The 142,958-nt window shown below is 44.1% G+C and overlaps 5 protein-coding genes across 20 annotated transcripts; 2 read left to right on the top strand and 3 right to left on the bottom strand.

The window, feature by feature from the left end:
* Positions 1 to 21,708: 21,708 nt before the first annotated feature.
* NAGS (N-acetylglutamate synthase) lies at positions 21,709 to 29,753 on the top strand. Its single transcript, XM_072646067.1, has 7 exons — positions 21,709 to 22,297; positions 23,414 to 23,688; positions 24,021 to 24,234; positions 24,852 to 25,032; positions 25,463 to 25,634; positions 25,916 to 26,098; positions 27,643 to 29,753. Exons 1-7 carry the CDS (start codon positions 21,839 to 21,841, stop codon positions 27,794 to 27,796), a joined length of 1,638 nt encoding a protein of 545 aa, XP_072502168.1. The 5' UTR covers positions 21,709 to 21,838; the 3' UTR covers positions 27,797 to 29,753.
* A 217-nt stretch (positions 29,754 to 29,970) lies between these two features.
* On the bottom strand, positions 29,971 to 37,620 carry TMEM101 (transmembrane protein 101). The gene is made up of 4 exons (XM_072646068.1): positions 35,203 to 37,620; positions 34,329 to 34,509; positions 33,743 to 33,889; positions 29,971 to 30,407 (listed from the first exon to the last, which is right to left on the bottom strand). Exons 1-4 carry the CDS (start codon positions 35,337 to 35,339, stop codon positions 30,099 to 30,101), a joined length of 774 nt encoding a protein of 257 aa, XP_072502169.1. The 5' UTR covers positions 35,340 to 37,620; the 3' UTR covers positions 29,971 to 30,098.
* Positions 37,621 to 50,928: 13,308 nt separating this feature from the next.
* Positions 50,929 to 83,740, bottom strand: LSM12 (LSM12 homolog). The gene is made up of 5 exons (XM_072646069.1): positions 82,980 to 83,740; positions 80,790 to 80,923; positions 57,047 to 57,156; positions 55,774 to 55,900; positions 50,929 to 52,558 (listed from the first exon to the last, which is right to left on the bottom strand). Exons 1-5 carry the CDS (start codon positions 83,101 to 83,103, stop codon positions 52,466 to 52,468), a joined length of 588 nt encoding a protein of 195 aa, XP_072502170.1. The 5' UTR covers positions 83,104 to 83,740; the 3' UTR covers positions 50,929 to 52,465.
* A 1,834-nt stretch (positions 83,741 to 85,574) lies between these two features.
* Positions 85,575 to 101,376, top strand: G6PC3 (glucose-6-phosphatase catalytic subunit 3). Of its 12 annotated transcripts, none has more exons than XM_072646066.1 (8): positions 85,996 to 86,499; positions 89,926 to 90,036; positions 90,567 to 90,653; positions 91,159 to 91,277; positions 91,536 to 91,677; positions 91,876 to 92,004; positions 98,404 to 98,520; positions 101,262 to 101,376. In XM_072646066.1, exons 1-8 carry the CDS (start codon positions 86,282 to 86,284, stop codon positions 101,278 to 101,280), a joined length of 942 nt encoding a protein of 313 aa, XP_072502167.1. In that variant the 5' UTR covers positions 85,996 to 86,281; the 3' UTR covers positions 101,281 to 101,376. The 12 variants fall into 12 exon arrangements, with proteins under 12 accessions (XP_072502165.1, XP_072502162.1, XP_072502161.1 ...); XM_072646065.1 differs by lacking the exon at positions 101,262 to 101,376 and adding an exon at positions 99,000 to 99,117; XM_072646064.1 differs by lacking the exons at positions 98,404 to 98,520; positions 101,262 to 101,376 and adding an exon at positions 85,575 to 85,647 and having other exon boundaries at positions 86,225 to 86,499; positions 91,162 to 91,277; positions 91,876 to 92,874.
* HDAC5 (histone deacetylase 5) lies at positions 98,971 to 137,753 on the bottom strand. 5 transcript variants are annotated; one of them, XM_072646051.1, is made up of 27 exons: positions 137,620 to 137,753; positions 130,569 to 130,775; positions 123,496 to 123,567; positions 111,338 to 111,609; positions 109,727 to 109,871; positions 109,359 to 109,473; positions 108,756 to 108,886; positions 108,402 to 108,533; positions 108,163 to 108,275; positions 107,597 to 107,728; positions 107,069 to 107,291; positions 106,204 to 106,415; positions 105,651 to 105,929; positions 104,681 to 104,846; positions 103,944 to 104,077; positions 103,390 to 103,510; positions 102,941 to 102,990; positions 102,676 to 102,783; positions 102,281 to 102,336; positions 102,032 to 102,119; positions 101,291 to 101,410; positions 100,943 to 101,040; positions 100,631 to 100,749; positions 100,066 to 100,199; positions 99,595 to 99,679; positions 99,177 to 99,330; positions 98,971 to 99,084 (listed from the first exon to the last, which is right to left on the bottom strand). In XM_072646051.1, the coding sequence occupies exons 2-27, from the start codon at positions 130,588 to 130,590 to the stop codon at positions 99,045 to 99,047; spliced, it is 3,321 nt and encodes a 1,106-aa protein (XP_072502152.1). In that variant the 5' UTR covers positions 130,591 to 130,775; positions 137,620 to 137,753; the 3' UTR covers positions 98,971 to 99,044. The 5 variants fall into 5 exon arrangements, with proteins under 5 accessions (XP_072502152.1, XP_072502153.1, XP_072502154.1 ...); XM_072646052.1 differs by having other exon boundaries at positions 111,338 to 111,606; XM_072646053.1 differs by lacking the exon at positions 123,496 to 123,567.
* Between the last annotated feature and the right edge of the window lie 5,205 nt (positions 137,754 to 142,958).

Here is a 142,958-nt window from a genome sequence, read left to right as displayed (position 1 = left end):
AAATTAATTTTATAAAAAAGAATGGGTCATGCCAAATTAACTACATTTCCTATCTTTTATTTTAACAGATTTACTAGACTTGTAGAGCAAGAAAATGCCACTGATACAATATACCTCTGTAAGGATAGCTAGAGTTAGAGATAATTAGCTTAGCAAGAGAACTATCTACTTCCTCTCTCTCTGACCCCCATTAGAGGGGGGTAGAACATCTTTCCCACATCTTCCTTTCAGGTACAACTTTCTCTCTCTAAAGCATACCCTGGACTCCATGGTAAAGGAGAGAGGGCATTCCCATAACCATTAGGAGAAATGGCACAATAAAGAGGAGATAGGCACAAAAAAGAACAGAAGGAACTTCAGAAAGAAGAACAGACCAGCAGGATAGTTTTGAAAGTAACATGTAACATTTAAAATATATTTTTATATTTTAAAAAAGGAAGCCATATGACATAGAGATACAGTTTCATATAGAATCCTCTTCTTATCTTCTGCTGTGTGTAAGAAAATATTCATTTTTCGGTGTTAAAGTTTGATTAATTTGTTAGAAAGGAAACACAATGGTGGAGACTTGGGAGCTAAAGCTGTGAGTAGTTGAAGTGGATGCCTTCCACAAGGGTTATTCCTAAGACACTGACTGTAAACTGCACCATGGCAACCTTTCTGGGAATCCCTCACCTGCCAACATGGGTGCAGATTAGATGAGTGAGTCACCCCAGAAAGAGTGGAGAGGAGATATTTAGCTCCAAGACTCTTCCCATCCTTGTCCTCTAGCTTCTTGACCCTCGCTCCACAATATGGGGGAGGGAGTCCCCCTTCTGTGCATATTGAAGTAAGTGATAAATGGAATAACTTTCTTTTCCAAGTGTTAACAGTTAATGTGCTAGCAAGGAACTAGAGTAATTACCCTGCAGGGCATCAGATGAAGGGGAATCTAGATGTCTAAAGAGAAGTAGAGATGATTTAGATAAAAGAAAGAGTGCATTAATAGAGAAGGATCCCTCTCTGAAAACCAGGTCACTCATGTAAGCTGGGAGACCCTGAGTAATGAATCCTGAGGTGTCTGCTTCTGCTGGGACAAGACCCAGGGACGAAAAGGATCCTATTTCCTCATTGGCCAGAGAAGCTGAACCTCTGCTGAGACTCGGGGTAGAAGCATGCAGTCAGGAAGACTAGAACTCAGTGATTGCCATTCTACTTTTGGTCTATGCCCTCAAGCAACTTCAAGCATCTACGCATTGATAGTCAAGTAGGTTCTATTGCCCAAAAGGAACCTAGCCCAAGAGTGCTGACTTATTGATCTGTTGCTGCTGAGGTGAAAGGATAAGAGAATGAATTAGGCCTGAAATCACTCAAAAGAGGTAGTGGCTTTGAGTCACAGCAGCAACATGACAGGGGAGGCGGGAAGATTTACACTTCCTCCCAATCTCTCTCCTGATCTCTCTCCTCTTCCTCTCCCTTCCTATCTCTGGCTCTTTCCTCTCTCTCCCTGTCTCCACTTCTCTATTTTTCCATTCCTCTTTCTTTCTGCCCCTTTCTTCTCACTTTCTCCTTCCATTTCTCTTCCATTTCTTCTTATCTCTCTCTTTCATTTATCTCTCCCCATCTCTTATCTCTCTTCTCCATTTCTCTCTCAACACCATTTATCAATCTTCTCATGTCTTCTCATCTCTCTCCTCCATTTATCGGTCTCTTCCATTTCTCTCTCTCCCCATCCTCTTCTTATCTCCCTCTTCTATTTCTCTCTTTCCCCCTTCTCTTATTATCTCTTTCCTCTATTTCTTTCTCTCCTCCCATCTCCTATCATTTCTTTCCTCCATTTCTCTCACTCCCCCATTTCTCTTTCTCCTTATTTCTTCTCATCTTTTCCCTCCATTTCTTTCTCCTCATCTCTTCTTATTTCTGTCTTCTCCATTTATCTCCCTCCCTATCTCTTACTTTTCTCCTCCATTTATCTCTTTCCATCTCTTCTCATCTCTCTTTTACAGCTCTAAATCCCTGATGCTAAGATCTCTCCTAATCACCCTCTCCATGTCTTTTCTCTCTCCCAATTTTGCTTCTCATCTCTCTCCTTCTGCTTTTTTTCCTTTCTCCTACTTTCCCTCTCCCATCTGGGACCTCTGAGTTGTTGAGTCGGCTTCCCCCTGAGAATATGCTTTGACCTTTCTTCTCCCACACCAATCTTTTCCCCATCTATCTCCCCCCCTGCCCTCCACCTTTTTCACTACCCCCTTTCCCACTGAGGAAGGCTCTGAATAAACTGTCCTGGGGCAGGATGTGAACATGTGTTGGGGCAGGGGAGGAGGGGATTGAAACCACTTCATGTCATTTATTTTTTTCCTGTTTCACATCTCCATTAGTTCCGAGTCCCACGGAAAAGTCATTAGTCCTGACTATATCAGATCAGAGCCATCCATCAGCAAATGGAGAGCAGGGAAGGGGGTGGGGAGGGGAAGGGAAGGGGGGAACAAGAAAACCATTGCCTCCCATCTGCATCACGGCCGGCTGCCCACAATGAACGTGACAGGGACATCTGGGAAGGGAGCGCAGGGGCCTCCAGGTTTGCCAGGCTGTAAATCATAACACCTGACCCCTCCCTAACTTTTCCCTTCAACCTCATTATCCTCACCTGCTCCCTGGCAAGGCAATGGGGGAAAAGATGGGTGTGGGAGAAGAAAGGTCACAGTATATTCTCAGGGGGCTGCTGATTATCAGCAACTCTGAGGCTTTAGCACCTAGGTACTCAGTCTTTGGGGGAGAGACTATGGCCCCCATCCCTTCTCTCCTGAGCTTTCTACATATGTCTCTCCCCTGGGGCAAAAGACAGGCATCCCCATCTCCAGAAGCCTACTCAAAGATCCCATCCCCCTGGAGCTTGCGGGCAGTCTCTGGTGGGCATTACAGAGAGAGAAATTGATGCCACTTGGATCCAAGAGATTCCCTGCTGGATGTGCCCTAGGAGGACAGAAGATCAGATCCCAGTAATCCAAACAATAATTGGAGTATCCAGGCTTTGGGCACATGCAATCTTTCATCCATGCCATTTCCTCAGTAGTTTTATATGACTAAGTAAACCCACACTAACGCATGGGCACAAGAACACTCATACTCTTCCACGTACATATAATCACCTAAACCCATTCACAGTCTGTGTGTGTGTGTGTGTGTGTCTCTCTCTGTGTCTCTTTCTGTCTTTGTCTCTCTCTGTCTCTGTCTTTCTCTTCCCTCATCATCTCTGTCTCTGTGTATGTCGCTCTGTTTCTCTGTCTCTGTCTCCCCCCTCCTCTGTCTGTCTGTCTCTTTCTGTGTGTCTCTTTCATCTCTGTCTCTGTTTTGTTCTTCCCCCACCATCTCTGTCTCTGTGTGTGTCTCTCTGTTTCTTTGTCTCCCACCCTCCCACCCATCTCTCTCTCTTACACACACACACATACACACACACACACACACACACACACACACACACACACACACGAAGAGCCTGGCCCAAGTCCAGACTATAGACCCCAAAGTGATTATAAATCTCTAAACTCAAAGCCCCTACCCCCATGTTCCAGAGAGTCCACACTGACCTCTTGCACCTCTTTCAAGTTATTTACCACTATTGAGAACCCATGAATCAAGGATACCCATCTCTGGCCAGGATGGGGGGGTGGAGGGAGGGAGGAGGAAATCTGGGGCCCCTGAGCTTCTTGAGGTAAGACAAGTATGTTTGCCAAGGTAAGTGGCATCTGTGTACAGAGCTGAGCCAGAGACGTACCCATTCTGGCCTTATCTCCCTCAAACACCCGCTTACCTTCCGTCTCGCCGCTCCCCACACCTGGAATGGTTTTATAGATGGTTCTCAATGGACTCATTAACCCCTTAGTCCGGAAAATCCTTATCTTATCCACTCCATCAAAGATAACAGAGTAGTTAGCCAGGGTGGGAGGGCCAGAGGACCTGAGAGTGCCCTAGAGTCTCCATTGTGGGACCAGTACCACCACCACCTTCTTTATTTCAGTCAAATTCTCAGTGCCTCAGTTTCTTAATGAAAATTGGAACATGAGATATTTGAATTAGCTGGTCTCTGAGTTCTTTTCCAGTTCTGGCAATCTGTGTTCTCTAGGATTCTCAAGACTGTACCCCACCCCTGCCAACCCCACCAATTCATCATCCCCTTCTCCAGCTCCCTGATATGGAACTGACTTCACAGAACAGGGACAGGCATTATGAAAAATTTAAGACAGAGGTGTCTAATTATAACACCAGTTACCAAGACAGCTACAGTGGATAGAGTATTGGACCTGGAAATCAGGAAGACTTGAATTCAAATTTGGCTTCACATACCAGCTAGATGTATGCCTCTGGACAAGTCACTTAACTTTTGTTTTGCCCCTGTTTTCCGTCTGTAAAATGGGAATAATGATAGCACCCATCTCCCAGGGTTGCTGTGAGAATCAAATAAGATCATAATTGTAAAGAGCTTAGTATAGTGCCTGGCACATAGTAAGTGCTATATAAATGTTAGTTATCAGAATTATTATTATTAAACAGGGACAGACATTAGGCAAGACTTAAGACAGACATATCCTTAGTTGTAAACCAATACTGAGGTAGCTGGGTGATACAGTGGATAGAGTACTGAACTAGAAGTCAGGAAGACCTGAATTCAAATTCTATCTCAGATATTTACTAGCTGTGTGACCCTGGGCAAGTCACTTAACCATTATCTGTCTCAGTTTCCTCATCTGTAAAATGAAAATAAAGATAGCACCTATCTCCCAAGGTTGTTGTGAGGGTAAAATGAAGTGATATTTGTAAAGCACTTTTCCAACCTTAAAGGACTATGTAAATACTAGGTATTACTGATGAGGATGCAAACAGTGCCCTAAGAATTAAAAATAATACTAAAGGTTGACTTCGTGAAACCCCTCTTTTATTCTGTAACTTGAAAGCTCCCAAAAGTCCTTTCCCCCTTATCTTGAACCTGTACCAAAAGAATTGCTTTTGTTTCCCTGATGCTGTGTTCCCCTGGTCCTTTAATCTTTACCTTGTGTCCTTCTGCCCTGTCCATAAATCCTTAAACCATAAAACTTCCCCCTTATCCTGGCCTTGTCTCCCCCCATCCTGAGTCATAAAATTTCCCCTGTCTCCATTATCTTGTGTCTGCTATCCTGTCATCCATCTTCCTCATCCTGTTCCTGATTTTTAACCTCTAAAACTAAATCATCACTCGGAGACCACTATATAAGCATTAACTTCCCAAATATCAGAGCATCACTTAGCATTCTTGCTAGGACAGCTGTGTTGCTTTTTCATGTAAAATAAAGCTCCCAATGGCTACAGAGAGGTCTAAGTGAATTCTTTTCCTTCTGAACCCTCTCTCCCAACTTTGACCTCAACAATTCTCAACATAATTACTGTTATTACTAACCAGAGCTGTAACCAAGACTATTTTCCCCTGGTGAGAAAACAGAAGTAGCCTCTGACCCTAGTCTACATAGGGTTGTTATGGTTGTTTGTTCTTGATTCTCAAAGAGGGCCTCAGGACCTCCTGATGACATCAGGAAGATGGTGCCATAACTTGCAAGTGAATTAGATTTAAGTGAGGCAGTGCTATACAAAGACACCAGCTTTACTTTCTCCTCTGGAACCCTCTGGGTATAGTGGTCAGATATAGATCAGGATGACTACAGATGGTCCCCTGTTTCAAGGTATTTGTCCATTGGGATGTCTCAGTCACTGTGATTACTTTTGTATTGGTGGTCTCTTGCTGAAATCATGTGGAGTTATAGGCCTTCAAAGAACCTCAAGATAAAGGATGAGAAGGGCAGACACCTTGAGGAGAAACTGTGCTCTTGCAGGGAGGAGTATGACCCACCATGTCAGTCATGAATGAATGAATGAATGAATAAGCATTTATCAAGCACTATGTGTCAAGCATTGTGCTAAGCCCTGGGGATACAAATAGAAAAATACAGATAGTCTCTGCTTTCAAGGACCTTATTCTCTAATAAGGAACACCAAACATATTAGTTTCGGGCTGTAATTCAGATGGAAAGGTCCCCTGGTTCTTAGGGTGTGGCACCAAATCAGATGGTGCTACCTCGTCTATCAAGTCATTTCAACTGATAAAATCATAGCAATGCGACATTTTAAAAGTTTAAGAGAGAGAGTTTCTGGGTAATTAATCATGTTATTGATCAGGCTGGTGTTTTTATTAATAAAAAGAGGTCAATGGCATTCTTAAATGCCAAAGACCCCTCATGGTGGTGGGTTCACAGTTTATATGCCCTTGGAAGAGTGGGTATTCCTGAGGATGGCAATCAACTCTGATTGGTTACCAATGAGAGAATGAATAATACAGTGAGAGATAAACTATATTACAATGAGGGTCTTGAGGATACAAGGCTCAGTCAAAGAGACTTATCAATATACATATCAAAGAGGAAATCTACTTCTACCCCAGACCTGTTAGAGTAAATACCATGACCAGGAATTCCCCCCATTCACCTAAACTTAGAATTTCTTTTACTGTCTGATTTACTGCCACACAGGGCCACACAGATAGTAAATAAATATCTGAGACAGAGTTTGAACTCAGGTCTGATTCCTGGGTAAGTCTTTGCCTAAGATTTCCTATACTGGTTGATTTCTGGATGAGGAAGTAGAAAAGGGAGAAAATCTTGGTCCTGGGTCAATTAGTTATGAACACAAGGAGAAATAATCATTCTCTCAGCAGTTTCTGGTGCTAAAGTATTTGACATTGGCAACAACTTTGTTTTCTCAATCTTCAGTAGCTGTGTTTATAGCACCAAAGAAACAGTTGCCAGGCTTCAATCTCCAAAGGGATTGCTTCCTTGGATAATCACTTTGGGGACTGGGCTAGAAAGAAATGGTGGGAGGGAGAGGAAGAGTTACCACTTGCAAAGCTCTTGGGCTCAGGATTCTAGGCTATCTCCATCTAGGTCCAAGGGGAAGTGGTGGTGTTGAGGTTTAGGGGTGCTGGGATCCTGAAATAGCAACATGCGGGTCCTGCCCAAATGAATTAGACCCAAACCTTCTTTCAGCCAAAGAAAAATGAGGTTTATTAAAAAGCCACCCTATTGACCAGACTCTTAAGGAATCTCTGCATTGGCTAGACTCTTTAGGAATCTGAGCACTTTCATGGAAACAAGATGGACCTTATATACAGAAAGACCATGGGAAGGATCTAGGGTTAGCCAAGTAGTCTGGGGTGACTGGAGGAGGGGTCTAGGGAGGATATTGATGGGAATGGCCAATAGGCTGGGGTGAGACTGTGAGGTAACAGAGAAGGGCCAGTCAGGGACCTGGACCATGTGGCCAAGGGAGAAGGAGGTCTAGATTGGATCAAGGATGGGAAATCTAGGGTGGGGCCAGGTGCAGACAATGAAAGGCCAGTTGACTGGGATGGGAAGATGATGCCTCAGGTATCTAACACCAGATTTAGAAGGAAGATTCAAGGAGAGTTAAAGGGGGTTTCCAGAGCCTCTGTGTTTCCAGAGTCAATAGTCAAGATGGTAGTGGTTTGAATCCTCTAGTACATGTGGCTTTCCATCTCTCCCTTAGGGTGCTTCAGCCAGGCTAGCTTGCATCCTCCATAGGCAGCAGGCATATGGGAAGTAGTTGATAGGGATGATTGGTCGCTTCCAGAAGCAAGGCACATTGTCTAGGTAACACTTCCATTCCAAGGGCTCTTGGACTCAGTATGCTGTATGGGCTATCTTCATCCAGGTATGAATGGAAAGGATAGTGAAGGTGACAGCATTGGAGATTTGACTCACCTGGCAAACAAGACCTCCCATCTCTCCTTTAGGGTGCTAAGCCCTTCAGTCAGGCTGCTTATTTGTCCCTTAGTCATGGTTCTGCTATTGCCACCCATGCTTAATGCTTTCCTCAGAAGAGAGAAATGAACATCATTATATACACAGTCATATTTTCAAATCAAAATATGGGACATGTGACCAAGCAGGTAGGTGGTACAATGGATAGAGCTCCAGACCTGGAGTTAGGAAGACCAGAGTTCACATATTTATTAGCTGTGTGAGCCTGAGCAAGTCATTTGAACTATCTGAGCCTCAGTTTCCTCAACTGTAAAATGGATATAATAATAGAACCTGCATTATATTAGGATAGCTAGATGATGCAGTAGATGGAGCACTGGGCTTGTAGTCAGGAAGACTCATCTTCCAGAGTACAAATCCAGCCTTAGACACTTACTAGATATGTTACTCTGGGCAAGTTACTTAACCCTCCCTGCCTCCGTTTCCTTATCTGTAAAATGAGTTGGAGAAGGAAATGGCAAACCACTCCAGTATCTTTGCCAAGAAAATCCCAGATGGAATCCCAAAGATTCAGACACAACTGAAATGACTCTACAACAACAAAAATAAGAGGGTTGAACAAGCCAATGCCTTAAGGGTCCTTTGGGTTCCTAGCCAGTATTTCTGCATTCCCCTCCAGATGTCTGTGACATCTTCCTATGTCTTCCTGAGTCTCTCTATCTATATATACCCATGTGTCCATGATCATGGACACCTCCTAGTTAAGTTCAGGCTGTGTTGGAACCAATTTCACCAAGGAATGAGACAATCATCAAGTCCCTTCTTCCCAGCTCCCTGGCTTAATTACTCATCGTTGGTGCTGTAATAAATGACTCCTGGCCCTTGGGACAGAAAACTTCATTAGGAGCAGCCATAGTCTGTGGAACTCCCACTGATCTGGTTTCCTTCTGTTGAAGCCACACCCTCCTGGCATTTCCCCACTTACATATCCCAGCATGGGTCCACAAGGAGGAAGAAGAATAAGGAAAGAGGTTGATGAAGAAGGTAGAACTCTCAGGTCCTCTTTCTGGAAAGATATTGTGGCTTCTTCCCTTCTGGGTCCTCCCTGTATCACTCACCCTACTCTGCCACACCCTACCCCACTTCTGATATGAATTTGCTTCTGGTGGGGTGTATGGTGCTTAATTTAACCTGGCCACAGGACACACTGGAGCATGAAATCTATTGATGAAACCTCTAAATGCTGGGCCCAGGGAGGGGAGATAATATGGGAGTGGATAATGTTCCTAGAGTTAATGGTCCATTGAGAAAATTTTGCAGTAACATAAAGGAAATTTGCCCTATTTTTTATACTGAAAAACTGCCACACATTAAGTATTTGTTTCTTTTTAAAGTTTTTATTGATATTTTCTATTTCTTATTCACCATAGTGTCTCATTTAACCTTCCCTCTTTTACTCCCGGAGAGATATCCCATATGTGAGAAATAACAGTCTTACCAAGAATTCCACCTGGACATGAGTGAATTTAGATGGGTGACTTGGCCTTTTAAGCCCTTGTGAAGAAGAGCCAGGCGCAAACACACCTTAAGACAGCAACAAAAGCCCTTTTATAATTCAAGAAGATTCAAATTTCCCACCTTGAATCCTATTGGCCAGAATTCCAGAGTTCACTAAACCCCACCCCTTGATTTCACATTTCAATTCCCCCCCTCCCTTCTCATCTTCATTTTTCTTTATACATAAATAAAGGAAAAGCCAAAAATGCTTCTGGTCTCCTCCTCATTTGTCTGCATTGGATAGCAAGAGAAAAGTTTTTCCTTAATCGCTAAGAGAATTGATAACAGTGTGAGTCTGAAGATTCAAACAGGATATCAGTGATAAAAATCCCATTATCTAAGACTCCATTTGGGTTAATGGACCTCATCCTCATCCTTTATGAATGAGAACTGGCCTGGCAGTTCTTTTGATATACAGGAAAATGGCCTTCTCAGAAAAAAGAAAGGGAGTAGATATGCTAATTTTCACTGCCCCCTTACAAGCAGTTTTGTCTCTGACATTAGCCACCCATATGAATTATAATTTCTGTGGAAAGAAAATTCAACTATACCTCACACATATGACAAGTAGCATTTTTTAGAGAGGAAAAAAAATCAGCACAAATGATCAATTCATTGAAAAATTCCAAGAACGTGTAATGTGTAACTTTTCACCTCCATGAAAGGATAGGTTAAAGAAGTCTCTTATCTTTTCATTCATGTCCTGCTTTGATATTAATAATTTTGTTACATTTGCTCTATTTTTTTGGTGTTACTGATCTTTCCATCTACATTGTTGTGGTTATCGTGAATGTTTTCTTATCTCTGCTTACTTCAGCATGCATCAGTTCACATAGATCTTCAATACTGCTTTATTTGTCTCATCAAAAGGTCCTGGTAGATTTCTTTCTCAATTTTTGAGAATAATTTGTGACATATGAATACTAACTCTTCTTTAAAAGTCTGCTAGAATTATCCTACAAATCAAGCCAAAGAATTTATTTCCTTGCCAGTTCCTTCATTTTTTTCTTGATATTTATTTTTTTCCCAATTGCAGGTAAAAGCAATTTTAACATTCTTTTTTTTAATTCTGAGTTTCAAATTCTCTCCCTCCATTCCTCCTATCCTGAGAGAGTAAGCATATATTTTTGATAGGATCATAAGATCCACTGGCATCCTTTTGTGTAACTTGATGTTTAATATTTTGTCTGGAAATGCTCTCATAGAATCTCTACTCACAATAATGCATCAAATAAAATTTGGGAAATACTATGTAATAAAGAGTTGAACTGCACAAGAAGGAATATGCTAGGTTTGAGTCTAGTATTGGTGAGAAAGTCCCTTCTCTACTCTCAGCCTCAATTCCCCCATCTATAAAATAGGAACATTAACACCCTGCCTGTCTCAAGCTCTTGCAAAGCTAGCTAACATAATAGATGTGAAAGTACTTTGGAAACGGTAAAGCACAATTTAGACACATGACAATAAGAGGAAAAGGAATGATTATTCCCATTTAACAATCTAGGACAACTATACTCATGGAGATTATGTGACGACCAATATCACACAGCTAGTATATGGAAGACCTAGGATTTGAACTCAGGTCTCTTCAGTCTCCAGAGCTCTTTCAACTCCATCACAAGGCTCCATAGAAAAGTATTTCTTGACTTGTTATTGGTCTCTATCCTTCCTTCCTCAGTGCTACTTTATTCTTTTATAGGGCAGCTAGCTGGTGCAGTGGATAGAGTGCCAGGTCTGGCATTAGGAAGACTCATCTTTGAGAGTTCAAATCCAGCCTCAGATACTAGCTGTGTGACCCTGGAAAAATCACTTAACTGCTGCTTGCCTCAGTTTCCTCATCTGTAAAATGAGTTGAAGAAGGAAATGGCAAACCATTACTCCAGTATCTTTGCCAAGAAAATCCCAAATGAGGTCATGAAGAGTTGGACACAACTGAACAACAACTCTTTTACAATCTTCAAGTTCCAGACAGAACAATAGTGGATATACAAACATAAATGAATAGTGTCCACACTAGTGATTGTCCCCCATGCTTGGAATCCATTTTCTTCTGCAAGTCTACCCTTAGAATCCCTAGTTTATTACAAGCCCTTCTAAAGCCCAGCCTTTCTCATTTTCCCCAACCTCGGTCATAAGTGTCCCTCCTTCAAATCACGTTGGTTTACTTTTCTGTGTACCCAGAATACACCTTCCTCTAGGATGAAGGCTCCTTGAGGGCAAAGACTATTTCAAGGGTCGTTTTCTTTATATTCCCAGCATCTACCTCAGTTTTTGTACATCCTAGGCACCAAACATTTATTGATTTGAATTGAATGTAGGAAAGTTCCTTTTTCTAAACTTAATTCATGGTCTCTCCCTTTATCCAGAAACTAGGACCCAGGTCCTCTGAACCCCAATCCAACAATTTTTCCATGTCTCTCTTTTGCTACAGGGCTCTGTAAATTCAACCAATATTTAATGCATTCCTACAGTGTCTGTCTTGTACATGTCTTGGCTTATCTCTGGATTTACTAGAGAGTGTGTATGCATGTGTGTGTGCATGCATGGGTAAGAAAACATCCTCTTAGATAGATAGACAAGAGCCATTAAACTTATATTCTTCATCCTTAGGAAGAAGGAAACTATGCCTTCCCCTTAATCCCCTGCTGTTCTCTGGGTTCATTCATTTGCCTTCAGTCCCCATTCTCAGAATCCCTCTAATTCTTCACCTCTGGAGTTAGGTTGGGGAACAAATCTTGGTCCCAGAAGGGAGAAAATGGAAGATGCATGGGAATTGAGTAAGCCACGCTAACTCCATCTTGTGACTCAATTCTGGATCTCAGTTCCCTTTCTATTCAATTGTGGGTCTCGTCTAATTTCTGTCTTTTGAGAAAACTTTATTCAATTATGGGAACTGTGAGAAAACTTTTTTGCATTGTCTGAACCTAGTCCTTTGTGAATGGGAAACTGGACCACCTCTACCTGTTGCTTCACTAAGGACCCGGGTAATGATGCCCAGAAACTCAGCCAAATCCAAAGGTTGATGTAAGGAGTTTTCTCACAATTACACATTCTGAAAACTGACCCCATACTAGCCAATTACCTACTGTTTCCTTGTTCCTTTGACTGGATACGGACACTTCGAGGGAAAAGGAGCCTTCTTTTTCTGATTTCAGGGAATTGTATCTGTTCTCTCTCCCCCTTCCCAACTTTGGAAACTCACTCATCCCCCTCCCAACTCAGAAAGCCCCTAATCTTTCCTCCAATTAGAAATCAGATTACCCAATCTTGTATCCCGTTTTATATAGTGTTAGCTGATTTCTTTTAATGCATTAAAAAAACCCAAAAATCTGTATTTGGAGTCCAGTGCCAAACTGAAGAGGCCTGGTCCCAATTAGTTACGCAATTAGCATGCATTGCTTAATAAATCAATATGCTTAGAAGCTCGAACCTTTGTTTCCTCAGTTATTTCAGATTTCACCCATCAAAGTTAGTAGGCAATAAGATGAGAAATGAGGAGGAAGGCAGAAATGCTTTGGAAAAAGGGCATGCCTGAATAGAATAAGGGATGGTAAGAGGGAATTCTAAGAATTGAGGGGACCAGGGAATGAAGGACTAGACTCCATAAAACAATCTTGGATTATTTTATCCCAGGTTATCATTTTATCCATTATTTATAAGCTTAGAATTTGAAGGCATGTTTTGGGGACCAAATGCTGGAACACTATAAGAATAATGAGAGAAAAGTTTCACTCAACCTGGGCTTGGCCTGGCTTGACCAACCCTGGGCTAGCATTGCCACCATGTGGCCATGGTGGGTAATAACAACCCTTCAACTATTCATTGCTATTAGTATCCAGCACCACTGGCAACAGAAAACCAAATATCTCAGTGAAAATTAAACATTTTCCTCAAAAAATGAGTTCCTTAACAATAAGGACTGTTTATTGGCTTCGTATCACCCAAGTCTAGCATTGTTCCTGGCCATTAGTAAGGTCTGATAAATCCTCATTCATAAGAATTTAATCCATACACACATTCCTCACCTCTTCTATGGGATGGATACATATAACATCCCTCGAAGTATAGATACAAATACAATGCATCAATACAAAACATACACAGACAAACACCATTCCTCTCTATACGTCACCCTTTGCTGGCCCTACAGTCAGGAATATTTGAATTCAAATTTTCACTCAGATACTAGCTGTGTGGCCCCGGGCAAGTCATCTAAAACTCTCTCAGTTTCCTCACTTATAAAATAGAGATAATGGCAGTTAGGTGTCACAGTGGATAGAGTGCCAGGCCTGGAGTCAGGAAGACTCCTTTTCCTGAGTTCAGATCTAGCCTCAGACATTTATTAGCTGTATGATTCTGGGCAAGTCAATTAATCCTGTTTGCCTCAGTTTCCTCAACTGTAAAATGAGCTGGAGAAAAAAATGGCAAACTGCTCCAGTATTCCTACCAAGAAAACCCCAAAAGGGGTCATGAAAAGTCAAACACTACTGAAAAATACTGGACAACAACAAACACTGAACCTATCACCGGATTCTTGTCAGGAATAAATGAGATGATATTTCATAAAGAGGATAGCACAGTGCCTGGCAAATAATTAGCAGTTAATAAATGCTTGCTCCCTTCCCCCCACCCACACCTTAAGGGGTCTTACTCCATCCATTATTCTATTTTCAACATCTTTGATTTCTCTCTCTAGTAACTACTTTTTTACTTTCTTCAAATAAAGCTCAGTGTTTCTTTTTGAAATATCATCACTTAACTCTATGTGCCTCTAGCAACCATCCTGACTTCATCTCTATACTACTTCCTTTGAGACTTACTAACTAGATGTCCTTCCTTCCTTCCTTCCTTCCTTCCTTCCTTCCTTCCTTTCCTTCCTTCCTTCCTTCCTTCCTTCCTTCCTTCCTTCCTTCCTTCCTTCCTTCCTTCCTTCCTTCTCATACCCAAAACCTTAAACCCAGTGCACTGTGAAGCCCACAGGGTCAACAAATAGGTCCCCACCCAAGCTCCACTTAATGGCTGACTTAGAATGATTATCAATAGTAACAGTTTCTCTTCTCTCCCAGTTTGATTTATTTTTTTTCTCTTTTGCTCACTAAAACGGCCATTCCCTGAGCACTTCTTAAAAAGGTCTGTCCACTGAATGGGCGTTACCTCCCCCTAAGTGAGTATATGAAAAGGCCTAACCTAAAAACTCCAAAGATTCCCATTGCATCCTGGGCCATCTCCAGTCATCCTGATGAATGGTCACTGGATCCAGATGGCTCAGGAGGAGAAAGAGAGGCTGATAACCTTGCACAGCCCTCCCTCACTCAAACCAAAGTCAAGAGCAAGTCATCATTTCTCTGATGTCATGATCTTCTTCGAAAATGAAGGACAAACACACAATGTACCAAATTCCTCCCATGTCTACTTCTTCCACTTCCTTTCCCTCCCATAGCTGTCTCTCCTCAGCTCCCATAGCCACTCTTGGACTGCAGGTACACTATGCTAAGCTCTTTGTTCCCAGAGCCAATGACTTTTTCCAATGTCCTCATCTTCCTTGACCTCTGCAGCACTTGGCACTGGTGGCAACCTTCCTGATACTCTTTTCCTTTATCATAGGACCACAGATTGAGAGGTGGGACTTTACAGGGCCATGTAGTTCAATTCCTTTACAAATGAAGAAACTGAGGGAAAAAGAGGTCGAGTTGTCCAAGGTTACACAGGTAAGAAGTAGTAGAGTCAGAATTTGAACCCAGGTTCAATCTAATCCCAACCTAATCTTTCCATTGTACTGCATTGTCTCCCTTGCTGCAGGGCTCAGTAAATTCAACCAATACTTAATGCACTCTTACTGAGAGAGAGGGGGCGGGGGTAAATGAACAAGAGTCATGAAGTTGTCAGTGTCTCCACACTCACCTACTCTCTCTCTTCACTGATCTCTGGTTCCCTATTCTGCCCTAACTCAATCTCCCTCTTCCCAGGATTGGTTAATAGTACTTTACTGTAACAACCCCTAGTTTCAGTCTCTATATCAATGGTTGGTGGGTGGAAGGGATGGGGATTAATCTCACTAGCTCTGAGGCTCTGAGCCACTAAGGACACCTGCCCTGAGACCCTATACAGTTATGACCCTAAATTCTGTTCTAAGAAAAACCAGGTTGTGGATTAAATTAATTGAAAAGTAGATGCCCAAGCATGGGGAACAATCTATCTTTCAGGCCTTTGGAATGAGAGTCCCACTAAAGTTCATTGACCCCACTCACATTTTCCTGGGCAACTAGAAACACTGACTCTTTATCTACCCCTCTCCCCTCCACAATTGAGTAAGAAGGAACCCCTTAGGCCAACCAGCTCTGCCCCTCCCCCTACAGGAAAAAAGAGTGAGGAGAAGAATGCTTTAGGTCTATGTGGTTAGAAAGTTGCCCAGGGTTAATCATTGATTTTAGGACAATCCCTACCTCTCATTGGCTGCCCAAGGGCACAACCCTCTTGGCTGAGGTCCTGGCACTGTGCCTGGGGACACTAAGGGGTAGTTGGTCCATCCCACTGGGATGGGATCAATACCAGGGGAAATTCAGGGTCATTTTTGGAAGATGGAGCTACGGACGCAATATGTCTTCACTGGGGTTGGGGCACAGGAGAAAAAGGCTCTTATCACAAGTCCTTCAAGCTATCACAAGCCCCTTAATGAGTGTTTTCTCCCTTAGAGAATTCTTTGCCAGTCACTGGATATAGATCTAAGAAGGAATTCAATTAAACCCAAGAAAATAAATTTACTAAAGGAAGAAAGGACAGAGTGTGTAATGGACAGACCACTGACTTGGAGCCAGATGACCAAGGTTTAAGTGCCCATTTGGACACTTCTTAGCAATGCGATTGTAAACAAGTCACTTGATCTAAGGATCAGTTTCATCAGTTGTATAATACTTATACTACCTACATTACAAAGCAGTCAGAGGAAAGTGCTTAGCAAACATCAAAACTCCTTGTAGCTCCCAGTCTAACAGAGATGTAGCCTCTACCCCCACAAATCTCTTATTCTGATAAGGGAGAGGTCTGTTCTGGTGGAATTCCAATCTGATGGGAAAGACAATCGTTGCCATCTTAGAGACCCCAGTCCAATAGAAGAGGCATAGTCAGACCCAGAATAGCTTTGCAAAGCTATTCCCTGCCTTCAGTAAACTCTGAGCTGAGAGGGAAGGGATAGCTCCTGGTCCCAAGAAGCTTATATTCTGGTGGGGGAAAATATGACCCCTCCTCCCTTCATTTTGATAGTAGGGAAACAATCCCTGACCTCAGAGAACCTGTGATCTAATATGATGAAAGCACAATTCCTGACCTCTGGGTGTGTGATAAGGAAAACACAGTTCCTGCACTAGGGGTGCTCCTTGTCTGAAAGGTAAGATTGGATTCCCACTCAAGACAGACATGGGCACATAAGCAAGGGCAGACCCTCTAGATCCATACAGTTGAGTTGGGTCCCTTCCTTTTTTCCTCCACAACACACAAAGTTTCTTCCATGCTTTGCAAAAGAACCATGACTGTACCCTACCATTCCCTCAAGCTTTCTCTCCTCCCTTTCTCGGCCAAACTCTTTAGAAGATGTATAAATTGTGGCTTCCATTGTCTCCTCCTCCACTCACTTCCCAGACCTTGATAATCTGGCTTCTCCTCTCATCACTCAACTGAAGTTGATCACTCCAAAGTTATCATTGTCCACCTCATTTCCAAACCTGGTGATCCTTACTCAGTGGTCATCCTTCTTGCCTTTTCTAGTGCATTCTTAACACTATTAACCACCCTCTTCACCTGAATATTCTGTCCTCTCTAGGTTTTTCTGACACTACTCTCTTCTGGTTCTCTTCCAACCAATTTTCCTAACTCTCTTTTGCTGGATAATAATAACTATTATATTATGCTTTAAAGTCTGCCAGGCACTTTACATCTATGATCAATCATTTGCTCCTTACCCCAGCCCCTAATTTTGAATATCACCCAAGTCTCTACCTGGAGCCCTCTTCCATCGCTACACTCTCTCAGTGTCCTCATGAGGGTTTATCATCAGAATGAAAATGACTTCATATCTTTTGACCATTTATCAATTGGGGAATGATTTATATTCTTATAAATTTCACAAGGTTCTTGATGTATTTGAGATGAGACTTTTATCTGAGTAAAAATTTTACCCCAATTTTCTGCTTTCCTTCTGATCTTGGCTACATTTGTTTTAGCTGTACAAAAACTATTTGATTTAATGTGATTGAAATTACCCATTTTACACCTCATACTGCTTTCTATCTTGTTTATTAATAAATTGTTCATCTGTCCATAAGTCTGATAGGTAATATGTTCCATGTTCTTCAAATTTTCTTGTAATATCTCTCTTAACATCTAGAGGGTCATGTATCCATTTTGACTTTATCTTGGTAAATGGCGCAAGATAATCTATGCCTGATTTCTGCCAGACTGCTTTCTAGCTTTCCCAACAATTTTTACCAAATAATGAATTTTTATCCCCAAAACTTGTTTTTACACTTGTCAAATACAAGGTTACTATAGTCATTTGCTGCTATAAATTGTATGTTTATTATGTTCCACTGATTCTTAGCTGGTACCATATAGTTTTAAACATCACTGCCTTGTATAGTTTAAGATCTGGTACTGCTAAACCTTTTCCTTTACATTTTTTTCCATTAACTCCTTTAATATTCTTGACTTTTTGTTCTTCCAAATGAATTTTATTATTTTCTTAACTCAGTAAAATAATTTTTGGTAATTTAATTGAGATGGCATTGAATATATAAATTAGTTTAGGTAAAATTGTTATTTTTATTACATTGACTCTGCCTACCCATGAACAATGAATATTTCTCCAATTATTTAAATCTGGGTTTTTGTATAATTTTTTTTAAATTAATTTTGTTCATATAATTCCAGACATGTTTTGACAGGTGTACTCCCAAGTATTTTATACTGTATATGGCAAATGATGAACAGCTCTATATAACCAGTCTCATACACTACTCAGAATTTCATTTGGGAATCACTGTCTATGGGACACTTCAAACTGTATATCTCAAAGACATCTCAATTGCAATATGTCCAAAACAGAATTTATTAGCTCTCCTACTTCCAAACTTTCCTATTTCTGTTGAAAGAATCACCATTCTTACAGTCTTGCCCTAACCTTAGTGGTATCAAACTCAAATCGAAACAGAGCCACTAACCCATACATAAGGATCCCTGTCGGCCACACATTGACTTAATTTTAAAATGTAACATTATTTATTTTTATCGTATTTATATTTGTTGTGTTAAATATTTCCCAATTACATTTTAAGCTGCTTCTACACTACTTGGGAATGTTAGTGTTTGACACTTCTGCCTAACCTAGACTTCTCACACTGGGCCTCGAGTCAGGAAGTTCAAATATGGCTTCAGATACTTAGCAGCTGTGTAATCCTGAGCAAGTCACTTCCCTTCTCTCTGCCTCCATTGGTTTAAATGTAAAATGGGGTTGTTGTGAAGATCAAATGACTTATTTGTAAAGCACTCAGCACAGTGCCTGGCACATTAGACATTTAATAAATGCTTGTTTCCTTCTTTCTGTTTCTGCAACAGCTCTCATATCTAACCCCTTTTCTTTATTCACATAGCTACTTAGTTCAAGCCCTTATCACCTCTCACCTAGACTGTCGCATTGCCCTCCTAATCAGTCTTCCTGCTTCATCTTTCATTCCTCCAATCTTTCCTCTACCTACGGCAAAAGTGATTTTCCTTAAGCACAGAAATTTGTATCTATCACTCCCCTTCTCAATAAACCTCAGTGGCTCCCTATTGCCTCCAAAATCAACTATACTCCATTTACCTTCTGAAGTGAAAACAACCTGACCCTAATCTATTTTGCTAACCTCATTATACATTGTCTTTTCTCTGTTCCTCAAACATATTGCTTCATCTCTCCTCTCTAAACCTTCGTATTTATCATCCCCCACAAACTGAGAATGGATTCCCTTCCTCACCTCCTCAGATGGAATTCCTCACTTCCTTCAAGAGGAAGCTCAAAAGGTAGATTTCAGAAAAACCTGGAAAGACTTAAATGAACTGATACAAAGTAAAGTGAGCAGAACCAGGAGAATATTGTACACAGTGACAGCAACTTTGTGTGATGATTGACTATGACTGACTTAGCTCTTCTCAGCAATGCAATGATCCAAGACAAGTCCAAAAGACTCATGGTGAAAATGCTGTCCACATTCAGAGAAAGAACTGATGGAGTCTGAATGCAGATTGATATTTTCACTTCATTTTTTGTGTATTTTTTCCTTTTGCAAACTGTTTTTCTTTCACAACATGACTAATATGGAAATGTTTTATATGATTGCATATATATAAAACCTATATCAAATTGCTTACTGTCTTGGGTAGGGAGGAAAGAAAGTAAGGGAGAAAATTTGGAGCTCAAAATTTTACTGAAAAATAAATATTAAAAATTATCTTTACATGTAATTGGAAAAAATAAAATATTATTTTTTAAAAAGAGGAAAGCTGAAGCACCACTTTCTACATAAAGCCTTTCCAGATCCCAACTGCTAGTACCCTCCTTCCATATTTATATAACAATCTTCTATTTATTTGCATTTATTTTAATAATAGTAACTGGGGAAAAAACAAAATATTATTTTTAAAAATAATAATAGTTAACATCCATATAGCATCTACTATCTTCCAGATATGGTGCTGAGAAGTTTACAAAAGACAGGTGCTATTATTATCTCTATTTTACAAGTTAGGAAACTGAAGCCAAAAGGCTAAGTGACTTGCCCAGGGTCACACAGCTAGTAAAAGTGTCTGAGGCCAGATTTGAACTCAGGAAGAAGAGTCTTCCTGATTTCAGACCCAGCACTTTATCCACTTTACTACATAGCGGCCCAAAGATAAACACATATAAACATAAACATTTGTGTAGCTGTGTTAGACTTCCTCTGTTAGCTACTCTAGAAATTGTTTCAACCTTTGTATTTGTACCCCCAAGGCTCAGCACAGTCTGGTAAGCATTTAATAAATGCTTGTTGATTGATTGACATCAGTGAGTCAATAAATATTTATCAAGCATCTCTATGTGCTGGGCACTGTGCTAAGCCCTGGGGATACAAAGCAGGAGCAAAGGCAGTCCTGCAGTGACTGTATTTCAGGGAGTCAGCACTCAGGGAAAAGGGAGTAGAAGGGGATTCTGACCCAGAGGAATGCCTGATGCCAAACCTCAAGGACAGAGTAAAACAAGGTATTGGTTTTCAGATTGACTGGGTGATGTCAGGTAGAAGGGTACAAACCAGGCCTGCCTCTAAGACAAGAAGAAAAGAGCAGGGCTAAGGAAGGGGGGAAATTGTCAGCATTGCTAGTCTGTGTCAGGAGCAAGTTGATTCTAAGCAGATCTGGGCCCAGAGGGGATAATGAGGAGGGAGAAGGGGAAAAGGAGGGTTAGGAGGGAAGATGGGTAAAAATAGAGGCTGGACCACTAATAGGGAGGGGGGCTGGATCCTTGATGACATTGGTTCATTGACTTGCTCTCCTCCCCGAATTCCCAAGAAGGAAATGGGAAAAATCAATCCAGTCAGAAGAACCACATTGCTTTTCCCCCTCTCCCTCCCCTTCTCTAAACTTCAGCTGAGGGCAGCAAGTGACAGAAAAACAAACTGGAGCCTCTGTTTACTTGGGAGAAGGCAGGGGAATAGAGATTACTTGTGTCATTATTCCACTGGCCACAGGGCCTTTGAGATTAGGAGCTGGGGACTAAGTGGTCATTTCATAGCCCGGCAATCCTGACTTCCAGGAAAGAGTAGACGGAAGCCCACAGAACTTTGGAGGACAGAGTCTTCAAAACCCCTTCCCCTCACCCCATCTCCTCTCGTCCACGCCTCCCCAAACCACGTCTCCCCAAACCACGTCTCCTTATCCCTGTCCCTTCTCCCGCTCCTCGACTTCTGCCCCAATCCATTTCCCAGTCCTTTGTTCTCTCTACTCTGATCCCCTCACTCTGGTCCAGAGGAGGCCAGTGGAGCTCTTAATTCCCAGTCTTCCCTTAATCTCTTCTCTAATTCTGCAACTCTCCCTTAGCCCCTCGACCCCTAGCTCCTCTCCCTTGTCCCCACCCCTGCCACCAGGCTTTCCTGGTCAAGTCTCCCTTCCTGCTATGTTCCTGGAACCGACCCTGGCAGCAGATCAAAGGTAGCCCCGCTCCCACCGCCTTATCTCAGGGACCGCATGACTTGGGACTTACTTGGGTGGCGGGGGAGGGATAGGACACCTGGGTGGCTCCTCTCTGGGCCCCGCCTCCTACCTCGCCCCAAATAGGTCACGGAGCTGAGCTCTGCCCTCCCTCACTCCAACTCTGCAGGGATTCCCGCCCCCCAGTTCCCCCAGGCCTGGACCCCGCCCCCCTGATGGTTAAGAGTCTCCCCAGAGTGGGGTGCAGGGTCCATACTGTTGCAGGCTGAGGAGCCAGAGGGGTTACCATGGCGACAGCTCCAGTGTCTCGGACCCTGGCAGCGGCTACAGGGATAGGGGTAGGGAGAGGAGCAAGTTTGCGACTCCGGGCCCTGGGGGTTGCCCACAGATTCAGCAGTAGCGCCAGGCGCTGGGGATCCAGGGGTGCGAGCCCCAGTCGCCGTCTCAGTACTGCCAGGGTCCGGGCCCAGCTGCCGAGAGAGAAGGCCGAGCGGGATCCCGAAGAGACGGCCGGTGACAAGGGACCTCCTCCGCCTGCCGCCGCCACACTCCCGGATCCAGCCGCTGCGCCGCCTCAGTCTCCGCCAGCCGCGGCCCCCGCTGTGCACTCCAGCCGTTCGCTGGTCCAGCGGGACATCCAGGCATTCCTGACCGAGTGTGGGGCCAGTCCCGGGGAGGCGAGGCACTGGCTCACCCAGTTCCAGAGAACTTATGACTCGGCAGATAAACCTTTCGCCATCATTGAGGTGAGGCGAGTCCTGGGAAGGAACCGACGTTGGCATATCTCGATACGGTGTTTGGCAAATCGCGACAGAAAGCCTGACATATCACTGGTTGGGGCTTATGGGCAAAACTAATGGGGATCTTTATATTGGAGGAGGGGAGGAGTTGTGGATGGCCCCCTCGCAGGCTACATGGCGACAGAAATAGGGTTTTAGCGCAATCCCTGCAGGTGGATTGGGTGAGGTTGAAAAGGAACTATCCCAGCTGCGCAGACCCATCTTGGGATGTCTTGCCTTTGGCCTGACCACTGACTGTTAGGGTAATGGTGGGGGATGCTTCCCAGATTAGAGCAGGGGTGCAAACTCTGGGCAGCAAGTAGAATACCATGTGAGAAATACAGAAACCAGTAGGGTTGGGAAGGAGCTGGAAAGGAGTTGGATTCAGAGGCACTAGCAGTTAAGGAAGGAAAAACAGGCCAATAGCCCGCCCGTCCCCAATCCACCCCCAACAGCCACTGCCCCACCTACCCTGCCCTAGGTAAGCCCTGGGGTCCAAGGCCACCTCTAAACAGGGGGAGGGGAATGTTGAAGAAACAGGATTAGATTGTGGGTTGGGGAGAACGAAGGGCGGAGCACCAGCCCAGGAGTGAAGGGCAGGACTAATTAGAGCCTCTGAGGGCTGAGCGTATGGTCTGGGAGGAAGACAAGGGAAGGATCCTGGAAGATGCTGCTTAAACCTTCAGAGGCCTAGTGCCATACTGTGTCACCCCCACCCCCACCCCACCCCCATGGCTATACTAGAGGCTGGGGGAAAGCTAGAAACCTGTGGTGAGACACCAAGGACTGCGAGCAGGACAAAGGGGCATGGTTGGTAGTGGACACTGGACACCTTGGCAGATGGCAGCAGAGGAGAGTATGGGATCATATGAGGGTGCTGGTGTAGACTGGGGGGCGGGGGGGGGGGTGTGTGAATAAAGGACATTGATATTACACAGTGAAAGGTTCGGATATCAAGGATGCCAAAAGCAATAGTGACATTGGGTGACCTAAGAGTGAGAACATCAAGTGCACGTTTAGTGGCAGGTGCTACACAGGATGGCTGGGCCATTCCCAATACTCTCATCGCCTCTTCCCCTGAAGGTGGATGACAGTGTGTTCAAGAACACAGAGGCAGTCCTAAGTCTGGCCTTCGCTCTGGCCTTCTTGCAACGGATGGATATGAAGCCACTTGTGGTCCTTGGACTTCCAGAACCCACTGCCCCCTCTGGCTGCCTTTCCTTCTGGGAGGCCAAGGCCCAGATGGCTCAGAGCTGCAAAGTCCTTGTGGACTCTCTACGACACAATGCTGCTACTGCTGTGCCCTTTTTTGGGGGAGGGTCTGTGCTGAGTGCTGCTGAACCTGCCCCCCATGCCACGTAAGTCCCTTTCATTTTCACATCCACTGTTCCCTAGGCACACTCAAGCTTCCTTTCTACTACCCTGTCACTCCTTGCCAAGTATGTAGCACCTACCCTGAGTTCCATGAATGACTCAGTCTATCACCTAACCCTATCACTACCATTCCCTAGCTCTTTTTTGCAAACCCATACCAAGTTAATGGTACCCTCCCTTTCTAAGCCCATATACTTCCAAACCTACCACTTCCCCACACACCAGAGCAGATTGGCACTTTGCCCATCTGTGCCCTTTGCTCCCTGAGTTTCAGAACCCCAGACAGCTGAGCCCCTACTGCAACTCTTACCTGCAGCTATGGTGGCATTGTCTCTGTGGAGACAGACCTGCTAAAATGGTGCCTGGAGTCGGGTAGCATCCCCATCCTGTGTCCTATTGGCGAGACAGGTGTCCGGCGATCTGTGCTGCTCAGTTCCTTGGAGGTCACTGCTGCTCTGGCCAAGGCTCTGCTGCCCACCAAGATTATCTTCCTCAATACTACCGGGGGCCTCCAGGATGCCAGTCAGAAGGTAGATCGTATCCATCTTGCCAATCTTCTATTTTCCTATCTCTCCACCCCATCTCAAACCCAGAAACTTGGGTCTTGATCCCTGTCTCAGTCTCACTCAAGTAAAAGCTACATTCAATTGTCCCTTGTCTAGCCCCCTTTGTTTACCTCCTGTATGTCCTCTTGCACTTGTTCCCTCTGAGTTCTGAGATTCCCAGGATCCCACACTGTAGGGGTCAGGTTGATATACAGGGAGACCAGCTTCTGAATTTTTTTTTAAAGTTTAATCACTCATTTGCTTTTTTTCTTTAACATTCATTATTCTATTTAACAAAGCCAGGGCAACCATGTCTGATAATGAAGGGAAATGATTTGCCCAAGACCACAAAGTCCCCAACTCTCTCCCACTTCCTTTATCAGTTCTCCAAGATCCTTACATGCATGGTCTGTGCATACTTCTTTTGGTGTTCTCTTCATTGAGTCACTTTACGTGACCAGCCCTTGAATTTGGGGATACACCATGGAAAGGAGAATCAGTAAGATGACTGGAAAATCACTGGGAGGAGGATCAGTGTGGGAAGTTTCTGAGAAAGATCTGGGCTAATGATAGGTTCAATGTCATGTTCTCTCTGCCCCTAGGTTTTGAGTAATGTGAACCTACCAGCTGACCTGGACCTAGTGACAAATGCCCAGTGGGTTAGCAGCAAGGAGAGGCAGCAAATACGACTAATTGTCGATGTGCTAGGCCGACTATCCCATGACTCCTCAGCTGTTATTACATCTGCCAATACCTTGCTTACAGAGCTCTTCAGCAACAAGGGTAAGCCTAGCCAGTGGGAACACATCTACCAAATGAATGATAGTTGCAGGGTGCCAGTGGGCATGTAAGGTTGGCAGCCAAAGACATATAGCAACACACCAGGCAGGCTCGTTGCAATATTCCTTTGGTTACTTGGTTTTCCCCCTAGTTAGTTCCCATGGGTTCCAAGGGGAGGGTGGTGACACCAGCATGGGAAGACTGGCTGTACCAAAATGGAGATGGAGTTATGGGGAGATGCTTTTTCACGCCAGGTCAGCACCACATGAGTAGCCCACTGAGGAGTAGATAACCCTGGGCAAGGAGGTACCCCTGGGAGTATTGGGGGGAGGGTGGGGGAGTGAATAAGGATGGAATCCCTGTTAACTTTTCATGGCAAGGGGGGTTGGGGGGGAACAGGCAGTTTAGTTGCCCTGTTATCTCCCTGTTCTAGGGTCAGGGACTCTCTTTAAGAATGCTGAGCGGATGCTTCGAGTAGAGAGCCTAGAGAAGTTGGATCAGAAGCGACTGGTAGAGCTCGTAAATGCCAGTTTTGGCAAGAAGCTTCGGGATGACTATCTGGCCTCTCTTCGCCCCCGGCTGCACTCCATTTACTATTCTGAAGGGTGAGCCAAGGCAGTGCTGATCCAGGAGCGGTGCCTACGCCACAGGTAGCATCTGTGGCTCCCAGAGGTATCAGAGAGGGGCTGAGGCAAGGGAGAGTGAGGTGGGAGACAAAGGACAAATTCACCCAACTGTTTTAAAGAATCTGACCCAAGGAGCCCCTGGGATATGTTGACAAGCCTCACAGGTCTCTGAGTCAGTGAAAGAAGACCAGGAAGCTGCTGGTGAGGTTGGGAATGGTAAGGTAGAAATCCTGACCCTGTCCCACTCACTCTGACTCCAGGTACAATGCTGCAGCCATCCTGACCACTGAACCTGTGCTGGGAGGCACCCCATACCTCGACAAGTTTGTGGTGAACTCAAGCCGAAAGGGCCAGGGCTCAGGTCAGATGCTATGGGAGTGCATGCGGCAGGACCTGCAGAGACTTTTCTGGAGATCCCGTGTCACTAATCCCATCAATCCCTGGTAGGCACTGTCTATATTTTAACTCTTAAATGAAAGACACTAGATAGATCATTTAGTCCAGATCCATTATTTGTCCTCCAAAACCTGAAGCCCAGGGTCACAAAGTAAGTTAGCGACTGACCAGAAACCTGAATCAGGGTTTCCTGCCTCCAGGCCCAATGCATTTAAGATTATGCCACAGTACAGATGTGTTAGTGACACCCTTGGGCTACTGTGCCCATAATATTCCCTCCAAGTCCAGGGTTCAAGCAGTAGATACTGCTGCAATCAGAGACCTGGCAAATCTGTCACCTTAACCCTGTGGCCTGGACTTTCTTCATCATCTCCAGATACCGCCATTTCCATGTGCAGAGGCCCCCTCACTGCAGATCACCCAGAGCGCAAGGGTCCTCCAGAGATCATAGCACCTACCTGTTCCCTTTCTTTGTCACGTCCCTATTGGCGAAGAGTAACACATTCACAGACTCATCTAGGTGTGAGATTTCTGAAGGGACGGGGTTCTGTATTGATTGGAGCTCACAAGATAGTTACAAAATTCAGTTTCATCTAGCAAAAGGGAAAATATTTGCTGTAACCTCTTAAGCCTAGAACCTATATTCTGTCACTTTGGTTCAGCCTGTCCCCAGCTTGATCTCCACTCTGGTCTTCTGGCCTCCTCTGAAGTCTGGATTCTGCTCCTGGCCTCTCCCCACTTCAGGCCAAGCTAAACACTGTGCTCACCATCTCAGAAAGCAGTGGAGTGTCTCTGATTCCCCAGGACCTAGTCCTACCTTAGGTCTAGATGCTATACCCACTCTTCTATTCATCCAACAACTCCATTCAGGCTTATTGTTTCTAAGAAGCATACTATATACAGGTAGTACATAGAAGCACAGCTGACTCACAGATGCACAGACTTGCAGCATCTGAGAGAAGGCTTTCCTTTATACTGAATCAATGATTTCCTCCACCAAACAGACTCGTCTCCATTCCTCTGGACCAGAGGTCTGTGCATTCTTTAAAACAGAGATGGTACCTGCATTTCAATGTAATAGGCTTCCTTTGTGATCCAACATTCTGTATTCTATGCATTTAAGAACATGAGTCTGAGAAGGGGTCCATGACCTTACCCAGGTTGCTGCCAGTGTGGTCCATGGCACCAAAAATGGCTAGGAATCCTTAGGCTAGACACAGGCAATGTTCTTCTGCTTCCACTTGGCCATCCCCTACCCCTCCCTCCCAGCTGTACTCTGCTGGATTGTCTTCTCACAGAAGTAAGTAAAGGATTGTTGTTCAAGGGAAGAAGACCCTGCCCAGCTGGGAGGGAGGCCTTCAGGCTGGACCAAGAAGATACTGAGGGAGTACTAGCCAGCATTTCGAAACAAAAACCTGCCCCCTGGTTGGACAAAGCATGGCACTAGCCAGAAACAGGGTAGCACAGACCTCTCAGAGTCTGAGTCCAGGAATCCTACCCACAAGCTAGGGCAATTGGGTGTGCTGGGATTGGAGGAGGGCAGTGGCCCCATGCACTGACATGCCCATCCACTGCTCCTTTCATTTCTCAGGTACTTTAAGAACTGTGATGGTAGCTTCTCCAACAAACAGTGGATCTTCTTCTGGTTTGGCCTGTCTGACATTCGGGACTCCTATGAGCTTGTTAACCATGCCAAGGGACTGCCTGACTCCTTCTGCAAACCTGCCTCTGACCCAGGCAGCTGATAGGAACCACTGACCCTTTGGTCCCCGGCCCAACTGAGTGCACAGCCAGGAATCATGCTGAGGCAGTGGTCCCAGGGAAGTTAGCAGGCAGGCCTGGGCTTGCTGGCTGAGAATAGAAGGGGAGATGGGAGGGCCTTGAGGCCCTTGGACTCTGGGGAGGGGAGGGAGCCAGTGAAGCAGCAGAAATAGGGAAGATGGCTTAGCTGAACAGAGTGTGGGTATGTCCAGAAGTCTGCCAGCTGTTCCAAAACAACTAGGACCTATTTCTTCATCTTCCCTGGGAACTCCGATCCCATCAGGGCTCCTATTTAGAGTGAACCAATGTGTGGGTGAAATACATGGCCACCTCAATGTGTGATTTGAGGTTTCCTGTACCCAGAAACTACCCTTGCCTCTCACTACTCTAAAATTCACCATTTAAGATTAGTTTCTTCAGGTCTTAGGTTTTTCTTGAGTCTCCTACTTAAATGTTAGCCCCCTCCAGCTCTCAGATTGGAGGGGAGGGGGAGTTAACAAAGAAGGACAGCAAAGTCCTGAGAAAATAAGATGCAGAAGAGAGTCCTAGGATTGGGGAGAAAAGTAGCAAAGGGGGAGCATTTCCCAAGCCAGACCCTGCTGGCCAAGACTCTACCCCTACCCTCTAAAAGAGTATAGAGAAGAAAAAGAAGTCCTGTGGAAAAAGAAGAGCAAAAACGATTCCCTGCGAGTTCCTGGTGACCTTCAGATCTAGGAATAGTTACGTCCATCCTAATCAGGCCAGCAGCAGCCTCAGTCCCTGCCTCAAGTCCTACTCTCTCAATAGCCCAAGATTTCCACCCTGCCACCACCCCTCCAAAAAAACTCATCTTCTTGATCCCAATTGGGAAGATGGGCTAACCAGGCCTGCAAAGCCAATAAGCACAGAAAGCAACATTCATCCTCTAAGAGCTGCTAAGGCAACATCAACTGCCAGTGTTAGCTGAAAGATAAAGGAGGAGGCAGAGCCATCTACATTTCGATTTTAAAAGCTCAGGTGACAGACTGGATTTGGGGTTTGGGGGAGTGGGACTATTTGCCAACATGTAGAAGCCAGGCAAAAGCAGGAGCAGGTACCCATGCTCTGGTGAGTAGATGCTGGGGACCAGGGGCCATGAATCCATCCTAGCCACCGTCATCTTTCCTCTCCTGCACATTTGGACAGAAATAAGTCCCTACCTATTTGATTACATAAGAAATCAGGTATCCACATATATTTCTTCAATATTAAAAAAAAAAAAAAGGCTGAAGAGTATGGGGTGGGGAATCAATTTGCGTTGCAGCAGGAAAAATAAAGTAACCCATGAGGAAAAACTCCCAAACCAGAAAACAAAAATGGACCAGAACCAAAAGTTGCAAGCAGGGGCATTTTAGCATGGAATCTCCAAAATAAGACAAAGCGAGAGGCATGTCCTAGAAGAGATGATCTAGGGTAAAAAGCTCATATCAACGCGCCTGCAGGGAAACCAGAAAAAGCAAACCCATAAGTGTGTATAGAATGTTTATTTCTAGAGATGGTGAAGTATGCTAACTGGGGAGCACAGAAGAGGAGAGGGAGAGAGATGCTTGTGCCCCCTCACAACTTTGGGCAAAGAAGTGGAGAAGCTCAGAGAAGGTTTCCATCAAAGTGGGGAGAATAGGTCAGAGAAGTGCCATGCTTTGAATTGCCTTACCCCGGGCCCCAGTCAAGGAGGAATGTTAAGCAGATTGGTGAAGAGGGCCGATAAGAACAGACTAATATTGCCTGCCCTCCAGAAACCCAGAGAAAATGAAACTGAAACTAGGCTGGGCCAGTCCCCTTAGCTCCTTCTGAGTTTGGTCCATGCTAGTCCATGTACACTCGCTCTCTCTCCCACACACAAACATTCTCAAAATGCTTTCAACAAGAATTTAACTACACTGGATACTGTACAAAAAGAAATATACATATCTGGTCCTTGTCTTTCTCTGTGTCTCTGCTTCTCTCCATCCAGCTTCTCCATTCCTCTACCAGTCCCACCCTCCACAAATCTTCCCAGAGGTTTTTCTGAAATAAATCCTCCTTTCCTGAGTCAGAGAAGCCCTGGGGGAGTTCATTACCCCCATTCCATTCCAGCTGCTAGGTTTCTTAAAGTGCATTTCCTAGAGGAACAGAGTAAAGACCCTTTTCATGCCAATCATTACAAAAGAAAGTTTTTTAGTTTAGTTTTTTTCATAAAGCATAAATAAACAGCCTGTGGAAGAAAATCCCTTACACCACCACCTCCCAAAAAATCTGCCCCTCTCACCCCATCCCTAAGAGTACCATTCAGCCATCCGTAGCCAAGATCACTGCAGCCCCAAAGATGCCCACGTTCTCGCCGATGAGCTTCATTTGATTCCAGAACTCAACTCGTCGAGTGTTGTGCCAATAGATGATGTTTCCATCAATGAGGAGGATGATGAGAGGTAGCAGCACAGCCAGGATCTGAGCAGCCAGGGCCACATAGTAGCCAGAGAGGAAGGCCAGAGCCAGGACACCATAAAGGATGAAAAGCAGCTGAAGTGTAAGTTCTCCTCCCGGAATGTGGTTCAGATATGCCAGTCGGTCTTCTTTGCTGTGCTGGAGGGAGTAAGCCTGAAGCGAGGGCAGGGGGACGTCAGTGGTCCCTGGGACACAGTATTACCCCTAACTGGAATACTTTCCCTTCTATATAGATTAAATTCAACCACTGATCACCCCTTTAGAGATTCACTGATTCACCCACCTCATATATGATTGTCTTAAAGGTATTTTTAAATTATGTTGACTCTTCCAGCTACCACTTACAGCCCTCATCTCTATCCTTGCTTCCACTGTCAAACCTCTAGCAAGAGTAATTTACACCCAAAGCTTCCAATTTCTCAGTTTCCACTTCACTCTGCAGTCCCTTGCATACTCGTTTTCCTTATTCCAAAGCCTTTTAATCCTATCCCCATCCAGCTGACTTTTCTGCATGCTCAATCCCTCTTTCTTTTCACTCCTTCCCTTCTGGGGAAAATCTCTCTCCTAACAAATTCCACCCTGATACTCCCTCCAACTGTTAGCCCATAGCTCTCCTTCTTTTCACCAACAAACCTCCAAAAAGACCCGTTTATACTTAAAGACTTCATTTCCCCATAATCACTCAACTCCTTGCAAGTGGGATTCCTTCTTCCCTACTCTCCCAAAACTGTTTTCTTAAGAGTCACTAATAATCTCCTAAAGGCCATAATAAATGGTACCTGAGTCTTCATCCTCCCGAATTTTAAGTCTCTAAAACCACCTCTAGTGGGCACTCTATAACTACATACAAAAACGAGTCACTGTTGACACCTTCTCTCCCACAATCTTTATGTCAACCGATAAGCATTTAGTAAGCACCAACTATATAATCGGTACCAGGCTATTGATATAGTCACTTAATAGTTATCTTTACCTCCACATCTACCTCCTTCAATCTATCTGACTACATCTGCCATAGTAATCAACCTAATGTACAAAATTGACATGACTTGCTACCCAAAAACCCTTAGTGGTTTCCCACTGACAAGTAAATCAAGTCCAACCTTCTAAGTCTGGCATTTAAGACCCCTTCCTTTTCCAATGTTGTCTTATACTACTGCCCTTCACATATTTCAATTCGATTCAGTAAACACGTAAAAAGTGTTTATACTATGTGCTAGGCACTGAGCTAGGCACTGAAGACAAAAACTAAACAGTTCCTACCCAAAAGAAGCTCACATCCCTCCTGGGTGGGGGAGTCTACATGTACCCAGATATGTCAACACAAAGCATAAAAAAGCAATGCACAGTAATCTTAAGAGGGAGAAAGTGTTAAACAAGAAAAGGTGTCCTGTAGAAGGTGGCCCCTGAGCTGTTCCCTCAGGGAGGACAGAGAATCCAAGTGGGAAAGCTGAGTAGGGTATCCACTCCAGCTATCACAGCAAAGGCATGGAGGCAGGAGATGAGATCAAATGCACACATATGCACACTTTGCCAAGCCTGTGACTCCATCAGTGGAGGAGTCCCTTTTATTAAAGGGACTCTCCAATCAACACCAATCAGTACCTTCTCTGAAACTTAGTCTTAAAGAGACATCTCAAAGAATTAGAAAATCTTGGAAAAAAGGACTCATGATGACAATGCTCTCTACAACCAGAGAAAGAACTGATGGAGTCAGAATACAAATCAGAGCATACTATCTGTGTGTTTGTGTGTGTGTGTGTGTTTTCCTTTTGGTTTCTTTCTTCCATGACTAATATGGAAATGTTTTACCATAAGTGCACATATAATATAACCAGTATCAAAGCGCTTACTGTCTTAGGAAAAGGGAGTTGAAGGAGGGAGAAAATTTGGAACTCAAAACTTTTAAAAACTGAATGCTAAAAATTATTTTTACATATAATTGGGAAAAAATAAAATATGATTTAAAAAAGAAAATCTTGGCAAATCACATAACTATCCCAGAGAGGAGGCCTTTACAGGCCAGGGGATGGATGGCCACAGACCAGCCTGAGAATGAAGAAATTCATCCTGTGAAGGATAGAAGGATGAAGCTTTCTTCCAGAGACTCACCAGTACTTCTGTCAGACCACAGAAGAGTTATTGCAGGCCAGAGGAGACAATAATCTGATCACTGGTGAAATCAGATGTCCCTGAAGCATGGCTACTTGTGTTGTTTGTGCCACATCACCAAACCAAACTATACAGTCTACAAAAACAGGCACTACATCTTATACAAAATTTTATTCCTGCCAAGAAAAACAGCAAAGTAGAGAGAGAACCAGGGAGACTTGGTTTCAAGTATTGTTTTTAATATTTACAAGCTATCCCTGTGTTCCAGACACTCACTAAGGCTAGATATTACAGGTAAGCTGGTGATCTGCATAGAGGGAGCCTCCACACCAAGAATTCCTACTGCTGATGAAATGACAGGTCTAGACTCCTCCAAAAATATTTCAACACAGCCAGACAGCTCTAATACGTGCCATGCCTTCCCATCTCCACCCCTCTTCCTTCATTCTCACTGTGCCCAATGCAGACACAAGCAATCCTCACCCCCACCCCAGTCAAGCCTAGAAGGCTCTCTCCCATCTGTTCTCTTGATAACTCACCCTTTCCTCAAAGTTCAGCTCAAGGGCTCCTGCCCCTCACTGAAGCTTTTCTTGACCCACCCACTCAAAAGCTTTTTTATGTGCCTTATTTTGTCTTACAAATAAATCTGTGTACGTGTTTTGTCTCCCTCCTAGGTCGTAAGCTCCAGGACATTAGGGCCTAGGTTTTATTTCTTTTTTTTTTTGTCTTGTTCAGTGTCTATAGCAGGGCACTCCACAGATCAGATCCTTAATAAATGTTTATTGAATTGATGAAATGAATAGGCCAGCTTTAATGAGTGCCAGGTGTGGGATTCTAAGGCTGGTCCATTTTCCATTAGCAACAAATGCTCCAGAGGATAGAGTCTGAAATTACCCCCCTCATTATCCCAGCTTAGTCAGTCCATATGTGGGCCCTTGAACAGAATAAAAATTCTCTATAATACAAACCAAGCTCAGGCTGGGATGAGGATAAGAAGCAACCTTTTAACCCAGGCTTCTTAGGTAGGACTGAGACACGCATGGTAGCCTGCTATCAGTGCTGATACAAGAGAAACCCCTAAACAGAGCCAGCCTGATCCCAGGAACAAACAGAGGCCAACAAGTAAGACCACCTTTCTCTGAATTACGCAGGAATATGCCTATTAGTAAGGCCAAGCTGCTGTGCACAGAGAATTCATGGCTTTAGGATGTTCCATGCTCACCTGGAAAAAGCCAATATGCCAGCTACCCTCCAGATCTCCAGCAAAGCTCCACTAGAATGTGGGGAAGCCCCACCTCTCTTCACACTAACCTCTCCAAAAACTGGATATTGATAGAAAGACCCACCCCAACCCTTCAAAAACCCCCTTGACCTACCACACAGATGAGGTAGATGCCCAAGAACACTTGGCCTGTGGATTGCAGAGAGCGGCTCCGTGGTTTCTGGCGATAGAGTTCACCTGCCCCACTAGCCAACACCAGAAAACCACCAATAATGGCAATGGTTCTGGAATACATTCGGACCTGGAAATGGGAGAGGAGACCCTTTCAGAAACAGTTCATCCAAAGAGGCTTCCCAGAGGAAAGCTCCACTTTTGTCTTACTCAAGGCAATCAATTTCTCCTATTTTACAACACAAATCTTCCTCCCGAGGAAGTCTTTCTTGATGCCCTCTTCTCCCCTCCCCTATCCCTGCCCCAGTTCAGCATGATTCCTAAAGCCATCTTCCTTCGCACTGACACCAGTGATGGTACTAACTACAGATATCCAATGTGTCCCTGCTCAATTCTCAGGAGCCCCAGAATCCCCCCACACACACACACACACACACAAAATCCCATAAGAGAAAGACAACCTACTGGCCACCTGCACGACTTTAGTGCAGAAACTCTAGTCTTCTGCCCACTCCCTTCCCCTCCCTGCTCAGGCTGCTACCACCCCAGCTCAGGAGGACATCACTCACCTTAAGCCAATCTCCATAGTGGACGTAGCCCCCTACATAGGCCGCATAGGTGCTGACAGCCAGCTGGAGGGCAGCTCCCAGAGCAAACCAACGGCGTTTCACCCCGAAAGACATGAAGCTGGCACAAAGCACAGCAGCCCCCATATCAAAGTACAGGTAGGGCACTGGGATGTCCGGCTTCCTGAAGGGTAAGCAAAGCAGCAATGTGGGGTCCTGCAGGATGCCCCGCAGGAAATGTCTATGCCAAGTTCGTGCTGGGCACCACGGCACACTGTATTTGGAGCCTGAAGCCCTGGGATCGAATAGTGGCTCAGCTACTACCTGTACGACCTTGAGCAAGTCACTATCACACTGCTCCGCCCCACCCTCAATCAGTTTCCCAAACTGTAACATAAGGTTGGGCTAGACGACCCCTAAGTACAGAGTCTTTCAATTCAACTCAACAAGCATTTATTAATTAATCGCCTAGTGTGTCTGCACTGTGCTAAGGTCGGGGCGGAGAGGCACACAAAGAAAGGCTCTGCTTTAAATGTACGATCCCATGAATTGTCCTCTCCTCTCGGGGTGCGCTGCCACCCTCCCAACCCAGGGCACCCAATGTTGACCCAATCCCAAGGGACAGGAAAGCCTCTTCCAGCGCTCAGGAAGTGCTACTCTCCCTACCCCACCGGCAGCGGTCCCACGCACAATCCACATAACGTAGCCCTAGGTGTCTCTCCCCGCCCCACCCCCGCCCCTCGTAGCAGGTGGGCCACCCCCGTCTCCTGTGCCCGCCCCGCCCCTCCCCATCTCGCCCCTCCCCCGCCTCCCTGCACCGCCCCCTCTGCCCCCACCCCGGCCCGCCCGCCTACGGTGGCCGAGGGGGTTGGCTCACCGGCGCGCGTCGGCCCGCTCGGCGTACAGCATGAGCTGGCTGAAGCAGCCCCAGAACGGACACCGCGTGAGCAGCACCGAACCGAACTGCATGAGGAGTTGCAACAGCCGCCGCCGCCGGCCTGGCCCCGCAGCCATCTTGGGGAAGGACAGTCGGCACCCAGCCTCGACCTCGGCCTTGCTCCGGAGCGAGCAGCGGGGGCGAGCGGGAAAGGGTGACGGGGTAACGCGAACGGAGGCTTCCGGGGCCGCCGGCTTCTCTCTTCCGACCGGAAACTGAGCCCAGCCCCGACCCACACCGGGCAACACGTGGTTCCGGCTGGCGCGGGGAGGTGCGTCTGGAACGTCCGTCTGCGGAGACAAAGCGCAGCTCGGCGTTCTGTCCTTCCCACGCTGCCAGTTCTCACGTTTGTTTTGGGCGGCTGGCTGCAGCTTATTTCGGTCATTTTAAATCCAGATTCAGGAGTGCGAATAGATTCAGCATTGTAGAGTGAAAGGCTAGATGTCCCGCACTTCTCTGAGCCTCAGTTTCCCCATTTGTAAAATGAGGGTTTGGGGGGAAGGGACCGCTTATGCTCCTTTCGGCTCTAAATTCTGTGATCTTATAGTCAAATTTCCCTCTCTTCCAGAAGTCTTTAGAAAATCTGATAAGCATGCAGGAAGATGGGCAAGTTAATTCCCCTCTCTGGTCCTCAGTTCCCTATCTAATGACAAGTTGGGCCTAGACAGGACCTCCAAGGTCCCTTTACTGCAGCCCGGACTTCTGCGAGGCAAGCAGGAGAGTCCCCGGGGTCAGGCTACGCGAGCACAGAGCCAAAAAGCCTTTTCATTTCGTTGGTTCGCTAATTTGGTTCACTTTGCCTTGTTTAATCCTGCCTCTCTGCTCCCCACTAAGGTTGGTCCCCTGTTTGTGGGGTTCACACCCAGGGTTGAGGGTAGAATGGTAACTTCCCTGCCAAGGGAATGCATCGTGGAAAAGATGCTATCCGGTTGGGAATTTCAAAGGATAGATAAAAATGAAGCAGACAGTTGGACAGTAAAGATTTCCCAGTCCATTCCTTTCTCCACTACAAAATGCACTCACCCTTTCTGACTCAGAGGAAGTGTCCTGCTTCCTTCATCCTTAGAGGCTAACTCCACTTGACCATTCAATCTCATTGTTCCCACCTACTCCAGATCCTTTCTTTATCAGTTATAGTTCTTAGTTGTGGAAAGACAGGTTTAAATTGTTAGTGGATCCATGAGTTAGCCCAACCATTCAAGAAAGTACTTTGGAATATGCTAAGAATGACCAACGGGTCTTTACGCATTAACATGCCCATATGCCACTACTAGGCACATAACCCAAGGAGTTCAAAGATAGGTTCAAATATACACCAAAACTTTTGGGGCAAGTAATAAATAACTGGAAATAAAGTAGGTGCCCATCAAGTGAAGTACAGGTAAACAAACTGTGATGTGTGAATGTAATGGAATATTACTGCTCTGTAAAGAAGGATGACTATGAAGACTAGAGAAGCATGATGCAGTCAAAAAAGCAGAATTAGGTAAGCAACATGCACAATGACTGTAACTATAAACAATATATACATTATAAAAATGAAAGAAAAAAACAATTACAAGGACCCAAACTTGATTCTAAAGAAGGGATGTGACCAAGAAATTCCTTTCTTTAGAGGTAGTGGGTACTGTGAATGTAAAATTTGTATATACTATTGTACCCATCTGATGTGGTTAGTTTTGTTGAATAGGTTTTTACCCTGTTTCTCTGGAAGGGGGAAGAGATAACTGGAAAATGAAAGTGGCATAAAGACATTATAGCCTCCCTGTCAGCTCCTCAGAGCTCTGCTAGTCCCTAGCCTTCTCCTAACATTTTCAGATCTTTCCCTATTTACATAGCAAAACAAAAATACCTTAATGATACCCTGAAGGGAGAAGGGAAGAAAATAAACATTTATATCACACCTACTGTCTGCAAGTCACTGTGCTAAATGTTTTACAGATATTATCTCATTATTTCCACTTTACAGGTGAGGAAACTGAGGCAGAGGTGGTAACTTGCCCTAGGTCACAGAGCTAGAAAGTGTCTGAGGCAGGATTCTGAAAGCAAGTCTTTCAGATTCAAGACCCAGTATTCTAATTACTTCACCACCTACCTGCTGAAGTCACTTCTCTAATCTCTAGGATCCCAATTTTATACAATTCAATAGTAGTCTTATTGATTACTTCCACTTCTTTGTAGAGGTATGTGGGGAGGAGGAAATGCACCAGTGTGGAACACTACATGTCATTTTTCTATATGATCGGTTCCCATTTCTTCTCTTTAAAAAAATCTTTTCTAAGGGATAGATCTCTGGGAGGGGGAAGAGAGATGTAGGGGAAAATAATAGGCATTGTAAAAATAAAAAGATTTTTTCTATTTTTTTTAGAATAATACATATTAACTTCTTCAACTTTCTTACCACCTTTCTCCTCATCCCCCTTCTCTCCACCACAATCTAGTTTATACTCACTACAATTTTGTCAATATTGACATTGTCATCCCTTGAGTTCAGGGCATCTCATATGGACTTTTCTAATAACATCTCCTAGTCTCCATCTCAATCCATCCCTGCCGGTTGCAAGACAGATCAGAGGCATAATGGAGTGGAAACGGTTTGTATTTGGAATCACCTGATGTTGAGTTCTAAACCATTTCCTGCCTCTATGACCTGGGCAACTCAACGTCTCTGGGCTTCAGAGGTTTCCTTATCCATAAAATGAGGCAGCTGAACTAGGTATCCTCTCAGATCCCTTCTAGTATGAGCTTATGGATCTTCCTAAGCAAAGTTGTCATCACATCACTTACTGCTTTAAAATCTTCAGTGCTCATTGTCAGTCTAGCACTCATCTTCTTTAATTTTTTTTTTCCAATTACATGTAAAGGAATATCCCCCCAATGCCCCAAGACAGCATGTAATTTGATATAGGTTATATATATAGCACTCATCTTTCAAGCTTATCACCTTTTGTATGTCCCATGTTTCTGTCAAATTATATTTACTGTTACTCTTTCTTTCCCCAAGATTTCCTGTTCTGTACCTTTATCCCTGCTGTTACCCTCTACCTTTTTCATGGCACTTACATCTTGCCTTGTAGCTGTTTAAATGTCTACAAGATGCATAAGAGTAATGACTCCCATTTTTTCTTTTGTATTCCTTAAAGTTTCTAGTCCAGTGTCTGGCACAGTATAGACCATCAGATGGATAATGAGCTGTTATTTTACCTAAATCACCAAGTTATAGTTTGGACATCTGGGACACTGAGTGGAGGCGGAAATGGGGTATGACTATGTAAGACAACTGGTGACAAGGGGGAAAGGAAAGATGGCTAAAGTTTTAGCTGGGCAGTGATGATAGATAACAAGCACTTCCCAAACTCCCTCCCCCAAACTAAAAAAGGCACAACAAAAAAGAAACCATTCACCAGCAAGTTTATTTTTCCTGACCCCATACCCAATTCAGATTTGGAGGACAAAACTACGGATGGATCAGTGGGGAACCCTCAGTTCATTAGCCTGGACATCATCTATAAGCTCAGACTGAACCCCAAATCATAGAGCCCTTAATGGAGGCTAGTAGGATTCACAGGGCTGCAGTGAAGAGAGTTAATACAAGCTTTCTTAGTACCCCATCAAATTTGCTACAGGCATATCCCAAACTCTACCCTGCCCTCTCTGCACATCCCCAGGAGGAAACCCAGTCTTGGAACTGATTTTGGCATCTTATACTAGTCATAACACTGGGACAGAAGTGGAGAATGAGTAAGGGAGGGAGTGAGGGAGTCATTTCTGAGCTCAGTGCTCTTAGAATACAAACAAGAATGGAGCCTAGCATTCTTTCCCTCTGCCACTCTCAACCTTCCCTGCTTTCCCTTGATGCTAGTCTCTTCTTTCTATTGCTTGTCTTGAATGTATCCTGTCTTCATTTCTATGTAGTTGTTTACATATTGTCTCTCATTAGCCTGAGATCCACAGCAGAGATTTGTCTTGCCTTTCTTTGTATCCCTTTGTATTTCTTAGCACAGTGCCTGGCATGTAGTAGATCTTACCAAGTGCTTACTGACTGACCGGAGGAGGTCTGACATACCTTTCTACTTATTCCTGACTTCTGGATACTCCCAGCTCCTCTACTTCTGACCTCTAACCACCCTAAAACCACAGGGATCCTTATTTGATTATAATGTTCAGGACAATACACCCATCACTGCTGATCCTGCCAGAGGTCCAGGCCTGATGTAAGTTAGTTACTTAAAATTTGCTGTTTGTAAGTGCAGACCAGCATGCCAAACTCTTATACAAAGTCATATTTGAATAAGCAGGGACTATTTGCAAACAGAAGCCAGATGCCTATGATAGATGTCCACCTCTTTCTTGAAATAGAGTATTCCACCTAGTACAAGGAAAGGAGAAAAACCACCAATTGCAAGGTCAAAGCCTCAGCCTATTCCCCTAAGTGCCCTGCTCCAGTACAACCAACTGGTTATAGCTCAGGTCAAGAAATTCCAGGATCTCTAAATACTAAATTCTCAGAGTTCAGGGCTTTAAGGAGGCCCAGCTTTTTCAAAGGAGAGCAGAACATCAAAAAAGTCAGGTGAGAAATAGGTGAGCCAGTTGTAGCTGAGTAGCTGATCCAAGAAACCTAAGCCAGAGGCCTCTGGGTGCTACAGAGCACTGTGGGGTAGCAGCACCCAAAGTCTCCACAGCCCCCCAAAGATGCTCCAGGTCAGGTTGTTGAAAGTTGTTGTGGTTCAGCTGCCACACTAAAAGAAGAAAGTTCATCACCATGGCAACACCAAGTTCAACACCATGCAACTCCAAGCCCACTGAGGGAAGGGGAAAGAAATAGGATCAGGACTCCACTGGCCAGATGGTTATCAATATTGCTTGGGACTTGGAGGGACCTGAACATCTCACCTATCCACTCTGGCCCTCAAAATGTTTGTTGACACTGGGAAACAAAAAAAGAGAGATTATCATCAGTAGTAAACTAGGGTTTGTACCCCAAACCACTCTTCCTAACAGCCCCACTATCCAACTCTAATAATAGTAATCATGATAGCGATGATGATAATAGCCAGCATACACATAGCACCTGTTACATGCCAAGCTCCATGAATTAAGCACTTTATAAATGTTATCTCTCATTTGATCCTGGGAAGTAGGTGCTATTATTATCCTCACTTTAGAAATGAGGAAACTGAAACAGATTAAGGGACTTGCCCAGGGTCACGCTAGTTAGTGTCTGAGACCAGATTTGAACTCGGTCTTCCTGACTCTAGTCCCAGTGATGTATCTACTGCACCACCACCAAGAGGCCCAATTTGGCCCAAATTAGGAAAAATTTGCCATGATAGAAGAAAAACTGAGTAGCAAGAGCAATAGTAAGGCTCAGACACTGACTTGGAGGCAGCCCAGTCTATATTCTGCTAGATTGTTGGTCCCTACAGGGAGGGCTCTAAGAAGGGAAAGAGAGGACTCAGTGAATCTCTCCTGTGTCTGCTCTTCTCTCTATGGCTCCAATGATCTGATGCTAGTCATATTTCCTGGGGGAAATTGCCAATATTTTCTCCTTGACTCCAGTTGGTTCAAAGAGACAAGCAGAAAGATTCCTCCCCCCCATTAATGCTGAGGTTCTCTCTGAATCACAACTGGTGCTACCACCTTTCCCTATTTCAGCAGCATACTTCAGACTCCAGTAGCAGCACTTTTGCCGTCTCTTTTTTGACAGCCCACATTTACCTACCCACTGCAAGGAGAAAAGTAGAAGAGTAGTTCTTATTACCACCAGCATATCTGGACTTCAGCAAGATCCCTACCTCCTGGTAGAAATAACGGAACACAATACAACAAAGAGAAAAATAAGGAAAGAGAGATTCAGACAGATCAACATGCCTTCTGAAATGTCTTCTACTTTCCACCACAGGAACAAAGATTGAGAACTGGAAAGAGACTCTGAGATTATCTAGTCCTCCCCCTCATTTTAAAGAGGGAAACTGAGGCACTGAGAGGTAGTGAGTTGCCCAAATTCACGAAGGTAATTAGCTAAATCTAGTGCTCCTTCCATTATTCCATATTCTGTGAAAGGTTGCTGCAGCACAATAAAAAGAACACTGAACTTGAGAACTGAAAGGCCTGGAATCAAACCCTAGCTCCAACACATACTAGCTATGTGATCCTAAGCACATTACTAAATATTTCTGAACAAAATTCCTCATGTAAAATGAGTAATAAACCACTTACTGCACAGGTAAGGAAAATATTTTGTAAACCTTAAAGGTAGTTTACAAATTATGATAGAAGAGAATGATGGTGCCTATCACCATTAAAATTCTCATAAATCCTCCATCCCACTCCTATTCTGAAAGTCTAAGCCTCACCTGACTTTCAAATCAAAAGACATCAAGAGACATCTCCCAGAGGAGAGATGGATAAGTGCTGGCTGGGAAGGCCAACTGCCCTGTTCCCTAGAATCCAGACTCATTCCTAGGAAGGATCAAGGCACCTCTGATTGGGAACATCCACTTAAGCTACCAAAGAAATCTATCACCATCTATAATTTACCAGATCAACTCACTACCCTAGATCTTGGTAAGGAAGTAGGATTAGGAAGGAATTGTTCTGTCCTCTTGTTTATTCAGGACCAAATAAAGTGATTCAGCTATACCTTCAATGGGAGCAAAGTCCCTTGTTAAATGCGGAGGCCTGGATGCTTAGGCTATGGCCAGGCAGCTTCTCTGCCTTGCCCTGGCAGATAAATCCATTTGTTTCCCATATCTCCTTTATATCTTCCCTTTTCTAAGTTTCTTTATCTTTCTATCCTATGGTGTCTCAGCTTAGAATAGATTTTTCAAAATAGCTAAAAATCGCTCACACCTTCAACTCATTAAGTATCCTCACCATCCCCCACCAACCAGGGAAAAGGCATAGCAAGAGAGTTTACTGTGGCATTAACTCTACCCTCTGAAAGATCCAGACTTGAACATAAAGAATTTCTAAAGGAAGGAAAAGAGGAATTAGTTAACCCCCAAAGACATTTTAATGAGTAGTGAGCATTTGTAGAGATTTCTGATTGTATAGTGGATTTGGAGTCAGAAGATCTGGATTCTAATTCTGGCTCTACTTACTTACTATGTGACCTACCTCCTGAATCTGTTTCCTCTGAGTTCCAACAGTGAAATAAGGGGTTAAACTAGATGATCTCCAAAATATCTTCTAGTTTCAAGTACTATGATGCTATGAGTTTGAGGGAGTCTGAAGTTGGAGAAAAGACAGTAAAAGTGGACCTTACCCCTTTCAATTAGTACAGAACCTGAAGACCAAGACAAATACATGACAGGGTGTTAGAAGAACTTGCAGATGATGGCAAAACTAACATCTTTGAAACACCATGCAAGACAGAAAGGTACCAGAAGATTAGGAGTAAATGTCCTTTTCAAAAAATGAGCAAAGGAAAACTCTGGAAATTTAAAACGAAGAGTTTAACAGTCCTTGGTAAATTTATAGACTATTCTATTAGGTTGGGACCACAAAGAAAGAAACACTAAGATCCAGCACAGATTTACTAGGAACAAGTCATGTCAAACCATCTTATTTCCTTTTCTGAGAGGGTTACTATCAGACTGGTAAAACGGGAGTACCATAGATATATCAATTTCAGCAAAGCAATTTGACAACTCTTATTCCTGGACTGCATGACCGAAATCAAGCAGAAACTGTACTCAAAAGTGTTCTTTAATCAATAACAACTGGAGGTTGTATTTGTTTGGTACAATATTTTTTTATCAATAAGGTTGATTAAAGTGGCACACTCATCAAATTTACAATGACAAAACTAGAATGCACCAAACAAATCAATGACTCCATGAAACAGTAAGAAATATTGGAACAAAGTTGAAATTTAAAAAATAGAAAAAAATGTGAATTTAAAAAAAATAACTGACCTGGAAACTAGGATAAAGAGATAAATTAAGAATCACTGGACTCTCTGAAAACAATGATTTTTTTTAAAGAGTTTAGACACATTTCAAGAAATCATAAATGAAAAGTGCCCAGATTTATCAGAGCCAGAGGGCAAAGACTGAAAAAATTCACTTATCACTTCTTGAATGAAGCAATAAAAGAAAAAGTCCCAGGAAAATTGTCGCTAAAATCCAGAACTCCCAAGTCAAATAAAAAATACTGTAAGCATCCAGCAAGAAGTAATTCAAGTACCAAATAACCAGTCAATATCACAAAATACCTGGCAGCTTCTACTAAAAAACAGGGTTCTTAGACTACAGTATTTGAAAAGGCAAATGATACAGGTTTACAATCAAGAATAACTTACCCAGAGTTGCTGAATATAATCCTATGGAGGCACAAATGGTTGTTTAATAGATTAGAAAGGCAGAACTGAGAGGTACTTTGAAATACAAATACAAGAGTCAGAAACCTAGAAAGGCAAATTTAGTCGAGCAACTTGAAAGACCTGTATGATAATACAATGCTAATGTTCTAATGGGGGAGAAGAAACAAGTGTCCCTTCACAACCATAATGATTTCAAATGGCAGTAAGGGTGTTAAAGAAGAAAAACAGAGGACTTGAGGATGGACTGATTCTGTTCTGAGGGTTTTTAAAAAAAGAAATAAGGATGTGGAGAAAGGAGGAAAATAAGGTTAGAACTTGCTATTTCTCATAACTGGAAAGTGTGATAAAGAGTGAACAAACATGGAAGAAAGGATGAGGGAAGGTGACATTAGATGAACCTCATTCTTATCTGAAATGGACAAAGTATTGTTAAAGACGTGTATACACACAAGTGTGGCACAGAAATGTCAAGCCCAGCAGGGAGAAAAATTGATAAAAATGTACTGGAGTGAGGGGGAAGTTAAAAGGATAATACCAGAGAGGGAATAGCTGAAAGGAAAACAAACTTCATGATCTGAGATTAAAAGACCAAAAGAAAAGCAAAGAATGACTATTAATAATTAATTAGAATCCTGAGAATGAACTGATGCAAATAACAGAAACAGAACAATTTGTGTAAGCAATGAAACAATGTAAAGAAAAACAACTTTCAAAGACTTAGGAATTCTGATCAAGCAATATTCAACCAAGTCTACAGAGTACCTACAACAGAAGTGTGTTACTCACCTCCAAATAGGTGACAGACTAAAGGTGCAGAAAGTGACATACTTTTTGGACATGGCAACAGCATGGACATTTGTTATTTGTTACAACGCTTTTTTTCTCTGTTTTGAATTGGAGGATGAAATGGGGTAGTAACAATGATGCCAAAAACAAGGTCATTGAAACATTTTTTGAAAACATATAGAAGTTCAGAAGGGAGGATAGGCAAGCAAGTCAGTTTCGAAAGTTGGAAAGTGGGATTTATTACATGCTTTTTAAAAAAGCAGGCAGATTTGCTGACATGATAGTTTACTGAGAAAATCCTATGGAATCAGCAAAGAAATTAATTGAAAAGAATCGAGTAATACAAAATGGAGATTCACTTTCATATACAACCCTTTTCTTATGCTGGTGTCCATATAAAAATGCTTACGTCACTGGTATTTGTTTAGAATTTAATTTTTTTAAAGACTTAGGAGCCTTAGTTGATAAATTCCATATCATAAATGATTAGTCAATAAATCTGGATCCTGATCCTCTCCAGGGATTGTGGCCTCTGCCTCTCAATGAATTTTCCCAGGGTTTTCAGGTGAAAAAGTCAAGGTAGGAATTTTCTCATCCCCATTTCAATTATACACTTGGCTATGATCATGCAGATCAGTGGTGTCCATTTGAATCCCCTGTGCAGCCTTTAGGGCAAGTCACTTTATCTCAATGGGAATCTCATTTTCTGGTAAAACAAGGGAGCTAGGCTAGATAATCTCTATGGTCTCTTATAGGCTGAAATTCAAAACATGAAAAACTGAGGGAACTTGAGGTGTTTATCCTCAAGACGGTTTAGAAAAATACATTTTTGGTAGCATTTTGTGACAATAAAGAAAAACAAAGTGGTGCCACATCAATTGGGGCATGGCTAAAAAATATTATGATATATGAATATAACTGTAATCCAGTACTGAGCCATATGATTAAATAAGAACTCAGAGAAACTTGAAAAGATGTGCATAAATAGATGTTAAGTGGAATGAGCAGACCCAGGAAAAAACTTATAAGATAACCAGAAGAGTATAAAGAATATGACTCTGAAAGAGTTCAAAACTCTAATCAATGCAGTGATCAATGGTCAATTACAACTTCAGAAGACTGAAGATGAAATATTATCTCCCACTGCCTGGGAGAAATGGACCAGAGGCGCAGAGCAAGATATTTGTTTAGCTCAATTATACTTGTTATTAAAGTTCATAATGGAACATAATCAGGGCAATTTTTCTTACTACTATGTTAAATGTAACATGTACTTTTGAAAAACCAAACTTCATAACAAATTCACTGTCCCTATTTTTTTTCTATTTGTATAATGGAACATTTGTGTTTGTTTATGGAGGGAAAGGGAGAGATCTGTGATTCCACAGGAATGCCCAGATTAAGAAACTCTATTTACCAATACAGGTCAGCATCTTTTCTGTAACTTTATACTCTTAGAGAGTTGCTTAAGAGTACTGGGATGTTAAGCAACAACTCACACAGCTACTTTGTGACAGAGGTAGAATTTGCACCCAGATTTTCCTGGCTCCAAGGCCAGCTCTGTATCCTCTACACAAGTCATAAAAAAGATAATTTTAACCTAAGACACAACAGTCTACAAATATCTGGAGGGTTCTCATGTGGAAGAGGAACTGAGGGAAAATTTGGAGATCATCTAATCCCACTTCCAGCTTTTACAAATGAAGATAGTAAGGCCTAGAGGCCAAAGTCACACAATTATTTTAGAGCAACCAGAACCAGAAGCCATGACTCCAACCCAAAATTTCTCTACTAAAATGCCTCCCAAACTAGTAGTCAGCATATCAGAAAAAGCACTCAATTTGAGCGCTGGGTTCTCCCACTCTCTACCTAGGTGAGCTTGGGCCAGTCCTTTTATCTCTCTGAAACTTTTTCCTCAACTAGAGAATGAGGAGGTTGAACTATATAACCTCTGCAACCAAAAGTCCATCCACATCTCCACCTCTCTCCTGTTTCTGGCAAGGAGCTACATTTGAGCTGTCAGGAAACCTGGGGTTCATTTATAATGCTGCCATTAACTAGATGGGTCATGTTGAGTAAACCAAAATCATAGTGTCTTTTTCCTTTGAGCTGCTGTCATCCACTCATCTTCAACATTTTCCCCCAAACCTTTTATAACCAGAACTAAGACTTTTCTTCCTAAAAGCTCATCTTATTCAATCTAGGTCCTGTCACTCTGGGCCTTTTCAGATCCTTCTGGGCCCTGGTACTGTTACCTACTACTTTGAGTTAACACACTGAAGAGCCCTCTCTACCTTTGTCATTCATATTGGTATCCAGGTCACTGATTATAAATAAAGTTGAACAAAACAGAGTCAAGAATAGACATGTTCCTCCAGATGGACATCTAGTCATTAATCACTCTTCAGGTTTGGTGACAGTGCACACCTCTGGATCTTGTCCACAAAGATATTTTAAAAAGTATGTCCAATGTCTTACTAAAATACAGATATTTGCTAGGTCTGTATGATAAGGTAATCAGTGTAATTCAGTGTAGCCCTGGAGCAAGTCACCTCTCCTCTCTGGGTCTGTTTCTTCATCTACAAAATGAAGAAATTAAACCAGTTGACCTTTAAGTCCCTTCTAGATCTAAATCTATTGTTTTATGAACAGTCAGTCAATTCATCCTGTAACAAAAGGAAATTTGGTGTGACTTGTTCTTAAGGAACTCATGCCAGGTGTCAGTTCCTACTATTCTTCCTGAGTTGTCATAAACCATCTTTAAAAATTTAGTCTACCTAAGAATTCTGCAGAGACTGCGCATCAAGCTCAGTTTCTAGAACCCCTTGCTCAAAACACATGGTACTGAGGACAGTTTCAAAATCACAAATGTTAAGTTCTTTCAGTATCCTGGGATAGAATCAATAGGAATTACAGATGCAATGATTCAAATACATTTAAAGCAGGTAGGTATCTTCTTGTTATCTCCTCACTTACCTTGGGTTTCAAGGCTCAACTCACTATTTTTACCTTCTCTAGTTTGAAGATGATTAACTTGACAAAAATACAGTACATCTCCATTATCTGTTAACATTGCACCTTCTGCCCCAAATAGTAAGCTTTTCCCTTTTCTCGAGCTTCTTGATCACAATATACCCTTAAAGTTCTTCTGTTGTTTAGGCATTTTTCATAAGCCTCAAATCATCCTGGCCTTACTAAACCTTAGTTATATGTACCTCCTTTTGTCTCTGTACATAGCTTATTAAAATCCCGAGAGCTCCTTGTGCAGCCACTTCAGTTTCTTAAAATGTTTGCTCCTCTTGTTCTTTATCAAGACCATTCATGACTGCCACCAGCACAACTTTGTTTTCAGGTAGCTCACACCTATCTCCAGCCTTCTTCCTTCTTCAAGTTTCTAGTCATAAGTTCACAATTCTCTGAACTTCTAAAATCTGCTTCAGGCAGGGGACACATTAATAACTGCCCCCAACATTTTGTTCCTTTACTGCTATGGCCTCTAAGATGATAATCATATTGTCCCAAGGCTCCCATAAATTTTGTTTCCCCCACCAATTCTTCCCTATTGATTAGGATTAAATGAACCAAAGTAGCCCCTATTGCTTTTTCTAACCTCCTAAGGGGTGGTTTCAGAGATCATGCGGCAGCATCACCTATCATAAGCAGTCAAATACCCATGTTTTCCCGATACACCAACTTTAGTGATGGTCTTGGATTTACCCTTGTCTAGCATTGGAGGTATCAAATTATCAGCAAGGGAGAGAGCTGGGGTGAGGGTAGAGGGGTAGAGAATGGGTTGGGAAAACTCAAGGATAAGTAGACAGAAGGATACCTTTCCCTTATACTTTAGTTTAAGCTCAAAAAAACAAATAAGAGCATCTCTAATTCAATATGATTGATTTGGGGTGGGGGAGGGTAATCTCAGGATACTACATTTCATTCCTGCTACTTCCCAGCCTGAGATGAGATGCTCCTTATTTCCATCTCCTCCTTCCAAATCCTCACTATGGACATTCCCCAAGGTGCCATCCTTAACTCTTGGCTTTTCTAGTCTTCCTTTCCATATAACTTATTTTCATTAGCTTTACCTTATAACCCAAATTCTAATCCCACTGCTTCAAAGTACCAACTGACATTAACTTACCATGACCTCAAATTTTAAATGCACGAAACATATGTTCCCACCCTAATTTTCCCTTATGAATTTGTCTACGGTGAAGCATATTATCAGTCTATGAGGCTTAAAACTTCCCATATATTTGACTTCTGCTTTTCCTTCACCCTCTAAATCCAAAGAAAGAATAATCATCCATCGTTCCTTTTTAATGTCTATCAAATCTGTCTTTCCCTAATCAATAAGACCTGATTTTTTTCACTAATCTCCTATTCTATAGGTATCTTGCCTTAAGTTTGCATAATTTTTTTTCCTTCTCTTACATACTCTGCATATCCTTCATACACAAAAATGTTGCTTACTGAACCAAGAAAATACCTAAGGACAACAATGTAAATGAAAACCACACTAAAAAAACAAAACAAAAAATACAATATGGATTAAATGCAAGAACCAGTTACACAGAATCCTTTCCTTCCCTTCCCCAATCCCAGTAAAAAGATGGGGACTATAGTTGCAGAATGTTACAAAAACTGTCAAATGTAGTCAATGTGACCATTTTCTTTAAGAATTTCTTTGTTACAAGAGAAGGATTATATAGTAGGGGAAGTGTGGTGAAGTACAGTGGGATGTGACAGTGATAAAGAAAACAAAAAAGCAACAATGTAACATTTTAAAGAGTTACTCCTTTCTCTCCCCTACACAAAAACTTCCAATCATTCCCCATGACGGGTTGGATCAAGTACAAATTCCTTTGTGTGATATTTAAACACGCTGACAATCTAGAACCCAGACATACCTTACCTTCAACTATAAACCCCCTCTTCCCTCCCAGCCAAGACTACCTCCTGATCTCCCATCGAGGACTTGAATATCCCTGATTTTTATGTGGTTATTCCCTCCCCCAAAGCAAATCACAACTTCTCTGTGAAGCAGCAAACTGTCTTCAGAGTGGCTGTGGCCAAAGAATTCATTAGTCTGTGGCCAGCCCAATGATAACCCTCTCTGAGATTACCAGCTCAACTGGTCCTTGAAACATGTAGTCTTTTAATAGGAACCAAACTTGAAATCTCTGGAACCCAGCAGGCCTGCCAAAGTTTCAGATCTAAGACTATAGCTGCACTTCAGGGCCCCAGGGCCACCACCATGAAACGAGATATTAGAGAAAGACTCTTGTGAAGCATTCATCAAAACATCAGACTTTTTTCAATCAACACACATTAAGCAAGCAGAATTTGCATCAAATACTCTCTCCTCTAGTCCAACCAGACAATGCTTACCCAGATTCCAAGTTCAGCACAAGCCCCATCTGAACTTGGTAATCAATTTCTCCTTCCTCTTCCTCATTACGATTTCTACTCATAATATGTTAAAATCTGTCTATATCTTGTCCCCCTAATGTAATCTACAATGAGTTTTTTTGGTTTTTTGGGGGAGAATTTGAGGGAGAAAAATTTGCTTCCCTGGTTTCTTCCAGAGAGCACCACAATGATAGAACACATAACATTCCATAATAATTGTTAAGTGGAAAAAAAATTCTTTGGTGAGAAAGGACAACTAAGAGAAGGTAGGTAAAAGCATCAAATTCCTTCCTTTCTGACTTAAATGATACATCATGGTTGAAGAATGATATCAGTCTCAAATTATTCCCCTAAGGGACTCCAGCCCTATATTCAGATCTGTCTCACCCTTTCTGACTACAACTCTATCATTCCAAACAGGAAAGACGTAAATGATTACTTACCTCAGGCTAGACCTCTATGGAAGCCTAATCCCTGTCTTTAGAAAATTATGCACTGAACCATCGCAGAAAGTTCTACCATCCTTCGGAAGAAAGATGCCACAATCTACCTTGGTCACCCACTCTAATGTCAAATATAACCCTAGCAAAGGTATTTCCTGAGTTCAACCTTAAATCTTTCTTGTTGAACAATTCTTTATATATCCTCAATGAAAATGAAGAAAAACTAGTTGGTCCTTAAAATCCTAAAAAAGGCTTAGGAAAAAGAGCTTTCTTCAATACCTCCAACTTTGCCCCTCTGAACTAAAATTTCCTCTTCCCTTTTAACTCTTTTACTTGATTTTCTGACCCTCCCATCAGCCTTTTCATGTTTCTATTATGGAATTCAAAATGGAAGCTCCAAGTTCTTAAAAACCAAACAGCAATTACACTTGGAAGACTATTTCTTGGTTCTTATGGGACACATAAATACAACCCTTTGTTAAATAACTTAAACAAAACACAGCTATACTAGTGTGTATATACACAGCAAACTTGTGAAATGCTCTCAAATCATTTTCTCCTTATAATCAGACATTATACACTGAATATCCAGAAAGATTCTGAGGAAGGTAGGAGGGTTATCTACCTTGTTAAATCACATCCCCTTCACTCCAATCCCCTCCCTAACCCATGGCACACGCAAACCCACTGAGACATAGCTGATGGTTAAAAAATTTGGGTTTTATTGTTTTTGCTAAACAATACTAAAAAAAATTATTTTTGAAGGCAGGGCTTGAATTATTTAGTTTTGATCCATTTATTTAAAAAAAAAAGGGGGGGAGGAGGAGGGGAAGAGATCATGGCCAATTTTTTTTAAAACTAGTTTCACCCCCAGACTCTAGCCAGTTTCATGGATGCTACACACAACCCACTCTGTGCCTGATGGAAGAGTGATAGCACACTCTACCCAATATCATTGCCCTGAGGTACATGAGGAAGGGAATGATAGTTAATTCTCAGCAAGTTAACCATAGCCAGCCAAACCAGTAGGCTAAATTTGAGAAACACTTAGGTTTTTTAGATTATTTGCTGAGCACAAACTCTCATTAGCTAGTAAAGGGAAGGAAAGAGGGAGTTGGAGATTACTCAAGATTTGCCTGGACCAGAAAATTTGGGTGCAAAGTCAGGAAGAGAGAAACCAAAGGGGTAGGGATAATCTAGGGTGGCATGAAGAGCCTTATTACCCCAGGTCACTTGTCCTTCTAGCAGGAGAGATGAAATATGTCATGCAAGATGATCCTTGCAGAGGACAAGAGAATCAACAGTTGTATCGAGTGTACCAGGGAATATTGAGATCTATTTCTAGTACCATGAAGTGGGGGTAAAGGGAGAGAACCCTAGAGTTTCAGGACACAGGAGAAAATCCAGCCCAAGGAAGCAGCTAGAACACACACACTTAAAAAGGTAAGATACTATGAGTCCTCCTTCCCTCAAGTCCTGCATTCAGTCTACACACACCTGACTCTCCAAAGGCTGGCAAGAGATTCTGGGACTAGGCCAAGTTGGTTGCTTTGCTAAGGGGCTTACTTTTTTGGAAGGGTAGGAGGAGTAGAGGTGGGTTGGGCCATGATCTAATATAGAGACCTGCAAGAAGCAGAAAATATTTAGAGAACATTTTAATATATATTTTCATATATATATTTAAAGATAAGAAAAATAAAACTAATTCAAGCCATGCCCTGTGCAAAAAAAAATTAAAGTGAGGCACCTATCTGCTGTTCTGGCCTCAACACAAATATCACAGTCAGCTTGTTATTTTTATTTCAGAACGGAAGATGTCAAAGTTTCTCCCATTTGCTCAGAAGGCAAGTATAACCACTTATAAAAACTGAATGGCAGGGAACAGAGTAGGAGAAGAAAGTCAAGGGTGAAAGGACAAAGAGGAAAGGATACAGAGTATTTTCAAAAATAAAATTAACAAGATGACTGTTCCAGGAGAGAAAAAAGAAAAAAAACATGGTAGACAAAACAAGTCTGTTAGTCAAGTAATGATTCAACTTTTAAATTATTCTCTCGTTCTTTTGTTGTTTTTTGTTCAAGTCTAAGGTTTGGAATTGTTAGCCCTTCATTAAAAAGAGCTAACGGGAAATAAAGGAATTCCCTCCCCTCCCCCGGCCTGCCTCCGATGAAGACGCCAATGTCGCCTCCCTCCTGTTGGATGTTGAAAGAGTCCCCCAAGTGTGCGGGGTGTGGGGACTCAGGATGACAGAGCGGCCTCCTTCTGTGTCTGCTGTGCTTGTGAACGCTGCATTACCTTTTGGCTTTCCACATCTCTAAAATGTTTCTCAACCTGCAAAAAATCAGCAATAAGGAAGGGGATGGAAAGAGGCAACACCTCCCACAGATTTTGCTTAAATACTGTTGCTACCCACAATGGACTGACTGGTCAGCAACAGCTTAATCAGATGGATTAATTCCTGCTCCCTTTACCCCAAAGGTGAGCAGGAAAGAGGAAAAACATTTAGTGCAATTCCAGTATGCAACTTCATGGAGAAGAACTTGAATCTATAATAATCTATATTCAAGAAGAACTTGAATCCCAAATGGGAGATACATTCTCTCATTGCCACAATTACTACTACGGATACTCAAAGAGTTAGCAGTGTCTTGTATTTCTATCATGCTTTTTATATCCACCCTTTCATCTGACCTCCTTCTAAGAAGGGGCAGGAGTTCTTTACAAACAACATAACTATGATCAGAGAAGTTGGGTAAACTTGTCCTAGGTCACATGACAAGCCACCAGCACAGCAGTAACTAAAACTTCACACTGCCAATCCAGGTCTTCTCAATATTCTGTACCCAACCCCACACCAAAGTAACAGTGTCAATTCAGAAAGCAAAAGAACATGACTTAGAACAATGCTGGTTGTTCAGTTCAATTTGACAGACATTTATTATGCAGGTGACTCTGTGCAAGGCTCTGTGTTAGGCACTGACAGATACAGGCTTATTTCCAGTGGATTCTAAATAGCACAGAAGATGACAGGTAGACAAATCACTAGAATACAGACTAGATGAGGTATTACAAAAAATACAGAAGAGAGGTACAAAGTGCTGTGAGAAAACTAAGGAGGAAAAGATTATTTCCACTGGAACATGAGACAGGAGTACTATTTGGAAGGAGGACATATCCAGGGAACACTAGCCCAATTTGAATCAAGTAAAGAGTATTTTAAAGAATACTAATAAGAGATGAGGCTAGGAAATCTTGAATAGCAGGCTAAGCAGTTTGGACTTCATTCAAGTGGCAATGGAAACCCACTGAAATTTTTGAGAAAGTGATAAACTATATTAGGAAAACTCTGGCAACAAAACTCAATTTGGATATAGAAGGTAGGGGGAAGGGGAAACTAGTTAGGACACTAATACGATAATATATGGGAGAGTTGATCTAATGTCAAGGAGTAGCAACTAATACTGACCATTCCAAATATAGAGGAAAGAGCCAGCTACTTGCTTAGCCCAAAAGAGCTAACAGTTTTGCTCAGGCAACAAGGATTTATTAAGCATTTACTATGTGTCTATCACCTAAGCACTAGAAACAATGGGATACAAAGAAAGGTAAAAGACGGACCCTGACCTGAAGGAACTTATATTCCAACGAGGGAGACAACACAAATAACTACATACATACAGATATACATATACAGCATAAATGGAAGGGACCAGGAAAGGCCTCTTACAGAGGATGGGATTTCAGTCAAGTCCTGAAGGAGGCCAAAGAAGACAGGAGGAAGAGGTAGGGGTTCCAGTTAAAAAGACACAGAGTCAAGAAATGGAGTATTGTGTATGAGCAGTAGTAAGTAGACTACTTATACAGTCAGTTTTCCTATAACTCGACATATGTGCTTCTAAAAAGCATTCTGCTATGAAAAACTGAGCAATAAAAACTACAGGGCTTCATGGGGAAAATGGTTTTAGGGGCACAACACTCAAAAATCTTTTGTCAATGATCCATAATAAAAGGATAGAAACCTAATAAACTGTAGCACAGTTTTAAATACATTAGTTAACAAATCCAAAAATACTACAATAAATGGCCTGCAGCTGTCCTTAGCCTCCAGCTGCTGCTATGCTAAGTGACCTACAAGACAGGCAAGGCAAAAATCTAAAAGGGGGGTGGAATGGGGTATGATATGACTCAGAGGCCGTGGCACAAGACTAGGGCATGGGAGGATTGAGGGCCAGCCTTCCTCCACCCACAGTTCCTAGTGCACCATATACAATAAATGTGACATTTTACTTTGAAAAAAGTCTGATGCTTGTTTGGGGAAATGGGCATTTGAAGGGTGGCAGCTTGTGAGTAATTGTGAAGCAGTGCAATTTTCTTCATTCTTGCTATTTCTCACATATAAACAAACTCAAAATTTGAGTTATGCTCAAAATGCTCCCTAATGTATCAGTTACACTGCACAAATTCACATTTTCAAACAAGTATTATAGTAGAATTGACTGTAACTGAATCAGAGTTGGTAGAGAGGAACATAAGGTGCAAAAATAGACTGGAAAGGCAGGAAGTGGTCAGGTTACAAAGGGCTTTAAAAGCCAAACACTGGATTTTATATCTGATCCTAACTGAGGTAATAGGATAACATTAGGATATACTGCAGGAGGAGCAATAAGGACACACTTGCTTTTTAGGAAAATCACTTTGGCAGCTAAGTGGAATATGGACTAAAGTCAAGAGATTTGAAGGAGAGACCAAACAAAGGGCTATTGCACTAGACCTGGCATGAGGTGATAGAGACCCACACAAGGGTGGTGGCTGCATGAGTGGACAGAAAGGGAAATATACAAGAGATGTTGTGCAGGCCACAAAACAATACTTGGCAATAGATTACATGTGTATGGATTAAGTGTACAAGAGATATCCAGGATGACACTGAGGTTGCAGGCTTGGGTGATGTTGTCTATTTAATTCCTCCTGTTTCTTCAAGATCTGCTCACAAAGGCTTCCCTGACTTTCCCAGCTGGCCATAATCTCCTGTATCTGAATTCCTATACATCTTCATTCACCCCTCTAATTACCCTCTCATGCCCTACATTAAAATTATTTGTGTTCACCTCTGAAAATCTTTCCTACTAAACGATAAGCTTTGTAAAGATAGTAAGATAAGGTTCTTCCTTCTGCATCTCCACACAGCAGCTAGCACAGAGCATTGCACACAGCAGCCACTAAACACTGATTGAATGAATGGATGAAGACAGGTTTAATGGCACCTGATCTGATCTCAGTTCCACATAACAGTGGATACCATAGAGCTAATTAAGGAAACAAAGAATTCTCTTCCACACATAGGTTCTCACTGAACCCCTTAAGAGCTGCTTATCACTCGGGTATTTATAAAGAATGTGTGTCATGAAAGTAAAAAGCATAACACAAGATTATCTTAAGCAGCACAACATGCAAAAAAACATGCAAAAGCAGCAGCTGATATTTTACGACATGATTCTGCCATGAAGTAGAAGATGAATGCTGAGGGTTGCATTCTTTGTACTTACTATTTTTCGTACGTGGCTCAATGCACTCCCTTCTTTGCCTTTACAGTTTTCCACTTGATAAGGAGGTGCAATAACAACTTCTTCCATTACTACAATGTTTTTTTCTTGCCATTTACAGTCCTTAATGCTGGGAGAGGGAGAAGAGAAAAGGTGAAATCCTACTTCATCATCTCAAGCATACCACATTCTCTACGCCTAAGGACATCACCCTAAAGGAATGGGCCCAAGAGATGCCAGAGTACTAGATACAACTATGTAAAGTAAGGGATGGCTATTAAACAGCTGCTCACCACTATACATTAAAGTCTCCTTCACAGGGGATATGCACCTTACATGAACAAAGGTAACACCAAACAAACAAAAGTGAGGCTCAGGGGAGCCACTCTACAGTCAGAGTGACATGAAGAGTGTTAGAAAATTGTGTTCCCCAGAGAGACTCACTTGCCTGATGGTTGTAGACTCAGAATTCCAAACCAAGCTCAGGTTCAAAGAAAAGCTAGACTTGAGCTGCTGGATCCAACTTAGCAGTCCAGGGAGTCCTGGAGGGAGACAATTTCTCTCATAGCAAAATAGTTACAACTCATACTTGATAAATCTAGCTAGTCTGGCCATCTGCCCTGTGGCCTGGCCTTCTTAAGTATCAGATGACTGGACAATGCACCAGGACTACATGGGAGTCCTAACAGAGGCTCCTTCACATACCTGTAAATGCTCAGATTCTTAAAGCTTGGCCTCATGACAACAGTAATGCCAGCTGCCATCTGTGAGTTCAAGCCCTGGCATTTAAAAGGGGCAGGTGAAGATAGCATGAAAGGAGAAGGCATGATATTTCATTTTTTCAACAGGCAGAGAACCCAGTGGAATGTCAAATGACTTAAGCTGTGGCAAAAGGTCTTGTTGGAACAGTAACAAGGGTATTCCCCTTGATAGAGCAATTACAGCAAAATCTGTACTTCTCTACTTCCTGTGCTCATCAAAAGAGAGAGCAATAATGAGGGGAGAAGGGAGCAGTTATCATGAGTTAACAAAAAAAAAACCCAAAACCCAAAAGCTTCTTTTGTCCTGTTGGGGAAAGGGATCGTAAAAATATAAAAGAAAAACTTAGATCCCCAAGATCCTGACCTGTGGGTCACAAGACCGTCTTTTAAAATCTGGATAACCTAGAAGACTGAAAATTGATGGCATGGCTAAGCATCTGACAATCACCTCTGGGAAACAGGAAAAAAAGAGAAGACAACCAGTCTCCACCCACTCTCCTCCTGCAACAACTTACGTCTTATGAATGGTCTGGAAAAGCTGTTGTCCCTCCAGAGAGACACCAGCACTAATTGCATAGGCCTGGCTCAGCTTCTCCTCTTTCTCTGTTCGAGCTTTGCTGGCAAGCTGAAAGATAAAAAGAACAGAAAATTTAGGAAGACTTTTGGTTCAGTTCTTCCCACTAGAAACAAGTAACATGCTGAAAAAAGTCAGAACTAGACTAAAGAAGAGAGGCTAAGAAAGCGTGGCTTAGGCGGTCCATTTCCCCCAACAAAGAAAACCTAAGCAGGCAACTTTGCAAGAAGAAGAAAAAAAAAACCCTCATTCTTAAGCCAGAAATAGTAGTTGCTTCTCAGTTTTGATCCTTAAAGTTGTAGTGTAACAATACAGTAGCCTTCACATGTAAAAATAGGGGCCTATGAAGTCCCCTTCTAGGCAACTCCATAACTTGTGTTCACATGAAGAGGCCTGAGTCCATGAAACCATTATTACCCACTTATAACCATTATAAAACACTGGTTTATAAGACAAACAAAAATCCTTCAATGATGAAATAAATGGTTTGGATTCCACTATTTCTGTACCACGTCTATCTTCCAGTGGAAAAGAAACTAGAGTAGAAACAACACACAGTACAGATAATTGCCTCTTGGGACAGTTCTACCTATATATGAATTATCCATATTTTCAATCTAAGGATAATTTTCCCTAAACAGATTCCCTAAAAAGATTTTTGGCCCTACCTCCATACTATCAGCCAGTGTAGGATAAGTCCTCAAAGTGCAAAAACTCACTTTAATATGTCAAAACAGATCTGGAAGGTCAGTCTACCAAGAAAAAGTTATGTTTTTAAAAACACATAATTTTAGATTACTTCTGATTTTGCATTACTTCCCTCACTATTCCCCTCCATATTTATAAAGCACTTAGCACAGTGCCTGACACATATTAGGTACTTAATAAATCCTTTCTCCTTCCCATTAATGTGGCTAAGCAATATTTAACTATTGATACTAGTAACTATTGATACTGGTAAGCCTACTAAGGCATACAAAGATTGTTCTTCTCATCTTCAGAATATCAACTTATTAAAAGACAGGGAAGCTGTATCTGCATTGTGCACACAGTACCTCAGAGATTAGAATCTCCAAATATCACAAGGCACAACTGGGAATACAATTTCATTATTCCAGTCTTTCTTCAAAAGTACAACTCTGGCACAATCATAAAAGAGCAAAAAAAAAAAATCAACTAAGATATGTAATTCTTCATAGCAAAGCGAAATTTAGCGGTGGTAATATGTTAAGGCTGTCTGACATGCAGATTCCTTTAGAAAACAGTAATCCTCCGGCTTCAAGGAACTAAACACACTGCCCCACTGCCTCCAATTGGAGTTTCAAAGGCCAATTTATTACACTCCAGAACAAGGGGAAAAGTTCTGCCAAAAACCTTTAAGCTACTTCTTGGCCTCATCAATTTGGGTACACACGTGACATTCCAAGCTGAAAGAAATAGATGGGGAACAAAAAGAGGATAAATACCACCGAAGTTCTCAGTCTTTTCACATAGTACCTAAAGCACCTGGGTAGTCAAAGACTTGGCAAGACTGTACCTATATCTTTTCAAGTCATTTTGTACTATTTTTGACCCACAGAAAAGGACCTTTAAAGAGACAAGCAAACAAGGTAGATGCCACTCCATAAGGCCTTAGCAAAAACAGCAGCAAGAGAACTCATAACCTCTGAAACATTTTCTATGGAAGGGATGCTGATAGAATATTTTAAGCAGCAGTAGTCAAAATAGTCTTCAGTCACTAAGACAACCCTCTTCACAGAGGGAGAGATCCATTCTGCTGGACTTTCCAACCAGCCTCTTGGAGCCAGAAGACTTCAGAAAGGGAAAGAATAAAGACATAAAGAAGGGGAAGAACAGAAGGACAGCAAAGCTCCAGAGTAGGGCTCCCTGACACCCCAGTATAACTAGAAGGGGGGGAGGGAAAGAGAAGTACAATTGTGCAGATGTCTGCCACATTAGCAAGCAGAATCAAGTCTCTCATTTTCAACAGTCCAAACTTCCTTCAAAAATGTTTACTGCAGGAAAACAAAATCACCCAATATTGGACCAGATGAAAGCTGTTTCTGACACAAATATGCTGACTATATAATTTGAGTGCTCAGACTAAAATGTATGTAGTCTGCAGGGACCAGTTAGCAGCCTGAAACCACTAGAATCCAGCCTGTTCAGAGACTCTATCCCAAGCACGTTTAAGAACGCTAGCAAAAAAAAAAAAAAAATGTCTCCCCAATTGATAAATGGTCAAAGGATATGAACAGGCAATTTTCAGAGGAAGAGGTTAAGGCTATCTATAATCATATGAAAAAATGCTCTAAATCACTATTGGTTAGAGAGATGCAAATCAAAACAACTCTGAGGTACCACATCACACCTATAAGATTAGCAAACATGACAGAACAAGAAAATGATAAATGCTGGAGAGGATGTGGGAGAGTTGGAACACTAATTCATTGTTGGTGGAGCTGTGAGCGCATCCAACGATTCTGGAGAGCAATTTGGAACTATGCCCAAAGGGCTACATAAATGTGCATACCCTTTGACCCAGCAATATCGATACTAGGACTATATCCCCAAGAGATCATAAAAATGGGAAAGGGTCCCACATGTACAAAAATATTTATAGCAGCACTCTATGTAGTTGCCAAAAACTGGAAGTCAAGGGGATGTCCATCAATTGGGGAATGGCTGAATAAATTATGGTATATGAATGTAATGGAGTACTATTGTGCCATAAGAAATGATGAATAAGAAGACTTCAGAGAGGCCTGGAAGGACTTATATGACCTGATGCTGAGTGAAAGGAGCAGAACCAGGAGAACTTTATGCACAGCAACAACCACAGTGTGTGAGAGTTTTTTCTGGTAGACTTAGATTTTTGTAATAACACAAGAACTTCTTACCAAAAAAAAAAAAAAATCCCAATGGAGGATCTCAAAGCAAAATGCCTGCCACACTCAGAGAGAGAAATATGGAAGTCACTCACATATTGTAGCAGATCATGTTTGTGTATGTGTATGTGTTTGTGTATCATGTTCTGATTTGTTATACGATTTCTTTCATTTATCTTAGTCTGACTACATAGCATGACTATAGTGAAAATATACTCAATAGGAAAGTATATGTAGAATCTATACAGAATTGTATGCAGTCGTGGGGAGGGAGGGGGGGAGTGGGGGGTAGGTGGGGGGGGATAAAATCACAATTGTATGGCAGTGATTGTTAAACATTACAAAATAAAAAAAAAAGTCAATTGGAAAAAAAAATGTCTAATAATAAACTTCTGTCAATTTAGTCTAAAGAAGCAAAGGCCGGGGATAGACAATCTTCAAATATAAGAAAGGATGTTCTGGGGGTGAAAGGGAGTGGCATAACGAGCTGCTTTTCTATTTCTACCAGGGAATGGATAAAATGAGTCTAAATCTCAAAAGGGCTTTGGATTAGACATTAGGAATAGCATTCTGACAAACTAGGTACATAGCCATTATCTCCAGTGACTTTTAAAGAAAAAAACAAATATCTGTGAGAGTTTAAGCAAAGTTCTGTCTGGAAACAGATACTAAATGATCTATGTATTCTTTTCTAGCCCTATGATTTGAATTTCTCCTAAATACTGGTAGGTAATGGAGTCTAGAGAAGAACCATCAGAAACCACCTCAATAAGGTCTAACTAAGTATCTCTTGAGCTTATTTTTTGTTTTCCCTTTCTCTACTCTCCAGCAGACTGGCCCCACCCATCTTAATCTCTCCCTTAAGTACTGCTGCATACAAATAGATTCAAAAAGACCTAGTGAAGCATTCATTATCCCCTCACTCCATTGCCCCCGAAACCATCAGTCCCTTTCACTACTTCTATGATTCAGGTCTCAAACCTTCGCTTCTGACTTGAGCAATCAACTGAAAATGTGTACAAATGTCTTCCACGTTAGCAGGTAGAATCAAATTTACTAATGTGCAATCTCCAAAATCACTAATGATCTTTTTGCCCAATCTGATAGCCTTTTCTGAGTCCTTATTCTTCTTGATCTTTCTGCAGCATTTGACATTATTTGACTATATTCTCTTCCTGGATACTCTTTCTTGGTTCTCTTCTACCAGTCTGATTGCTCCTTCTCTATCTGACATCAGAGGCTCCCAAGTGTTTAATTATCATCTCTATGCAGATAACTCCCAGATCTACATATCCAGCCCTAGTCTCTCCCCAGAGCTATAATCTCTTATCATCAAATGGATATCCGTGAGTGTTATTATCTTCCCAGTAAATTCGCTCATTCCAATTTCCCCATTTCTTCGGAGGGTAATACCAACCCCCCTCCTCTCTTCTCATAATGCCACTATCCTAGTTCCGGGTCATTGTCACTTCTTGTCTTGGCTATTAAAATAACTCCTAATTGGTCTCCCTGCCACAAATCTCTCCCCATTCTACTCCATCAAAAGCTAAAAGCCAAAAGCTACTAAAGTGATCTTCCTAAAGCACAGACATAACCACGTCACTTCTCTAATCAATAAACTCCAATGGATCTCTATTGCCCCTCATATCAAACAAAACTCCTGTTTTACTTTTAAATTCTTCACAACCTGGCCCCAACCTACCTTTCTAGCCTTACTGGACATTACATCCCTTCTTGCACTCAGTAAAACTGGACTTCTTGCTGTTCCTCCACAACATAGCGCTCTATCTCCCAACTCTACGCCTATAATGCACTTTTTCTTCACCTCTAAGAAACCCCAATTTCCTTCAAAACTGTACTCAGGGGCCACCTTCTACATGAAGACTTTATTGACTCTGTCCCAGTTGCTAGTGCTCTCCCAACAAAAAATTTTATATTCTCTCTCTCCCCACTTTGATCGAATGTAAATTCCTTGATGGCAGAGACTTTTATTTTTGTCTTTGAATCTCCACACCATCATGCCTGGCACAATTATGTACTAATTAAATGCTTGCTGACTGACTACTTCTGGGGTTGCAAGCTCATCATCAAAAAACTTCATTGGCTTTCAAGACACCTGGACTTACTTCAACTCTAACTTCCTTCTATTATTTCAAGTAGCACAAAGGTTGATACCTGTGGTATCAAATATTAAGAACTGGAAGAAACCTTGGAGAGGTTCTACTCTTGCAGACTATGTACTCTGGCCTCATTTTATAAAAGAAACTGAGATACCATACTTCAACATCAATCCCTTGAAGTATCCACCACTCAAGTAAAAGTTAAAATGGGAAAAGGTTTTCTTTCACTTTGCTGCTGCAAATCAGTCCTCTTTGTGATCACCAAATAAAATAATACTATGGGAAACAGGAAGTTCAGATTAGTCGTCAATTCAGAAACTTCCAGCAGCCTATTTTGATGAAAATCTGAAAAACACAACTTGCTATATCAGTGACCTCCTCATTATAATACTTTCAAGAAAAACTTCAAGTTTTTCAGGGAGTTTTAATAGGGAGTTACTGAACTCCCTGTCTCCCTTCTCCTCCAACATAAATGAGAGGAATTATCAGTAATACTGATATGGTGGAATAAATTTCCACTACTTAGAGCTCACTATCAAAGACCAAGGGACAAGGAAAATCTTCACGTAGAAAAAAATAACATTGGTTCCCAAGAATGAGATTGTTGTAAACATTATTATACAGAGATACCTTTTAGGTAATGTGTTCTTGAAAAATACCTGAGTACTGCACTATATGAAATGACAAAAGAGATTAAAAAAAAAAACCTGAAGACTTGTGTGAACTGATATAGAACAAGAAAAACGTATTCAATAACTACAGTAAGATAAATGAAAACAACTCTGAAAGACATAACAACTCTGATCAATGCAATGACCAACAGGGATTCCAGAAAACTAATGACTTAAGATATGGACTGAAGATACAGAATGAAACATATGTTATCAAAAACAGCCAATACATTAATTTATTTTGTGTGACTACTGTTATAAGGGAAGGCTTTTATGAGGAGAGGAAGGAATGACAGTGATGAAAAAAAGATGAAACTTAAAAATACAAAGAGGAGAAAAGACAGTTCAGAAGAGGACAAAGATAATATAAACAGGAGAATGTTGGTACAATTACATTAAATTTAATATATACTTTTCAAAACCAAGTTGTATGCAATAGATTCTTAGTTTCATATACAATCCTCTTTTTCTGGGTTTTTTTTGTACACGTAAATATTTACGTGTGTTGAAATCTCATAACAAACAGGTCATAACAAAAAAATTAATATTAAAAATAATTTGTGCCTAAATTGCTTCTGTAAACAAATTCTACCACAAAGCAAATAATTACTTCCTAATTTTTTTATGTTTATAAATTTAGAATTTTTCTAGGTTGAAATACACCTATATGATTCCCTCAGTTCATTAGCTTAACTTAGAGATATTGCCAAACTGATTGGAAGGGAAAAAACTTGCCCTTGGAAAAGAAGTGCCATGATTTAGGTTACAATTTGGTAGGGCAAAGCTTCACACAGACTAGATCATAGGTTCATAGATATAAAGTTAGAAGGAACCTTGAGGGATTATCCAGTTTACCACCACCAGGTTAGAGGAGAGGAAACAGAGGCTCAAAGAGGTTAAGTGACTTGGCAAAGTGTCAAAGCTGGGATTTGAATCCAGACCACAGGAGCACAGAAAGAGAGCTGGAAAAGACCTGAGAGGCCATTCACTACACCCTTTTCATTCTACAACTGAGGAAATTCTGACTCCAGATCCAATGTACCTGAGAACACTACATGTATCAGGATTTTAGGCACGTTTTTTAATGCCAACCTTCTGGCTTATGTCAATTCCTAAATAGTATCCACATAAAATGTGCTGGCAACTTCAGAGAATGAGCACTGTGCATCCAGCAATCTGAGAAATGTAAAATAAAATGTTTATTGCTGGCAGACTCACAACTTAATTGCAGTTACTCCCTAAACACCGGGAGTTTAGTTTAATCTGAAGCTTCCTTTCATTTTGCAGGAGTCCCTAAAAAGCCATTTAAGAATCTTCCTCATTTTCTGGTAACCAGTCTTTCTTTTAGTAGCAAAGAAAGGGCAGGAACTTGACACCAAAGCATTTTAATAGTAATTCTTAGTCACACTTGCAGCCCTATTAAAGTAATAAATGAATGACCTCTTGTTCCATTCAGTAACTGGGAGAAAACAACAAAATACATCCCACTAGCACATTGTTTTGAAAGATGGCCATTGATGTATGACTAAATTATTTCAGCAGTTCCAGAAGCAATGGGAAGGCAAACAGCATGGCAAAGTGGAAAGATACCTGAATTTGGAGGCAAAGGACCATGGATCAAATCCTGGTCCTGACTCTTGCTGCCTGTATTGACTTGGATGAGTCCCTTAATCTCTCTGGCTTCATTCTAAAATGAAAGGTTTGAAGCAACTGACTCCTAAGGTCATTCCAGGTCCAGATTTACAACTCCATTATGCTTCTAGGAAACCAGAGGCCTCCCAGCTCCAGGGAAGGAGGGCCATCCAAAAGGAAACCTGTTAGGGGATTTGCTCACCCACAGAAGCCACTCAGCTCCTTTCTTCATCAGTATATTCTGGGCCTTGCAACCAGATATCCTCAGATAAAGGCACTAGGAGTTACTACAACTAGGAGTTGCTGTAACTCAGGGGGGAAAAAAAACTTTGGGTGACTAAAGGGAGTGGCAGGACAGAGTTCACCTCAATTTCTAAATATGATCTGCTATTTCAGTTCCAGGAAGAACACCAACTGCCCCTCACTCCAAGTTTACAACATGTAGGATCTCAAGGGACTGTTTCCACAGATATAAAAATCTCACAACTTTTTCAGACATTAAACTCTCATAAACAGCATGGGGCTGTAGCTACTTGATACAGTTCTGCTCTATTTTTTTCTTAGAAAAGTCCTTTTAAAGTATTTCAAAAGTGTAACTCTTAAATGCCACTTTCAGTGATCTTTTTTCTTTTGTATTTCTACCAACTTGATAAACTGAGAGTGTACTTACCTTTTAAAGTAGTTTTCAATAATGCAACCTGTTTGATCAGAAAGATAGCCCTGCCCTCACTGAAAAATCTACTAGCAATTTAGCTTTAAAAAAATTTTTTGCCATTAACTATTTAGGGTTCTCTTCCTTTTTCCATACCTCAGCTTCATCCATAAAGAATGCACAGGAATGTTGCAAGGGTGATAGATCATATATTAACTACTAAGGGGAAAGATGTTCATTTGATTAAATTATTTCCAAAAAATACCAGACTGGAGAAGGCCCAAGAGCTACATTTTGATGAATTTCATCAGAATATGGTGCACATTTACATTTGTATCTCTGTGTTGAACTACATACATTTAAGGGTTGTAAAGTTCTTGACATCTCATTTGGCTCTAGATATAACCCTGGGAGCTAAGTGTTACTGCCATCCTCGTTTTACAGAACAAAGAACAGACTCAGTGACATGCCCAGGGTCTCTGAGTATGTGACTGATTTGGAATTTGAATCCAGGTCTTATGTCTAAGTTCAGCAATATACACTGAGCCATATTTCCTCTCAGTAGATTAGTGTCTTAAAAGGTAAATTTCTAATCCCTGAAAGCTATATTCATGAAAAATTTCCTTTAATATCAAACACATGAGTCAGAAAGGTGTTTTGGCTGTGTAGCCTATTGCTTAAAAGGGCAATACAATTCAAATGAAAAAAGCTTTTTCATGCTTTTCACAAAATAAAAGGCCCCTATCCTCTCAGAGCTTACATTCTACTGGGGGGAGCAGGGGAAAGATGAAAATAATAAAGAAATGAGGGTCCATGTGATAATATGAAGAAGGAATAGGTCCCAATTACTAGAGAAGTGGCACATGAGCTTAATCTCAAAAAAGCTAGGGACTCTAAGACGCAAAGATAAGGAGAGAGTAAATTCCAGGAATGGGAGACAGCCTGTGTAAAAGTAAGAGAGGAGAGAGACAAAAATCAATCAATAAGCATTATTAAGTAGCTATGTGCCAGGTCCCATAACAAATGAAACCATCCTTGCCCTCAAGGGCAACAACAATATGCACCCACATAACTACATACAATTTTTTTCTTGGACCAGACCTGCAATAAGTGGAGGTAACTACTGGTGAGGGTTTTCCCATACCAATGTAGATCAGAACCTTCTCTATAATTTATCCTTAAAGAGTAGCCTGGGGGCGGAGCCAAGTTGGCGGAATAGAAAGATGCACATACGCTACCTCCGAACCCACTGCCCATAAAATATCTGTAAAAAAAGAACCACCGGCGAATTCTGGAGCAGCAGAAGCCACAGAACAACGGAACAGAGGAGATTTCTGCTCCAGAGAGCCTGAAAACCTCTCACAAAAGGTCCCTTGCGCCCCAGACCCGGAGCACAGCCCAACCCTGCCTCAGTGGCGCGGCGCAGAAAGGAGAGGATCTGAGCAGGCTTCAGGGACAGAATCTCCAGCAGCCGCGCGGGTCCCCCCACCCACAGGTGACAAGGGTCGGTGAGAGGGTCTCTTCGGCGGGTCAAGAGGGGTGTGGGGTGCCCCCATAACTCAGGCCCCCTCAGGAGGCAGCAGCGGAGGCGGGAGCAGACCAGGGCTCCCCAAGCAGGCAGGAGCCTGGATCCATTGTTGAAGGTCTCTGCATAAACCCCCTGAGGGAACTGAGCCTGTGAGGTGGCCCTGCCCTGACCTGAGCACCTAAACTTAATCTCACACTGAATAGCAGCCCTGCCCCTGCCAAAAGCCCTGAGGCTGGGGAGCAGCATTTGAATCCCAGACCCCAAGTGCTGGCTGGGTGGATCTGGAGGCGAGGTGGGGGTGGAGAGGACACTCAGAAGTCAAGTCACTGGCTGGGACAATGCCTAGAAAAGGGAAAAAAAATAAGACTATAGAAGGTTACTTTCTTGGTGAACAGGCATTTCCTCCCTTCCTTTCTGATGAGGAAGAACAATGCTTATCATCAGGGAAAGACATAGAAGTCAAGGCTTCTGTATCCCAGCCCACTCAATGGGCTTAGGCCATGGAAGAGCTCAAAAAGGATTCTGAAAATCAAGTTAGAGAGGTGAAGGAAAAACTGGGAAGAGAAATGAGTGACATGCAAGCAAACCATGAAAAACAAGTAAACATCCTGCTAAAGGAGACCCAAAAAAATGCTTAAGAAAACAACACCTTGAAAAATAGGCTAACTCAAATGGCAAAAGAGGTTCAAAAAGCCAATGAGGAGAAGAATGCTTTCAAAAGCAGAATTAGCCAAATGGAAAAGGAGATTCAAAAGCTCACTGAAGAAAATAGTTCTTTCAAAATCAGAATGGAATAGATGGAGGCTAATGACTTTATGAGAAACCAAGAAATCACAAAACAAAACCAAAAGAATGAAAAAATGGAAGATAATGTGAAATATCTCATTAGAAAAACAACTGACCTGGAAAATAGATCCAGGAGAGACAATTTAAAAATTATGGGACTACCTGAAAGCCATGATCACAAAAAGAGCCTAGACATCATCTTTCATGAAATTATCAAGGAAAACTGCCCTGAGATTCTAGAACCAGAGGGCAAAATAAGTATTCAAGGAATCCACAGATCACCACCTGAAAGACATCCAAAAAGAGAAACTCCTAGGAACATGGTGGCCAAATTCCAGAGTTCCCAGGTCAAGGAGAAAATATTGCAAGCAGCTAGAAAGAAACAATTCAAGTATTGTGGAAATACAATCAGGATAAGACAAGATCTAGCAGCTTCTACATTAAGGGTTTGAAGGGCGTGGAATAGGATATTCCAGAAGTCAAAGGAACTAGGACTAAAACCAAGAATCACCTACCCAGCAAAACTGAGTATAATACTTCAGGGGAAAAATTGGTCTTTCAATGAAATAGAGGACTTTCAAGCATTCTTGATGAAAAGACCAGAGCTGAAAAGAAAATCTGACTTTCAAACACAAGAATGAAGAGAAGCATAAAAAAGTAAATAGCAAAGAGAAGTCATAAGGGACTTTACTAAAGTTGAACTGTTTACATTCCTACAAGGAAAGACAATATTTGTAACTCTTGAAACTATTCAGTATCTGGGTACTGGGTGGGATTACACACACACACACATGCACACGCACATGCACACACACACAGAGACAGAGTGCACAGTGAAATGAAGAGGATGGGATCATATCTTAAAAAAATGAAATCAAGCAGTGAGAGAGAAATATATTGGGAGGAGAAAGGGAGAAATGGAATGGGGCAAATTATCTCTCATAAAAGAGGCAAGCAAAAGACTTATTAGTGGAGGGATAAAGAGGGGAGGTGAGAGAAAAACATGAAGTTTACTCTCATCACATTCCACTAAAGGAAGGAATAAAATGCACACTCATTTTGGTATGAAAACCTATCTTACAATACAGGAAAGTGGGGGATAAGGGGATAAGCAGGGTGGGGGGGATGATGGAAGGGAGGGCATGGGGAGGAGGGAGCAATTTGAGGTCAACACTCATGGGGAGGGACAGGATCAAAAGAGAGAACAGAAGTAATGGGGGACAGGATAGGATGGAGGGAAATATAATTAGTTTTTACACAACACTACTATTATGGAAGTCATTTGCAAAACTACACAGATTTGGCCTACATTGAATTGCTTGCCTTCCAAAGGGAAGGGGTGGGGAGGGAGGGAGGAAGAGAAGTTGGAACTCAAAGTTTTAGGAACAACTGTTGAGTACTGTTCTTGCTACTAGGAAATAAGAAATAGAGGTAAAGGGGTATAGGATGGAGACAAGGGCAGAGAGGGATGACAGAAGAGAGGGCAGATTGGCAGACGGGCAATTAGAACACTCAGTGTTTTGGGGTGGGGGGAGGGGACAAAAGGGGAGAAAATGTGGAACCCAAAATTTTGTGAAAATGAATGTTAAAAGTTAAATAAATAAAGAAAGAAAGAAGGAAAAAAAAAAAGAGTAGCCTGGAACACTGAGAGATTAAGTGATCTGCCCAGTTCCTCAGCCAGGATGTGTCAGAAAACCCAGACCCTCCTAACTATGTATGGGGCCAGGCTGGCCTCATCCAACATAGTTTCAGCGAAAGGGACTAGGATATAAAGACATCAGGAAAAGCTTCATGAGTACCAAAGTGGGGTTTAACTAAGTTTTCAATGAAGGTAGTTTGCAATTCTAAATGGAAGAGGGGTGCATTTCAGGTACAGGGGATGCAGATAGGAGATAGAATACGGAGTTTTGGGGACACTTTGGCTAGTATGTATAATTTGAAAAGAAGAATAATATACAACAAGGCTAAAAAGTTGGCTCCAGTTGAGATCTACATTTTCAGACATGGTCAGCATGTTGGTATCTTTTGCCTGAGTAGCCTTCTTATGGGAAGGGGGTAGGAGAGAGAAGCAATGTTGAGTTAGTAAGCCATAAGAGATGCAAAAAAAAAAAAAATCAATAAAACATTAAAATATACAAAACAAAAAGTTCAGAAGAGACACAAACAGGGCAATTTTGTATTTACTGTGTAATTTAATGTTTTTTAAAAACCAAACTGTTAACATTTTAGAGCTCCATATACAACTGTCCTTTTTTTGTTGTTTGTTATACACTGAAATATGTTTGTTGATTAGTTTCATAATTCTCAACAACACACACACACACACCCGGCAGTCAGATTATAAAAGACCCTCAATGCCAAGTTAAGGCATCTTTTTTCATCCTGGAGGCAGTGTGGAGACAATGACAGTTTGTAAGTAGGGGAATTATACGGTGAGATTCATGCTTTATAGTAAGATTATTTTGGTAGCTATGTAGATGATGGCACTGAGGATAGATCTCAGAGGTAAAAGATTGGAAGACAGGAGTCTCACCAGGAGGATATTGCCACAATACAGAAGAGAGGGGAGAAGGACCTGAACTACAGTGAGGGGCATTTAAGGAGAGCTAGGAGTCAGGAAAAGACTTGAGGACTAGCTCCATACTAATCAAGATATTTTAAACAAGTCACTTAACTTCCCTAGACCTTGTTTCTCTATCTATAAAAGAGGATCTCACTCACCTCTTCTTAGCCTCCCAGGAATGCTATGAAGAGAATATGCAACCATAAGCGCTTTGGGCATGAAAGATGCTTTAAAATTCCAGGGTATATAATCATAACCTCCCCCACTAAAAACCAATCTTTAAACTTTCTATATTTAGTTTATCTAAACACTATCATATTTCCATAATGCAATCAACAACCAAATCCAAGATACAATCAGCCAGGCCACAAACATTTTACAAACAAACTTGCTTTATCATATAGCTTAAAAGAAAAACCATGTTATAATTAGCTTTAAAAGCTTTGATTAGTGGTTAAAACATAACTGTGCTGTCAAATAAAAAGCTTTTGTACCTGATGTTGACAACATATCTTTCTGATTGAATTTATGAACCTGTTGTATGCAAGGGTCATTTCTTATTTCATCTACCATTGAAATCAAGCATTGTTCTGAAATCAATCATGTGAACCTGCAAGAGTGAAAACTAGACTGGCAACAAAGTTGAAATTTGACTGTAAATCAACAAGCTGATGCTAAATCACACAAAAAGATCAAAGGGTGGCTTGGAGCAATTGAGGGGAATATACAAATGATTCACACCCAACTTTTAGCCAAAATACTCATTTTTCTTCCCTACCAATTTTAGTCCCTAAGAAGAAAACAAATAATCTTATGTTAGTATCTTCCAAAGGTACTAAAATAAAACATGGAAATGATGAAGTTATGAGGGAACAGTAGGGGAACCCATCAATCATACAAGAAGTGATTTATATCCAATGAAGCATATAGTTAAAAACCTCAAGTGCTGGCTATGTCTAGAGCTCTGAAAACATGCTCAGTCATCTGCTTAGAGTTAGAGAGAACAGCATCTCTGAATTATGAAGATGGATCAACTAACTATAACATTTAATTCTCACAACTTTGGAGCACTAAAAGGAAAGGGAAAAGGGCAAGCCACATGGACAGGTGGCTATAGTTTCTGCCAATCTAACCAGACCTTTTTTCTCTCACTTTAAAATGACAGGACCTTAAAGATCATCTAGTGCAGAAACACCAAGCGGATCATAGTGAGTGACTTGTGGCAGATTTGTGACTAAAACACAAGTCTTCTGGCCTCCAGCCCAATATACTATCTACCACAGCACACAGTAACCTTTATTTTAATTCTTAATCCTCAGATTCTACAGGCCAGAAACAAGTTCTTTCATTCTATAAGTCTTTATATCTTGGCCACATTTGTGGAGAGCCCAGGACTAAAATTTCACCACACCACATTTTTCCATTCATCTGGCCCTTATCCCATAGAGAATAATAAAAAGGTTAAAACTTAACATCCTTTACATGTGCCATAACATTCTGAGTTATGCTCCCCACAATAGAGATGGAAAGATGGGACAATCCAGAATACTGGGAAAAAGTGCAGTAAAAGTACCTGGATTCAAATGTGAGCTCCATTGGTTTATTGCATGTTTGACCTTGGGCAAGTCCTTTTACCATCCAGTCTCAACTTCCTCCTCTATAAAATGAGAAGATTGAACTGAATGGTACCTAAGGTTCCAATGATTTTATAACCAGTCTCCTTAGGTGACCAACAATATCCATTTGTGAGACAGGTATCTGCCAATCTCTTAAAGGTCAAAGTTTTTTCCCACTGAACAAATGTTTCTCCATGTAGAAACTACCCCCTGAGCTAATGGACCAATATGCCACTGGCCCTGACTAGTGTACATGTCGGGGTGATTCCTATTGGTATAACAACTGACATTTTTACAGAGCATTTACAGATTACCTCATCTGACCCCTAAAACAAGATAAGTATTCAGATATTATTATTCTAATATTACAGATAAGGTAAAACTGAAGCTTAGTGAGATTAAATACTTGCCCATGATCACACAATTAGTAGGTATCAAAAGATACAATTTGAAATCAGATCTTCCTTCACTCCCCCCTTCTTGGCCTCCCCAAAGACTATGTAATGTTTCTCAAAGTGTGGTCCAGGTCCTGGGAATCCCCAAAACCCTTTAAGGAGGTCTTTGAGGTCAAAACTATTTTCATAATAATACTAAGACATTTTAATTTTTAATGCAAATAAATATCAATATAACCAATTAAAAAACTCTTCAGGATACTCTTCAATCCATTTTAAGAGTATAAAAGGGCCCAAAAGTTGAAGAAACTGCCCTAAAGGGATTTCCCCCCTGAGGGACCCTACTCCTGACTGGAGCGTATCTCTCCAAGACCACTATTTCAGGAAAGCCCCAGCCATCATGCTTCACTTCATCTTCTCTCCTCTCCAGTCACCTCCTCCATATTATTACCAATTGTCTAGTTGTCTTTCAGATACTTCTGAAAGTATCTTTTCAGACCTTCCTCTCTTTCTTTCCGACTCTTTGGCTCCCCCCACACAACTTATCCTGGACCCTTTCCTCACTCCCCCCCAACTTTCAGTTCAGAAACTACAACCATTATCAAATCAATTCTGCCAGTGATCCTGAATAAAGTGTGTCTGTCTACTCCCCCTATGGCACTACTATTTCTGTAAATATTTTAGCCCAAAATTTCCCTCTCTAGCTATCATTTCCCAAGTGTGTCGTCTCCATCACTAAAATGGAAGACTTTAGAGAGCAGTATCTATCTTTGCCTTTGTATTTGTATCCCCTGCTTAAGCTCACAATAACTACTTGATTCCTCATTCCTGACTCCAAATCAAGCATCTTATCCACTAATTCTTTAGTAGGAAGATGAATTTAATTCACACTAACTTCTATTTGTCAAAAAATGTCATATTATTGGAAATCTCAATCATACAGGAACTCCCCTTCCTCCTTACCTTCCCTCAAATACAGGGCGCAGCTAGATGGTGCAGTGGATAGAACACCAGTGCAGAAGTCAGGAGGACCTGAGTTCAAATCTCACCTCAGACACTTGGCACTCACTAGCTGTGTGACCTTGGGCAAGTCACTTAACCCCAACTGCCTCATCCTGGGTCATCTCCAGTCACCTTGATGAATATCTGGTCACTAGATTCAGATGGCTCTGGAGAAGAAGTGAGACTGGTGACCTGCACAGCCCTCCCTCACTCAAAACAAAGTCAAGTGCAAGTCATGTCATCATTTCTCTGATGGCATGGTCTTCTTTGGCAACAAAGGACAAACACACACCCAAATGCACACATACTAGAGTACATGGTGACAGTCCCTGGGGATGGTGGCCAAAATAGAACGTTCATGTGCCTCCACCGAAACAGAGCTCAATGGGCATACAGCACCTATTAAAATTCAACAGCTAGAAAAACTTCAACCATTAGGAACACGTTCAAATCTATATATACCAAAAATGGACTGAGATTATTTTAAATCTCCCATCTAAATCCTCAGACAATTAACTAAAGACAACTGCTTTCTTAACAACAAATATCATAATCAAAAATGGACAAAGAAATTACCTCCTTTCAAAAATAAAAGTTCTTTCACCTTCCCTGCCAACTCCATTATTTGCATTGCCTCCTCACTGAAGTGGAAATATGCAATGAAATGACCAAAAGAAACTAAGAGAAACAGAAACAAGTCAACTGCTTGTTGCCAGTCCCATTAAAATAGGTGAGAATGACACCTTTGCTTAAACTAAATTTTTTTAGATTATAGATTTTCCCCACAAATAATCTAAATTTAACTTTATACGTCCCTTTCAAATCTTCAAGAAGCACTCTCTAATTCAGCAAACTGGTATATAGTCATACCTGTTTCAAATGCATACAGTACATTTATCTAAAGAGATGAATGTATACTAAAATGAAAAGGCTGAACTAGATAATCTCTAAGGTCGCTTTTTAGCTCTGACATTCAAGGAATCTTTATCATTGTATCTTTCCAAGTTTATTACACATTACTCCTTTCCAGGCGCCTTCAGGTCTGGCCAAAGCAGGCTTCTTGGTATTCTTCACACTCAATGTTGTACCTCCTACTCTATTCTTTGCATAGACTGTCCTCCATTCCTGGACAGCACTCTCTTCTCAGTTCCACCTTTTAAAATCTCCAGTTTCCTTCAAAATTCAGTTCAAATTCCTTCATGTAGCCTTTTTTATGCCCCCAGTTGCTAGTGCTTATAACCTCACATCAGTCTGTATTTACTTTGCATATACTTATCTGTATACATGTTGCTTTTCCAGCAGACCTGAAAAGCTCTGTGACTGTTTTCATTTATGTCTTTATATCCTCGGAGTCTGGCACAAAGATGTTTAAGCAATGTTTTTTGATTGAGCCTTGTCTCTACCAGGTGCTAGGGGTCACATCTGTTCTTTTTTTAAAATAGGAGTTTAGTATCTAATACCCAGCAAATACTCATTAATATATCAATGTATTAATATCATGGTCCTGGAAATTAAAAGTTTATTTTAGTATCCAATAAGATTGTAATGATATTGCCAATACTATCATGATACATTCTAACAATTCACCACATCATATCTGATTTATTATGAGACCCAAGGTAGTATGGGTAATAGCTTTCAAGGAAAAAGCCTCTCCTTACCTAAGATCAGAGAAAGTGCTCATATCAATATTCCTGATTTCCCTATGAGATATTAATTGGTAATACACATTTAGTTCAGGGCAAATATACTGAACAGTCCTGCATTTGATACTTCCCCCCCCCCCCAAACTATTAGGTTTTGAAGCACTTTGTTTTATTTACCCTACTTGACTTTAACTTTTCTGTACCATGGAAAAAAGGCTTGTCATTATGTTGGCTACCTGGCCCCATGTCTTGAATATATTCAAGCATTTTCTTAACACTGAAGAGAGACATGGATTAATTAATTCTATTCTTATGATCCAGAGCCAAAAGATCCATGGACAATCCTTATTCCCCTTACTATGGGATATCAATTAGTCCATTTCAATAAAGATGAAATTATCACCAGTTACCCCCTCTGATCACAAGATCAAAAATAGCTCATTCATGGCCTCAAGTGGTGTATCAGCTTCTTTTGAGTCAGTTCTTGATTATATACACTAATGGAGCTGAACACTAGGCTAGGATATTGTAAAGTCTAAGATCCAAATCATTTATAATTGGCTTTGGAATGTTTTCAGAATTGCATGAATGTCTTACGTTTAGAAAATTTATAGCAATAATTAATAATACCATGATTATGATGATCTGATTAGAGAAGTCTAAAAAAAATGCTCCCTCCCTTCCCTTATCCTGTACCCTCCTGATTTCCCTTTCCCATTAGCAAGAATGGATGGTATCATCTCCCAAAGTAATGTAAAATACCACCTTAAATAGACCTAGCTCACCCCTAAATAGTTGTAAGTAAATACTTTCTCTGGGGGCAGAAAAAGTAAGTTATTAAATTAAGTTATTAAGAAATAATAGTTATTAGACCATTTCTTGATGGTCTAGAATAAACAAAGATCTTGTTTATGACTACAGAGGGTTTTAATTAAGCAGGTTAAAATGCCAGCAAGATCAGACAAAATGTGACTATCTTCCATTAGTAGAAAGGATGAAGGGTAACATCAACACAACACTATTTGCCACCATCTTTTTTCTGGGCACCTTAAAGTGTTTAAACACACCTTGCACACCTATCTAGCCACTAAAAAGGACCCCAAGTTTGTTAACCATAAATAAAATTACGGTAACTCCATTACTATTCTAGATGCTCGGAAACCCTAGCTTTTGCACAAAAGAGTCCTTCCCTCTCCCCCATCAAATAAAGGAAAAAAAACAAAGTACCTTAAAAGTTACTTCCTACGTGGTGCTAGGAAGGGGAAATCCAAAATAGCTTCCTGCACATGGCAATGTGAGGAACTAATAAGTGAACCTCAGAGAACCTTCCAATCTCATTTTAGTCATGTGTTTCAGCTACCAGAGATGCATGGGCTTTTGAGGGTTATTCATCTCCTCATCACTCTGGGGAAGAGGGGGTAAAATATAAAAAGTCTAAAACATGATTAGCAGAACCTGCAGGGACACCAACAATCTGCAAGCCTGCATAATAAACTGGCTCCTAAATAACAACTATTTTAGTACAAATAACTTTGAGGAAGGAAACCTCCCCTAACAGCACACATTCGCCACTGTCTACTTGAAGCAAATTTAAGAACATCCCTCTCTACTATGACGTTCCCCTAAAATACACTACAAGTGTTGCAAATGTCTCTTCAAACCTCTAAAAAGACCAAGGAAATTATGAGGAAGGAGGAATGTATCCTCTCTAATAAAAAGTTCTGAATCAAAGCTATCTTATTCAGGTCCGTCAAATCTCATGAACTATGAAAGTATAAAAAAGATAACCCTAGAGCCGAATTTGTCAAATCTCATGAACTATAAAAATATAAAATCTCATTAACTATGAAAATATAAAAAAGATAGCCCTAGGGCCCCCTTAACTGGTAACTTCAGCAGGAAGTGCTGGGTCCCAAGTGAGGCACCCAAAGACTGGCTAGATGAAACATTTCATAAGTACATGCAACTAACTATATGCAACTGTAGCCTTCAAACTGAAACTTCAGACCCTTCTGATTTGTAAACCTTTATAAGTATTTTGGTAGGATAACGGTTTCAAATCCATGTCACTTCAGGGAAACTATGCTACAACTGGCAATAATGTTTCAAATAGTCAAACAAATGTTTCAAGGGCCAGAGAGCTTCCTTGCTCCCTAAATTGTTGATGGAGTTTCCCGCATTCCCTAGGAAAATAGGATGATACACTTTATTATGGCTCAGCATTTATAATCCAAGTGACTTAGAATTTAAACGTTATTTAAAAGAAGAAGTGTTGACTTGGGTATTTCCTATACCTGTTAATTAAATTAGCTTTGGTCATGGAATTTATTCCCACTTCACTTTTGTCTCATAAAGGAATCTTTTTCCTTCAAGACACAGTTCAAGCAACAGGTTCTATGTGAAGATTTTCCTGATCCCTCCAAATGCTAATGTCCTCCCTCTCACAATGCCTTTTATCTAACTACTATTTGCTTCTTCTCCTTCTGTGTATACTTGTATGTGTCCTTGTTTTCTCAATTCCTCAAAGTAGGAATTGTTTCATTCTTAGTATTCTGATGCCCAGAAACTGGTACCATGTCCAGCACACAGGAGGTATTTAGTTAGTACATGCTTGCTGACTGATTTAGTCAACTAACGGGATCAAATAAAAAATTTGGAAGCATAAAGCACTTACTTTCATACAGGATTTTAAAGTGGTTTGAAATATATTAACAATTATACAAGGAGGCAGCTAAGTGGCACAGTGCTGTGGCATCAGGAAGACCTGAACTCAAATCCTTGCTCAGATGTGTGTTTTCTGAGCCTCAGTTTCCTCATTTATCAAATGGGAATGAATAATAGTACCTACCTCACAGGGCTCTCATAAGAATCAAATGAGTTAACATATGTAAACCAAAGCCTTCAAACCTGAAAGTATTATATAAATACCAGCTATTATTAAACTACCAATGATAAGATCAGGCAACCATTTAGTAAGCATCTACTGTGTGCCAGGCACTGTGCTAGACACCGGAGATACAAAAACAAAAATTAAATAGTCCCTGTCTTTATGGAACTTGTGTTCTATGGATGGAAACAGCATGTATAAATATAATATACAAAGTAATCAAGGGAAAGGTACTAGGCAGCTGAGTGGATGGCACAGGAAAAGCATCTCAAGTATAGTGTGGTGTGAGAAATGCTTGAGACAAGGAATGATTTTGGTATGGTTTCATTTTGTGACAGCAACGGTCATTTGTCTGTGCTTCTACTGACAGTAGGCTGACTCAGAATGGCTGACCTTGACCAGATGAACTCGGATTGGGCTGGTTTCCCCATCTTTAGTTCTGTCAGCGGAGTGCTGGATCTCTCGCACGTTGTTTCATTGCTTTCTTTTATTCTGTAGTTTTTAAGAACGGATATTACTCCAAAAAAACCTACAAAAGTCACTGCTCTTAAAGAGCTCACTTCAACGACTATGAGAAATATTGCAGCAGCTCTTGGTGTCAGGGAATCAAGAGTTTTAAGGATCATTCAAGCCCATAATGAAATAAGCTCAGTCCCACCAAGGCACAAAAGTGCTTTTCAAATTGTGGCTGAAAACCAAAAAATGATGCCAAGAAGTGGCTAACTATTCCTGTAAAACAGTCTAATTAATGCTCAGCAAGCAATCAAAGACCTTCAGAGGGGACCTGGCAGGTGGAGGGGCTATTACTGATTCCTCTATAGTGAGGTATAGGCTTTTTGAAATTGGGAAGAACAGCAAGAGGACCAGCAAAAAACAGGTAGCTTGCCATGAAGAAAAAATGCTTACCATGGGCAAGACAATCTAAGGACAAGAGTAAAGACTGGAAAAAGGTCATTTTTATTGATGACTAACATTTTCAACCAAAGTCATATAAAAACATTATCACTAAGAATCCGGGTTAGTCTGTAAGACCTCGGCAGCTTCAGACTATAAACCATCTACCCCCCAAAATTCTGATGCCTTTTTTTTACTTCCATTGGGCCTAGAAGGCTTATCCCCATTGAGGGAAGGACAAACTCTGATAAATGTACTGATATACTGAAAAGCCAAGCTTATCGGAACTACAGAAATTCATAAATGGAGACGGAATACTGCAATACAACCTTACACTGTGCCACATATCACATAAGGTTAAGATATATATCTAAGAGATGGAGATAAACATTTTCTATGAAATGAGAACTCATTTGTTTTAAACCCCAATGAAAAACTACGGGCTAATATCAAGGCTAGACTTGAAAAATGGACTGTCTCCTCAAATATATGTTTAATATTCAATGTGATAAAAGTGTCATTCCAAGATGAATTAAAGAATGTCAAAATCTTGTGACTGAACTGCCAAATCAAAGTGACTGGAAAAAAAAAGGATAGGACTACATATTTTTTTTAAAGATGTAAAAAATTGTAAGCCAAAACTTTATTATTTTATTTTGTCCCAAGTAAATCCCACACTAAGAAACAGGCCTTAAGCTGAGATTTAAAGGATACTAGGGATTCTAAGAGGCAGAGGTAAAGGAGTATATTTCAGGGATGAGGAACAGTCTGTGCAAGGCATGGATGGAAATGTTCTATGTAAGGAACAGCCAAGTAGGAAAGTATATGAAATGGAGTTATATATATAAAATGACTGGAAAGATAGGTATCTAAATCTGATAGTAGGTTTCAAACAGTCATAAATAAAACCTTAAATAACCAACTGGAATACCAAAAGAGAGAACCCTGAGCCAATCACTTAAGTCATGTAATATGCAACATACCCTGAAAGCTCAGGTCCCTGCGTTTAGATTTAAATTCAGCTAAGATTTGGACACTTGCGTTCCTTTATGTACATGTCAACCACCCAAGTTATTAAGGTTAACACAAATCTCTAAATAATCCTTTCGAGGCAAAGAAAAGTCACTTTTCAGTCAAAAAGTTAAGAGCCCCTAGGGCCAATGTAAGGGATTGTGACATGAATCAGTCACCTTGAAGACAAGGGCAAAGGTGCTACAATGTTATGCCCTGTTAAAACCCATTCAGCCCAACAGCCTGAATTAAAATATGCCCATGAAAAATCTACACTTATCCTTTTTTGCTCTGGGTACGACAGAGAGAAGGATATACATGTGCCCAATGCATATATCCATATAGCTCTACAGAACATGCCTTCATCTTTAAAGGAAGGAAAAATATAAAGCACTAAAGCATGACATATTACCACTTCAATAAATATATACATTTTGAAGTAAATGTACTTGGAGATATCCTAATGTTTCTTGTACTCTCAATGCAGCTCATGGTAAAATGCTACTATCTCTGGGTTGAGATTCAAAACCCATCTAATCCAACTCATCTAACCAAGAATCCCCTTTATAACATCTCCAAAAAGTGACAATCTTGGAGACACTCAGTGGAGGTGGGTCCACTATCTCCTGAGGCAGCCCATTCCCCTTGTGGATAGTTCTAATTAATAAGAGGTTTTTCCTTATGCAAAACCTCAACCTGCCTCTCTGTACCTCTGAGGCCAAACAGAACAATGCTAATCACTCAGCTACATGAATACTATCTTCTATTTTATACTAAATCTATTCTAAACCTTGCCTCCCCAGCTAAACTAGAAGCTCAATGGGGAAAAGAGATTTACTAATGTCTGTTTCTCCAAGAAAGCACCTGAAACACAAGTGGGATTCAGTAACTTTTAAGTGACTGACTTGCCCTGAAGGCCTTTGGTGTGACTGAGGGACACCAGCTGTTCCTCCCTTTCAGGAAGTCACCTCATCTGTTCCCCTGCCTCCAAGAACCCAGACTGAGAAGAAACCCTATTCAAAAACTCTATAGCAGGAGAATCCATACTGTCTCTCCATGTGAGAGTTGGCAAATTCTTTGGAGGAAGAGAGGTTTTCTCAAGTATAGGGACACTGGCTCATACATTCAGGTGTCTAACTTTTCAGACAAGAAAAAAACTTACAACATCAACCCTTTTTGAAGGCAGGTCTTTGCTTAAACCTAACAGCATTCAGCAATTCAGAGAAAAAATAAGCCTCTTAGAAAAGGAAAGAGGCACAAATACCAGGGACTATGAGTTAATGAAAAAAATGCAGCTGACAAGATTCAGAGACAAAAATTACTCCAAGCAAACAGTCTAAGACCCAGACCTTCCCAACATTATTCTAAGCCAGACTTGGTCTATCATTCTTACCTTGCTAACATTGAGAGAAGCTAGGGGAGGAGGGGTTTCTGTGCGGTCATTAATTATTTCAATTTCCGAGACAAATTGTAGATTTATAAGCAGGATGTCTGCATGGTTAGGCTTTCCACTGGAAGAGGGACATTCTAGAGAGAGAATAAAGTTAAGGAAAACAAGCAACCAAAGTCATCAACAAATCCTGATGGGACTGAAAAACATGATTCAAGAAAGGCTTAAGGAAAATGCACACCAAAAGCAAGTGGTAAAGAGGCCTCACAAGAAACATAGTAAGAAGTAAGGAATCTCAAAACCTCATTCTTCCCCTGCTTCACCCCAGAAACTAAAGGATTTCAGGCTCTACAAACAGGAGCAAAATTGGGATCCCCGAGATGTTATCACTTTTTTCCTGCTAGTTCTTGGCATAGAAATTCATGTAACTTTTATGCAACATGGGTACTCATTTGTCTTTAAATTATAAGACACCATACCTTACAGTTTTTATTCCCATGTAGTTTCTAGCATAATAACCATTGTGTTTATAAAGTATTTTTTATTTTTGCAAGGTACTTTCTCACCATGTCACCACTTATTTCATCATCAGGTTGAAGATAAAAGGGAGGTATTATCCCCACCTTGAAGATGAGCAATTGGCCTGTCCAAGGTAATCCCAGCAGTTCATTCACTTGACAAGAATTCATTGGGCATCTATGGCATACATAATATTCTACTAAATGCAATGGAAATTACAAAAGAAAAAATCATTTACAGAATACAGTTAATGGTAGACTTGAAACTAGAACTACTACCATCAATCAGTCAGACTTGTATCCCAGAAATCCTTTTACTGGGTTGAGATTGCTGAGATTACTGGGTTACTCATTTTACAGGTCCTATTCTGCTGCAGCATCTAGAAAAAGTTGACTATGCTGTTGAAAGTTGTCTCAAAAATCACTTTCCTATACTAGAACTGTGAAACAAGTGGGTATCTTTTGTTTGATTGTTATTTGGAATTTAAATGTCTGCCACTTCAGAAAAGCAGGCTCAGTAAGACTTAATATGCACTTTCACTCTGGAAGTATCAAAAAATGATCACTGAAACAATTGCAGACAGAACCACTCCTAAGAAAAAAAATAGAATTCCCATACCTTAAACAAACTAGACATTTTAGACATGAGTAGATGGCACAGCAGACAGTGTGCCAGGCTTAGGATCAGAAAGACCCGTCACAGTCATAGTCTAATTCAGTCACTTACTAGCTATGCAACAGTGTAACAAGTCACTTAAACTTCAGCCTCAGTTTCATCAGCTATGAAATGGGGCTAACAGAATCTACCTTACCTCACAAAGCTGTTGTGAGGATCAAATAAAATACCTATAAAACACTTTAAAACTTAAGATCACTTTAAGTGTTAGCTATTACTCTTATTATTCCCACCCCCATCTCTGCTTATTATCAGTACCCCTCCCCCAGAATCAAACTTGGTTATTCTTTGTCTGGGATACTCAATGAGTACACCCCCAAAATAGAAATTTTCCGGCTAGAATATCAGCCTCCAACAAACCCCCCCCCCCCAAGAAGAAACACACAAAACAGTAACTGAAGTCTCTTTCCAGCGATCACCTATAAACTTCATCATCAGGGGATCCTCAGAGAATACCCACCTTGGCCCCTAGTTTCATTTTCTGTGCCCATGCCTCTTTCCATGAGGTAAAACACACACACAACCTCTACAAATTCAGGAGCCTCTTACCTTCGGGTACAAGCACCTACCCCTAACCTACACACCCCCTCCCCCACGTGACCACGGCCCCCTCTTTCATCTGGGGACTGCAGACCCTACCCTACAGCCCCTCCCTTCCTTCCACTAGCCCTTTCCTCAAACAGTGACCCCTCACTAAGGGATTCAGCCAGAACAGCCACCCGCGTGTCGAACCCCCTCCGCCCACCTCCTCTGCCTTCCTTCGTCAAGGCCCGGCTCCCGCGAGGAAACTGAGACCCCAATGGGGAGTGGAAGGGGGCGGCAGAAGGAGGGGAAGAAGGAACTAGGCTTGACCACGCGCATGCGTCCTTGGCGCCGCGGTCGCCGGTCGCCCCTTAGGCCCCGGACCCGGCCCGGCCCGGCCCGGCCCCAGCCGCCGCCGCCCCCCCACCCGTGCCAGTCAGGCCTGGAGTGCCAGCCAGCCCTCGATGAGAAGGATACTGAGCGCCAGCATCTTGGACTGGTAGTCAAAGGCTACCACTTCGCCCTGCAGCCGCTGCTCTTGGCACGTTCGGCATGAAACCTGGCTCCCAACGCTGAAGTACTCGCCCGGAGGAGCCGCCATCTTGGGAGAGCAGCGGCGGGCGGCGGGGCAGCGGCGAGGCCGGCCCCCTCAGTGCGCCGGCACGCACGCGCGGCGCGATGGCGTCAGCATACCGGGGGCGGGGCTAGAGGACAAACTGGGAGGGAGGGGCTCCGAAGTGCGGGAGAGAGAGAAAAGAGAAGGGAGGAGGAACCAGGCAGCCAGGATGAGTTAGGGAGAGAGGGATCAAAAGTCTGGCCCAAAAGAAACGAGGAGGTGCAAACCCCGGAAAGGTGTCCTCCTCTAAGTGAAATCTGATCCTCTCCACTGAGCTGATGGTCTTCATCCATTTCTCCAGCCTTCCTCCCCCTAACACACACAACTTGCCTAAATTTAAGGGAGACCCTCCAGTTGGATTCAGTTTTATTTTGTTTTGCGGTTTTTAGTTTTGTTTGGGTTTTTTGTATTTTCCCCAAAGAAATATCAATCTAAGACACAGAGTTGTGTTTAAACTTCCCCAGAAAATAACTTTTACTCCACACATTTGTTCTCTCTCAGAGTTAAAGAGGAAAAACAAAGCAACAGACAAAGGCTGCTAAGGCAGAAATAATACAATTAAACGAATATACTCCTTTAGGATAGAGACTTTAATTTCTTAGCTTTTTATGGTTAGGACTTAGTATCTTGAACAGTTTAGCTGGCAGTGAATTGACCCAAGACCCTAGTAACTGTCATTTCCTATCACATCCTATAAATTTTGACATTTGACCTCTTTTAGTTTTAGACTGAATCTCAAGCTGATCCAATCCTAGGTCAAAGACCGAGAAGTTTAGAGGTATGGGTTAGAGGGATGATTTTGCCTTTGTTGACCCTGAATCTCTGATAAACTCATTTGGATCAGAGTCAGTAGAAAAGAACATGTTCCAGTCCTTAATAAGAAAAAAGAAAGGAAAAGCATTGCTCTTGCCAAGCAAGGGGCACAAGGCTCCCTGACTTCTGCAACACCTTGGTGAAATCAAAAGTAATACTACCTGATTATACAAAGTATCTTTTGTAGTCTTTTCACATATATCACTTCATTTTATTTTCACTCCATCCTGGAAGAAGGTAAATTTAAGAGGTTACAACATATTAGTGGACAATATCTACTTGTGAGACTAGAAACCAGATATTCTAATCATGCTCGTGTCAACATACCTGCACTCCAGCTACCTTTTTAACTACATAAATTAGCTTTTATCATTTCACAATATAAATTATGTATTTATTGATGGGACCTGGACCCCTAAAAGGAAAAGACCATATCTTTGAAAGCAGCCCCGTCCCTGAATTTTCCCATACATGTCAGCAGTGCCTCTGCCCTAGGTAACTGGCCCACCCCAGCCCACCTCCATCACTTAATTAGTTTGACAGGGCTTTCACTGTCAATCTAGGCCCACCCCAGACTACTTAATACTCCTTTCACTATAGCACCTAGACCACCCCTGGCTATTTACCACTTCTTAATCCCATCCAGATGCTTTCACCATGCTTTTTGTAGGTAGGCTTCAGTCTCACTGCCATTAAGTTGCAGATTCACTAGGAATCCTGCTCACTCCCATTGGCTACCGAAGATTCACTTAGAATCTAGCCAGATTGGCAACACAAATAAACCTCAATATTTTGACTGAAAAAAGGCTAGAGTGGTCGAATTCTTTCCAGACCCCCTGTACCTTTGCATTTCCATGTTCCCAGCACCCCAAACCACAACATGTATCAACTTCACTTTATAATTGAGCTATCTTTATCATTTCACTATCTAAATTTGCTGTTTCTTCATTGAATGGCATCCACTTTTCCACGCTCATTTCTTCCTTTCCTCCCAACAAAACTAACCAAGGGCAAAGATGTCTCAGGCTAGAAATGGCTTTAGGAAGTTTTATCCTAATCTTAGCCTCCCCCCTCACAATACCCTGTGACCTAGACCTCATCAAAAACATGATCATCTCTAGTTTCCATAAATTTCTTTCTCCAGTTACTCCAAATCCTAGTAAACTGTTGGCCTCATGGGTGGGCACTGAACACGGTTTCAATCTAGTTCTCACTCACACATACTTACATACAAAAACAACCCTACTGGATTCCCTGGATTACATGGTAGATAGACTTCGGGGACATGAATTTTAGAATTTTAAAAATTAAACTCTTTCCTCCTCTATCCCCCATCCCGCCCCTGAGAGAGAGAGAAAGAGAGAGAGGTGTGTGTGTGAAATTGCTGTCCCCTTTCACAACACACCTGGGATGCTATGGTTATGTCCTTGAACTTCCCTGTCCCTATGCCCTGACGAGACCACGGATCTTTCTATCAATAAGACAAGGCAGCAGAAAGAAACCTCACTTGGAGAACTAGCTATCATCCTCCTCAAACATCAAGCATCAAGCTTCAAAGCCTGCCTGCTACCCTCTGACCCAGGACCGCAGAAGTAGCCACCGCCCCACGTCCGCTGCGGACTGGACGCGAACTGGGGACACGTGGGTCTGGGGGAAAACGCCCTCGCGAGAGGTTTGTCCCCTACGCTGACCCGTAGAAGGAAGACCTAGCGAGAGGTACAAACCCGGGAGGTAGGGAGGAAAAACGTTACTTGGAGGGCAAAGCTCGAGCTTGTGGCCCTGGGGGAGGGGGCAGCACGGGGCAAGGGACCGGAGAAAGAGGGCATGCGGTCGAGCTCGGACAGGGGTGCGGTCTGGGGAGCGCGCGCGTGGCTTGGAGGCGGAGTTTGAGGTGCTCTGGAAACCGAGAGGCGGGGCCGCGCGGGGTAAGCGGGAGCTTCCCGGGTAGAGCAGGGGCGAGGCTTGTGGAATGACTGACGTGGGGGGGGACGTGGAGGGAAGCTCGGGGCCAGGGGGCGGGGCCTGAGAGCTGTAGGACGTAGAGGGCGTGGCCTAGCGCCGGGCGAAGAGATGGCGGAATCTAGGGAGCTCTGGGGCAGAGGGGGCGGGGCCTGGGTCGCTTCGAGGGCGGAGGGGGCGGAGCTGAGAGCAGAGACCTCTAAGTGCGTCTAGGGCTGATGCTAGTGGTACCCTGGATGTGAACTGCTTTGATATGCTGGTGGAAGGAAATGGTGGGGGCTGTGGGAGGCGCCTTCCTCTTACCTCTGGCCTCCCTCAGCTTTCTTCCCTTCAGAAGCAGCGTTACCCCGTCAACACAAGGTCAGGGCTCCAGGGCCTGTGACTTCCTGGTATGGAGTCCACTCTGGGAGCGGGGATCGTGGTGGCGGAAACTCTACAGAGACAGCTACCCTGGCTGGAGGACGTCTGGCTCTGGGTCACCTTCCTCGGTGACCCCAAGTGCATCTTTTTTTTCTACTTCCCCATGGCCTACTATGCTTGTCGCCATGTAGGCATTTCTGTGTTCTGGATCGCCCTGCTCTCAGAATGGCTCAACCTCATCTCCAAGTGGTGAGACAAAACCCCTTGCCATCCCTACTTAAAGCTCAGGCCGTTGTCAGCAGGAATGTATTAAAGGCTAGCACTATGCTAAGGGCAGAGGATACAAAGAAAAAGATGAAATAGTGCCTGCCGTCAGGGCAGGTATATTCTACCAGGGGAAATAAATAAAATATGAAGTAAACCTAAATGCAGCTGGGTGATTGGAAAAAGAGTGGTACCCTGAATATAAAGAGAGAAATTCAAAAGAAGAGTGAGGTTGGTGGAAGTATAATGAGCTATTTTAATTTTACTATATTGAGTTTTAGATGCCAGAAGACATCCAATTAGGTTGTCGATCCACTAGATAGACACACCCCACCATCAACTGTCACCCTATACATTAACCCCTGATTGTCACTCCTGAGGACATGCCAACAAACACATAGAAAGATACCAGTAGTCATATCATACACTGACCCCTCACATCACTCCCGTGATCCAATATAGTCATCCCTAAACCCAAGCTGTAGGTATTTAAACCACAGCTGCTTCATACATACCCATAATCACTCCCCACCTCTTACCACCCAGGGACTCCTTTTTTCTAAGTCATTATTGTGTTCTCATCCCACCCCCACAAGTAAGTGCTTCCCAGACAAAGAAGAGAGCCTCCTAAGTAGAACTACTTCCCCTTCAAAGTAGAAGGCCCTGCCTCCCTTCTTCAGCATGAAAAGACTAGGGATAAGGGATACAACCCTACAAAAGATGTCAAGTATCACCATAAATGATATCCCAGAAATTCTCTGTTGGTGTTTTTTTTAAGGCCCTCTCTGTGCAATCTGCCTTTTCTGGTTTGATACAGGAGAGAGTTGATCTGCCTCTAACTGGGCATTCAGCCTTCTCCTCCAGATCACCCCACAAAAGGATGCCACATTCCCAGCCTCGGAGAGAAGTGAACAAAATTGTTAAGCAGGAGGCAAGTAAAAGTTACGCATGCTGCAGGATTAAGAAAAGTTGAGAAAGAAGGGCTGTCTGGGTCTCTCCATCTCTCTCCCTCTGCCTGTATCAGTGTGAACCATGTGAGGAAAAAGAAGGCAGGGTTTTCTGGTGTATCTTTCACTGGAAAATTTGAGGAGGAAAACTTTTCAGAGTTCCAGCACAATAGCCATTGGAAACCTTCCTTTTAGAGCTAGTCTTCATAAGCACTTTAAGGTTTCAGATTACTGTAAGTGTGTCATCTCATTTGATCCTCACAACAACCCTGGAAGGTAGGGGTTGTTATTATCTCTATTTTCCAAATGAAGAAATAGAAGCCCACCTGCATTAAGTGACTTGTCCAGAGTCACACAGCAAGTGAGTGTCTGAGGCAGGATTTGTATAGAACTCTGACTCGAAGTCCAGCCCAACATTCATTACAACACCTAGCTACTTCTTACTCAATTCTCTTTTTCCTCTACCTCTTATCTCCAGACCATCTGCTTCCTTCCGCAGTTCTGTTCTTTGTACCATTGGAGCTCTCTATCTCTCTCTGTGTCTCCGTCTCTCTTTCTCTCTCTATCTCTCTCTCTCTCTCTCTCTTCTGTCCCTCTCTCCCTTTCTCCCTCTCCTTTTCCTTGTCCCTCTCCCTCCCTTCCTCCCTCATAATTCAACCAACATTTGTTTATCTCTTCCATCCACAAGCAGGGATTGGTGCTAGGTGCTGTGGGTTCCTCCAGTGATCCCTATTACCATCCATATCCTTATGTAAGTCATCTACTTGCCTGAAGATCATTCTTCCTTTCTGAAATAGTTCAGTACCTGGATCACCGTCTTACTCTCTCTCCCAAGCCCCTAGGGGACTTAAATATATGTCAGTGTCCCCTCTAATATCTTGCCCTCTCTTCTCAACTCCCATGATCTTCCTCACTCTTAGCCAGCCACCAGTGGTCAGGCTCTCAATGTCACCTTCTATGTCATTGTCAATGACTACCTACAGGTTCCAGAACACAGAAATTTCTTTTTCCAATTAATTACTATCTCCTTCTCCCCCATCTCTTCCCCTGCTTCATTCCTCCTGAATCCTTCTTTCTTCCTGTGATCCCCAGACCTTCCTTTCCTCTCCATTGCTCTTGGTTTATCACCCTTGATCTGATCTCACTCTCCTCTTTTTGCCTTGGTTGATTTGATCAACTACTTATTATCTTACCTTAGACTCTCGGGGACCCTATTACCTATTATGTTTACATAGTGCTTTTCACGTTGTGTGAAGTACACAGCTCTTTACCAGCATTACCTCATTTGATCCTTACAACAGCCTTCTGATGGAGGTATCATTATCTCCATTTTGCAGTTGAGAAAACAAAAGCCAAGAGAGAGATTAACTGATTTGAGTGCCTAAGGCTGGATTTGAACTCAGGTCTTCCCAACTCCAGGTCCAGTACTCTGTTCACTGTGCCTTCCTAGCTACCATACTGCTTATGCCTTGCTGAATCCTGCCCCTGAGCTGTCCCTACCATCTTCCTTCTCTGCTCCTGGTCCCATGTTCTTGAATGCTGTGGGAGAAAGTCACTTCAGTCATGACCATCTTATGTTATCTTCACTGGACCCTCATTGCTGCCTTTGTATTAGTCTGTGATTCGCTGTCCTACTCTACATAGTAACTGTCCCAAATAGTCTCTTCTCTCTCCAAGTTACCTATGTTGTTGTTGAGTCGTTTCAGTTATGTCTGAATCCTCATGACCCCTTTTTGGCCTTTCTTAGCAAAGATACCAGAGTGATACATTTTTCTTCTCTAGCTAATTCTACAGATGAAAAAACTGAGGTGAACAGGTCTAAGTGACTTGCCCAGGGTCACACAGCTAGTAAGTGTCTGAGGCCAGATTTGAACTCAGGAAGATGAGTCTTCCAGACTACAGGTCCAGTGCTCTATCCAAAAGTTACCTAGTTACCTTTTCCGTCTCTTTCAGCAGGGGACCTCACCTCCTCTTCTACTAATAAAATGGAAGAAAATAATCTCGCCTACTCAACACCACAAAACTCTCTGTCATCCTATTTCGTTCTTTGCTCTAGTCTCTGAAAAAGAAGAGAGAACTTTGGGTGGAACAATTTCAATTGAGTGATGAATTCAGAAACCAGATTGTAAAGGGTTGAGAAGTGTGTTTAGAGAGATCTCAAGGATGCTGCAAAAGACCCCCTCCCTTCCCCTATGTAAAAAGAAGAATGTACATTTCCCTATTTTTCCCAGAGAAGAAGTGAAGTGTATGAAGTGTGACAAAAACTCATGTCCTCTGAAGATGCACCTGGGCTGCTATAACCAAAGCAGAAATAGGATCTGGGGTGTTGGGGGTAGAATTAGAGGGTATTCAACATTTCATCATTTGAATAACTCTTCTGCAAGCTTCCCCTGTCTTTCTTAGGTCCCAGGTAGGGGAGGAGTAGCAGGAATGGGAAATCTCACTGCCTCATCTCCTCCTCCAGGTTTCTTTTTGGAGACCGGCCCTTTTGGTGGGTTCATGAATCTGGATACTATAGTGAAGCACCCGCTCAGGTTCATCAGTTCCCTGTATCCTGTGAAACTGGACCAGGTAGGTGAACCCTCCTACATTATCCCTTTCCCTTACCATCCACATTGATTATCTCAAAGTCCTTTCCAGTTTGTGAAGGCTTGAGGAACTTAACACTTCTCTCTGTTGTAAGACTAGAGAGTAGAGAAGTGAAAGGCATTAGGTTGGTTGGTATGTTGGTACCAACTGAAGGATCCATGCTTATGTATCTGGTTGCCCATTAGTCATGTCCTACAGGAGAAGATAAAGAAGACTGCATGTGAAGGCCTACCTGTGGCATTAAATAAGAAAAAAGGCCCAAAGGATCAGATAGCCCTTTCCTACCTCCCTTGTGCTCAAAGTCCCCCACTCCCATTTTCTCCCCCACTTCCAGAGGGAGTGAAGTTGTAACTTCTAGGGGAAGGGGATTTAACCAGTTGTTAAGAGAAGGCATCTGGCCCTTTAATCACCATAAGTGCCCAAATTCTACGTGTCACCCTGACCCCTTCCCCCCAAAACCTCAACTCCCAGCCCCCACACATACCACCTCAAGTGGCTGTATTTCCTGGCAGGTAGTCCCTCGGGTCACTGCATGATCACAGGAGCTGCCCTCTGGCCCATCATGATTGCCACCTCAGGCCAGGTTGCAAAACGAAGTCGAAGGTGAGTCCAAGAGGGCTCTTATGTACAGAATTTCTCTCCAGAGGCATGGAGGAGGGGATAGTCTCCCCTGCCCAGTGTCCATATCATCATGGAGACTGAGAGCCAAATCACTGGTTTTGCTTAGCCATCTAATTATATAATGGGATGGAAATGGCTTGACATTATTTAATTTGGAAGGGAGTTGAATAGTCAATAATCTCTTCAACAACATCCCCCCAAATGGTCATTCATTCTTCACTTTAAAATCTCAAATGAGGAGCTCACTATTTCCAGAGACAGCTCATTCCACTTTTGGTTCACTCTGATTTTTAAGAAATCTTTCTGTGTGTCAAGTCTAAAGGTTTCTCTCCACTTTCCAGCCACTGCTCGTAATTCTGAGTTCTGTGTTGAAACAGAACAAGTCTAATATTTCTTCCATGCCATAGTTATCATGTCTTCCCCCATCTTCTCTTATTCAAAATAATTGGTTGCCCACCCTGACCCACTTGTCTTCTTCCTTCTCCAGCAGCTGGATGAAGCTGATGCCCAGCCTGGCTTACAGCACATTCCTCTTGGCAGTCGGACTCTCCCGAATCTTCATCCTTGCACACTTCCCACACCAGGTGCTGGGTGGCCTGATAGCTGGTGAGCCACTGGAGGGTGGATAGTGACACTTCCCTTGGAGATGACAAAGTCAAAGACAGGAAATATCAATTCCCTAGCCCATCACCCCACCCCAAACCTTCTCTTGTGCCTTCTCTCCCATGGTTACCCTTAACCCACCCTAGTCCATCATCTGTCTACCCTAAATTCTCCCTTGTACCCTCTCTTCCATCGTGATCCTTGGCCTAGGGACTATACCCTCAAATTCCTTGAAGTTGTTACCGCACCCCTTCTCAATAGGTGCTCTCCTGGGATGGTTCATGACTCCACGTGTGCCCATTGATCGGCCAGTCAGCTTTTATGGGTTGACAGCACTAGCACTTCTGCTGGGTGCCAGCCTCATTTACTGGAGCCTCATTTCCCTGGGAGTAGACATGACTTGGTAAGTTCCTGAGATAGGATGGCACCTTTCCTGGCCCTTGCCATCATGTCTAGCCTGTGGGATCCCTAGAATACCAGTAGACCAGTAGAGAAAAAGTGATTCTGCCATGGCATATAGTCCTAGCTGAAGCTAGAAAGGAACCCGAGAGGTTCCCCCATCTGAAGGAATTTTTCTACAAGGTTTCTTCATTTTCCTCAGGTCCATTCACTTGGCTTCCAAGTGGTGTGAGCGTCCAGAGTGGTTACACATGGAAACTCGACCTTTTGCTTCCCTGAGTCGGGATTCTGGAGCTGCCCTGGGCCTGGGCATTGCCTTACACTCACCCTGGTATGCTCAAGTGAGGCGGGCACGGTTGGGAATCCTTCAGCAAGCTGCTTGCCTGTTGTTGGTCCTAGGGCTCTTGGGGCTCCTTAACTGGCTGGGCAACCCACCCCAGCTCAGCCTCTTCTACATCTTTAACTTTCTCAAGTTTACCCTTTGGCCCTGCCTGGTCACTGCCCTGGTGCCTTGGCTGGTCCACTCCCTCGGTGCCCAGGAGGCCCCACCTGCCAAATCCAAGTGACCCCACCTTCCCTTCCCCCAACCAACACTCCAGATGATTTCTACCTCCAGCCAAGGAGGCTTCACTAATCACTGAAAGAGAAGTCTTCTGTTCACTCACCCCCACCCCCAGCTGCCATTGTGACTGCTACTTGCCCCTACCTAAGACAAAGACTTCCTTCCACCTGACTCCTCTGGAAACTCTTCTGTGCTCCCAACATGTCCATCCCACCCCTCATCACTTGAACTTAGCCTCGGAGAGTGGTGTATGTCTACCTGAAAGGGAACTGGCCCTGTCAGCCTTTCTCTTTCCCAAAAACCCTACCCTTTCCCTCTCTACCAAAACTTTGCATTTTTTAAGAGCACTGGAAATAAAAGGGAAAAAACTTCCAACACTGTGAGGGACCGAACCACAAAGTTCCCAAAAGTCCAGTGGCAATTCTGTGCTTTTGTTCTGTATTTGTGAAGTCCAGAATGGGGCCAGGCTTGGCACAGTCAGATGGTATCTTGGGCCCTTGGTTCTCCTCTCCTGCTCTATGTGGAGAGGTTGGCTACCCACCCACAGCCAAGCCGGAGGAGTGCTTTGGACTCAGAATGAATTATCTGCATTTACCCCTTCCCTCCTCTGCCATTAAAGAATGGGAAAATGAAATCAAATTAAGGACATTCTTCATGACTATTTTGAGTTGAGTTCATCCATCTTCTTGTCACTAGAAGGGTCTATCCATTCCTGAAACTCTCTAGAAATGCTTAGACAACCTTCAACCATCTGACCTTGTATCTCCCACCCAAAAGATTAAATATCTTTCCCATCCAATCCTCTTTTCCAAATTCATAGAATTCCAGATTCTCAGAGCCATAAGGGAGCAAAGACATCTTGGAGTCCAAACATTTCTGAGGCATGGAACCTTTCTATGACAACCCGTACTAGCTGTGTGACCTTGGGTAAGTCACTTAACTTCTTCCTGCCTCAGTTTTCTCAAGTATAAAATGAAGATAATAACAGCACCTACTTCACAGGGTTATTGTGAGATTGCCCTGTGCCTAGCATATAGTAGGTACTTAATAAGTGATTGTTTCCTCCTCCCTGACAGGGTCATCTGTCTTCTGCTGGAAAACCTCCAGTGATCAAGATAGAGCTCACTACTTCTGAAAGTAGATCACTGTGGTTTTGAACAGCTCTTAGTGTTCTGAATTCTAATTACTAGACCATTGTCCAGTCCCATTGCTAATACCCTCTTTCAAGCCCTTATCACTTTGAGCCTAGACTAACATCCAGTCTCTCTTTAGTCCATCCTTCATACAGGTACCAAAATACCCTTCCTAATGCATGTCCTGGCTCAAAAACAGTTTCCCTCTTTCATACGTTTGAAGGATCTGTGATTTTGTCAATGTGAAGAAGTGCTCTCCCACACTGCAGATTATAACCTGGGTTGTATCTATTAACCATCAACCAACAAGCATTTATTAATCACATACTAGATGCGCACTGCTAGGTGCTGGAGATAAATACAGACACAAAAATGAACGGTCCTGGCCCTGAAGTTTACCATTTAATGGGGGAAGATGATGTATATGTATATACATGTATGCATATATATACGTGTGTGTACATACAAAATATATACAAGGTGATTTTGAAGCCAAGAAACCAGCAGCCAGGGGATTGAGAGAGACCTCATGTAGATGATGACCCTGGGCTGAGAAAAATGAGGAGGGCATGCATACTAGTCATGGGGGACAGCTGGTATGAAGACCTGCAGGTGAGAGATGGAGTTACCATGTTTTAAGAACAGCCAGAAGACCAGTTGTGTTGGACTTCAGTGTTTGTGGAGGGGAAGTGATGTTGATAATGCTGGAAAGGTCGAGGCCAGGTTACGAAAGACCTTAAATGCAGGCATCTACATTTGCTACTGAAGAATAGAGAGTTGCTGGAGTCCTCATTTGATCCTCACAACAACCCTGCGATGCAGATGCTATTATCTTCATTTCACGAAATTGAGGCCAAAAGGTTAAGTGACTTGCCCAGAATTGTGCAGCTAGTGTCCTGAGGTAGAATTTGAATTCAGATCTTGCTGACTCTCAATCTAGTACTTTTATCCACTATGCCACGTAATTTTTTCAGTCAGTAAACATTAAGCACCTACTATGTGCCAGACACTGGGCTTCATATAAGAAACACTGTAGACACAGAAATGACAAAGGGATGAGACTGAAGAGTTATGGATGACACTGAGGTTGCAAACCTGTGTGACGGGATGAATAGTTGTAACCAATAGAGATATTCAAAAGGGGATGGGTTTGTGGGGAACAATGAGTTCCGTATGGGGCACAATTGAATTTGTGGATTCTATGGGACATCAGATGAGGAGTTGGTGATATGGGACTGGAGCTCAAGAGAGATTAAGTCAGGATATATAGATCTAGGACTCAATAGCATAGAAATCATTAAGCCTATAGAAGCTACCGAGGTCACTCGGTTAGGGAGAAGAGGGCCCAGGGCAGACTATTGGGGTCCATCTACAGTTAGGGGCCATGTGAAAGAGCCCGAGAAGTAATCAAATACGAGCCAAGAAAGAACAGCTTTGCCCAAAGAGGAAAGAGTATCCAGAGGAGACAGTGTTCAGACAGTGTCACCTTCTTCAGAGAAGTCAAAGGCAAGAGCTGCAAAAAGATTTGTCACTTTAGAAAAATAACTGGTGCTTTTGAAGAGAGCAGTTTTAGCTGAGTGATGAGGTTGGAATCCAGATTGTAGAGGAGTTAGAAGATAATGAGAGAGGAAGAAGTGAAGGCAGTGAGTGAAAAGTTTTTTGTAGACTGAGAAAGGGAGAAAAAAATATAGGATTATAGCTTCTGAGGATGTGAAGGTTTTTTTCAAGATCAAGATTTGGATGTGTTGGTATATAGCAAGGAAGTAACCAGTAAATAGAGTGGCTGAAGATGGGGGATGGGACGGTGACAGGAAGCTCTGCTAGAGAAGACCCTCTGAAAGGATCAAGGGTACGTAGAGAGGTGAACCTTAAAAAAGAAAAGGGCCACCTTTTATCAGAGACTGGAGTAAAGGAAAAGAGTAGGTAAAGGGGGTGTAAAATAAGCAGAAGTGAGAAGGGAGCTCAGCCATTTCCCAGCTATTTTCTCAACAAAATGGAGGTCTTCAGCTTGGAAGGAGGGGAGAGGATTCATCTGAACAGATGGTGTGGGGAGTGGACTAGAGAATCGATTAGGATGGAGTAAAAACATTGCATGGCTGTGGCGTGGACCCAGCCCTACTGGTGGGTAACTTCCAACTCCTTTCAGCAACATACAAGTAGAAGTAAAGAAGTGGGAGGGTAGGAGTAATCCAGATTTGAGGTTTGGCAGGAGAGATAAAACAGTGGATTCAAGAGTAGAGAATTGTATGGAGTGGAAATGGTCAACTACAAGATGGAGACTGGGAAGGGAGAAAAGGGAAGCCCAAGCAGGGGTAGTTCTTTGAGGCTTTCGGAGGTTAAGTGACTTGTTTAGGGTTACAGAGCTAAAAAGTATCAGGTAGGAATTGGACTGAGGTGTTTATGGCCCCAAACCCTTGATGACACTCCATCAAGCCACACTACTACTTGGCACTTTATTGTCTATGAAGTACAACATAGACTCCCTAACCTGGAATTTAAAACCTATCAAATGTATTCAACTTACCTTTTGGGCTGTATTTCATGTTATTCCATTTCACAAACTACTCCAGAGAAAATGGATCACTCAACTCAATGTTCTCAGTTTTTCTGTCCCTCCCACCACCTTGACTTTATACAGCATGACTACCTTCCCTTTAACGTTCCCCATCTACTAACATCCAACCCCTCCCAGAGCCCAGGTAGGCTACCATACCTTCCATGATCCTCCCAGGTAGAATAGGGAGTTGTCTTTGAAACTCATATATTTTGAAACCACACATATTACATATATTGTGTCCTCACCCACCACCCCAATTCATTAAGGCCATTTTGTATCCATATATTCCCAGCATCTTGCACAGAGTAGTGGGACCTCTAAAAGTGTTAGTCAAATTAAAAAGACCTTTCTAGAATGTGACCTATTATTCCTCTGCCTCTTCCTCCACCCCTATCCTCGAGTGTTAGAAGGCACCCAAGTTCTAGTCTAACTTCTGCCTAAGCAAGAATTCCCTGCATATCTGACAAGTGGTCATTTAGACTTTGAAAACAAAGTGAGGGGGAACCTCCTATCTCCTGAGAGAGTCTCATCCCACTATTAAGTAGTTCATTTGCAGCTACCTTCCTTAGGCAAAGTCAAAATCTGCTTCTCTGCAGCCTCTTTCTTTAGTTATTTATTCTTTATTCTTAGTTCCTAAGCCCCACATCTTTTTCAGAGGGCTAGGTAACCCACACCTCTCTTTTAACTATTGGCTAAAAATTATTCTTCAGGTCTTCCTATTGACTTTTGATGTTGATTTTAGTTCAGATTGAACTTTTATGTGCCTACTGGGTGCAAGACCAAGTTCAGGCAAGGCCACTAAGTGGCCTTGGTAGTCTCAGAGTTCTCTGTAGGCTGTACTACATCAATGCTCTCCTCTCCTCTTATTTTCTAAACTGGCTTCTTGAGCCAAGACTAGCCTCTCTTGCCTAAGAGCTGAGGCTCATATGGCACTAAGATTGGAAAAGTTTTTTACATATTATACCATTTGAGCCTCATGAGGGTTTGGGGTGGGGAGGAGGTATCCTGACTTGCACAGGATCACAAAGGTCGTAAGATGTAGGGTTCACTTAGGTTTTTCTTCAAATCCAGCACTCTGTTGTAGAGACATCATGTTTTCAGGCAGAGGCTGGATAGAAGATGGAAAGAAGGCTTCAACCCTTATCTGGGAGCCCAGAGAACAAGAGACACAAGCCCCCAGGGGGCACTGCCAGAAACAAGTTTATTTACACAAGGACACACAGTGTAACAGGTTACAAAATACTCAACTGAAATCCATACCCAGAGAGAGAGAGACAGCAGGGGGTGGGGAGGGTTACATGAGAACTAGACAAAATGGGGAAAGGGGAAGAGAACCACCTTTGGACTCGTGGCTCCCCGACCTGCCATAATAAGACCCTGTTACACTTAGCCTGGCCCACCCTCCCCCTAAAGGTAGGGCTGAATTGTGACCAACACCACACACAAACACACACAAGTGGCAAGATGAACCAGTGGTTGTAAGGACACCCCCCTCGTATCCTCTTCCCCATCCCAGCCTTGCTGTAAGGGTAATAAAATATGTAAACACATTGGTGGGGTCCAGGAGATGGGAGGGGCAAGGGAAAGAAACCCCGTCCCCAGGAACCATTCCCACTCTTTGGTTTCCTCCAGGCTGCAGAACTTTCCCAGACACTGCAGGAGCACTGGCCCCCTCAATGCATCTCTCCCCTGCCCCTGAGTCTAGGGAACTGAGAGGCCTGGGACCAAAGGTGGGAGAGTGAGGGGTGGGAACAGCTTCTCCAGCTCCTTTCCTGTTTTGTCTACCTCAGGCCTGCCTGCCAGCAGAGGGCAACATGAGGAAGAGATAACAGGCAGGAAGAGAGGCTGTCCTTTGTCCCCAGGAGCTGGACTGGGTGGGGGTGGGGAGGAGCACTAGGAATCAGCCTCCTTCATTCTCACCCCAGCCTCTCTTCTCTCCTTTCCCAGCTATGCCTTCAATTTCTGACTACCTCCCCCAAACTCCAAAGAGCAAATGCTTCATGAAAGGGAAGTCTACTGACCTAGAGCAAGCATGACACTGACTGAGGCAGCCACTCTCAGGAACAAATAATAGGGGCCCTATCAGGAAGGACAGCGTCCCACTTCATCTGGCCTCCTAGGCTAGGAAGGGTCCTGTCCTGAGCACCACAAGGTGCTCACCAGTGCAGGCCACCCCAGTCCCCCTCAATCCCAAGCTGTGCCAGTCGGGAAGGCTGGAGGACTATGCCCTCTAGCTCTGACAGGACAGGTAGAGAAGGCTGGAGTGCAAGTCTTTCCTTGGTTCCTCCCCTGGCTTTCCTAGGGAAATAGACACAAAGCCTAGGGCAGATCAATCACAGAACCCAGGAGTCCAATTCCCAGCCCCCAAACAGACTGTTCTTCCACCCTCTAAATGGGTTTCCCATTAGAGGGGAGAGAAGGCAGAAAGGGACACTAAGTGGTATGAAAAACGTGACTGTGCCTTCTTTCCCCGCCAAGTTCTGGTGGCCAGGTCTCTACCAGTGAAATGGAGAAGAACGAGCAGACAATACAGACAGATGTCTTTATACAGAGATGGCAACAACAGAGAAGAAATAAAAGTGTGGAAAGTACCAGGTTAGGACTCCCCTCTCTTCAGCCTGAACTGTTTGGAGAAAAATATTAGGGGAGTAGGAGGGCATTCCAGGACCCTCCCCTAAAGCTGAAGAGGGAGAGGGAGGGGCACAGAGAAATTAAGGCATTGCCTCCCAAAATCTGGATCCAAGGCACCAAACTCACTGCCTCCTCCTTGCTGAGAGGACCTAGAGGGGCTAGAGAGGGGGCACTGAGGATACTGCCCTAGTCCCAGGGTCCACCAGGCACAAGCCCCAGAGTGGAGGAAAAGGACAGAAAAACAGGGAATATGGGTATAAAAGATGGTAAGAGAATAGGCTGAGACAACCTCTCCTACTCATAAGGGAAGGGAGGTACTACTGATGAGGGAAGCAGGGTGTAGAAGGGAAGAAATTCGTGCCAGCTTGGGGTAGTGGGAGGGTCGAGGCTGAGAGATGGACACAGCACACGATGTTAGATGTGTGACTTTTTGTTTTTAATAGAAAAAATAAACAAAATCACAATGATGAAGCCCAGGGGCCTGGGCATCACACGGCAGGTTCCTGCTCCATGGGTTCCTCCAGCGGCCTGTGGAGGCAAGCATAGGGACACAGGCACTTAAGTGCCAACCCAAGTATGTGAGAGGGAGAAAAAGGGAGGTGACAGGGAAAAAGGGTTACCTTGGGGTGTGGCTGGGGCCAGCCTGCTCTGCCCCCACTGACAGCAATGCCATGGCACTCAGGGTCTCTGCCTCTTCCACTTCTCCTGCCTGCGCTTCCTGCAGAGAGCGCCCCACGCCAGCCGCATTTCGCTGCACAGAACTCCAGTGTTTACCTGCCAGTGCCGGTGGGTGAGGACCCATCAATGGCCAACTCTGCAACATCTCTCCTTGGGAAAGTTCCCCCTTCCACCAATTACTAGGAGCTCCAGGCTGACCTTCACCTCATCTCTAGCTCCTGCTGCTTCTTCCTCACAACAGCACCCTCCAGCATAACCCCTGGGCATCCCTTCCCCGGCTCTCGTTGAGGAGCCTCCCTGCTCCCCCCTGCCCCTCAGTTGTGCAAAACACAGCCCTCTTCTTTACTGATGCTTACTTACTCTGGATCTCGATTACTTTCTCCAGTGTGGCCACTGCATTCATGTTGGGCTTTTGTTTTAAGATGGTCTCATCCAAGGGCTCAAGCTATAAGGGGTAGTAAGGTACAGTTACTGGGATGGGAAACTGCAATGTCAACACTCCCCAGACCTCAACCAGTGTGCCAAAGGCCACTTCATTTATCACTGTCATCCTGGAGTCATCCCCACTACCTCGAGAAGAGGCAGGACTTAGCCTCTGTGGGATCCCAGATGAGAAAATCCTCTAACACCCTAGCAGAAGGCCCTGGCACTTTTCTATTTCCCCTACCTCTACCCTTCTCGACACATCTCTCCTAGGTCTCCCCCTAAGGTCACTGTCCCACCCTGTGCTAGAATAGAGGCACTCTACTCCACCTTAACTTGGGAAGCAGGGCCTAAAAGCTCTTTGGCTGTGGTGCTGAGCCCGTACTTTACATTCTCTGGGGTCCTCACCTCCACACTGAGCAAGGCGGAAACGCAGGCCTCTGAGGCATCACAGATGGCGGTGAGGTCATGGCCGCCCTCTAGAGCCAGCACTATTCGGCCTCCTGCCAACTTCATCAGCTGCCTGGTCAAGTGGCCAAAGCCTGCAGGGGTGAGAGAGCCTGCTGCTCTGACCAGGAGGCATGGCCAGAGCTGCCCCCAACCTGCCTACTCTCTCAAGGACTAGCTGGATAGGACAAATGAATGGCAGTGTTGGAGGCTGCCAACACCCCAAGGTTGGCACCTGCCCCTTGGTCCTCTGGGTTTCTCCTACTCTTCCACCTGTTCCATCACCCAGCAGTTTTTCCTTCTTTTCTCCCCTCCCCTCCCCTCAGACCTCCCACCTCTGCTTCCCTATATTTCCCTATCTCTATATGCACTACCCCATGTCCCTCCAAGTTTCTCCTACCCTCTATTCTCTTTCCCCTCCAGAAGAATGACCCTCCCACCCTATCTCTGCCACCACCAATTTTTCTCTTCATTCCTATCTCCTCATTCCTATCACTTCCCCTCTTGCTCCCAACACCAAGCTCACATCTGGCAGTGACAGAGTAGCCACCCAGTGGAGAGAGATGCCCCTCAACAGCATCAAAGCCAGCAGACACTAGAACCACATCTGGACAGAACTCCTGGGCAATGGGCATCACCACCGTCCTGCCGGAGGAGAGGAACATGCCAGGGTGATCCCCTCCCCTCTCCCTCACCACTTCTCCGTTCCCCACCAGAAACAGTATCTTCTCCACTCTTTCTATTCCACCTCTGTGCCTACTCTCCTTTCCCTCAATACAGTGGGTCCCCCCCACCCTTTAGTGCCCCCCTGCATATTTGCTCCCAGCCTAGGCCCCACCTGAATGCCGTCAAGTACTCGACGTCTCCAATAGGGGGGTCCACACCTCCTGTCCATGCCACATTCACATTGTACCCCACACCAGGTCCTCCACCAACCTGGCACCAAGGGAAGAGGCAGGGGATGGTACTCACTTCCTGAGAACTCCTAAACATTGCCCTCCCTCTCTCGACCTCAGTTCACTGATTTCCAGTTCCCTTCTAGAGAGAGGGCCTGGTGATGCCCTCTGCCCAAGAGCCCACAGTTTCAAGTCACCAGCACTGCAGTGTGCCTCAACACATTTCCTGCTTTTTGAATTTATTGTGCTATCCCCACCTAGGACTTCTTACTGGAATTGAGGAGCCTCACCTCCTCAGGGGCACCACTGCCTGGGAAAAAGTTCCCATTGTCATAACGATGCAAGGAGATGTAAAGTACAGAGGGGTCACTGTAGAAGGCCTGCTGGGTGCCATTGCCATGGTGAATATCCTGGGGGAAGAGAAGAAGAGAAAGTCAAGAAGGACCAGTAATCTCAGGTGAGATGCAAAACCCCCACAATCCTCCCAATGCAGAAGGAATTCCCAGGGGCAGGGCCTACCACCCCAGACTAGCCTTCAGGGATCCTAGTGCATTTACAAGTGCTCGGGTCCTAATGTTAAACCCATTGTGGGGGTAAGAACAGGAGGACCTAAAGGGCTTTGACGTAGAGCAAAGGAACCTATTGTTCTTCATCCCAACTGATGACAGATGATGAGGAAATGAACTGACACTGCAGCAGGAGGGATTCAAGACAAGACATCAAGGAGGACTTCTCAAATCACTAGGCAAGAGATATGGGAATAAGAGAGTGAAGGAAGCTACTGACTCTGAAAGCCTGGAGAGTTTTCAGACCAGTACCCCAACAGGCTAGACTAGAACAGGCATAGGTCCTACCCCAACACATGTATATGGAGAGGACACATCTAGGGAAGAAAAGGAGCTCAGCTCTATGACTGAGAACCAGAGTTTCTCCCCCAGCCCCAGCCCATCTATTTATCCCTCCTGACTTCATGGAGGATGTGCTTCTCGTCCTCTCCCACCCTGCTCTGCCCCTTCCCTAGTCCTCCTCACCCAGTCCACAATGAGGACCTTGCCCACATTCAGCTTCTGTTGTAGGAGTTTGGCTGTGATGGCCACAGAGTTGAAGAAGCAAAATCCCCTGGGAAGCAAGGCAAGGGTAAGAAAGGATACAGAGTTAGTTAGCTGAAATGTGTGTGGCTGGGTCTCAGCTTTAAAAAGGGTAAAAGAGTCAGAGATAGAAGAGGCCCGAGCTTTGGTTTGGCAGACTCTCCCCTTCTGGTGACAGCATAAGGCACTCACATGGCTGTGGATTCCTCAGCATGGTGTCCAGGAGGCCGGATAATGGCAAATCCATTCTACAGAATGGAAAGAGAGATAAAAGAGATGGACAAAGACACAGAAAAAGATGAAAGAAGGACCAGAGAAATGCTGAGACCAGCCTTAGAAAGAACAATGAGGCAACCAGGAGCTCCTTGTTTCTCCAAAGCCTGCCCAGTTCCTCTCCTTTTCCTTCTGTTTCTGGGCCCATCAACCCCCTCCCTCCTGAATGAAAAGCCCTGAGATTCCAGGGAGAAGAAAAAGCAGAATCTTCACTGGCTCCCCTACAGTTTCCCTAGGGTCCTAAGAGTAAAGGACAGACTCTAGGAAGCACCCACAGGAGCAGTTTCCTCCCTATCTTGATAACCTCCACTCACCTTGAGCTCCCCTGAAGCTACCTTGAAGGCCAGCTCCACCAGGCAGCCTACAGCCATGCGCACAGCACTAGAAGAATGCATCTCATTCCACACTGTGTCACTGTCCACCTGGAAGAGGGGAATAGGGGCATCAAGATGCCTCCCATGGCACAGGAATACAATGGACTTGGAGGAGAAATATGATGGTGAAAGGGAGCAAAGAATGAAAGAGGGCTAGTTCCTATTCCCAAGGAATAAGCCTTACCCCGTTCTGTAACCTACTTACCCCTATTCCCCCACAGGGCAGCACGGCATACATCTTCTGGCTGATTGGGCCTATGGAGGAGAAAGAATTGCCTTGGGCCATGCAAGGATACCATGTATGTACCCAAACAAAGGGGAAAGTACATCTCTAAGTTTCTTTAGCTTGGTCAGATAGCTACTGGCTTTGTCTCTTAGATTTGGGGGGAGGAGGGGGGCAGAGAGAAAAGACAGGAAGCGGAGAGAGGGCTGAGCTTTTTGGATGTAATACCTTCCTTCACACTCCATGGAAACAGAAATTCTCTTTGATCTCTTACAAACTCTCTCTTTCTTACTACCTCCACAAACTAGGCATACCCCACTGGGAGCACATCAGGACACCATCACTTTTGCCACTCTTCTGTCCCATAGAAAGAGGAGATTGACTGAAAAGTGGCCCCCAACTGGGAAGAGTCAACATGGTCCCAAACTCACCCAGCAGCTTCTTGCTGTCAAGCTTCTGCCGGTTGAGGGGGCTGGTCCCATAGAGCAAGGTGTGGTGCTCCGAATGTACTGTCTGGATCTCATCCAGTGTAGCTTTACGCCCCCGAATTCGCTAAATAGTAGAAGACAAGAAGAATAAATGGATAGGGTATTAGACCCTTCCTCTCCCTCTCCCATCCCAGCCTATACCCTTCTCCATAGCTCCAGAAAGGGGAGGACACCCCTAATCCCTGCTTGCCTAGAGATTCAAGACCACAAAAATGATCTGCTGACACAAAACCCCAAGCACCCCTATCCTACTCAGTGGATGAGGTTATGGAAGGAGATCAGGACTTGGATTCACAGGAAGATGGAGAAAAAGTGGATGACCCCAGTTGGTTAGGGACAGGAAAAGTATTTACGAGGGAACAAAAAAGGAAGACTGGGTCCCCAGGGAAAGGACAAGCAAGGACATCGGACCCATAGGTATGGGGAAAATTGTCAGGTTAACAGATAATTCAGAGGAAAGGGGATGGCACTGGATAGTACCTAAGACACACCCTTACCTCACACTTGCTAAGCAGACCTGTCTCTTGCAGCCTAGACCAAATGCTTTGGATACGGCCTGCATGCTCAGGGTGGATGTGGGTATTCCCACACATGCACTGGTGCTTCAGCATGAATGTGTCATAAACTACTCCTGGAAAGCAAAAGGAGCTACTGAGTCCTATGGCCTTTGCCCCTGATCCTCCCATAATACAACCTGCCAACTTGACTACCTGAGACCTAGAGTCGGGGAGGCCTCTCCTCTTTCAAAAGAAGGGGAATGGGGGAGGGGGGGAGCAGGCTTGGTAGGGGAAATATGATGAAGAGAGGATTTAACTAGGGAGTCTAGATGTCTGTATCTCTCCCTTACCTGTACCTGAAGGATTCTGATCTGAGAGGGAGTTTTTGTTACCACAGGATCCAAAGCTAGAAGGGACACTTAGTCCTATCTCATTTTACAGAGGAAGAAACTGAAGCCCAAAAGGGAAAAATGACTAAAGGCCTAGGACCATGGAGCAAGAAATAGGAGCCAGGTCTCTGGACTCTAAACTCAAAATTCTTCTCACTGCCTTAGCAGAGGTGGAGAGTGCTATGTAAAGCTCAATAATGATAGGTGTTGAGTGGGATCATTTTTCTTTCAGGAAAAGATCCAGGGGATCTTATACCAGAAAAAAGACTATACCTTTCAGAGGTGTGGAGACTCTTTGCCTTCTACATGCAAGTAGAAGAATATATCTGGCTAGATGTTAGGATTCACCTGTAGTAAAGAGGTGTTTGGTGGGCAGTTCAGGGGCACTCTTCATGCCTAGAGGGGCAGCAGGTGAGGACTGGGTTCGGCCCAGGGCCTGATGGGGCACAGAAGCCAGGCTGAGAGGGGCCTGGTACACGTGCAGGGACTGCAGCTGCTGAGCATCTGTGAACACCTGGAGAGGGACAGGGAAAGTGAATGAGTCTGAAAAAGGAAGGCTGCAATAGAGAGGGCAGTTTCTCCTCTTCAGGCTTACAGAGGGACAAACAGGGGTACCTAAAAGGGCTCTGAACAGGAAACCCAATGCAGTGAATTGCAGTTTTAGAAGGAAGCTAGGAAAGGAAACTAAAAATCTCAAAGCCTCAAAGTTTTGCTTCTGTTCCCACCCACCACCCCACCCCCACTCATCCTTGAGATGGGAGACGATTCTGTCTTCGCCACTGCCTCTTGAAGGGGGGGGGGGTAGGGTTTGATGAGTCATGCTAGGGGAATAGCACTGAGGTAAGAAGAAAGGAGGGGAAAAGGAGGTGGCACTGAGGGGGTGGGATGAGTCAGTCAGATGAGGCAGCTCTGCAGTCTGCAATGAATGAAGCACAGGGTACAAGACAAATAGTAGTAAGAGTGGGTGTGTACACACACAGGCATGCACGCACAGGGACAGATGCAGGGACAGACACAGAGACACATGCAGCCACGTGCTGACAGACACAGGTGAAGAAGCCAGGTAGACAGAGACATGGAGGAAACCAGACAGTGACGAGGATAAACAAAGGGACTGGCAAACAAATGAGAAGTGATCCTTAAACCTCTTTCTCACTCTCCTTTATCCCTCTGACAACTTGAACTAAATCTAATTTTGCCCACTTCTGGAACCCTGGAGGCTGGATAAATGGCAGCAGAACAGCAGACTATGGGAGGCAGTAGAACAAGGAAGGCTGAGGGTCAGGATGTGCACAGTAAGTAAGGAGAGGGCAGTCACCTGCTTGTAGTCCCCACTGGCCTCTTCTAACAGGGGATTCTCATCCAAGCTAATTTCACTGCCCTCATCCTTGACCTGGATGCAATCCTCCTCCTCCTCTTCCTCTTCTTCCTCCTCCTCCAGGTCCTCTTGTGGGCTCTCGCTTTCCGTGGAGCCATCCCTAGGCCCCGGCAGGGCTCCCTCTCCTAGCAGCCCTTCCTGATGCTCCGTTAGCTCTTCTTCTGTCTCCTCACGGTGTGTAGTGGGCTGACGTGGTAACTCTCCTGTCTTGGTGAGGATCTAGGGACAAGCAGATAGAAAAGTAAGCTGTCCATTATCTGCTAGTTCCTATGGCAGATGTCTCCAAAAAAAGCACAAAGTTTGGGGGAAAAGCATATGAACTAACAGATACCACCACATTCTGCCTCCTTGCCATCTCAGGCTGATCCCAGGACATCTGTATCTGTAGCATCACAGATTCCGGATTCCACCCATGGGGTGGGGGGTGGGGGGTGGGGGGATGGGGAGGCCTTACTTTGCTGCTACTCACTTCTTTCCCTTTTCCCAAGCCCACCTTGCCTAGCTGCAGCTGCTGTTGCTTCTGCTTTTCCAAAAACTGCTGGTGCTGCTGCTGCATCACAAGCTGCTGCAGGGCCTGGGGGCTCTGTGGCAAGGGGGACGACTGTGTTCGGCTCAGCGGGCGGTGTCGGGGCAGTTTGCCTACCGTCCGCATGTTGGCGGCAATGCGCTCACCAGTCACCAATGGGGATTGGCCATGGAGTGGCACTACTCAGGGAGGGAAAAGCTGGCATCAGTTCCTGGGAACCTTCTCTGAACACCAGTCCATATAAAGGGAAAAACTCAGAGGAAGCCATTCCAAAAGATGGACCAATATCCCCCCTCCTGCTGCTCACCACCATACACACTTCCTATCCTGTGCACAATTCAAATTAAACTTTCCAGTGGTCCTGGCAGATACTCTTGTCTCTGTATTGTAAAATCACTAATTCAATCTCTAATATACTTCCTTCAGTTCATTTTTGTAATTTTATATTTCTATTGATTGTATAAATTTCTGTCATAATTCTTTTGCTATGCCATCTCCCTCAAATTAGACTGCAAAGTTCATGAGAGCAGGTACAATGTCCCCCCCATCAGAATAAGAGTTCCCTGAGAGCAGGGACTGAGGTAACCTCATAAGACTGAGAGACAGAAACCATATGCACTTTTTAGCACAGATTTCTAATACCTATTCTAAGTACAATGTTCCCTATTAAGGCAATAAATATTTCTAGAGAGAATGACCCCAGCAAGGTTATAAGCTGTGGCAGAGCCAGAAAACCAACCCAGGCACCCTGGTTTTGTTTTTCCCCACCTGCTTCACTCCCACCCTGGGAAAAAGAACCAGCTTGTGCTGGCTCCTGGCTTCCATGGCTCACCAGCTATGAGGGTGCTCTGCTGCCGGGCCTGCTCCAGGAGCAGCACGTGCTGCAGCAGAGAGGCGTGCCCGTGGGGGTTGACATCGCCCTCCAGCGCCACACCCAGCAGACAACCTGGGATCGAGGACGTACTCATGAACTTGCCCGTCAGTGCCCCTCCCTGCCGGAGGGACTGGATGGCCTGTCTCTCTGCCTCCTGCTGCGTTGACAGCTTCTGGGGGGCCTGGTGTGGGGAGGCCAGGAGGGTGAGGAGCTAACTCCATGTCTTTGGGCCCTATTTGCCCCAACACCACCTAAAGCCCAGTTGCCATCCCCACTGCTAACTCCACCCCAACCTCCCCTTTTGCTCACCCCATTCCATTCACCTAAGCCACACTGCCTGAGTCTCTGTGAAGCCCTAGGCCTCAGCTCACTGGGAATGTGAAGTCTAGGGATTATGATACCAAAAACCCTCACCGCTATGACTGATGGAGAACAGCCCTTGGGGGATTCCTAAAAAGGAAAGAAGTGTCTGCACCCCATACTCACAGTGAGGTGCGAATTGGTGACTGTGACTGTGGCCTGTAGTCCTAAGGAAATGTTGGGCAGAGAGGGGGACGTGTAGAGACTGAACTGGTTAGGGGAGCTGTCCAAAGTAAGGGCACGGTGCTGAGGGAGCATCTGAAAGGCAGTCAGAATAAATAAGCATGACAGTAAGTAATGGTGGGGGAACAAGGGGGGAGAAAATCTAGCTAACTGAGACAGCAGTCATAGGAGAGTGCTTTTCATGGAAACACTGAGGTGCTAGAGAAAAGCCTAAGGGCAGCTAGTGAGCTAGCTAGGAGGAGCCCACTATCACAGGGGCACAGGGATCAGGTCTTTTAATGGAAAAGAGATGGAGAGGAACTCCCTGTCCCAGAGGACAAATGAACATTTGCCAAGGTGTCTGGACAGAACAAGGAAAAGGGACCTTTATGTCTTATACTTTTTAAAGGGAAAAAAAGGACAAGAATTGGTTTGATTCCTGGAAACTCTGCTCAATGGCCTACCATGAAAGGGTCTAGTTCATCCTACTTTGGGGGTCTTCCCAACTCATCTGTCTGGGTGGCCCATACCTCAGTGGGGATGTTAGGGACGGAGCCGGTGAAGCCGTTCTCAGCAATGGTGCTGTTGGAGCTGTTGGGGGAACTGGGGCCGGAGCCTGGGGCACTGTTACACACAGATGACACTGTACAAGGACACAGGTATCACCCGGTTGCCTGTGTTCTCCCCTGCCAGAAGTCCCAGGCTCCAGCCTCCACTGGCCCCTTGTGGAGACAGGGATACCCTCTAGCCTCCACCAGCCCCTAGGCACCTGTGATCTCAATAGCTCTCTTCTTAAAAGTGCTGATGACAGTCCCATCCTTTCTTCGCAGGAGAGGGCTGCTCCGCCGCTCAGCCACCTTCTGCTTTAGCCTGGAACGCACCTTCAGATTGGGTTCCGAGGCTATGGGAAAGGGAACATGGCTCAGATCCCACCTCAGTGACAAACTCCTAGTTTCACCAAGACCTCTTGCTCTCCCAGAATTCCAAGCAGGTAACCAGGCTGCAGTAATTGTGGTTTCTAGTAGCATCCCTGATTCTCTCTAGGACTTCTTTTCCCAGATACTGAGGTCTGTAGGATAATGTAGAATCCATAGATCCAAAGGCAGGAATGGGATGAGTTTACCTGTTTTTCGAAGTGGGAAGTCATCCCGGCTATCATAGGGCCCAAGCAGAGGAAGTTTGTAGGAGGGGGGTGTCCCAGGGGGACCACTCTGGGGAGGGGAACTCTGGTCCAATGAAGCGTGATGGGCTCCCCTAGAAAGGGAAGGGAAAGGAAAGAATTAAGAAAAAAAAGAGGCAGAATCAGTGAGTCAATTAGTCAAGTTCATTGTCAATCTTCATATAGCAAACCCTGAAATAGGTATAAATAAGAGGATCCCCACTGACAGGAAACCCTCAACCTGAAAGAAGAAATTTTTAGCCTCTGCCTGAGGTCTTAGCTGAAGAGAAGAGAGTATCCCAAACATCTGTACTAAAACTTTGGAGACACCTGTACTACTTAAGGACATTTGCAGGGCCATATCCAAAATAATCGAAGCTAACATAATGTTAATATAGCTTCATATCAGAGTAGAAGGATGCTCTTCATTATTCTCATAACTGGCTATTTTTGAAGGGGAAAATACATCTGAGAAAAACCTGCATTACTTACACACACACACACACACACACACACACACACACACACACACACACACACGACACACCTTTCACTCCTGTCACCTACCAGCATTTGGGGTGCTGTGGGAGGGAATGGTTGAGTCCGCCTGTCGTTGGCTCCTTAGATTTGCTCAAGAGAAACTCTTGAAGCTTCAGTTTTACCTCAGTGCTGGCAATGGCACCTGGAGAGAGGTGGTAGCCATTGAGGCCAAGGCACCACAACAATGGCTGCCCTGAGCCCCCTCTTCCTCCTCTGCAGATTCTAGGACTGGCCATGGGGACAGCACAAAGGGGCCAGGACACACGTGGACAGCACAGATAATGTCTGGTGAGATGGAGAAGTGAGCATGCCTAGCAGGGAGGGTCTGGAGCAAAGCAACCTCAGGGCCCGACACCAGAGGCCCTGGCACCAGGAGGGGGAAGGGGCACCCTCACTTTCTTTGCTTTTCTCTTTGTTCCGCAAGATGAGCAGCTGCTGTTCCAGCCTCTGCTTCTCCAGCTCCTCTTGCCGCTGCTGCTCCCGTTTACGTTGCTGCTCCAGCTCCTGCTGCCTCTTGGCAGCCAGCATCTCCTGCTGCTGCTACAGAGGGGAGAGGGTATCACGTCAGCTATGGAGTTAAGGAAGAACAGGTACAAGTCTGCACTCCCCAGTCCCTAACTGGCTGATTTCAGAATCCAGGAAGGGCTTCAATCATGGAAGGACAGAAGGTAAGGGAAAGGACTAGAGTCTCAAGAGGAGAATGGAGCAGAAAGTAAAGAGACAGTCTGGGAAAAGCACAGTCTCCTCTCCCACTGTAAGGAAAGGGAATGTCTTCTGTAAATTTGGGGGGTAAACTGTGTGTTGGATTTTAATTACTCTGATTGTCAAAATGGTAAGATCACTGTCCATCTCCCTCACTTCCTTGTGTTTTGCTTGGTCAGAGGAGGGAAAGCTAGCCACTGATCAATGGAACATCTCCCAAAAGCACCAGGAAAGCAGGCTTCATGAAGAGCTAAGGAGTCTGTGGCTCCCTGAGCCCAGCTAGTCAAACCCCAAATAGGGGAAGGAGTGTTCTCAGGCAGAAGGTGTCATTTCTAAAGAGGCCACAAGGGGGCACACTGCTGTAGGCCTACTACATGCCCAGAGAGTTATGGCAAGGCAGCACACCTTAGAACTTTTAGGCAGAAACATTAACATGCCCTCTTTGCCCTTACAAAGGGTTTTGTTTTCTGGTTTTTTTGGCCAGGACCTACAATTTCATTAGTACGGGGAACTCCCGGTGTGGAAACTCCCTCCACCAAAGCAAATCAGCATTCAGCTGTAACTTTGAGCCTTGAGTACCCTGGGACTGGAGCCAAATAGCTGATGTGTGTCAGAATTCGAATCTAGATCTTTCTTTCTATTGCAAGGCCAGCTCTCTCGCCACTGATCACCATGCTGCCCTTGTACTGGGCCTATGACTATATCAACAGCAGGAATTCCCTCTGCCAATGCAGGCTTGCACCTGCTCTGCAACTGAAAGGCAGCAATCTGGGTGTTAGCCTGCCAGAGGCTGGACAGCTCGCCCAGAACGGCACAGCCAGTGCACATCCAAAGCAAGAATGGAAGCCACATCTTCTTGGCTCCAGGGACAGCTCTCTATCCACCATGCCACAATTCCTCCTGCCACAACTGGTCCTAGAAAACCTACTGCCATGGTATAGAATCTGTAGAGAAAGGCATATAAAGGGCAAAGAAAAGAGGTGCTTAAGCACATGGTGGCAACAGCAAAAGAAATACAGCTATAGCTACCTAGGGATCAAATGGGACGGCTCTCTGAATCCAGAGCCAAACAGGCTCAGGGCCAGGATAACCCAAAAGGTTCAGTGCCTGGGGCAGGGATTCAGCAATCAGGCAGATTTAGAAAGTAATGCTTAAAGAAAGTGCTTTGGGTCAAAAGGTGCTCCCAGGAGCTGATGAGGACCCAAGGTCCAAAGTAGAAACTACCCCAGCACTACTCCCAGCCACTGCTTATGGTGCACACTCTGGGAGGTAGACAGGACAGGAGGCAGAAAAGAGCTTCTCACCTTAAGATGCTTCTGCAGCTGGACCTCATGCTGCCGGGTTAGGTGGTCATGCTGTTTCTGGAACTCAGCGAAGAGGAGCTGCTTCTGGAGCTGCTGCTGCTGCTTAAGGGCCAGGAGTTCTTGCTGCAGCTGCTGCTCTCGAAGCACAGGGTCGATGGCGGCGGCGGCGGGGCCCACTCCCCGAAGCTCTGTCGGACCAGGGCTGCCTCCGCCCCTGCCACCCCCAACAGAGCCTGGCATGGCCCCACACAGCACCGGCTTCACCTCCACTGCTTAGGGAAAGGGGAAAAGAGGAGGGGAAAAAGACAGGTGTGTGATGGCTCATCAACTCCAGGCACAGGCAATGGATGACAGACAGTCTAGCTCCTATTCAACCCCACTCCTCAGCCCCTACACACAGCTGGTATAAAGGGAAGAACACTGAGTCAGGACCTGGGCTAGAAGAGCTGTGTGATCTTAATCAAGTCAGTTTTCTCCCTCGATAAAACGATGGATTGTTGACAAGATGATCTCCTTTCTAACTCTAAATCTGTGATCATCAGCCAAAAGATTTTCTCAGTCTCCCCAACACTGACAATATTGGTATGTAGCCAGCCTCAGGGAAGGGGGTGAAAACAGACATGGCACTCCGTAAGTCTCCATAGTGCTACAACAGTGTTTTTAATATCTTTCCTCTGGGTTGGCCCTTGTATCCTACTGGAAGAGAAAAAGACTAAAAAAAAAAAGTCCATTTATAGACACTCTACTATACAGATCTCAAAGCACTTATAGTCCTCTCCAGGATCTGAACTCAAAAACTGAAATACAATCTCTAAAGGGTCAGGTAAGGCAAATGGCATATTCAAGTCACCAAAAGCAGTCCGGCATATTTCATCAACCTGGGCTTTCCAGCATAACCCTCAGAGAGAAGGCTAAGCTTCAGAAACCATTTAAACCTCAACCAAATGGTTCATGTAGACCCAGGCAGCCCTAATATCCCATTTCCCTAGGCCTTCCCTGAGTCACCTAAGGTTAAGTCCAAGTGGGAGGAGTAGGAGAAGCACAGACAGGGAGACTCAATAAATGAGAAAGAAGACCCCCTCCTCACAAAGATTCCCAAATCACCAAGTAGGAGGGGGACAGGGAAGAAGAAAACTGGAGGGAATGGTGAATGCGGCGGTGCTGGGCTGGGCCTGTCTGGAAGGGGAGGGCTGGGCTTGGGAGCCAGTCTACTTCCTTTGCTGGATTATCTCCTTTCAACAGTTTTATTGTAATTACCCTGAAAATGCCGCTATATATAGAGTGAGCCAAACAGCAGCTGTGCAGAGAAAGAGAAGGAAAGAAGGGCGAGGGGGGTGGAGGGAAGATGAAAGTATGAAAGGAAAGGCAGAAGAAGGAAGGTGGGAGGAGAGACAGGGAAGGAAAAGGAATGAAACAGGATGGCAGAGGGAAGGTAAAGCTAAGGTTTAGAGAACACACCTAGCCATGGAGGAACACCTGGGGGAAAAGGAAGGAAGAGGGGGGCAGGTCCACTTAATAAATGTCAGAGCAGAGCCCTACAGTGAGCAGTGGGTCCAGATGGCCCAAGAGAAGAAATAGATGGTTCCAACAGTTCTGCTAGAGAAGAGTTATGACCTCGTGCCCCCCCCCCCCCCCCACCTCCCCAACACTGTCCTAAAATTACTATTTCATCTACTTCTGGTGCTGTGGGAATCACAGGAACATGGACAGGAATAGGCAGGCAGGTGTACATTCACACATGCACACAACCCACACCTAGTCTATACGCCTTCCATCTGCCAGTCAAAAGGGAAGGTGGCAACAACCAGGGGTAAAGGAACTGGAAGAGGTAAGGATTTACCCTCACCCCATTCCTTTATTTGGCTCCTTTCTCCATAGTTCTCAAAGCACTTTAATAGACAGGATTCCTCTTCCCTGTTGAGAAAAAGAGGCAGGGAGCTAGGGTGACTTTCCCAAAGCAAAGTAGGAAACAACAGGCCAAGGCTACAAAGATGTACCCCAGATCCTGATCCCAACCTAATTCTCCCCCATGATCAGTCCTCTCCTCTCCATTTTGCCCCAAGTCCCCTCTTCCCCCACTTTCCTCAACTAAGGCAAGAACAGAAATAGTGACTAAACCAGAGCAGGAACAGAGAGGGATAGTGGAATGGCTGAGCACCATATCCTGTCAGAACCTAGAGTAGAGACAGTCTCCCCACCCCACCTCACCTCAACAGCCCATCCCTTTGTGGCCTGGTTATCTCTTCCCTCTCCAAAGTGCCCTAAGTTAACTCCTGGAGGAGACTAACAGAGGACTAAGGCCAACCCCCAATTTACCCCCTCCTCTAATGGGCACATTCCTTAGCGGCTGCCACACTGACGACTTTGCGGCCACAACTCAAGAGCCACATCTGCAGTAAAGGCCAGATGTGGCTAAGAGGGTGGGGTAACAAATTCTCTCTCTCTCCCTCTCCTACTCTCCTTCACTCTCTTATTTATCCTTCACACACATACACACACACACACACACGCAGAGGCTATCCTATTTGCTGCCCCCCAACTCTGTAAATGAGCTGGAAGGGAAGAGGCACACTGGTTTATGAGGGATGGTGAGGCCGACCTACCTCTCTTAGCTTCTTCTAGCTCTTGCCAAAGTCAGAGCCAACTCAGACACAGAATTCTGCCACTTCAAGACTCCTAGTCCAATTCAAAGCCCCTCTGTACTTCTGAAAGTCTTGCATTGCCAAAGGGTAGGAAGGACCTATGGCTCAATATAGCACCAAATACTAGCTGTTTCACAAAGCAGTAAGTGGGCATAGAGAAGGGCAGGGGATGTGGAAGTGGTAACTCCCAGCTGATAACTGTGCCTCAGGCCCTGAACTGACTGATGTCAGGGAATGTTAGGGAATAGTGGAAGGGAAGTCTCCTCCCCAGGCCTGGCTTAAGAGGCAAAAGGCCCCTTGGTGTGCAAGCAACAGTGGCCTGCTCAAGCCTCCACATACAACCTTGTTCTTATATAAATAGGAAATGAAGGGACCAGAGAATACTAATTCCAAAAGCCAGACTTCTATGGACAAGGAAAGAAAAAATTCAACCAGAAGAAAGGGTCCCCCTTTCTTAGCTACGTAGACACCTGTCAGCTTGACCCAGCCTATCCCAGAAGAAGTGGAAAAGGGTCTGGAGCCTGCTTTTTGGGGGGCATTCTGCCCCACTTGGGCAGTGGAGTCAGGGTAAAAGGAGGCAGAAAAGATTTCAGTGCTATTCAAAACCTAGTGCCAAGCTCACCCCTATCCCTAAGACAGTCACCCAAATTCCATGCCCACTGCCTAGTCTATTGTAAAAAATGGAGATGGCAGCAATTGCTGCTGGAACAAGGTACCCTGGGAGGGGAAGTAGGTTTGTCTTACCAGAGAAGGGGAGCCTTTTACCCTACTACCCACACAGTAATGAGAGGGGAGAATTAGAAAGCCTTACAGAAAGGAAACTAGAGTATAAGTAAAATCCCTGTTCTCCAGCATGGTCAGACTGATGGCCCACAGCTAAGAAAGGAGAGGGGAGAGTACTTCCAGGACTCAAATGTGAGATGGATCCAAGAGGCAGCCTGACCTCAGAGAAAAGAGATGTAAACAGAAGACCCCAAACAGCCTGGGTTTCATTTCCTTTCCTCTTTCCTCTGTCTCCTCCAGGCCCCCTTGGAGAAGGGAAGACAATAACTAGGAAAATAACAGCCGACTCCTCACACATTTTTTCTTTTGCTCCTATATTCTCTCTTCTCCTCCCCAAGGATTCTTACTGTTTTCCCCAAGAGGAACTAGGCAGTAGAAGCTGCTATAACACTTCAGGGAACCCTGTTATGTTCCCCAGTGCCTGCCATCAGTGATGAGGCTCCTAATAGGGAAGAAAGAGCAAGATGGAGGGAGCCCTCCAACCTGGCCTGACAGCCACCTGCACCCTTCGCACCAATATGACCCATACTCACACTCTATGACTGTGCTGAGTCCCCCTAATTCAAAAAATGTTTAATAAGTAGCTACTATGTGGAAGGCACTGTGGTAAGTAGGCCCCTGGGATACAAAGATGAAATAAAATAAGGCACAGTCCCTGCTCTCAAAGAACTTGCACCCAAATAGAGAATAGTAAGACAATAACTATGAGTTAGAAAATAACTAAGCAGATGAGAGAGATCACACTGGGGCCTACGAGAGGAGGGAGAAAGCACTTCTAACTAGGGGGAGAGAGGTGGAGAAAAATCAGAAAAGGCTTACTAGAAAGCCCAAGAGAAGGCAAGGAAAGGAGGAGCAGTATGTGAAGCTCTATGTGCAAATGAATGGAGTTAGAAGACAGAAGGTTGAGATCAGGGAATGGTGACTACCCTAGCATGGCTTACAGCATAAAGTACACAAAAGGGAATAGTGTGATACCAGGCTGCTAAAGTATGTTACAGCCAGATGACGAAAGGCTCCCAACAGCAGATCAAGAAACTGTTTTTATATTCAGTAGGCATAAAGGAGTCACTAAAAGTTTTTCTACAGTAACAATAACAATAGCTAACATAGAGTACTTTAAAGTTTAAAAAGTGTTTTACATATATTACCTCGTTTGATCCTTATCCAGTGAGGTGGGAGCTATTTTACAGAAGAGGAAACTGAGTCAAAAAACAGGTCACAAAACTAGTAAGTGTCTGAGACAGGAATCAACTTCAGGTCTTCCTAACTGCAGGACCCACGTTCTATCCCCTGCAATACAACAGCCCATGCAAAAGATGACAGCATGGTTTCCAGGATGATGACAACAGGAACAAAAAGGAGTATGAGACAGATGCAAGAGATATCCTGGAGGCAGAATCAACACACAACTTGGGAAATGACTGGACACAGTAGATAATACAGAAGTATACCCTCAGAGTCATGCCACAAATCACTGTCATTAAGAGACACTGTTAACACCCCCTGAACAATTCCCACATTCCAAAGTCAGGACTTCCAACCTACTGGCTTCATCTCCACATGCCCATTACTCCAAAGAGGGCACCCTTGTCATCTTTCGGCTGCTTGAAAAGCTGAGGGGAATCAGAAATGAAGTTGTAAAGGATGACAGCAACCCTCAAAAAGAGGGAGGTGAAGGCTCTTTGGCCACTTCTTTGGCCTCAGTCAACATGAATAGAATGGTATTACAGGTTTGTATGGTCAAGAGGAGTTGTTCAGGGAAAAGAATACTAGGGCCAGATAGGCAAAGAGCTATGGAGTGTGAGAAATACTACCCAAAATGGACCTCTGCCTAAGCAAGGCCAAAGCCCTCTCTCCTCCCTATAAGCACAATAAACCAAGGTATCTTGGCCTTAGATCCTCTTTCAGGATATGTCACCACCAACCCTTGAAACCTTATGAGCCATTACTGGCCAGAAGCAGCCAAGCAAGTGGAGTGGCATAGAACAAGGGTCAGTCTGGAAGCATTAATCAGCTTAGCACCTGGTTCTAAAAATACCCAGTTCCAAGGAGCCAGCAGCCATAAAAGCTTGGAGTTAGTGGGACTGGAGGGGAGAGAGGGCTGGGAGGTGTAAGCACTGGGGGAAGTAGAGAAGAGGGTAATTAGAATATAAGAGACTGTTCTGTAGTGTTTGAAAAGCTAGTGACATAAAAATGAAGCCCCTGGCAATAACTAGCAGATCTCAACTACTAACTTGAAAGGAGACTCAGAATCTTACAGCTGGTAGGGGAGACCTCTGAGATCACACAAAGTGTAGCGCTTAGGTCTGTTTTGATTTTGATTTTTGTCTGTATCCCTAGCACCTCATACAGTGCCTAGGACACAGATGCTGCTTAATACTTGACTGATGACCTATTTAGAGATAGAAGGAACCTTAGAAATCATCTAGCTTAGCTCCTTTATTTTACAGATGAATAAACTGAGATAAGGAACCTGTCCACATTCAGAGCTGAAGAACAGGTGAGTCAGCATTCCCTCCTGGGTCCATTGCCATGAAATCACTGCTTTCTACTCCATGATGTGGGCTGCTCTCCACCAGGCCACACTGTAGCAACTCTCCATCTTAGCCCACACCAGGTTCAGAGATGGGCAACTTGGCTAAAGAACTTGCTTTTACATGGGCCCATGCAAGGAGATGGGAACCTTCAAGGGAAAGGGAGCTGGCGATGAGCCAAAGAAAAGTGCCCCAACAAGTAGCAATTTCCCAAGAGGTTCTCTTGCCAGGCTGAAGCGATAGCATCACCTAAGCAATGTGGCACTAGCTACCTCAGTTGTCTGGAAAATGAAAAGCATGGCCTTTTCCTGCATTGAGGAAGGCTGAGAGGGGAAAGTGTGGAACCAGCAACACTTATTTGAGTTCTCTGGAGGAAAAAAAAAAAACACCAACCTATCCCCTATGCAGTAAAATTATTTGCTCCACTGTCTGTTTCTGCCCCTGACTACATGGGTTCCCAAGGGGAATCATTCAGTTTCTAGGCCTCAGTATCATCACCTGTGAAATAAGGGTGTTGGACTGGAGGATGAGCTCTGAGTCTATGACCCTCTGACTAAATGAGGACCAAGAAGTCTGACTGCAATGGGGATCTTTTTCTCTCAGGCAGATGTAAGGGTTCAAATAGAAGAGCGCTGACAGCAAAGCAAAGAAGGAGGCTGTTCTCTAGGCCTTGTCCTCTAATGCATTGATCCTACTTCCTTCTTTCAGGACTGTTCCTTTCCCCTCTCCCACTAGTCCAAACTAGTGGGCATCTCCCTCATCTTCAGCCACTCCAAAATTAGAAGCTAGGGCACCACTGCTTGGCTCTCTATTACAGCACTGATTCCTCCATGATGCCTCCAGCAATCTCACTCAATTCTACCGTAATCAATTCCTATAGAGCTAGAAGATCACCTAGTCCAACCCCTTCATTCTACAGATGAAGAAACTGAGGCTCCAGCTCAGAAAAGGTTGAGGATCTGCCCACAGTCATGCAGGTAGTGAGAGAGCTATGATTCCAAAGCAGGTGCTCTGAGGCTATACCACTGTACCTTTCATGGCAGCTGGATCACAAATGCTCCTCGTTCACCAGTGAAAAGAACTTTGGGAGACCTAGAAAGTAAAACTAATCTAACGGAGAAAATAATGAGGGGATTTCCCAATGCGAAGGAAAGAAAGGAATGGTTTTAGCTTTAAGGGGGCAGGGATCCCAAATCAGAAAGCAAATTCAGAAGAATTCAGGCAACTCCCAATCAGGTGGAGCTGGAGAACAGAGAGGGCGAAGGCCAGACTGGAGGGACCTCCTCTTCCCTCATAACTTCATATATATGGATGTGGAGGGAAAACTTGAGAGGATGGAAAAAAAGGAAGCAGAGAACATAGGGTTTCCCACTTAGAGCAGAAGATACTGTGGACAAGAGAGCCACGGACAGAGGGATCACCTCCCCTGTTCCAGCCTGCTGTCAAGGAACATTTAAAGACAAAGGCTAACAGGCGTCACAGTATAACAGAGAAAGTGCCCAACATGTAGTCAGCAACCTGGCTTAACACTGATTGTGATGATGATTTCCTTAACCTCTGAGTCTCAGTTTCCCCATATGTAATGGGGATAATGATACTTGCACTTCCTACTTCACAGGGTTACTGTGAAGAAAGCTATATAAACCCTACAGAGTTATATGATTATAAATCTATATAAATTATAATAATAATTAGTTTAAAGCCTAGACCCAGATATTAAAGGATCATTACCATTGTAAGTTTATAGCTGTGACACTAGAAATTACTCTCTACACCAGCGGATCAAAAGTTATCTACATCCTAATCCCAGGCCATACCTCCAGCGAGTTATGTTAATACTGTGGATTGCTTTCCTGTAAACATTGCCCAACCAGCTACCCAGACTGCACCTATCTCCCCATCCCCCTGCTGCTCAATACTTCTAGTCTCTAGACATCTATAGCCTTCCAACAATCGGGCCTTGAGAATGCTACCTATCTTTGAGATGAGGTTACCCTGTTCCTTCCCTATCTTCCAGCAAGGACAGCAAAGGATAATTCTCCCTAAGGCTTCAGGGAATTTTAACCCAGTACAGGTTAAGACTATCCAATTCCACTAATGCCACCCACCATAACTGCTGGTGTCATTCCTTTGGCAGAATGATCTCTCCAACCTTTTCCCCTACCATCCTGCCCCAGTCAGTACTCCATGTTGCCAGCATAGTGACCCTAGGCTGCCCCCATTGTCTTCTACTAGTGACTAGACAGCTGTTCCAGCTGTGCGGACACAGCTAATCTGATTTCCGGTCTGGCAGCTGCCAAGCTGGGAAGGGAACAGCTGAGAGCTACAAACACATGAGGAGGTTACTGAGCTTGGGAGTGGGAGGATAAAGTGTTGGTATACAGCTTCCAGCAGAAGATGAAAGTCTTTACCAAGCCCAAGTGGTGACTGAATATTTGTAGATACAATGCAGTCTTTCTAATACACTAATATGTACTATTTATTCTCTACTACCCCTGCCCTTCCCCTTATTCCCTCCCTCCCCACCTCCAGCTACTGAACCAAGCACACACACGCACACACACACACACATACACACGTGCGCGCGCGCACACACGCAAGACACATGTAGCTTGGCAGTGAACAGCTTCAAGGGACCCACAGAAGACCAGTAAGCCCAGGGGATTCCAACCAACACTTTCCAATCCCCTAGGTTCCCATATGTACACATAATACCCTCACCTTCCTGGCTATTCACTCAATAAGGGCAAGCAGAATTTGCACTGATAGGCCATAGCACACTTTCATAAACACCTGTATTTTAATAATACCACCAGTCCCCTTTTCTAATATACCATTTCTCCCTACATTCCTCAAAACCAGGAGGGCTGGTACTCCCCCCAGTACAGAGGGAGAAACTGAGAGTCACAGAGAAGAGTCTCCAAACCCCACTGTGGGTTGGGTTAGACCTCAGAAACAACATGCAATTCTTAGATCTTAAACATATCCACTGCCCTTGATTGACTCTCTTGGAGATAGCTGAAAAGCTAAGATGTGGACACAGTAGGAACTCCAGGTTCAGAACAATGATTGCTATTAGGATAAACTGTCTGCTGCGGACCATAGAGTGTCTCTGACCAGTAAGACAAAGATACTTAATAGATGTTAACAGAAGTAGGACTAGAGGCAGGCAAAGTAGGCCAACTACAATTCAGCAGGCAGAAAGAGTACAATAAGGGGTACCTGCATATTAAATGTTCCTAAATCCACATATCAGAAGTGCTGTAAAAAGTCTATGGCATGTAAATATTTATTTATTGACAAGTCACATGAGAGAGAGTGAAGGCTCAAAGTCTCTGGAGGATAGCAATGCAAGTACTATTTTAACAGGTTAAATTGTACTTCTAATTTCTAATGGTAGTGGTGGGGGAAGAGCGAAATATCTGCTATGGGACAATTTGGAAACCTTGTCTGGGGTGCACAAATCCCTCGTCCTGACTCTGTCCAGAGGCTACAAGTAGGATGCCATGCCCCAAATAGGAATAGTAGAAAGTCCATCTGACTTTCAGCCAGCACTTTCAAGCTTTGTTCTTCCCCCCACCCCATTCTGGCTATACACTTGGAAGGGCCTCTTACCACTGCCTGCCTTCCCTATCCACTTGAGGCTCAAGTCAGAAAACAGGGTATGATCCCTCTCTCCCTAATGTGACAAAAAAACCTGTAGAGTCCGTCAAGGTCAGTGAGCTAGAATCAAAAGTCCTGCTGTCAAGAAGGGAGACTAACAGATAGCCAGCTTTCTGTCTCTGGGGAGACAGAAAAAGCTATCATTACAAAGAGGCAAAGAAAAGCAAAGTCCTGAAGAGGCTGCCCCAGTAAAGCTCCCTAGCCTCTCTCAAATCAGGCCTTTTGTTCATCAAGGCACACGGAGGAATCTAGGAGAAGAGGAAAGGGAATGGGGCTTGGTGGGAGAGGGAAGAGAACAACAGGCTCTTGCAGATCCATGTTTATCTGGAGGGGAGTCTTTTTTTCAAACCTGAAGGTTAAAGCGTTTCTATTTGAAACATCTGTTTACATTCCAGAGTCCAAAAAAAAAAAAAAAAACCCAAGCTCCAGTCCTATATCCGTCCTCAGCCCACGTCACAGCGACAACACCAGAGCCTTGCAGGGGGAACATTCTTAACCCTCTCCCTGGGCTGCTGAGGTGACTCACACCTCCGAACTGCCAACACATGGACCACATTTTTAAGGGGCCAGGAGAAATGGAGTAACTAAGGTACCAAAACTAGGAATAAGGGGCTAGATTGAACAGGCAACTTCAAGGAGAAAGGAAACAGGGCCAATACTATGGGGATTTTCTAGGAAACTGAGGGTGTAGATATGCACAGGGTCTGACCTTCTAAATGGCCCACGACAGGCTGAGGGAAGAAGACTTGGAGAGGTATCTGGTTTAGCTGCTTCTTTCTAGGTGACAAGGTAAGGGAGACACAGCAGCAAAGACATCACAGTGGACTGCCCCAGACCAGTCTATGTGGTCAGACCCTTTACTGCTATGGGGAGCAAGCTTTTAGAAGGATGCTTCTAGAACAGAGAGCTATAGAGAAGCCTAGTAGGTGGCCAGCAGCAGATGAATCCCTACACACCCAGCTGCACTTACCAGCATCAGGGATGATAACATCTGGTATTTCAGGGCTCCCAATTAGGACCATGTGGGCTTCCTTATCTAGGCAGATGCCAGTTTTGTGCCCTGACTTTTTCCCAACAACTCCCCATGAAGCACTAAGTCCTCTCTCCCACACTCTACAACAAAGAAAACCCCAAGGCCCCAAATTTCCCCCATCTAGGTGTCCTTCCCAACAACAACACAATGCCAGTCACATATGCACAGGTTCTGACCACCTCTCTTGTGAATAGAGATGTTCCTCTCAAAACACATACATCCAGAAACAAGGACACTCTCCCTCGCGCCCATCCCCCACACATACACTCCTGAGTGCCAAGCCACTGCCAGGAGGGGTGGGGTAGGCATTTTGCCAGGAAAGCCGCTCCCTGGAGGAAGCATCTTGTGGTGCCGGACTGGTAGGAAGGCTGTGCCAGGGAGGCCCCAGATACTGCCAACCGGTACCTAAGAGTGGGGGAGGGAGTGGTTAGAACCAAAGACAAAATAATTTCCTGTTGCTAAAACGTACTTAGATGGTAGAGCTATCTATGAAATCCCTCCACATACACATATGTGTAATCAGCAGAGAATAACTATTTCATTCTCTGGTCCCTAGAGAGAAAGAAACTGAAGATGGATGAAACTAGAGATAGCAGCCTCCTGAGTCTGAAACTGACCCAGACAGAGCACAGGAGCCCTGGATGCCAGTCCTCTCACCTGACTCCTACACTGCTCAGCCTCCTCCCCCTGCCAGATGCCAGACACACTATATGCTCACCTGTACCCATCTACAGAAGAGCCAAGTGATAGCAAGTAGGAGCAGTTTTTCTTCCCATTTTCCCAAAACACAAACTAACACTCTCACTCACTCTCTCACAATCCCAGGGGAAAGGGAAATCTACTAGAATGGTGCCAACTGGGCCTGGGCTCTTCCAGTGATCCAGTCTCCCCCAGGATGCTACAGACCCTGGAAGGCGGGAGAGAAAGGAATAGATCAGGGAATAACAACTTGTATTTCTATAAGTGCTTTAAGGCTTTCCTCACGTTAACCCTATGAAGCACGCAGTACAAATATCATCTTCACTTTAGAGAAAGGAATAGATCAGGGAATAACAACTTGTATTTCTATAAGTGCTTTAAGGCTTTCCTCACGTTAACCCTATGAAGCACGCAGTACAAATATCATCTTCACTTTACAGCTAAGGAAGTTAGAGCCCAGAGAACTTAAGGAACTTGCCCAAGATCCCCCAGCTAATCAATCAGTGCCAGAACCAGGATTTGAACCCAAATTCAGGCTCTTTGCAATTTATTTCCCCTCACCCTCTTGCACTGCAACATGAAAACAGTGAGCAGCTGAAGACTCCAACAAACACAAAGAAGGGAAACCAAATCCAGGAGAAACTATGGCTTACAGGACCCTATCACCCTTCACCCAAATGTCTGCCGAAGAAAATGAGGTCCAGGAGCTACTCTCCCCAAGGTCAGATACAAGACCTGAGGCAGGCATGGGAACCACAAGTCTATGCTACCTGCCTGGTATAACAAGACAGCTATGGAGCTTACCTGCCACAGGGATGCTGTGGAGAGGCGTCCTCGACAGGATTTCCAAGGACTGTTCCCGGCCCGACATCCCATCTGAAGAGAAACACGATTCTGTCTCATATATGGTCTGCAGCATCTTGACCATCCCCTGGGCCTTGGACATCAGCAGCATGCCAAGGTTGTGGGGAGGGGGAAGCAGTGGGTCAGAAGACAGGCCAAACTAAGGCCCCACTGCTCCACAGCTCCCTTCACCACATCCAGCCTGGGCACACGCCGGTAGAAGTCAGGAGGCTCCAGATCCTGCCAGCCTAACTCAAAACTAACAATCAACCTGCCTAGCCTATCTAGTCCTTTTTCAGACTCTGGGAGTGGATCTGGGAGAGAGAAATGCAGGGAACAGTCAGTCACTCCCAGGCCTGGAGAACAGGAATATCACAGGCTGGAGAGCCAAGAGCTCAGGGGCAAGGAGGGGGGCTCAGGGGCTGGGATCTCTGCATGCCCAGTCCCTGGGTGACAGCTCTGGGCCTGGCTCCCCCGCTCCTTCCCAAATGAGCCGGCAGCTGGCAGAAGACTGAAATAGCAATGGGGGGAGGGCCCAAGCTATAAATAGGTGGAGCATGCTCAGGGAGCCTCAGGCCGGCTGCCAGGAGCCTGGGCCTGGCGGAGGCCCCAAGGGGGGAGGGGGGAAGGGAAGGCGTTCCACTCTGGGAGGAAGTACCAAATGGGGGGAGGTGAGGGCCTCGTGCCGATGGCTAAGGCCACAAAGAACTTGGCTGGGAGGGTGGGCTGGAGATGGGGAAAGGAACAAGAAGAACTAATGGCTGTATGGAGTGTATCTGTGCAAGTCTGGCTCCTAGTCTGGCTCTCTGGGTGGGAGGGACACCGTAGTCAAATAAGCTAGACTTGATTTTCTACCTCTTTTCCTTCCCTCCCCCTCCCATGGAACAGGTAAAGAAACTGGAAAAGCCTGGAGAAAGGGTAGCAGGCAGGGTCAGACCAGCTCAAGAGCACGAGGCTTCCCCTGGAGGCTGCATGGAGCATCTGAAACAACCACTCTCATTTCCAACAGCTGGGAGACTGACTAGGTTAGATTTGTTTGGTTTTCATTGCCCTTCAGGGCTCAGTGGCTCCTCCTCCCCTCCCTAACCCATTCAAGAAGGAAGAGGGAAGGGAAGAGAGCTGATGAGAATCCCAGGGAAGACTGGGTCCTCTCCTCCAGCTCCTCACAGGATCCTCTTCTGGAACAGTATCCCAGCACCATCACCCCAACTCATTCCAAGGTCTTCTTCCCAAGGAAGACATTCAACTTGGCAGGTTCACATTACCTGAGGGCATGGACCTACTCACTTTTTCTAGTGCTTCCAGCAACAGTCCAGAAAGACAAAAATCACCGTCCATTCCCTCACTTCCCAGAAAGGACCCAGAAGATGTAGCCAGGGTACTTTGGTCTGATTCCTTGATGTGCCTGGCTTCAAAGGGCTCAGTTTCCCCTCCAAGAACATAGCTCAGAGGTTCCCAGGCAGAGAGCCCATTGTCCTAGCTTGGAGCACTAGCCAGGTCCAACAGGGCAAGAAGCAAGCAGAGCTAAGTCTAATATGCTGCTGTGCCAGTCATGGATAGGTGTTCCTAACTAGCAAAGCCCAAGGCATGGTCAGGAATGGTGCCTGTCAACCCAACCCTTCCCCTCAATTTGTGCCTTCCAGTGCACAGAGTCTGTCCCCCTGACCACAATGAGGTCTTTTAATAGCCAGATTATTTCTAGGCTGCCCCCTCCTACTTGATGTCACTGTTGCTATTTTAAGCCCCCTCCCCCCTTGGGCACAGGGCCAGTGGCACCATCTTCTCAGCTGGACAGGATGACCTCATACTCATGTCAAGGACCAGAAGGGGGAACTGGCCAACCAAGGACAAAGGAGAAATCCTCAGGGACCACCTGCCCCGTACCACCTATAAATCCCCTACTCCAGAGTTCACTATCAAGAAATTTCAAAGCACCTGACCACCATTAGGATGGAGATGGGATGGAGAAAGAGGATCAAGATAGGAAACTGAGAAATTATGAGATAGAAGTCAATTTCCCTGGTTTCCAGATGAGTTGGAGGCTAGTTCTGCTCCTTGGCTTTTGCTAATTTAGACGAAGAGATGATCTAAAATCTCTCCCAACAGGGAAAAGGAGCAAAGCTAAAAGATACCAAACATTTAATTCTATTACCTATTTTCCATATCCTACCTTGAAAGTTTATTCTAACAAAAATCATTATATGGACAAGAGGGAAGACAGCATAATGCCCCCTATATGAGGAATACAGAAGAAGGAAGAGTTAACTACAGGTCACTCAGCAAGACCTAAATACAAAAGTCCTGCCTCCCAGCCCAGCACTCTACCCACCCAAGCTGGGAACAACCAGAAGGGCAGGCTATCCCTTGCCCTGCCTCTGAAGCAAAGAAGAGCTGGGTGCAGCATGCAAAGGGAAAGGAATTTCCAAGTGGGAATCCCTACTATATCAGGAGAGTGGGGATGAGGAGAGTTGGAACAGTTTCCATATCTCCAAAGGTATGCCAAATCACCCAGTTCTCATACCCTATCCCACTCCAACCTTGTCTAGCTTAGAGAACAGTGAGGAGTAAAAAATTTCCCACTTTGAAGAGGGAAGGACTACTCTAGGAATAGCCCCTAGTCTGCTGTCCTCCAGTGCATGACCACTAAATAAAGCGGTAGGACCCAGAGGCCTAGGGCTAGCACCCTTGGTGCTAGCTATTTCAGGGAAAGGTGGATCCTACTTAAGTCAACTATAGTTCCCTGGATCCTTAAGCTGAGAGGATCCTGAGGATCATTCTCCTTCTACCTCTTTTCAGGGGGCACATCTCACCCAATTCTGACATCTGAGTAGACAAAGTTCTATTTTTCAGGGGTCTCCAAGGAAAGCTGGAAGTTCTTGATATCTAACTTCACCCCTTTACTCATCCATGTGGTATTTTATCTTTGTTTCTTGCCACATAAGTCTTCCTAACTCCCACTCAAGAATCTGCCTATACTGCTTCTACCCTCTGAGATAGAAACAACTTCATTTTAGTCTTCCTCATCTGGGGTTCTGGCACCACCAGACCCTCCACTTTGGAATTAGAGTGGAACAATCCACAGCCTAGCTCTCCAAGAAATTATGGTAATCAAATTCCTGGGGTAAAAAATTGCAGGGGAATACGGGGAGGGAGAGAATGGGACTAAGAAAGGGTAAGAACACCAGTATGCAACACATTCTACACCTCAAAGGCAAGTAATCAAACCACAATTTTGTTTCACAAAAAAAGGTCAGAACTGCAAGATATATATACACACACACACACACACACACACACACACACACACACACACGCACCATCCATCCATCCATCCATCCATCTATCCATCCATCCATCCATCCAAACAGGTGGGCCAAGGAGATTTCAGCTATTCCTGAAATCAGGTTTCTTTTAGACACTTTTAAGTACTCCACATTTTACTGTCACTATAACATCTACCTCTCACCAACAACATGGCCAGTACCTAGGCTTAAGATTCTCATGTGATATGAAATCCAAGGAAAAATAAAGAGATTTGAAAGTTCAGTCTATTCCAAAGAAGTTAATTATTTAAGAAACAACACACACACACACACACACACACACACACACACACACACACACACACACACACACACACACACACCTGCACACAAACACCACAGTGGTCTCAGAGTCTTTGGGTAGAAAGCTCTCTGAATAGTGTAGACATTAGAGAAGGGAAAGGGAGACCGAGGCATGTTCTAATCTTCGGTGAAAAATGCTGCAGTCTAACAGTCAACATGAGGAGTCCAGGTTCCTAGACCCCTGCTCAACGACAAAAGCCAACCCACTTTCTGCTTCTGCCATCCAGCTGGCTTCTTTTTCCAAGAGAGGCATCAAGGTCTAATAAGTAAAGCCTGAGGCAGAGAAACCAGACTCTTAGGTTCTCTACACCTCACCTTCATGCTCCAGTTTCTCTTGATGCCCAAAAAAGAAGAGGGGAATGCTGTTCCCTCTCTGACTCTTGGGAGGAAGAAGGAGAGAAAGTGTGCAGTGCTTAGGGATCTTGGGTAGAAGCCTCTTGCATAAACACAAGGTGTTGCTGTGCAGCCTGTCTTCCCCCTCCACAGGGTATAGAAAGCCATGTCCACCTCCTTCCCAAGTTCCCAGTTCTAGGACTGACTCACATTACAAAGGCCTAGCTCCTATCCTCTCTGGGCAGTGCCAGAGGGAAAAGGGCAGAAGTTGGAAACAGCCAGAGGTCAATACTCAGTTCCACTGACCCTGAGTTCCTCAACTTTGCTGGTATTTGACATCAAAACCAGTAAGGCAGGGGAGCCAGTACTGACCCTTAGAATCTCAGCTTCAATAACAAGCTGAAATTGCCAAAGGAGCCTTAAACCCTGGATCCCTGACTGCCTGAGGCACAACTCCCAAAGGGAGGGTGACATCAAGAAATAGGCCTCCCAAAAGAAGCAAGTATGGCTTCATTTGCTGCCTCTCAGCCAGGCCTAGAAAAGAGGGCAACTGGGGAAACAGAGTTTAGACCCTGTTTTCATTGGGGCCCAAAGATAAAAAGATTATTTTCAAATGCTCTGAGGAGACAACCAAAACAGAAAACTTAAAAGTCTATCTTGCTCTAAGTACAACAAAGTCCTGCCTTTTATAAAGGTTATATACTCCTTGAGGCAGGGGTCGTCACAGTTTGCTCTTTTAACAGCCCATACCCCGCTCCCTATCCCCCTCTAAATGCTTGGCACAATTAAGGTCACCTCTGACTCTCAAAGTTCAACTCAAATTCCACCTCCCATGATGCCTCTCTGGATACTTCTTCCTCTATACCCTCTCAACTACCAGCATCTCTTCCTCAAAAATGACTTGTATTTTAGTTTGTCTGTGGACATGTTGTCTTCCTTGATAGAACATAAGCTTCGTGAGGTCAGGAGCTGTTTCATTTTGTGTTTGTATCCTCAGTACCCGATAAAAGAGTAGGCAATAAATACCTGTTGATTCCCTCTTCAGGAAACCCTGCACACAGTAGGCATTTAGTACCAAGCACCTTTAGCATGTGGGAAATGTCTAATAAATGCTTGCTTATAAATTTAGGAGGAAGACAGAAAAGCAGGCACTGAGAAAATTTAAACAACTGAAGGATCTCATTTTAGTTTTATGAAGTCACAGAACCACAGAATGTCAGGCCTAGAAGAGACCTTCAACATCCTCTAGTCCACTCTTTCTTATTTTACAGTTGAGGAAACTGAGACCTGGAATTTCCTCACACATCAAAAAGTGGGCATTAAGGGCTCATCCACAAAATGCCAGAGGAGGCTCTAGTGAGAGTGGACCGTGAGGGTTACACAGAAAGCAGAGGCACCGGGAGATTCACTGCTGGGCCAGAGCAATTAATCACAGCCACAATGCCAATGCTGTGCAGGGACCATAATGAAACTTGAATCTAAGCAAAGCCTCTCGTGGGAATTATAGGAAGATTTTACTAAGTCTTTTGGCCCTTTGGAGAGGTCTCTCAAAGATTCTACCTTAAAGCTCACAGTTCCCACATTGCCCTAGCATTCCCTTCCTTGTCTAGCAAGAGACTGGACTTTTATCCCACCCAAAGAAAACAATAGATCTTCTCCAACCCTACCCGGGAAGGGAGAAACTAAAAGGTCAGATGACTAGAACCCCCAGCTGATTCCATCAGCCCCACCTTCAGGGAGCCTAGTTTTAGTAGAAAGCCAAGAGGAGTTCCATCCCTCTCCAGGAATAAAACTACTACCCCTGAGCCTACAACCTCCTTATCCTGGAGTCAGTGCTCAGGGGTCAAGACCCTAGAATCCTCAGAAGAAGAAGGAAGGCATCACTGCTCCCTCTAGTCCCAATGACCATAAGTGGCCTCCTATTACATCCAACATTCCACAGCATAGCTCTCTACTAGTTCATGGAATCCCACCAACATGCCACCATTTTCCCAGAGTCTATAAAAGCCTCTGAGTACCTTCCTGCAAGCTGCCTCTGATAGAAGTCTTCACCTCCTATTTCTTAGATTAAATTGGAACTATGAAACCAAGGGAAGGAAAAGGAAAATGATTGCTGTGTTCATTCCTAAACCTGTCTCTGCAAAACTGTAAGCTGGAGGCTTCACCTGGTACATAGAAAATAGAATCCCCATTCTCTATAGGGAAAAGGAAGTAAGAGAAACAAGGGAGAAGCTGAGTAAGGTTCTTATAAGCTTTAGAGTTCTGTAGAAGGCACAAGGGACAGCCAAGGAACGATTGCAGTTATTACTGTGACCACATTGAAACATAACCCTTCTGAGAAACTTCTAGGGGACCAGCCCAGACCACATGGCTACACACCCACAAACATGCACACAGACCCACGGATACATGCAAGACACACCCAGGTTCCCACAGGTGAAAGCAGCCAAGCCATGGTGATCTAGGGTGGGGGCAAGGACTACCAGGAAACCTCAGCCACACAGACCCCAGATTGGGAATCCAACATCTCCAGGAGGCTGAAGTAGGGGAGTAATTTTGGTGAAGGGAAGGAGGAGTATAGTAGTGGTTTGTGTCCACTAGCTTCTCCAGATCTGTCTAGGGCTCTGGTTAGGCTCTGTAGCTAGACATGCAGGAAAGGAAACTATTCTGTACACACAAACACACAGACACAGAGAGAGACAGACAGACACACAAACATACATACATACACACACACACACACACACACACACACAGCAGTACAAGACTGGAGGTAGAGACTGGTAACCCTTAGTTGGACAGGGATTAGACTAATTTATTTACAGTTCCATATCCAAGAACTGATCATAAAGATGGTCAAATTTATGACTCAGTCAAAATCTTATGTTCCCCTTCCTCCACATTCGCTATTGTACCATTCCTCTCCCCAGCCCAAACCCCAGCCACACCCTGTGGCTCTAAGGCCATGAAAGTTGCTCAGCTTGGCTCAGAAATCAATCTACCCCACATGATACAGATAACCCTAAGGGTACCACCCCCACCCCCAACCATCCTACAAGGAATACAGCCTCTTACCAGACTCATTAGGAGAGTTCATGCCGGCTCTAAGCCCCGTGGGAAGCTGGCACTAGGGGCTGGTGGCTGGGGCAAGGGGGGGAAGGGATGGGGAGCTGTAGAAGTGTCAAAAGAGATGGACAGACGGAGCCCAGGACTTCTACAACTCTACCGCCCGTCCGCAGCCATCCTTCAGGGTGAAGCAGTCAGGCACTCAGAGTAGCATCCCTGGTGGAAGAGATGAAGGTGGGGTTAGCCAACCCTCCACCCAGTTAATAGACTCATAGAATGTTAGGTCTGAGAAAGACCCAAGAAATTAGCTCAACTTCCTCATTTTCAGATGAGGAAACTGAGGCCCAGAGAGGGGAAGTGATTTGCCCCAAATCCCAAAGCAAGCTAGTGGCAGATCAGGTACTAGAACTCAGGTCTAACCCTATACCATGCTGTATCCTAAAAGCAAATGAGTGAAAGCTCTTATCAGAGTTGCCTCCAAACAAATTCAATTGTAGGTGACAATCTTTGGATATGGACAAGAGATGAGACCAGCAGACCCAGATCAGCAGCTGGAAAAGACTAAATGAGTGGTAAGAACAAGTTTCAGGTCAGATTCCACCTTCTACAGGGAGGCCCTTTTGGGTCTCCCCAGCTGCTAGTGCCTTCTACTCTGGAAGTGCCTTCCATCTACTTGCTATATATCTTCTACATACTTAGTTATTTACATGTCTCCCTCATTGAAAGGGCAGTAACAGTGTTTTTCTAAGTACCTAGCACAGTGCCTGGCATATAATGGGTGATAAATAATGCTTGTTGACTGCCCAAGGAATTAGATTCCACCCTGAGCAGGGTTTCCATGTGGTGGCAGACATTCTGGCAAGCACCAGTCAGGAACCAAAGGGCAGAGAACCTGGCCCAGCTCACCTGTAGAAAGCTCCATCAGAACACAGAGACAGAGAACAATTTTTCTCCCCTACACTTCTCAACCCCAGCTCTTCCACTAGGTAGCTATGTGGCCTTGAGCACATCACTTCCCGTCTGTCAACTTCTTCATACATACACTAAGGGATTTGGACTAAATGGGCCCTACAGATCTTTCTATGATTGAAAAATTCTATGCTGAATCTGGAACCACTGATCTCATTGACAGGTACTTAAGTATGTAACTATAACAGGTCTTTGACATGACTTCCTGAAGTTAAAACAGGGCAAGGACAGGAAGGCGACCACTTTCTCAACTAAGACACATGTTGCTACCACTGACTGCCAAGCAATAATCTTATAATACTATGAGTTTTCTGTTACCTAGGATTTGGTTCTCCTATCTTGGCTAGTACTCAACTCTCCACCACTGACCACTCAAACCCATCCCAGACCTAGACCTCATCATATTGCTTCTCCTCCACAAAAAAGCAAATGGTCCAACACCAGGGAAATGGAGGCAATGAGAAGCAAAGAGATTAGGCTAAAGTCATGGCAGAGGAAAAGTTGTAAAGATAACCTAGGAATTTAAGTTCCAACCTCATTCTCTGAACCTAAGCAAGGAAATTCACTCCACTCCTTAGATAATCCTTACCACTTAGTAGTGTTATTTTAAAATAAAACATTGATTTCTTTTCAAGGAATATCTAAAGTGAAATACACCTGGAGAAAGAAGCACTGGGGACACCAAACAGATACCCCAAATGTGCACAGATTAAGACTTGCATGCACAAGGATCTCAGACCTAACCTGCTCTATTCTTACTCTTTTAACTCCCTTAAGAGTTTTGAATCCTTAAGGCTAAAGGAAAAATAACATTGCATCTAGGAAAGGGATAATGAGGAAAAGGCATGGACAAAGGCATCAAATTGCTATTAGAATGATTGAGGAAAGGAGATAAAGTACTAAGCAAGGGTTGGGGAAGAGCCCAGGAATGCTGCAGGTGGGGCTGGTAGTGCACGGGTAGAGGCCTGTGTGGGAAGGTAGCACAGCCTGTGCCCACATGGGGACTGTCGTCCTGTCCTGCTCACACCCTTTTCCGTGGGCTGAGGAACATAAGTTCAGAAATTCCCATGATCCTCAGCCACCTCACACACCAGGATTCCTTTCACTTAGAAGAACCTCCAAAGGCCATGAAGACAGGGAAGCAGGAGATGCTAAAGACTCAGAGCTACCATAAACTAAGTATGAACCTGTTTCCATTCCTACCCCCAATACAATAGACCACCATTTCTCATCCACAAGGAACATGGCAACTAGCATCCCATCAACAAACTTAAACCTTGGTAAGCAATTGTTCTCTCTCACTCCCTTTCTCTAGAGTTCAACCTGAGCTATTTCTACCTACTGATGATGGACTGATTCCCTTAGTGTTAGTAAGGACTAATTTTGCCTCCAAGTCAACATGCCTATCCTAATGGCATGGCATGCTTGCGAGAGCAAATGCCCATTTTACATATTTTTCAGTGCCCCTTAGCTTTATAGAAATAAGCCAAGTGTCTCATACTTTCTTTACCCCTATTTGCTACTGCTTTCTTTGAGGCAATATCATGTAGCACAAAATGCTCTGAACCTCTAGGACAGAAGACTGGATCCAAGTCCTGCCACCTAATAGCACTATGACTGTGGGTCAGTCAACTCCACCTCTCTATTCCTCAGTCATCTCATCTGTAAAATCAGGACTACATTGACACTACTGACCTCATGGGGCTGTTATGAAAAAAATACTTTGTACCCTTGTAAAGCACTATATGAACTACTGTTACTGCTTACCAACAAATGGTGAAGTATTGACCCCTCCCCTCCCCCCCCCACACACACACACACGGTGCTTTATCACTCGATAGAAAGTCTCGTAATGAATAAAGGCCACTGGCCAGAGCCTCACTTGGAAAACAAGGCAGTTTTCATGGCTGAATCAAGTGGAGATTCCTATCTAGGGTAAGGCATGAAAGGACAGGAAGACTGCCTAGCCTGACGGTTAGGGCCCCGGCTAGTTTCAAACCCCTTCTTCTGGGGAAATTATGCCAACCTTTGCTGGAAAGGAAGACACAACCAGGAGCCCAGGTTGCACTGTTGTAGTAGCCAATCAGTTGGAACCCAACATTGTGATACCAAATCAGATGGGGTGAGACTCTTCCTGAGTAAAGTCAATGGATATAGAGAACTCCAGAGTCCTGCCTCCCAACTATAGATCCAAATCAGGAATAAGCATATTCCCTGATATAACCTCAGCTCTAGGCTCCACCAACACATAGGCATCAGAGGGAATAGCTCATCAACAGAGATTCATGCTATTAGCCTTCAAATTATTGGGTAGACATGAGGAAGGGGGGGCGGGGGAGAGAGAAAAAAACACAGAAACAGAGAGAGCCAGAGACAGAGAGAAAAGAGATCTCAGAATAAAGTTCCAATACATACAATGACAACTCCAGCAGAAGGCAGTAAGGAGAGACCAGAAAAATGAAAATAGTAGCATCTACAGATAAATAAGGAACCAATGACTCTGAATTCAAATCTAGCCCTATAGTGATTTTTCCCCCTTAAACAATAAACCCTGGATTTCAGAAGAGACAGGTTTTCCCAATGAAAGCCCCTAGAACCCTAAGTCTATTACCTTGGTCTCTATCACTAGACCTGCTACCCACCACCAGCCTGCACAGGTTCCCAATCCCTTTCCCTTTCCCCTCCCTATCCTTCCAAGCCATCAGCTAAGGACCCTGCCCTAGGAAGATTTCAAAGTATTCCATGAGGAGGGGTCATTTACAGCAGGGAAAGAAAGACACTAGATATCACCTGAGTCCAACACGGAATGGCAATGAGAAAGCTATAGTCAGAATCAAGGTGCTTCTCTGCCCATTCTGGGGTATCTTCCCACCTCCCCAAGACTTAGATTGTACATGTGTGCTAAAGTAGGCACCCCAAAATTACTCTCAAAAAGCCAAAATCCCAGATGTCCTTATTCCAGGGGTACCTGTGGACCTCTCCTGTTCTGTGACAATTAACAGACACCCTTCTTGTCCCTCCACAGTACCTAGATCTCTACTTGCCCTATAACTGGAATTGATCAGTGCCTTGTATCAAAATATAGGCACAATACCTCCCCTCTTGGGGTGAGGGGGAGGGTGGGAAAAGTGGCACACAGGAAAAGATAAAAGAAGACACCAGGCTGACAAGTTCATTTTTGCAACAAGCCCATTTCTGTTTGTCTGCTGAAATGCAGATCCAGGCATCTGCATGGGCCAGATGGAGAAGGTTGCTATTTCTAGAAAAAAAAAAGAGGGGGGATGTTAAGGGAGGGGGAAGGAGGAAGGGATAATGCTGGATCTTTTTGCCCTAAAATTGCTTCAAAAATACACTCTCCTCCTCACCTTCTTCCTAGAGCCACTAGAAATGCACAATAAAATAACAATTAAGGACCAATTTGTGAGGGGAGAAATTGAAAGAAGCATCAAAAGTGTAATTAGTCAAAGTCAGCTACAATAGACACCCAGGCCTAGGCTTTAGTGAATGATTTGTGAGCAAGCAACAGGGCTCCAAAACTGCCAGAAATCGTCCAACCCCAACCCTTACCATCTTTGTTTCCGTCTCTTCCCTCCACCAAGGACTATCCCTCCCCCCAGCCCTCAGCTAGGAGCGTATCCTCTACCAAGCTGGCTGCTCCCATTGCAGTGTTCCAGACATCCCGCCTCAAAAGGATGTGAGTAGGAAGAATTAATTATTAAAGAGCAGCTGGTACTTCAGCACCGAGCCTCCTCACCCCATCCTCCTTCAACCCCCTCCCCCATCACATGAATTACCCTCACCCTACACCTCCTTCCCATTTTCTAAATGCACAACTAACAAATCCCCTGATGGGGAGGAAAAGCAAACCTTTGTCTCAGCAGCAACACAGCTCATGGTACCTTCCCTTTTTCCCTCTTCCCTTACCAAGACCACCAAAAAGGTGAACCAGAGGCTGGGGCATACTAGAACCTAAGGAGAGATCTAGTTAGAGCTTTTTCCCATTCCCACTTGAGTATATTCATTTTCCCTAAGGGGAGGTGTCCCACAAGACTTAGGCTTCCTTGGTATAGGTGATGATTCAACTCAGGTGACAAAGCAAAAAGTTGACGCCCCCCACCCATTCAAAGGTAACTTCCCATCTCCCCAAGCTGGTTCAGCAGCTGAAACATACAGACAAACCAAACCAGTTCCATGGGAAAAGTGGGTCCAAGAGGTAGGTCAATGATGAGAGGCTGAACTTCCCCCCAAAGCTATGTGTATCTGAGGAAACAGAAGGGGGGAGGTGGGAATGGATGTTGAGCAGATTCAAACTACCTGAACCATTTCTAACAGGAGAGGGGGAAGCCATTGAAGAGGAAGATAAATTCAGCTCCTAATAACTCCCTTTTCAAAACTCTTCTGCCCTCTTACCAACCATGCCAATATGCCCCCCACCTCCTTCAACAGTTTTTTTCCCGCTAGCCTGAGTTCAAGGTGCCCAGGCTGACAAGGTTCTCTAAGAATACCATCCTCTTATCCCCTGCATGCACATAAGGAAGGCAGTGGTATTCTTTCTTACAAGGATCCTCACAATTACCATCCTAATGTTTCCTATGCCATGGTCTCAAGCTATAATACCTCCACCATACCTATTCACCCCTAAGACCTCCCAGAATGCTCCAGAGCAAATTTTGGGTCCTCAGAAGGTGGGCATGGGATAGGGAAAGACAGAACAGTAATACCCCTAAAGGAGCTCGAGAACCTGATACCCTTTCCCTTAAGTAATACTATTAACTACCTCCCTTCAGAAAGTAGAATCACTTAAGTCACGGTTACCTCCTCCTCCTCCCAACCCCACCTCCTCACTCATCTCCTCTCACTCCCCTCCCCAAGGACTATACTAGCTACTTTCTACTGGTAGAGCTAGCTGTGGCTTTTGGGAGGAAAGCTGTCTTGTCTCCCCCTAACTTTAGACAATGCGGAAATATACAATCCATGAGGCCAATAGGTATTCTCTGGGCTCATGATAGAGGACAGAGCAAAGTACCAAGGGGAATATAAGAATTGAAACTACCTAATCCAGACTTGGGGGGGGGGGGGGTCTACATTTCATTCCAGCTCTCTAAAATGGCAGGTTGGGAGGTGAGAATGGAGACTGTAGCTTTTCCCAAGCTTGGGGGGGGGGGGGGGGGCGAGGGGAGGGCGCCACTGGGGTCAGTCAGTCAGTAAACATTTATTAAGCACCTATTATGTGCCAGGCACTGGGCAAAGTACTGGAGATTCAAAGATAGGGGGGGAAAACAGTCCCTACTCTCCGCGAGCTCAGTCTAAGGGCGAAGGCAAGAGTAAGTTAATAAACATTCAGTAAGCACCTACTATGTACCAGGCCCCAGGCGAAGAACTGGGAATCCCAAAAGAAAGAAATGAAGGTAAAAGCCAGTACCCACTCTCAAGGAGCTCACGCAGTCTGATGGACAGTGGCAGAAATTAGGCTAGCTCCCGACGCACAAGCCTAGAGAGCACAGCCCGGAGGCTGCTCGGCTCCCAGGGGCGGCAATACCTACCCCTTCTTCCTCCCCGCCTCGGGCTATCTAGAAAGGTTTGCCGGGCTTGGGAAGGGGGAGAAAATGAAAGCCAGGAGGAAAGGATGCTGTAAAGCACTTGCTACAGCTGACTACAAGGCGGAGGGGGCGAGGGAGCGGGTAGCAGGCAGCCAGTCGGTCTGGCAGCCTCCCCTTGGAGTAGTGGTTACGTGGGGCGCCGTGGGGGGGGGGGGGGGCGGGTCCCCTCCCTTACCTGCAGGGGCGGCGGCTGCGGAAGGGCGGGGCAGGGAGCACGCCCCAGAGGAGCCCCCCCTCCCTCTGTCCCTCCTTCCAGGGTCGGGCTCGCGGCCTCGCGCCTGCAGGAGGGATGGGGAGGGGCCGAGAGCAAGGGAAGGAGATCGGGGAAAGGGACGGGAAGGGAAGGGGGGCCGGGTAGGGGAGGGAGCTAGGGCTGAGCGCGTCTCGCGCCCGGGAAGCTGGGGGGGAGGGGGGCTGGTAAAGGGGTGGAAATTGCCTCGCTCCCCCAGGCGGCGGGGCGGGGAGAAGGGCAGGGGAGGGGGCGCGCTCACCCCCAGGGACAGGAGCTCCGGCTCTTCGGGCGGCGGCAACAGCGGCGGCAGCAGCGGCAGCGGCAGCAGCGACGGCGGCGACTCCTCCTCGACGGCTCCTCCATCTTTGCGGCGGCTCCTCCGGCTCCGCTCGCCGCCGCCGCCGCCACCAACAACAACATTCGGAGACGTCACTCCCGTCACGTGACCTGGCCCCGAGCTAAAAATAGACCCGCTCTCCTTTCCACCCTCCATTCCCCCCTCCCCTTCGCCGTCGGGCGGGGCCTGGGGCGCCACCGGGACAGCTTCTTAAAGGTCCAGGAGCCCGGCGTCCTGCGTATGCAACCTGGAGGAGGAGAGGAGAAGGAGTAGGCTCTTAAAGGACTAGGCCCAGAGGTCGAGGGCGGGGCTCAGGGTCCTGCCACGGAGATCCCATTTTTGGGGTACAGTTGGACTTGAGAGGGCGCCTGGATTTGAATGCCACCTTTGCTTCTAACTAGCTGCATGTGTTCAACAAGACTCTATAGTTCTCCGGGCCTCAGTTTCCTGTGCTGTAAAATGAGGGAGTGGGACTAGATCACTGCCCGGACTCCCTTTTTAAATCACAGAATGTTGGAGCCGCTCAGAAGCCAGATCTGAACCCAGATTTCCCTGACTCCCAAGTCTAGTCCCATTTCCTGTCTATATCTGCAAAGCCCGCAATCACCCACGAAGCAAATAGGGTCAAAGGCTACATATATAGCATGAAAGTGCTTGGGGATCCTTGGATCCTCAGCTGTGAGAGGGACACTAATGGCCTTTCCATCCCTTAAATGTTGCCGACCTGTGAGACATTGAGGGGGGGATTGCCACCCAGTTTTAACTCCTTTATGCGTCCGACTCAAGCCCCTAGCCTTAGCTTGAGATTTATCAGCAATCTGAAAGCCCTGCTTCCCTTCATCGAAGTCTGAAATCTCTTACATTCCTGCCCCTCCCAAGGAAACAAGGCTTTCGGGTTAGCCAGAGTTAAGGTCGAAGTTGCCAGCCTAAGCGCTCTCTCTCGCTCTCTCTCAAGAAAGGACGTCTTTGAATCTCTGACACCTTAAACTTTCTCCCTTTCTACAGAGCACAGGAAAAAAAAGGGGGGGTTTAAAATGCAAAGGAAAATAGCTAAGGAAAATATTTCCTGAGGGGAATGGGACACAAAGTTGTTATAATAATAATAATAGCTAGCATTTATATGGCACTTTTAAAGTTTGACGTGTATTATCTCATTTGGTCCTCCAAAACAACCCTGTAAAGGAGATGCTATTATCCCATTTTACAGATGAGTAAACTAGTATATGTTCTGCCTCTTCCATGAAGCTTTCCATGGTTGACTTCAGTTATAATGATCAGTCCTTCATCTGACCTATATTGTCTACACAAATGATTTGGTGATTAACCTTGTAGTGCTCTGTAAGACACTTGCTAGTGTTGTCACCCTGGGCGAGTCACTTAACCTATCTGCCTCAGTTGCCTTACTGTAAAATAATAGCATCTTCCACTCAGGGTTGCTGAGAGGATCAAATGAATATTTACAAACCTTAAAATACCATATAAATGTAGCCATTATGTTATTTTTAGCTCTTGTATTGCCTTATGGTTATCTTTATACACTTCATACTAGTCCCCACTCTCCACAACCTCTAGTACAGGGACTAGGAAACTTCAGCCTCAAGATCACATGGGGGGGGGATTCCCCACCCCTGCTCTTGTAGAATATAAGCCTATTCTGTGTCAGAATATCATAAATTTATAGGAGGGCAATCCTAGAGATCTAGTTTTACAGTTGAAAAAACTATGACCCAGAGTGGCTAAGTGATTCGTCCAAGCCACAAGGCCTCACTACCTCTGACTTCCTACTACAAAAGTCTGTATCTCCAATAAAAGCTTGAATCTCCACATTCTAAGTGAGGGGTGGAGGGGGGGGGGGGGTCTTTTTTAATTCAATTTTATTTTAGTTTCAGTTCTGAATTGTATACCTCCTCCTAAATTGTATTACTTCCCAACTTGCTGAGAAATAAAGAAGAACAAAACCCATTACAAATATGTATGGTCATGCAAAATAAATTCTCACATTAGGCATGTCCAAAAAAAGAAAGAAAAGAAAATATGTTTCATTATGCAATCTGAGACCATCAGTTATCTGCTTGTTTTTCATCATCAGTCCTTTAGAATTGTGATTGGTCATTGGGTTGATTATTAAGGATTATTAAGTCTTTCAAAGTCTTCCAATATTACTATTATTTCATAGATTGTTCTCCTGGTTTTGAACCTTTCACTTTGCATCAGTTCATACAAGTCTTTCCAGGTTTTTCATCATTTCTTATAGCACAATAGTATTTCATTACATTCATTTACCATAACTTGTTCAATCATTCCCTAACTGACAGGTATTCCCTCTGTTTCCAGTTCTTTGCCACTGAAAAAAAGATCTGCCACAAATATTTTTGTACATATGGCTCTTTTCTCTCTTTCTTTTTTTGGGGGGAGGGGTATAAACCTACTAGACATAAACCTAGTAGCAGAATTGCTGGGTCAAAGGGTATACACAGTTTAATAGCTTTGGGGTCATAGTCCCAAGTTGGTTTTTGGAATGGCTGGACTAGTTCACAGCTTAACCAACAGTGCATTTGTGAACCTGTTTTTCCACAGTCCCTCCAGTATTTGTTATTTTTCACTTTTATCATCTTAGACAATCTGATGGGTATGCGGTGGTACCTCAGAGTTATTTTAATTTGCATTTCTAGAATTATTAGCATTTTTTCACGTGGCTATTGATACATTGGATTTCTTCCTCCAAAAACTCTAAGTCAAGGGTTTTTAACATTTTGTCTCATAGACTCTTTGTTGGCCAGATTGAAGCCTCTCCTCGAAATAATGTTTTTAATACATAAAATAATATACATAGAAAATCAATCATTCTTAAATACAGTTACCAAACTATATAGAGACCTCAGGTTAAGAACCCCCGCATCTAAAGGCAAGAACAGCAGTTTGAATTTGGGAATCAGTGAGTGAATTTGGCTTTTTGGTGGATCAGACACTGCCACAGGAGAATCTGGCATTTAACTTGAGGCCTACTGGGTATCCTGAACTTCCTAGCTTACATGACCTGAACAAGACACTGAAGTTCTCTGCAAGGGAGAAGTAAGGAGGGGAAAGAACAATGGCTGACATTCTCTGAAAATTCTATCAGGTGGCCTAGGCCTAGCACAATGAAATTTTTTTCTGGGCAATATTGGGAGGGGGGAGAAGAAGCAAAGGGAATCATTCAATGATCATTCAAGGATTTATATCTGCCCCCACCCCAGGACTGCAACCTATGATCATCTTGACTTGGGTTAGAAAGCAGAGACACATCAGCTCTGCCATTTCACTCACAGATGTTACTTCTCTCTTTCCCCCTTCAGCTATTTTCCAGGTAAGAAACTTCAGGGCAAATAGGAAAAGGAGTATAATGGAATGGAACAACCCTGTCCTGGAGTGGGGGACCTGGACAAAGTGGGGGGTGAGGAGGTGTCAGAGTATTTGAATTCCAGTCCTGATTTATAACCTTGGGAAATTCTTATAATTTCCTGGGCCTCACTTCTTTCTCTGATAAGCAAGGAAATTGGATTGGGACAGGTATTTTAAACTTTTTTTGTATATCATGGACCCCTTTGACAGTCTAATGAGATCTATGGTCCCCTTCTCAAAAGACTGTTTTTAAATTCATCAGACAAAATACATTGGATTACAAAGGAAACCAAAGATGTCATTTCCCACCACTGCCATCTAAGTTTAGGGGTCCATGAACTCCAGATTAAGAGCCCTTTGACTGGATGGTCCCTTCCATCTCTCTCTATCTGGGATTACAAATTGCAAACAAAAGAGAGTAGGTCAGGAGCAGTAATCATCACTCAGGTCTTTTATTCCCCAATCTGCTGGCTTTATCTAAGCTTATCTACCTTACTTTCCATCCACATCCCAGAGATGGAGAGAAGACTGCTTTTCAACCGGGCTTCCAGAAAGATTTGTGAATTTGCTTAAAAATAAAATCCATTCTGGACATGAATGGCTTTTAAAATTGTGTGTATACATATATGTATATATACACATACATGTATATGTACATGTATGCATGTACCTGTGTATATACATGTATGTATATGTGTATATACATACATATTACACATAATTCATATACAATCAAACAACAAGTATTCATTAAAACTACAAAAAATTAATCCCTACTTACAAGCAATCCCCATCCTCCATTCTAATGGAAGAGATAACAAAGACAAATAAAAAAATACAGAATAAATACAAAAAGCAAAAAATGACCTGAGCAACCCTGTTCCACAGACCTCATGTCTCCAAAGAGCTTCCCCTACCCAGTACTGAGTGAAGACAGAGCAAATCACAAGAAAACAAATAAAAAGGGGAACAGAACAGAATGGGACTTCTGGTTGCAATTCAACCCCAGGTCCCTAGAAACTAACAAACCAGAGCTCAGTGACTGACCCCTTGCTTCCTATACCAGTAATATCAGCAGGTGTTAGGGTCAAGGTTGGAGGTCTTCACTCTAGTAGATAAAATGGAGAAGGTAGCAATATGGCGCTGGCTCTGGTTTCTAATCTATGGTTTTTACTAATACACCCCTATCAATAAAAAAAAAAATTATTGAACATCCCACCCACCCCACAATAAACTGGGTGATTCAAAGGTCTTGAGTTTTTAAAGTTTAAGACTTTGCTAAGACTTTTTGGAACATGTGATATATATACATACACACACACACACATATATAATAAATTATATACATGAGCTATTATATAAATAATGTATATTACAAAAATGTACATAAAATAGATATTTTAAAAGGATTAAAAAATGAAATAATATTTGATCCTAAAGTCAGTAGAGAGTCACCAGAATTTATTGAGCAAGTAAGTGACGTGGTCAATTCTGTGCTTTAGTATCAATCTGTTAGCTTTGAAGAGAATGGATTGGAGTGAGGAGAGACTTGAATTGGGGAAAACAGTTAGAAAAACTATTGCAACAGGGGGTTTGATACAAAGAGAAATGGAAACAGAATCAGCAGTGAGGATGATACTGAGATTTGGAACATGGATAAATAGAAGGATGGGAATGCCCTAGACAGAAACAGGGAAGTTCTGAACAAATCTGAGTTTGAACGGTGAAAGACAATGCTGTGAGAACTCTGGAGCACGTGAAAACCCATCTGTGCCTACTCATTCTGCCTCATCCAGTCACTCCTTCTGACCCACCAAAAATGGAAAGGAAGATGTAGGGGTGGTTCAAGGCTCTTACTCATCAGCCACTGCTCAAGCCTG

Source organism: Notamacropus eugenii, chromosome 2 (assembly GCF_028372415.1).
Source record: "Notamacropus eugenii isolate mMacEug1 chromosome 2, mMacEug1.pri_v2, whole genome shotgun sequence".
NCBI lineage: Eukaryota > Metazoa > Chordata > Mammalia > Diprotodontia > Macropodidae > Notamacropus > Notamacropus eugenii.
The sequence above is the reverse complement of the archived record's forward strand: the minus strand, read 5'-3'. Positions and strand labels throughout refer to the sequence as shown.

What these genes read in the sequence shown, in the direction of transcription:
- NAGS (XM_072646067.1), top strand. Translation starts at nt 21,839, where the DNA reads ATGGCGACAGCTCCAGTGTCTCGGACCCTGGCAGCGGCTACAGGGATA. An exon ending in TCCAGGATGCCAGTCAGAAG is followed by an intron (nt 24,235 to 24,851) that starts GTAGATCGTATC and finishes CTCTGCCCCTAG; the next exon opens with GTTTTGAGTAATGTGAACCT. An exon ending in AGAGCTCTTCAGCAACAAGG is followed by an intron (nt 25,033 to 25,462) that starts GTAAGCCTAGCC and finishes TCCCTGTTCTAG; the next exon opens with GGTCAGGGACTCTCTTTAAG.
- G6PC3 (XM_072646061.1), top strand. Translation starts at nt 86,282, where the DNA reads ATGGAGTCCACTCTGGGAGCGGGGATCGTGGTGGCGGAAACTCTACAG. An exon ending in TGTGAAACTGGACCAGGTAG is followed by an intron (nt 90,037 to 90,566) that starts GTGAACCCTCCT and finishes CCTGGCAGGTAG; the next exon opens with TCCCTCGGGTCACTGCATGA. An exon ending in GCTGGGTGGCCTGATAGCTG is followed by an intron (nt 91,278 to 91,535) that starts GTGAGCCACTGG and finishes CCTTCTCAATAG; the next exon opens with GTGCTCTCCTGGGATGGTTC.
- LSM12 (XM_072646069.1), bottom strand. Translation starts at nt 83,103, where the DNA reads ATGGCGGCTCCTCCGGGCGAGTACTTCAGCGTTGGGAGCCAGGTTTCA. An exon ending in TTCCAGACCATTCATAAGAC is followed by an intron (nt 55,901 to 57,046) that starts GTAAGTTGTTGC and finishes TCCCTCTCCCAG; the next exon opens with CATTAAGGACTGTAAATGGC. An exon ending in TGAGCCACGTACGAAAAATA is followed by an intron (nt 52,559 to 55,773) that starts GTAAGTACAAAG and finishes GATTTTTTGCAG; the next exon opens with GTTGAGAAACATTTTAGAGA.
- HDAC5 (XM_072646050.1), bottom strand. Translation starts at nt 123,646, where the DNA reads ATGCTGCTGATGTCCAAGGCCCAGGGGATGGTCAAGATGCTGCAGACC. An exon ending in TCACCAATTCGCACCTCACT is followed by an intron (nt 107,292 to 107,596) that starts GTGAGTATGGGG and finishes TCCCCACACCAG; the next exon opens with GCCCCCCAGAAGCTGTCAAC. An exon ending in CAAACACCTCTTTACTACAG is followed by an intron (nt 104,078 to 104,680) that starts GTGAATCCTAAC and finishes TTTGCTTTCCAG; the next exon opens with GAGTAGTTTATGACACATTC.
- TMEM101 (XM_072646068.1), bottom strand. Translation starts at nt 35,339, where the DNA reads ATGGCTGCGGGGCCAGGCCGGCGGCGGCGGCTGTTGCAACTCCTCATG. An exon ending in GAGCGGGCCGACGCGCGCCG is followed by an intron (nt 34,510 to 35,202) that starts GTGAGCCAACCC and finishes CTTACCCTTCAG; the next exon opens with GAAGCCGGACATCCCAGTGC. An exon ending in GCATCTACCTCATCTGTGTG is followed by an intron (nt 30,408 to 33,742) that starts GTAGGTCAAGGG and finishes CCCTCGCTTCAG; the next exon opens with GCTTACTCCCTCCAGCACAG.